Genomic DNA, 122,752 nt, shown 5'->3' with positions numbered 1-122,752 from the left:
TTTTTTTTTTTTTTTTTTTTTTTTTTTTTTTTTTTTTTTTTTTTTTTTTTTTTTTTTTTTTTTTTTTTTTTTTTTTTTTTTTTTTTTTTTTTTTTTTTTTTTTTTTTTTTTTTTTTTTTTTTTTTTTTTTTTTTTTTTTGGTTGATTCCTGTTGATTTTATCATGTTTTCTGGTCGATGTCGATGGAATTTGATCGATTCGGATCCAGAGTCGGTGGAGAGGAACAAAGTACTGAAGTGGGAAAAACAGTATTGTACATTAGAGGGCAGTGAGATTATACAGTAATTAGATTTAATTAAAGAAATTTATTGATTATCAAGTACCAATTTGGAGATTAAAGTCCTACTCTATAACAATTCTTGATAGGATGAGGGCATTATCTATATAAAGGACTCTAGGTTATTTTTCTATCTGTATTAATCCTTGATGGGAGCAATGCATTATCTATATAAAGGATTTTAGATTGTCTTTTTTGTCTGTACTAGTTTATCACTGAGAAACAATATGGGAGATCAAGAGAAAGAAACCTAGAAGTTCCATTGTTCGTTCTTGTTACTGCGATTCAAACGTCGCCATAATTAGTGGGAGTCAAGGAATCGTCACACAGCATACATTGGTAAACAATATGCATATTTTTTCTTATGTTTGTGATTCTTGAATGCAATAACAAGATCCTTATGAATTCGTGTCTATGGGGACATTAATCCCACAAAAACGCTAATATACCTTGCCCTAGCAGCTCAAATAACTTTATCTCAATTCTTTTTAGTTGAAAAAATGAAGATGTGAAAGCCTAAGGGTGTCAATCGATCGATCTAATCTAATTTCAATCGGATTAAAACGATTTCGATTTGATATTAGTCTAAATTGAAACAATCCATTAAGACAAAAGTTCGGTTTCATTTCAATTTAGTTCCATTCAGTCTTTTATCGGGTTGACTTAAGAGGCTCTAATTAGTCCAGTATCGGGTTGTTACTGGTTTTAATTTTGTATTTCATATATACACTAAAAAAATAATGGCAAAACATGTTTTCTAGTTTTTAAGTTTTCTACCGATTTTATGAAAACCAAATAGATAAGAGTTCGATTAGATCTGTTTTTTGGATCAAACCAACCGGTTTTAAAGGAAAATTGACACCCCTAGGGGAACCTTATCAACTTGAGTAATTAAGATCCATTCTTGAGTGGAATTGTTGTAATTTGTTACCTTATTTAACATGGTATTAAAGACCGGATCCTTTTGCTATCCTCCCTAAATTTTCTGTCTACGTGTAGAATCAATTTGTTTAGGTCCTTGTTAATTGAGGAACTCTCTCCACCTAATGTCTAAAAGGTTTTGATTTGAACTTTCTAACATTTATAAAGTAAGGCCATTACAACTAATCCAACTGATGGGTTCGAAGGGTAAACCATAACAAATCAGACCCACACTTTTAAAAATCAAAATCTGATCAAATTGGCTGATTTGGATCGGAATCGGGCATGATCAATTCCGATTATAAACATTATGTGGTCTGCCAAATTTTAGGTTCTCACTGGATTACTGATTTCTCTGATCCAAGGGACCGATTTTAGGGTTTGACTGATTCCGGACAATTCCAACCCAAATCGAAATAGAATCGACACTAACCGATCTGATCCCGGATCCTATTTTTAGAACCCCACTTAAAATAAAATTTTGGGAAAATTACATGATTAGCTACTTTTGGGTTTTCATTTACAAAATTATCCACCCTATGTTTGAGTTAATAAAAATAGACAAAAACAAGTTTAGTTTTTCAAAACTAGACAAAATAGTGACTCTCCTTCCTTCCTCGGCAGTTCTCCTCTGAAATAATCTCTATTTTTTTCCTCTGTTACTTGGGATAGCAGAGAATGGCGGTGGCTGGGACAAAGGTAGGATTGCAGAGAACATAGGATGTCTGAGCGAAAAGGCAATGACAGGGGTAAAAATATCTAAAAAAGTAAGTGTGGGAGGGAAAGACACTATTTTATCCAGTTTTGTAAACCTTAACTTATTTTTATCTATTTTTGTTAATTCAAACATAGGGTGAACAGTTTTATAAATAAAAATCCAAAAATAGCTAATCATGTAATTTTCCCTAAAATTTTTTTTGATGAAACCACTTAAAATAAATTGAAACTAACTCATATAGCAAATCTTGATAGTAAGGTGATGTAGACATCTTCACTTTCCATATTTAGGACAAACTAAAGAGTAAGGGTCTCTCCTAGGGCTGTTATATGTAGCTTGACTTATCCGCCGGGTAAGAATATGGAGTGGTTTACAGTCCATATCATAGTCTTACTAAAAAATAGAAAAAACAGTCCATATCCAAGAAATTGTCAACGTTTGAATCTTTCATTGACCTATTCTATTGTCAAAAGTAATAAAGAAAACTGGGATTAATTGGGAAAGCCAACGTAATTACGTTAGATTATGGTGTATACGTCATATTTGGAACATAATGTCTTGGTCACTCATAGGATCTTTATCTCCTCCAATTCCTCAATGCGTCTAACAAGGGGGTGCAATGATCTCCTTACCCCTGTCTAAACACTCCATCTGAGTAGGGTCTACCCCTTATTAGAGGCATTGGGAACTGAGTGAGCAGCGAATTGGAAGAGATAATTTCCCATCACTCGTGTTGTTTTTTTGTGGATCCTTCTCAATAATAAAAGAAAGAAAAAGGTTTCTATGAGTCGTTGAGGTAGGGTACAGTAACACCTCTTTGTTTATCTTTCTTCTCCTCACATAAAATGACCTTGTTGCCCTTCAATTTAAGATATCATTTTTCCGCATCTCATTGATGTGCTTCTTTATGTCGTTTAGGCAGATAACCCAACCTCTCCCTTAAGAGAAAGACTAAGAAAGGGACAGGGAATGGGAAAGGCGGTTTGTTGGTCCAACGGCATGAATCATCACCACCACCAACGCTCTTAAATAAGAAGGGAAAATTATCCTTGCCAGGTGTAGTCTGTGCAAGACACAAGACCGTGCGAAATGACCAGCCAATCCCTGGAATGAGAAAATCCACCTTCGTTGATGCCCATGCACTGCTCTCATTGTCCTGCCCTTGTGCAGGGACCATGCAATAAAGAAATTGAAGATAAGGGTTTCTCACGCCACTAATATGGAGGATCTCGCATGCCACACAAATCAACGAGGCAGGTTTAGATGCACGTGGGGGTATCAAAAGGGTATTTTGGGGAAGATATTAGAATTCTATAGGGGCTTGTGATGGTAACTGAATGTTCCCTGTGTAGTGGATGAATACTTTTACCATTAAAAAAAAAAAACCCTTCAATAAAATTTCTCTCGCCGGCAAACTAGATAAGGGGTCCTTGATAACCCCCTTGGTATTCCCTTACACTCATCAAATTTGTAGATTTATCAAAGATCTATTTTGCCACATGACCAACACTTTTTAGGCTGAAACTTGGCATATAAGCATGGTACCAAGGGTTTACCTGTTCACAAAATTTCAGCACAATCTAATCTGTCAAGTAACAGAAATAGACATCCGACCATGGTTTTGGTTATGTGGAGTGTGGACCACAAGGCCAAACCTGCTCCCATAAATAATAAATAATTACTCTTTATTTTATTTGTTTTTTAAGGGAAAAGCTTACAGGGGAAATCGTTATCCCCTCCAATTCGCTGCCCCCTTCAATTCCTCTCATGTGGGGGGGGGGGGAAATGACCACCCTACCCCCTCCCCGAACACACTACCCAAGGTGGGGTCCACTCCCCCTATTAGAGGAATTGGAGGAATTGAAGCTGCCCGCGAATGGGTGGTGATAATTATTCTTCCAGGGTGTCAAATTTCAGCTCAATCGACTAGACCAACCAAAATTGACCAATTCAACTTGGGTTGAACCCTTATCAAGCCAACTTCAGTCTGGGCTTTACAAAAGCGATAGAAACCAAACCAATTGGACCAAACGAAATCGAACCACTCAAAAAATAGTTGAACAACTGGGAAAACAAACAGGTAGCAACCTGATAATGGCCCAATAAGAGCCAGTTAAGCCAACCCAATAAAAAGACCAAACTAAACCGGTCCTAAACCAAAACCAAAACCAAACTTTGGCTTGCCGTTTGGTTTCAATTTGGCCTATTACCAGCCCAGAACCAGTTCAAATCGATCAAAACCAGACCGAACCAACCAACGGATTGAGAACCCTACCTTAGTCTTTCTTCCTTTGAGAGGGTATTAGAGTAAACAGGGGAGACACGTGTTTGCACGTGAGGGTCAAAGTGGGTTCTCGTCCAAGTATATATATGCTCGATCTGGTCCGTTTCGTGTTTGGTACTTCATGTGTTAAAGTGGACGGGAAGAAAAAAAACAAAAAAGTGGACACGCGAGGGTTAGGTGGTTATACCATTGGACCCTGATCTTCTATGGCGCACTGTTTGTAGTGGCGAGAGCGTTGCATAAATGAGGTGGCGTGCAATGATCACCTTACCTTTACTCAGGCAAGGTGTTCGGGCAAGGGTAAGGCGGTCATTGCATGTCGCCTTATCAGTGCACCGCTCTCACTACTACGGGCAGGCATGCCGTAGAAGATCTCGACACTATACCATTACACACATGGCCTAACAAATACGAGGTTGGTCGTTGTTGGTGTCACAGTCCACTCCTTTTAAGCCAATCTTTGACTTTGACCACTAGTCATTAACAGTTACTAATAATAGTGTGGATTCTCTAATAATAAATAAGTCTATCATTTATTCTTTATTCTTGACCGGAATGGTTATATGTTCAAACTGAAATGCTTAGGGCGTTATTCATGGTTTGAGGTATCGGTATCGGATATATTGGGTATCGGTTTTACTCCATTTTTAAAGGAGAATCAAGAGTAGATTTGTCTGATACGATTGATCTGTGCCAATTACTAATGTGATATAGTATTGGTTTTCGAGTTGACTAATATCGATTCCGATACCGTACACTAAAACCGTTGTGTTATTTAAATTGGATTGATTGGTTCAAACTTCAAATCAGAGCTAACCTTAAACCTTGACTATGACCTCCATTATTAACTCACCAAACCCCCACCCCCAAGTTAGGACCTATGTAGAAAGGCTGGGCCATAGACCATTTATCAAAATCGAATCAAACTGTTTAAACAAAATCGATAAACTTATTATTATTTGGTTCTAAAAAAAGTAGTTGCTTTTAAAAGCGATTAAATCAAATAACCGAACCATTAAAATAAATAAAACCAATAACGAACCGAATGAACCCAATTAAACCACTTTCAAACCTTATACATGGTTGCATATTTACATGTATTTGGTATTAGTGGCCATATCGGCTACCATCGATATTGATATCGATACGATACAAATTGAGCCGTATTAGACATAAATTCAATTACACCACTTTTTGGTCGATACTCCCAATTTGTATTAGTATTGGGTACCGATGATACCGATACTATCGATATGATACAAATGCCTTGATCCATGACCATATAACAAAACAGTAACAACAAAACAAAATCGAATATTTTATAAAATGAATGACGGAAACAATTACGAATCGATTAATAATTGCTTTTGTTTTGGAAACTTGAAACTAATTAATAATCGGTTCAGCTTTAATTTCTGTCAATTAAAACATAAACTGAAGTAAACTGAACCATCTAATCCAGAACCAAACTGATGAACATGTTACTTAGAGGTAATCTAATGCCCACAAAAGGATCTTTATCCCTTGCTATTCTTTGTCCGGTTCAGTTCCCTAGTGCCCCTAACCAGGAGGGCGCAATGATCATTCCACCTCTGTCTGAACACTCTGCCCGGGTGGGATCCACCCCTCTCTTATTACATGCACTAGGTAACTGGACCGGATAGAAAATTGCAGAAGATAATTTTCCCCACAAAACACAGGACAAGAATGGGCTCATTGCTTACTTGTCCAGTTGTAGTTTTGGCCTAAGAGTCCTAAAAGCAAGGACACGCCAGTTAAATAAAGAAGCTTTGTTAAGAAAGGCTAGAATGTTCTTAAGTTTGGCCAGTCCTGGGCTCCCCATCTTAGGGGTCAGACTAACAGGAGAATTTTCAATGAAAAATAGTGGGATCAAAAGCAAGAACTAGGGGGATTTAAGGACCCTTGACTTTACTTTTGGTATCATGTGGTGTACAAAGATGGCATCACTATCACTTCACACTTCAAATTTCAAGAACTTCAAACTTCAAACTTCAAACTACAGAGTGGTGTAGTAGTTGGTAGATTCTGTAGACAAGTTGCTTGGAAAAAGTATTCACAGGGAATAAAACAGTGGCAGGTCAAGTGGTCAAAATAGTGTTCAACTTGTGTGCCACGCCTAGACGACCGTCTAGGGAACCATTTGGTTTGCCGGCATCAGATGTTTATCATATCGGCTGTATTGAATCAACCAGACCAACTCCAGATCATATGGTTCTTTTTTTATTTGTTGAAAAAATCATAACGTATCGGTCACTATCGGTATCTAGTCTCACCGATACTGATATATATCAACCGATCCGATATTGTGTTTTAGATCTGTTGGTCGATATAGCAACGATTGCCGATCAGGAGAGAAAGAGAGAGCTAGCTCTAGTATAAAGCTTTTCATTAGTGCCAAGCCGATTGTATACCATCAACGATAAACACCAGAATAAGCGATATTCACTTGGCTGAAAGCACCCCCTCGAGTAAAAGCAGCCACAGTCGGTTGACCAAAATGAGGATCCCAAAGTGCATGAGCAATAGGGTCCTACACGTAAAGGGTAAAAGGGTCTTGTACTCATGACTCAAAATTAGGGCTGTAAATGGATAACCGAAAATCCAAATTTGATCTGCATCCATATCCGTTTAGGGGCATCCGTATTCGATTAGAGATATTCAGAAAAAAACCCAAATACTCCGATAAAAATCCGAATCCAAATACTTAATTATAAAAAATTAAGTAAATAATGATCTTGAGGGTTTTTGAAGATTCAACAGGTTCTAGAATATAAGGAAAAAAGAATCATGATCTAAAACTATGGATTGAGAGTGAATTGTATCCACTAGGGGGAGGAAGGTTTGGGTTACACAAGGCAAAGGTATAAACGAATGGTCAAAAATTCAAATTCGATCTACATCCGAATCCATCCGAATCCATTTAGAGGTATCCGTATTCGATCGAGAAATATTCGAATCCGATTACATCCGATCCGTATCCGAGCCGAATTCGATCCATTTATAGGCCTACTCAAAATTTCCTTTCCAAACTACATGAAAATGAAAATCATCTCCAGCGTGTCATCCCCTCCAGTGCACATCACGCTAGAGAGGATCCGGTCATGGTGCAATGAACCTTCGAGCACGGTGGAGGAAAACTTTCTCCTAAAAACGAATGTAATGCTCTGAAAGTAAGTGAAATTAGAGAGGTGGGTCATTACTCATTAGTGTCTTACTTTTTAGTAGTCGTCTCCAATTCTCCATCAGCCATCTTCCTTGAAGGTATGCTTTCCAGAAGAGAAAAGAGAAAGGTGAAAGGAGAAAAGTAAAAGCAAACGCGTTAAGACTCCAAAGTCCATCAGTATGATACTGTTTTGGATAGAGCTTAGGATTTCCTCATCAGTTTTTCTTTGAAAAATTTGCAAAGGTTACCTACCCAATGCCTTTTCTTTTCCCATCTTCTTCCACTTGGAACTATTTAACTCACCAGCATAGACCACAATCCACAGTCCATACTAAAGAAAAAAAATTCTTTTGTTTATAAGAAAATATTTCAGATGAAGGGGGCAAGGGTAGTTTTCCTTCACCCATTGCAAATGAGGTATTCTTTCATTGTGGGCATTAATAGAGTAGGATGAGAATCATAACGAATGATTGGCATTTTTTGAACTTTTATCCTATGGGGTGGGGAGGAAGGGGGGGGGGGGGGAATTAATGACCGTCTCTCAAGCATAGTTTAAAAAAAGGGTACCAGATCGGGTGCATCGGCCATTGCATTTCTGTATTGACCGTGCCTATTACCAATACTTGCCCGATCTTGTATTGGTGGAATGGTTCCAACTAGAGGTAAATTTGTTTAAAAAATGGTTTTTTAATCAAAATTAGAGGTAAAACCATCTCTATCAGTATTAGTATTGACCAAGAAAGATATCCATCCCGATACCGTTTTTTATAACCATGCTTCTAGGGTGAAAGAAAATTTTCTCCTACAAATTATGTTGTCTATTCAATTGTAACAACAAAAAAAACAAAAAGGCAGAGTTCATGGGATGGCTAGGAATTGGGAATCACTCTTATAGTGGGACCCGTCTATGTTTGGATGTGGGACCTATCCCTACCCTATTAGCCAAGACACCGTGTCATTTTCCATTTTTGTGGTCAATGACAACTCAAAGAAGATCAAAAAGGAATCTTTTTCGCAATGGGATTGCGAACAAAATATTTCCATGTATTCCTGGTTTCTACATGAGGGATGTAGTTTATGTTTTTTCTAGTATTTTGTCATGCATATAACTGTTTTTAAAATGTTTTTGAACTATGCTCGACTTGATCTCTAATGAGAGTACGTATATGCTCATTAAGGAATTCATTGGAACTGTAAAGGGGACGTAGCTCTAACAGAGCTGCACGCGGGGTTGTCCAATGAAGATAAATAAAATAAGACAAAAATATTTCAAATATGTACAAAAAAATATGGATATCGAGCATCAGCATTCATGAATAAAAGGAGAGACGACAACTGATGACCAAGACTTATGAAAGACACACAAACAGAGAGGCATCTCTCTCCCCCCTCGTCTCGTCTCCTTTTCTTCGCTGTTGCAATGCCTGGCTGTCCTTCGGAAATTTTGATTCAATGACAGGTGGTTTTGCTCATCAAAAGAATGAAGTCCATGAGCGAAGAAGAAAGTCCTTTCGGCCCAATTATTAGTCTGGCCGCTCTAGAACTGTCTTGTATGCTAAGAGAAATTCTTTGGTACAACTCTTCTTTCCAGTGTTCACTTCACGTAATCCAATCAATTTAACAGTGCTCATTTTTTTTTCTCTTAGTCCATATTTCATTTTTTTTTTTATTATGGAGGCCGGAGAGGAGAGTGGATCACTATACACGGACCAATGGGGCTCCTCTCATTGGGAATTCAAGATTTTCTTCCATTGGATTGGCATGAAAATAGACCTAATCAGTTCAACAAGGGGAGAGTTTCTCTGATCGTTGTGGAAGAAGACTAAGAAACAATCTCACAACTCATGGCCAGTTGGTTATAAACTTGTATCCATCAATCAGATTACAAAAATTTTGACCTCTAATCTATCGAAAAAATAACCCCCTGGCAATTTGGTTCCGGCTTTGCTAGTAGAGCTGCTGATTCCTAAGGATGATCCAGATCACCAACAAAAGAATGGGGGTTAAAAACAAGGGGAAACCTATAAAATTTGGTGACACTTTCTTAAATGTACCAGAAATAAAAAAAATATTCTTCATACTCAACGGGTCTGTACAAGTTTAAGTAGGCACACAAGGCCACCATGTCGATACCGCAACCTCATCTTCAAGAGAGATGCCCTTGGCATACAACTGTTTCCTGATCTGATCACTCCTCTCAAAATCTGTCTTTCCTTGCCTTGGCTCTTTCCTCAATCATAAGCAACACATCTTCCTCTTTCATCCCTGCTCTCATGAGAGCCTTCTCCTTCAACTGCTGCAAAACCTGCAAGTTGAAAATTACAATTTCGGTAAGAAGAGAATGAGTAGCAATCCCATTCCCAAGAAGAGGGATAGAGTAATACATAACACCACCAAGCCAAACAGAAAACCGAAATATATAGAACTCCTCACCACTCCTTGGCTAGACAACTCAAAAAAGAATTAGCTGACAAGGGTTCCATTGGAAGCAGATATTCAAAGAGCTACACAGCTTTCTAGCCTTGGGAATGAGATTAGAAATCCTACTGAGTACACGGTGCAGGGCGAATTAAAAAAAAAATCTGGAATGTCCTTTGGCAATAAAAAATGATCAATTTATGGTATTAGCTTTTTAGCTTTAGTAAGAACATATAGGATAGATCTACGTCGACCGGTTTACCTGTTCAGGTACAGAGCAGGTTGAATGTCGAATCAACTCTATATCAGTTCATCCCTAAGCCAATTGATTTTCAAGATTAGGGTTCTATTTTTACAATGCATATCCATTATATCCCCACTAGGTCAAAAACCCATTGAAACCTGGCTTCGAATTAGAAAAAAAAAATGCACCAACTCGCCGAGATCTTGGCCCAACTTGGTTTTCTGCCTGGTCGAAACCAGATCCGAAATCAAGACCTTGAACCATGCAAGTGACTAGTAGGTAGTTTCTATTTTAGTTACTTGCAACCTGTTAGCAGAATTGAGAGAACACAATGCTTGGATGAATCGAACTCCATCTCAACTCCCAAGCCTTCTATTTATAATAATAAAAAACTTGAAAGACAAGTAAATTTGGGAAACAAGAATTCCTAATCATAGTAGACTCCAACTAGGATTCCTAGTAAGAGTTTACTTAACACAATCCTGGGGTATTCTGGTTTACATATAATAAAAATAAATAAATAAATAAAGTGTTGAAGGACCAGAATACCCCCACTATTTTCTGGTAGAACATATTGGCTGTTTGAGATTAAGAGTTTTTTTCTAGAGCCATGGCAACTCATCCATGATATATTCAAGATCAGTTCCAAACCATACAGAACAACATTATTACCTTAGAACAAGTATCAGACGACAACAATCCCAGACCACCCAAAACCTTCTTCACTTCTTTCTCCACTTCAATAAGAGACTGAATGGGTGATGGTTGTTTTTGCTGCTGTTTTTGCTTTTTCTGCCAAAGCAAATCAAGTAATTACAAAGACTGTTGAGAGTAGAACTTTGAGGTTCCTCGAGAACAGAACACACAACACAGTGCCAGATGGGGAGCCTGGAATATACGAGGTAAGAATGATACCTTGAGCAAGCCCAAAGAATTGTTGACGCATGTTAGGGAATTCTTTAGAGCTCCATTCAATATGTCAACATGTAGGTCATCAGCCATTTTGGTCTCAAAACCACTGCGTAACTTGTCGATGCACTCTTGTGCGTCAGGAGTGATACGCGCTGTTTGGGCATTTTGTGCTGCAACATCTGTGAGATTCCCTTCTCGAAATGGAGATAAAGCCACTTCACAGTTGAGCAAAGCCTAGTGTCATTAGAAATACCTTAGTTCAGACAATTGTTCACAACTATGGATTTGGGTCAAGTAATTGCACAATTCTAAATATTATAAAAGAAGAAGTACATAATACTAATTTGCAGTTCATGCAAAGAGGTTATAGGGCAAAAGTCCCCATGTGTCTTTGTGCATGTGGTAGGGGAGGAGGGCAATGACAGTTGCATCACTAAGCAAAGAGATACCACATTGCAGATTAATTGGCAGGCACAAAAGCACTTCGGTAAAGTGACAAGCAAAGTTCTCCTTTTAGATATCCAATTCACCAATTGGCAGTAAACAGTTCAACACCTGGTATCCCCCTCCTGTTAAGTAACCAAAATTTTATTGAAGAGCGAAGAGACATACAACACTACAACACAACACCAATAAGATCAACCCATAGGACAAGGAACCCTCAAAGGGAATCACACAATGGGGTAGGGGCCCAGATATGGCCAATTATTTAAGAAGCAAACCAGCAAACCTAATTGGGTATATCCTGGGATGATCGGTGAGCTTATTCACAAGATTTCCGGCAGTAGAAACAAAGGGTTGGCTCAGTGCAGACTTCACAATTATTTAAGACACTAACTTATATATGGGAGTTATTCACAACATTTGGAGCAGTAGAGACAACAGGTTAATGCAATCTGAAAATCCAGATTATGAATCTCAGATTAAAATAAGCCCAATAATCAAATCGGTGATGAGTCTGAGATAAAGGAAGCAATTACATTGTTAAGGGAATAAATAAGATTGGTGGAAGGGAACGGAGAAGGGATGAAATCGATCTGCTTGGGAGGAAGAATAGAAAAGAAGAAAACAAAAGGGAAGAGAATAAATCAGAGTTTGGGATACCAATCCCGTATGCACTGCTCAACAGAACCAAAACTCTTTAAAAAAAATCATTCTTTATTCCAATCATCTCTAATTGTTGGGGGGTGTATTACATATATAAAGACCTCTTAAAATTCCTAATTCGACTCATAAAAGGAAATCCTAATCACTTTAATACACTCAATAAAGTAAATAAATCAAAACATAATTGATGTAGTCACAAAGGTGATCCAACCTGGCTCAAGAAGAACCAGGTCCAAACCTGGGTCTCGGTTCAACTGGGTTTTATAGGAGTTTGTTTCTTTTGTTTGGGATTTATTTGTCAATTCCTCTATAACATTATTCACTACCATTTCACCTAAAAGCTCGAATTGTTAGGGAAGGGCAGGGTCAATGTGTACATCAACATTCCCCTGCATGTGCAGGCCAAGATCCCATGGTCTTTGCACGTGGAGCTCACCTGGTATTTCTTTGCGCAGCACTGAGGGAGAAGAATTGTCGGCCCTTACCTGTTGTGCACTTCCCAGGAGTCGCACTAAACCTCCCTGCTCTGACACCATGTCCGCTACCGTTTCACCTAAAAGCTTGAACTATTAGGGAAGGGCAGCATCAATGTATACATCAACAAACATCATAGTTGTTGTTAGCATGTAGAAGTAGAGTTCGAGATCAACTTTATTTCAGTTTTAGAGTTTGGATAACTTGGGTTTCTTGTTTAGAACTGTTAAAGGTTACTCACAACAGGGGAGTGCCCCTATCGTGAGTTATGATGAGTTGTAGAGTTTAGGTTTGTATCTAAGTTGAATCTGAGTGTTTAGGTGTTAGCGTCTTAGCGATAGTATGAGTGTTTACTTTCCTTTATTATTTCCTTAAATTAGACTGTAATTAGGTGCTGGAGTCTTAGTAGGTTTGTGTCTACATTGGATCTGGGTTACTTTCCATTTTATTGTCTGCGATCCTCTTGTGAACCTGAAGTTTACTTCGTTCGGTTCTCAGCTTTGCAGGAAATTTCAGAACAATAAAATAAAAAACAAGAAATTGAATAAAGGAAGAAGATACGGTAGTCTCTTTCTTATTTTGGTCTCTCAAGTCTCACCAATGGCATCTCACCATACTCTCTCACAGAGCAAAGCACAAAGCTATGTTTTTTTTTTTCTTTCTCAATCTCATTATAAAATTGATGGGAGATGCTAAACCAAGCTATGTCATCAAATGCCGGAGAGCCGCCATCTGCTCTGAAGAAAAAGGAGAGACCATAGCAGATGAAGAGCCATTAGTAGTCTCAAACATGTGAGCCTGAGGGCGAGAAGATCCATGTCCCCCCCCCCTTTTAGGGCGACCATGAAGCTTCCAACAAGGTTCTCGGGAGTGACGGTCCCAGCCCCAGTAATCACACTTAACCGGCTCTTTGGCAAGAGCAGCGAGTTTATTGGCTAAGATCCACCTGTGAAGTAGTAATCAGTGTTGAACGAGGAGGTGCAACAGTGGGTATCATAATAGAGAGATGACATTCCTCATGTTGGACCAAATTGTAAGTGGGAGATGCTAAACCAAGCTATGTCATCATACGCTGGAGAGCCACCATTTGCTCTGAAGAAAAAGGAGAGACCATAGCAGATGAAAAACCATTAGTAGTCTCAAACATGAGCCCGAGGGCGAGAAGATCCATGTTCCCCCCCATCCTTTAGGGCGACCACGAAGCTTCCAACAAGGTTCTCGGGTGTGATGGTTCCGCCCCCTGTAATCACATTTAACCGGCTCTTTGGCAAGAGCAGCCAATTTATTAGTGATGCTAAGATCCACCTGTGGAGTAGTAACCAGTTTTGAACGAGGAGGTACAACGGTGGACATTATAACAGAGAGACGATATTCCTCATGTTGGACCAAATTGTAAGCTTCAAGCAAAGAAGGGAATTTATTGCCGCCAAAAACCTGAACGCGGATGTGATCATATTCCAAGTTTAGCCCAGAGAGAAAATCATGCAACCTTTCCATCTCACGCTCCTGAAACATACTAGCATCAGTAGTACAGACCATGAAAACCAGATGATAGAAGTCCAATTGTTTTCATAGTGTATTAAGAGTGGAGTAGTGAGCAGGGGGGGGGATAATTCCTTCTGAGTAGTCTCACGAACTTGCCTATGCAGTTCATATATCTAAGCATAATTATTTGACTGTGCATATGTCTGTTTAACCGCATCCCATAGTTCCTTGGCAGAATTTAATAGAACTAAGCTTGGGCTAATAGTAGAGTCCATTGAGTTCAATAAAAATGACATGATGACAGCATCATTGGCCAACCAAGTATTAGCAGAGGTAGTATCAATTGGTTTGGGGGTGTCACCATTCAAATACCCTAAAAGATTATTACCTCCAATAGTGAGAAGGCACACCCCAGACCAAGTGAAATAATTGGTCCCATTCAACTTAGTAGGTCCTATTTGAAGAGTACAGTTATGGCCATGGGTTCCAAGATGACCCACCACACTACCCTCAACTCCTCCTGTAAAGGTAGCACTACTTTCTGCCATCTATAGAGAGGTAAATATAAGTAAAAAATAATGAGCGAGACTAATCCCAATACAGAGATCACTGACTGGAGGAGATACATAGACTGACGGCAGCGGCTAATAAAATGAAGACCAGTAGTGAAGTAATGATATCCGGTAGTGAACAAGCAATCTGGCAGGAGGCCTATAATGGCCAGGAGGTGGCTGACAGGGGGCTTGTAGACCCTGGCAGGAGGCGGTGATGGCCGGAGGGCCCTATCCGAAGGCAGCAAGGGCATATGAGCCCAGGCGATGGCTTGCAAGGGGGTAGAAACCCTGGCAAGAAGGAAGGGGGCCTTGGTGAAGTCTACTGGTGATCAGTAAGGAGCCAAGAACCCTGTCGGGGGCTTGGCGAAGATTGGAGGCGATTGAGTAGGGGGCAGGGGCCCTGGCCGAGGCCTAGGTAGAGCCTGGAAGCAACCGGGAAGTGAGTTGGGGCACCTGGCGAAGCCTGGCATCAATCGCAAGGAGGCCAGAGGCCTAGATGGGTCGAATGGTTCCCCGGTGGTGATTGAGTAGAGGGCCTAGAGCCTTGGCGGTGAACGGTGGAGGGCAAGGGCCCTGGTGGTGGTGACTGAAGAGGGCTTTGTGGCCAACGGGATGATGTGAGGATGCGGGGCCATTGTTGAGTTAGTGGTCAATGGGTAAGTAGAGGCGCCACAACTCAGGTGACCATGCTCAGCCTTGGGACGCCAAAGCCGCAAATGCGTAGGGCTGACCTATTCTAATAGCAGAAAAAAAAACTTGGAAAATACCCAGAGTATTGGGCTTTGAAACCAAGTTGAGAACAAATGAGAAGGGATTAAGAGAATAGATTGGCTTGTCTAGAATGGCAGACACCGTTCATTATTTATAGAGATGATAGCAATTACAAATATAGTATGTTAGGTATGATTGAGTCATAGCTCTTATCTTAACATATAATGAACCTATCTGGTCAAATCGTCTAGTCTATCCTTAACACATTATTAAGATAGCAATAAGGTGAGTATATCATGGAGGAAAAGGTTAAATTGCAAACCATATGGAGGTGTAATAGTCAGCCATTCCTCAGAGATAAAAGCTCGATGGCCTCACCGTTCCAATGAAAAGGAGAGCTGGATGGAAAGACCATTTAACAAGGAGATGAAAACAGAAACTTTATTGACTGTTTTAGACCAGAGCCAGACAGTTTTAACTTGACGTTTCCCAGTCATCATTCAAAGTTTCAAACATAATAAAATTGAGCTTATATATGTTTTCGAAGAATTGCTTTAAGCTTACATAGATTGGGAGAGTATAACAATTTTTTGTCACATGAATCCTTCAAAGAATGGAACAGAGGACTCCAATGATTACTATGCCCAATACAACATGATTTGTAGCTTTTATAAAAACCTTGCCACAAGAACAAGAGATGATGCAGTTGCCTTAGACTGGCTGGACCAACATGACCCGCTTTGGAGGCCCAAACCAAAGACTAGTCCTAAACCCGTTTTCTGGTCTGGCAAGGGCTGGTAGTTCAGTTTAGGATGCAATATTTCTTATTTTGGTAGTTTCCCTTTTGGTTAGTTTCTATTTTATGTAAGGGTATTTTCCTTTAAATTGATGTACTACGATAGAAGAGTCAGCTTTGAAGATTTGATTAATAGAAGTTATTTGTGAAGCTCAGTGAGAGCGTGTGTGAGTGAACGTGAGTTCCCTCTTCCCTTCCCTCCTTTCTTCTAATTCTTCTACTGTTCCCTCTGTGAAGCCCACCATAGCAGACCACCCTCCCTGGTTCTGCATTTTCTGGTATCAAAGCCAAAGGATCCATCACCCTCTCTCCTTCTCTTCCCTATTCTCTCTTTCCGTTACTGTTCTGCTATACGACCAGCAGCAGTGAAAAAAAAAAAAAACACCCTTCGTTCCTACCCTCTTAGCAAAACTCAACCCACCTTCCCTTTCTTCCTCGCTGCAACAGCAAAAAAAAAAATTCTCCCATCTCCTTCGACTCCATTGAAAACCAACCGCAGAAACCCACCCCTGCGATTCCCACCGCCAAACCCCAGTACCCCTTCTCTATAACCCTCCCTCTTTCTTTCTGCCTTCCATCGACCCCCTTCCACCGCTTTCGGTTCCGCCAGTAACAACCAGAACCAACGAAGGAAAAAAGAAAAAAGAAAAAAAGAGAGGAGCGAAAAGAGAGCCAGAAAAGAAGCGTACCTGGTTGCTCCTGGATTCCCGCCTCTATTCCCACCGTGTTTCTCCATCGCTAGTCCTCCTCACATCGCCATTAGCAGCTCATTCCTCGCAGTCTCCATCTCTGGTTCGAGAGAACCAGATTCCCAGTTGAACACGGTAACTTTTCTCTTCCCCTTCTCACGTCTGCCTTTCTAATCGCCCTTTTTTTTTCTTTTACTGATTTACCCCTCCTTAGTATTCTGTTTTACTCTCTTTTTTTTTCACTTAGTTTCCAAGATTACCCTCCACCCTTCCCCATACGACTTACTTCTTCTATCCTTCTTAAACTTTGATATTACAGTTTTACCCCTTTTAGGAACTTCTACTTAATTACAGTTCTGCCATTAGTGTCATAAAATTCCCTTTTATTTACTGTTTTGCCATTCACCTTTTGTCTTTAAGTGTTTCTTCTTTAGCTTAACCATGGTAACCGACAGTGAACTTAACCAACAGCTCAATTCTTATAAGGCTGAAACAGATGCCAAATTGGACACTTTTACCACCACGGTTAATTCCATTCAAACAATGATGGAATCTATGCAAGCTTCGATCGATCAATTGGTTGCTTCTGAGAAAGGAAAGAGTCCCATGCTATCTGTGGATTCTTCAAATTACACCCCACCACCACTACCTCCTCAGCTCCCCCACCACCACTACCACCATATGGGGCTGGACAATATGAAGGAGTGGACAAAGCAGCAAAGTTGGATGTCCTTGATTTTTATGGGGACCACGACCCGGAGCAATATCTTGACTAGGTTCATAGCTTGGAAATTTTCTTTAGATGGTACAATTTACCAGAGGCCAGGAAACTGATATTTGCAGAGGGTAAGTTGAAAGGCACGGCCCGAGTTTGGTGGATCAAACACCAACAACAGAACCGTCCTCGAGGTCTTGGCCAAGTTACTACATGGGCTGAGATGCGTACTGCAATGGACCGAAGATTCCAACCGACTGATTACAAGCAGCGTGTACACCTCAAATTTGTGCAGTTGAGACAAGATAGTTTGTCAGTTGAGGAGTATGTGGCAAAGTTCTATTACTTAGCCACTCGATTTGAGTTTGAGTGGGACGATGAAGTCTTAGTGGCGCAGTTCCGCAATGGCTTACATCCACAAATCAGTGCCGTAGTTGTCGCCAGTAGACTACCTATTATGGAGGAAGCAGTTCAGGTGGCCTATCAGGTTAAGGAAAGTATGAGGAAACCTTACAATCGAAGAAATTTTACTGGCACATATTCTAGAGGTGATAGTTTTCGCCCACATCAGTCTTCTTTTCAGGAGAAGTCAGCTTCAGTTAACAAACCACAGGCTAGTGATTCTTCTGTGGCACCTACACGATCGGTTCGTCCTTACTCCCCACCTTGGCGAGGCTCAGATAGACCTTATTCTCCACATCGGCGTGGATATGAGAGAAATTCGGTGATGATGAAAGCAGCTATTCAGTGCTTAAAATGCAAGGGGTATGACCATATAACTGCTCAGTGCCTTAACTGTTTGGTAGCCCACATTGACCAGGACAATTTTATACCATTTGATCCAAAGGAGCAACGGCCCACAGGGACAGTCAATCTAGTGGCTGAACATGGGCGTGAGCCTAGTGAGGTTGATGATGATGATAGTGATGGCGAGCGTCAGTATTGCCATATTATTCGCCCCCTCTTGACAACACAGGAAGTTTCTAATGAGGAAGATAAAGATTGGCAGCGTAACAATATTTTTTAGCCAGGGTGCGATGCAATGACAAGCTATGTGATATGGTGATTGATTCAGGCAGTTGCACCAACGTTGTAGTTGAAGATGCTGTTCGCAAGTTGGGTTTAAAGACGGAACCTCATCCGAACCCCTACAAGGTTGCATGGGTGAACAACACAAACCTCAAGGTTAATGAAAGGTGTTTGCTCACATATTCTATTGGTGGACTGATTGATCAAGTGCAGTGAGATGTCCTTCCTTTGAAAGTTTGCCACATTCTTTTAGGACGCCCATGGTTGTATGACAAGAAAGCCAAGCACTGTGGTTATGAGAATACATATTCCTTTCAGCATGGTGGCCTTGAGATGAAATTCCTCCCAGCTAAGGATCTTCCACCTATCAAACTCAAGAAGACAGTTGGTACATTTCTCCTATGGCGAGTTGACTCAGACAGCATTCTTGGATCCTATCCGAACTCATCGGAGTCCATTTGCATCATGTTTCGAGGAGGGGTTGCTACAAACTCGTCATAGGCTTTCTGGGCATGATATATAACCTCTTCAGGAGGGCAATCCTTGTGATTCAACAGAAGTTCATTCCGCGCTAACTAGATGTGCCAAATGATAAAGGAGACCAAGCTCAAGGCTGCAATCCCTTCCTTCTTGCTTGGAACTTGCAGCTAATCCCAAAGTTGGAGTAATTTCGCCAAGCTTGGCGTTTCATTAGATGGGACAATAAAAGATAGATTACTGTCAAACCAAATGGCCCTCGCAAATGGGCAATCAAACAAGATGTGATCAGTAGATTCCATAGCAAAAACGCAGCTTCTGCAACTGGGATCAACATGTATTTGTCTCTTCAAAAGGTTCTCACTAGAGGCAACTCCTTGAGCACAAGCCTTCCACAAAAAAGATCTTATTTTTGGAAATGTCTTATAGCTCCAGATATGTTTCTAGGTAGACGAGTGAATAAGATCCCAATCATGCCGATGAGATGAAGAGGCTCCAAGACAATTCACAATATCTCTTTGGTTAGATAACAAATGATATGCGGTTTTGACAGAAAATTTCGCATTTTTGTCTCCTCCCCAAACTAGTTTATCTCCTGCCAGTAAGAAGGGCAAATTAATTTTCAGAATTGCCTCAACCTCCCTTTGACTGAAGAATTGATTCAACTGGTCAAGTTTCCAAGTGTGATTCCCCAGATCAATAAGATTTGAAACGTGTTTGAAGGGGCATGTCGCCGGCTACAAGCTTTGTATTCGGAAGTTGGGGAGAGTAGGAATCCAATTAGAGTCCCAAATGTCGATCTGATCACCATTGCTCACTTGCCAAAGCAATCCACTCTTTAGAACTTTTTGTCCCACAAGAAGACTCCTGCAAGCCCATGAGGGAGAGTTACCATCCGTTGCCTCAAGAAAGCTTGAATTAGGAAAGTAGATAGCCTTGAGAAATCTGGCCCACAAAGAGTCTTGGTTCGTCCATAATCTCCATGCCACTTTAGAAAGAAGAGCACGGCTATGGAGGATTGGATCTCTGAACCCCAAGCCCCCTTTTTCTTTTGATCTGCACAGCCGAGTCCAAGAGATCCAATGAGTTTTCCTCTCATCACCATGTTGACCCCAAAAGAAGTTGGATATGGCTTTCCTAACAGTGTCATGATGCGATGCCGGTAGAGCAAAGTGTGAGGCTGCAAAGATGGACATGGAACAAGCAACTGATTTGATAAGAACCTCCCTACCTGCTTGTGAAAGAAGCCGATGTTTCCATCCTTGAACTTTATTGGTGACTCGAGTTCCAATCTCCTTGAAAATTTCTGATTTAGCAACCCCAAAATCAGACAGCAACCCCAAATATTTGGATGGACCCTCACCATATTTGACTCTTAAGGCACAGGAAAACCATCTTTTAAGCCTACTTGGGGTGTTTGGACTGAATGTGATGCTAGACTTCTTTAAGTTAATCTTCTGGCCACTTGCTCTACAATACACAGACAAGCAATCATTGAGGTGGTTGATGTCTTGCAACTTGACTTCCGAAAAGAAGAGGCAGTCGTTTGCAAATCAAGGTTTTAGGTCTCGGTTTCGCCACTGGTTTTGCCAGTCCACGAAACCAAGATCTCGACAAGATCATGTATTTTTTTTCCTAAACTCAATGGTAGGTTTCGGTGGCCATATGGCCAAGATAGGGGCTGAAACTTGACATTTCCCCTATTTTAGGCCTTCTAAACACAGTGGAACCCTTAGTTTTTACAATTCAAACCCAAAATGTTACTTTGACTATGGACCCTAAGTTGTTAGTCTACAAGTTTAGATCATGTTTCTATGAAAAATATAGTTTTTGAGATGAATAGTTACCTTAGGTTCTTGAGATGCAGTTTGGAGGAGATTAGCAGCTTCAATCTTTCATGAATCAAGCTTTGATGCGGTGTTGGAGGTGTGATTTACCAAAAGAAATGAAAAAAATGACCCAAAGATGAAGTTTCCCCTTCACGGAGGGGAGACAGGCGCGAGTGAGTCGAGATCTCTTCGAGTTATGGTTTATTATGAGCTTTCTGGTTCTACCGAGTCGAACCGAAACGAGAAATAGCTTGAGATCTCGGCGAGATACCGAGATCTCGAGTGAGATAATGACATATTTGTGTATCGCATGGCGTTTCGTCTCGAGATCCTACGAGACTGAGTTAAAAGCGAGATCTCAGCGAGATCTCGGTGAGATCTCGGCAAGATCTTGGCAAGATCTTGAACTATGCTGCAAATAGGAGATGCGATATAGGATGAGCCCTATTTCTGACCCTGATTCCTTTAATGAGATTGCATCATTCTGCCTCACCAATCAAAGAGCTAAGGACCTGCGAGCATAATATGAAAGGAAAGGAGGTCTCCTTGTCAGATACTCCAAGAGGGGGAGAAGGAGCCTTTCTCAACACCATTAATAAGCAAGGTATACGAGACAGACGAGGTACTTTCCATAACAAGATTCACCCATTGCCTACAAAAACCGGACCTTCAGCTTCCTTAGGCTTCATCCCTTGCCAACTGCGCTGCCCCTTGGAGTTAATATGCAAGGCTTTTTTTGGCACGAATACTAAACAGAAGAATCCAGCTATTAGAATCTGCCCATATTTTGACCTAATGTTCTTCAATTCGAAAAGAATAACTCAGATTCTATTTGGGCAACATTCTGACCTACCGATCTGGAATTATCCCCGCCCACCAATTCTGCCCGTTTCTTCTTAAGCTACTGTTTTATACCTTGATATATTGATATCGATTCTGATTTGCTGGTTCTATTTTATTAACTGATACCAGATTCATATGCATAATCGGCTGGTAGTTCAAACCCTGTTCTCTGATTTAACCCCTGAAATTACTGTTTTGCCCTTTTCCTAGTAGTACTAGGAACACACCATATTTGCTGATTTAACCATTGGATCGATTTCAGATTTTAAGCAGTTGTTCTAGCCACTGTTCGGCAAACTCGACTTGAGTTTGGTGGTTATCTGACCATCTGATATTGTTCTATTTAATTTCTCCTTAAATCTGAATTTTATTCTTTGTGAAAAGATCCTGTTTGGTACTGTTTTGATTATTCCAATTCAGTATTACATTATCAAGTGGCAGAAGAAAATACATGGGTTTGGTGCTCTTCATAATCAGATATTATTTGATGCTTTCATTTGTTGAAAACTTCTTTGCTCCCTGAAGTGGTTAAGAGCAGGAGAGATGTCTGCCATTTAAAATGCATCCTTCATTGGAACAACAGTCTTCATAATATCCTAACTGTCAATTATCTATGCTCGGAGTGCCATTATTGAGATCACAGGACACCTAACTTGTGACCATATGTTTTTAGGTGTCCAAGTGATGATGGATCTATCCCCCCACTTGCTTCCGGATTGCCCCTCTGAATAGTAAGTGTGCCTCCTGTTTGTCTGAAGCATGGGGGTGAATTGGACTGCAGCAGAAAATTCATGGAGTTTGCGTGTAGCTTGCCCTTTGTGTTAAGATCCAAAAAGAAAGAATGTTTTGATACTTACTATATCAACCACGGCATGGTGTATGCAGTTTGCAAGAAACCACAGAAACATTTGATAGTCATGCTGAGCCAGTGTACAGGGTTGCAATGAAGGGGGGGCAGGAATCAATGGTTCTTGAGTAGAGTTCAGAGAAATGTAGTCTGACAATGTATAGAATAACTATCATCCTTTTTGAGTAAATCTATACAGAATGAGATGCCTTCCATAGCTTTATTCTGGGATCTAGTATCGTATAGCAAGTCCTTGCCTTCTGGAGTTTTTATTAGGGATTTCTTATCCCGCTTATCAACAACAGTTATTTATGACAAAAAAAAATACTTAACTTTTAATTTTTCTAAAAGTGTAATCAAAGGTAAGACTTGGAGTTGAGAAATGCAACTTACCCGATAGAGGGTGAGAAATTCAAATGATGCATTATCAAGTTGTGAAATCGAATAATTGATAGGAGACCGATAGTGCGTGCTCATCAAGAAATATCTCAAAGCCAATGGATGGTATTGTTTGATGACCTACAGGAAGATTCATATTTGCAATACAAATAGATGTAGGCTCCAAGAAGGGGGAAAACAATAAAAAAATTCAAATTACAGGGTAAATAGATCAAAGGTACCTCACGAATTGTGAAAAAGTTACCCTGTGACTTAGACATTTTCTCATCGTTCTGATTCACAAAACCGTTATGCATCCAATATCCAACCTTACTACTAGAGCAGGCAGCACAGCTTTGAGCAATCTCATTTTCATGATGTGGAAATATCAAATACATCCCACCACCATGAATATCAAAGGAGGAAGTAAGGTATTGAGCGCTCATGGCGCTGCATTCTATATGCCATCCTGGTCTTCCAAGGCCCCATAGACTGTCCCAACTTGGCTCACCAGGTTTTGCAGCCTACAAACATTGGAAAACTAAGGTAAATCGACATTAACTACTTATCGAAAGGAAAGGACACGATGTCCTAGAGCTAATTATATTCATAAAGCATGTCATCAAGGTCATTTCACCTTCCACAGTGCAAAGTCAGCAGGGTTTTGCTTTCTTGAATCAATGGCAACCCGTTCACCAGCTCGATTATTTTCTAGTTTCCGTCCAGACAACCGGCCATAATCAGGAAAATTGTCAACTGAGAAGTATACATCTCCTCCATCAACAGTGTAGGCACAGTCATTATTAATAATCTGCCACAAAATACCATCAGAAATAAAACATTGACGCATATAAGAAAAGCTAATTTTAAGAAACTAAGAAAGCAAGAGTATGAGTCTACGTTGTCTTATGGTTATCTTTGAGATATTTACCAACATAACTTTTCCAGTAGATCAAAAAGTTGCGCAAGAGTATGAGTCTATGTTGTCTTACGTTTATCTTTTGAGATATCTATCAACACAAGTTTTCCAGTAGTCTAAAAAGTTACTCTTTCTGCAGTAACTCAAGATGTAGAGAAAGAACACAATGAAAACATAGTTGTCAAGGCGACTAGGCAACCCAAGGCGCTGGAGGGGCGCCTAGGCATGCAGTGTACATAATATAGGAATAATGATTTTGGAAAATTATGCTTATATGCAACATAGACGCCATATCAATGCAATATGATATAATTTTGCTATAAATAACCTAATATGAGAAAACCATATATAATAAACAAACAACAACTAAGCCTTATCCCAACTAAATTGGGTTGGCTACATGGATCCTTGCAAAGATTGAGACTAAAAAATAATACAGGAAAAGAGCACAACATCATCCGCAGAAAACACAGTAAAAATGCCATCTAAAAGGGGTCTGCAACATGTATTGTTTTCCTCACTACTTCCCCTGGGGTCATTTTAGGCCTGCCCCTAGCTCTTTTGGATCCTTCAATCTGAATCAAGTCACTCCTCCGAACTGGAGTATCCTGAGGCTTCTGTAGAACATGACCATGCCACCTCAAACAACTCTCTCGTAGCTTCTCATGTATAGGGGCTACTCCCAACTCAGTCCTAATATGGTCATTCCTTACTTTATCCTTCCTAGTCTTGCCACACATCCATCTCAACATCCTCATCTCCGCCACACTTATTTTACCAACGTGTCACTTCTTCATTGCCCAACATTCCGCACCATACATCATGGCCGGTCGAATGGCAATCCTATAAAATTTTCCCTTGAGTTTTAAAAGAATATGTCAATCACACAGAACACCGCTTGCACCTCTCCACTTCATCCATCTTATTTTTATTCTCTGGGAAACATCATCCTCTATATCGTGTTCTTTAGCAAAGTTGCACAAGAATGAGAGAATTCATAAAGCGGATGTGCAATGTTTTCAATAACAATCAAATAAAAAACCAATATAAAATACCCTAACATTAGAAAATCATGATGTTGAAAATTATAAGTGTAGATGTTCCACAAAGAATGAGGCTACAAGCTTTGCCATCGGCTACTGAACAAATATCAGATAATACCACAATTTCCTCCAGAGCCATTTCAATAGACAAACAATATGAAATAAGAGGAGAAATAACACCTGAGCTATCATTTCCTTAATCTGGTCCATATGTTCGGAAACACGAGGTTCTTGTGTAGGACGTATGCACCCTAGAGCATCCATGTCTCTATGAAATTCCTTGCAGAACTCACCACTCAAACTAATTGGATCTTTCCCCAGTTCCTTTGCTCTACGAATTATCTGCAAATTAACCAAATGTTAGCCACCCATCCTAAACCCAAAAATAAACAAATCAATCAATAACATCAGAGCACATGAAATCGACAAAAGGACTTGACAATTTATATTATACGTTATCATTCAGAAAAAATTAGAAAAGACAAATGAAAATGATTTATCCTAGACAACATTTGTTGTAAAGCAATCTTGGCTTCAACTTTTAAAGAATAGCAACTTGATGAACCTCTTTTGGTGATTTCTGATGAACCTCCAAATAAAATCAATGGATTTATAGGTCATCACATTCCCTTCCGTCATGATCCATCCACAAATACTCATATCGTTAAAAAGCTATGGTGAATAGGTGGGCATACCAAGGATATGAAAGAATGGGTGCCCCATCATCCATAATCATGCTTTGAAGTTTGAACATGGCATTGCCTAATGGTCAACATTGATAAATTACTCGGATAAAAGGTCAACATTGATTTAAATTTTGCCCATTCCAACAAACCTTAAGGGTTCTTGGACAAATAGGGGAAGGACATTCCCAAACACAAAAGAAGAATCCGAGTATAGTCAACTTAGTGAGCCTTGTACACCTCTTTTTGTTGTAATGGGTATAAGGGTAGAATTGTCTTATTTGTTCATAGAGTTATTTTGATCTTATTTTTATTCTAGAATGTTCTCCTTTACATTATAAATAAAGAGGGACTGTGTCACATTAGACACAAGTCTGATTTTTCCCATTCTCGAACATGGTATCAGAGCGGGATCGTCCTAGGGATCCACAACCCTAATCGGCCCATCTCTCTCTCTCTCTCTTCTTTCTTTTTTTAATTACCGCCATCATCACCACCATCACCTAGCCCTTCCACCACCATCTAAACCCTACTACCACCATCTAAGCCTACCCAAGGTACTAAAACTCGGAACTCGGTACCAACTCAGTCCCTTGAAAAACCGAGTCCAGTCCCCGAGATCTCGCCGAGTTGGTGCATTTTTTATTTTTTATTTTACTCGAAGCCTCAACTCGGTGGGTTTTAGACCTAGTTTGGGTTTGAAACTTGGTATTCAGCCTATTTTAGGCCATTTAAACACAATGGCACTATCAGATTTTGCAAAAACAAAGTCCAAATAGGAGTTATGTACCGGTCAAACTTAATTTGGTGTGCACGAATGCTGTCAAAATTGCTCTGAATGAAAATATTTTCTTGGACATCAAAACAAATGAATATTTTACCGCACTTTTGGTTTTTAGCAATGTTTTACCATATTAAGATTTATGGAAATTTTAGATTTGAGAAAAACCCCAGCATTAGAAAGTTGAAAATTGCACCTACCGCCGAAAATCCAGTTTTTGTTCTTGAACTGGGGGGTTGACTTTTTTTCTTTTTGGAATTTGATTTTTTGACTATTTTTATTGGATTCAAATAGGGGGTATTTACTTATTTATGAATAATATCTTAAGTAAATGAAATACAAATACAAAAACATTTATTTAAATGATATTAGGCATAAATAAGTGTCTGTCTTAGTTCCTGGCCTAAATAAGTGTCTGTATACCAAGGTTTGCATAGATAGGTATCTGTACACCAAGATTTTCCACCAAGATCTCGAGATCTAATACTCATATAAAGGAGTTTGAGTCGAGATTCTCGAGATCTCGAGAACTCGGTCGAGTTGTTGCACTTTTGTAACTCGTCTCGGTTTCTCAAAAAACCAAGAAACTCGCCGAGATCGGCGAGATCTTGCGAGTTCTCGAACTATGAGCCTACCGCCCCTACACCCTACCACCTCCCTCTCCTTCACACACTCCCGGCGGCACTCCCTCACTTCTAACGACTTTGAGAGCCAGCGGGAGAACCTCCATCACCATCGCAACGCTCAGTGGCTCCTTTTTAGACCACCCAGGGCCCCTTTTGCCCCACTCTTTTGTTCGATTGGCTCTCCTGCCATACCGCGATGAAGTAAGAGAGCCTGCGATATTATTTATTTGTGTGATCTTCCCGGAGTTGCACTTGGAATCGATTTAGACATTGATGCCTGCTTTTCTTATGTGTTGGTGATTCCAAGGGCTACTCCTTGCTTGCTTAGATTTTTTGGGAGGCTTCTACTATATTTTTCTCACCCTTGTGATTAAAAGCCACGTGCTCTATTATGCTTGAGACTTCTGAGATCTCTTCTGCATCGACTAGGATGGATGCTTCTTCCAAGGGAAATTAGTTTTCTTTCCCAGCTTGTTCAGTTAAGTTGGATGGCACGAATTATTTGATGTGTTCATGCTCGTGCTGTATTTCCATTCGCTCCCGTGGATTTTATGGGCATGGTTCGAGAACTCACGAGATCTTGCCAAGTTTCTCGGTATTTTGAAATCTCGAGTCGAGATGGCATACGTATTATAAAAATGCAATTTCTCGGCGAGATCTCGGTATCGTCTCGGCCCAGCCAAATGAGTCCAATTTCCTGATTTTTTTTAGTTATAAAAATGCAATTTCTCGCCGAGATCTCGGTATCAGTATGGGTATGGATATGGGTTTTGACCCTTTTTTTGTGCCCATTTGACCCATATAACCAAAACATTATAAACTAAGCTATGGACAGAATTTTAAAATCTCGCCAAATTCTGTCCTTAGCCTCTAAAGAAAGGAGAAAACAGCCCTCTCCCTCAATTTTCTTCCTCTTTCCTTCAAAGCTTGGGTGGATTGCATGGTTTCAAGTGAGATTCAAGTGCTAAATTGAAGATTCAACTCCAACAGTCCAAGAATCATCACCTATTTGAAGGATTTCAAAGGTATTTTCTAGTTTTCCCCAAATCTAATTTTTTCAAAAAAATTTGTGTAATCTTTTTAGTACGACTCATCGCCTACCAACCTATGGTCCAAAGTGAAACTCATATTTGGACTTGTTTTTTGGGAAATCTGGGCATGCCATTGTGTTTAAATGGCCTGAAATAGGCTGAATACCAAGTTTCAGACCCAAAATATGTGTAAAACCCACCGAGTTGGGGGTCCGAGTCAAAAAAAAAAAATGCAGCAACTCGCCGAGATCTCGACTTGTCTTGGTTTCTGGCTGGGCCGAGATGCCACCGAGACCCGAGTTTTAGAACCTTGTTTATGGGTACCTCACAGGTGATGCTGCGAAGCCCACTTCTACTAGAGCAACTTTTGACAAGTGGGAATGTGAGAATAATTCAATTATAGCTTTTCGTATCAATTTCATGCAACCACAAATTGCCTGTGGCTATCTTCTCCTTGATTCGGCTGCCAAGATTTGGAAAGCTGCTCAAGATACATATTCCCAAGTTGGGAACGACGCTCAAGTCTATGAACTCCGCAAAAAGGTACATGAAGTGAAACAAAAGGACCTCACTTTGTCACAGTATTATGCTGAACTACGCAATCTGTGGCAAGACTGGGATTTTTATTAAGAGTTTCAGGCTACCACAATGGTTGATGCAACCAATTTCAAAAAACGGGAAGACAAGTTGCGTGTTTATGATTTCTTAGCTGGTCTCGATGTTGAATATGATCAGCTTCGTGCACAGGTGCTAAGCCGTGAGCCCTTTCCTACTGTTGAGCAGACTTATTCTATGATCCAACTGAAGGATAGTCGTCAGCAAGTCATGCTTCCACAGCCTACATCGGCAACCCCAAAACGATCAGCCCTTTTTCTGGTAATCAGCCCCATTGTGAAGCCCCTCAGACTAGCGGCTCCTCATCTGAGAAGCCCCTTATGAAGTGTGAATATTGTGGGAAGGAATGCCACACCAAGGAATATTGCTGGAAATTACATGGCAAGCCATCTGATGCATTTAGCTATGGTCGTGGCCGTGGGAACTCAAACCAAGCCAACCACACTTAGACAACCGAACCTGCTCCTGTTGCACCCGACTCTACTTTGTCCCCTGATGAGCTTACTGCTTTCCGTCGCCTTCTTTCTGGCATGGATCAACCAGCCTCAGCTTCTTTTGCTGCTATTGCTTTCCCTGTTGCTCCTCACAGTGCCAATTCAAGTATTTTTTTTGTCAGTCATTATCACACCCCGGCCCGGTTTATAAGGGCCAAGTGTGATTGGATGTGTCTCACATCCAACCAACCCACCAGGATCGCAAGTGTTGTACTCTATTCGCAATCATATTCACAAATACAGAATTTAAATGCAGCAGAAGCAATTAAATATATGAATAAGACAGTAAATAAGGAAGAACTAGTGATAACAGTTGTATATATATATTCAAGTGAAATTGAGTTACATTGGAAGTTCATAAAAAGTAACCCCAAAACCCAAAAAGACTTATCTACAGTACTCTATACAAAAGTGTTATACAAAAAGAAAGGAAGGAGATAGCCTGTCAATCAGGGAAGTTCACAAGAAGTAACCCAAAACCCAAAAAGACTTATCTACAGTAGTTTATACAAAAGTGTTATACAAAAAGAAAGGAAGGAGATAGCCTATCAATCAGGCGGCTCAAGAGAATGTGCAGTCGTCACATGAGCACGTAGCATCGTACTCCACCAAGTGAGGAGTATCAACTCCGAGAGCTGAAGTAGCGCCCTGTGTAGAGGAGACTCCCACAGAAGCACCAGAGACAGTAGAATCATCGAAAAAAATAAGGTTAACCACAGGGGTGAGTTCCACTGAGCCCAATAAGGAAATGCATGCAAACATATCACAACAGTCCATGCTGAATCTCCTAAGTAAGCATGCTCCTAACATGGATACTAAGTCGCATGAGGTATAAGTACTACTGTAATAGAATACTAGCATCGGTCCCGAAAACACATAACCAGACGTCGGTCACCCGAGCGAAAGCATTCTACTACGGTGAAGACCCGGCAGCTCAGGCATCATACATCTGATGCTAACGGACCCCCAGTGACTAACCCTACTGTTTGTTCCCACAGCGGAGTACACACGCTAACATGGGACAGTGAATGGCATTCCGGAATCATCCCTTCGGACCTACCACGGGTTATCCAACACCTCTTCCCCTGTTGGTAAGGGACGTAGTACTGGGTAATGAAGCATCCTAACCCAATGCAGTCTAGTCATGATGGCATATGTATGTACAGATCAATTGTAAAGTAACAGTGCATCATTAACATCAATTGTATAGTATCAAGTAATATCAATGCAATGCAGTATGCCCACTGCAACCTAATTCACATGCAGTCTAATGCAAAGAATTTTAAGCTAGAAAACTACATGATCTGAACAGTAACAATGATGCATGGCATGGCATATTGAACAAGAAGAAATTAAGACAATAAACACGCTGAAATTAAGTCAAATTCCCTTACCTGGCGATGATAAACTAGCCTAGGTAGTATAACTCCAGTAATCAGGCAAGAACAGATCAAAAATAGTCCTAAAACAATGGAAAATATCATATATTAGGGTCAGGAGACAGGCTAAGGTCCAACCAAGGTTCAAGGGGCAATTTGGTCCAAATGACAGAATCGGATTCATGGTTCAGACCAACCGGTCGACCCGTTCAAAGCCTGCATCTGCCTCCGATTGGTAAGTCAGAATTGGGGGTTTTGCTTGTAACCCCCAGATCCTGACATGCATGGGTCCAATTTGGTGTTTTAACCCTATTCTAAGATGGGTCAATTCAATTAGGGGTCCAATTTCATAATTTGGTTTTAAATTTGGGAATTTTTATTAATTACTTTCAATTACCTATTTAGGGTTCATGAATTAGGCAATTCAGCCAAGACTTGGGTTCCTAAGATAGAGATTTCAGGTCACAGCCACATCTGAACCATTAATTGGTTCAAAACAGGGTTAAATTAAGCATAATTTGGTTAATAAAGCTTAGGGAACTAACTTTAATGGCAGATTTCAGTTAGGCATGGTCTAGGCTTAAATTTAGAGAAAGAGAAGATGGGAACAACAAGAGTTTCAAGGCTTACCTATGTACAGCAGTAAGAACAGTGTATAACAGCTTGGAATTGTACAGCAAAGTGTGCAATTGAACTCCACAGCTCCAATTTCAGGTGTAGGCACCAAGCCCTAAGGTAGGACTTCCTCTTCCCTCTTCTTTCTTCTCTTTTCTCCTTTCTTCTTCTTTCTTCTCTAGGCTGGAATCGATTCTAATGGTTTAGGATTTGTGAATAGTGAAGTTTGATTTATATATATAGTGCTTAAGTAAAGGGCTGTTTGCCTAATTAAAGCTAAAATCTGTTTTTCTAAAATACTTCTAAAATCTGATTTTTATTAGAATTTCGTACCTAATTAACTTATTCTAATTATAAAGTAATGTTATATGACATCAAGGGTAATCCGGGTACGGGTAAATACTGAAAATAGGATTCCCCACTGGGGATGTGGGTCCCACAGGGATAAATTACTAAACTACCCCTATAAACTCTAATTGGCTGTACAATACATTATAAAATACAAATAATTTCATACTTACAATGGCTTTAATTGATGGAGAGGTTCTGCATGCTGTCCAGGCAACAGATCAGACACAGGTAACTCAAATGCGGGGTACCAATAGGGTCCTTTAACTCCAGAAGGGCAAGTTGGGAAGACTCCCTAGAATCCTCCATAGGTGTGTCGAGGGATTGATCCACTTCCTCGACAGGCGCAGCCCATAGCATCGAAGCAACCATGGACTGAGCACTGGAACCTGAAATCACACAAGTTCCAAAGTTTAAATTTATTGCGGTTTTCACAGTCATGGTATGTTTATTCCCACCACCCTTGGATCATTGATTCTGGCGCCTCTGATCACATAACTAGTTCCCCTTATTTATTTTTTCAATATTCTCCATGTTCTGGAAAAGAAAGGGTTCGAGTTGCTGATGTGTCTCTCTCTCCTAATTCTGGGAAAGGCTCCATCAAATGTTCTCCCTCCTTATCTCTTTCCTCTGTTTTACATGTTCTTAATTTTTCAACTAACCTGTTATCCATTAGTAGCCTGACTTCCAATCTCAATTGCAAAGTTACTTTTTTTCCTTCTCACTGTGTTTTTCAGGATCTGGTGACAAGGGCAACGATTGGCTCTGGTAGGGTGCACAACAACATATATCTGCTTGATGAAGACTCCTCTTGGATTTCTGGTCAGACTCTTCAGACACTTTCTCCTGCTGTTTCGGATTTGCTACAGTGGCATAAGAGTTTAGAACATCCTCTCTTACGGACTTTAGCTCATTTATTCCTTCTTTTCAGCATTGTAAATCGAGTGATTTTTTCTGTGAGGCTTGTGTTTTAGCCAAACAAACTCGATCTGTTTTTTCTAGTTCAAATAATAAAAGTGCCACTATTTTTTCTTTAATCCACTCTAATATCTGGGGACCCTCTAGTGTTACATCTATTAATGGCTTCCGCTGGTTCGTTACTTTTATTGATTGTCACTCTAGGACAATTTGGTTGTATTTAATGAAAAAGAAGGGCGAGGCTTTTTCTTATTTCCAACACTTCCATCGTATGGTTCAGACCCAGTTCATTGCTACCATTAAAATCCTTCGCAGTGATAATGGGCGAGAATACATGGAGAGTTCATTTCAGTCCTACCTTGCTGCCCATGGCATTTTACATCAAACTAGTTGTGTTGACACACAGGCCCAGAATGGAGTTGCCGAACGGAAAAATCGGCATCATTTAGAGGTTACCATTCCCATATTTCGACATGCATGTTTCTCCACAATTTTAGGAGTGATGCAGTGTTGACCGCAGCATTCCTCATCAATCGCATGCCCTCCCATGTGCTTGATTTTTGTTCTCCTCTTGATGCTCTTCAAGGGTCCTCTACCTTTCACAGCCCTGCTAAAGTTTTTGGTTGTGTTTGTTACGCCCGTAATCATCATTCCCCTGGAAAACTTAAACCTTATAATCTCCGCTGCATATTTTTTGGGCTACTTTGCCACCCAGAAGGGCTACAAATGTTATCACCCTTCTAGTCGTCGTTGGTTTGTGACATTTGATGTAATCTTTCATGAGTCTGTGCCTTATTACCTTGCACCTCGTTTTCAGGGGGAGCCTTCTACTACTACTTCTCAAGAAGATGAGTCACCTCTTTTGTCCCCCCCCTATTCTTCCAGATGCTTCAGTTCCTTATATGCAGGGGGAGATTGTGCCACAAGACACTACTTTGCAACCAGAATTACAGGTTTATGTTCGGAAGCAGCAGAAGCAGCCCATTGCATCATCCCTACCGATTCAACTTGCACCCCTTGAACCTGATCCGGGTTCCACTTTGGAAGGTAATAATTCTCCCTCTCTTGTTATTGAACCTTTGGTTGATCCTACACTTGAACCCACACTTGACTTATCTATTGATGTTCGTAAAGGTACTCGATCCTGCACTATTTATCCTATTGCTAAAGTTGTTTCTTATGATTCTCTTTCTCCATCCTACTTCACTTTTGTGTCTTCTCTTTCATCCATCTCTATTCCCAAAAAGTGGCAAGATGCTCTTTAGGAGCCACAATGGAAGGCAGCTATGGTAGAAGAGATGCAGGCTTTGGAGAAAAATGATACATGGGACCTTGCTAGTCTTCCTCCTCACAAGAACACAGTTGGATGTAAGCGGGTTTGTATTGTCAAGCAGAAGGTTGATGGGACAATTGATAGATGTAAGGCAAGGCTTGTTGCCAAGGGCTTCACACAGACATATGGAATAGATTATCAGGAGACCTTCGCTCCAGTTGCTAAACTTAACACCATCCGTGTACTTCTCTCCATAGCGGTGAACATGGGATGGGACCTACAACAATTAGATGTAAAAAATGCCTTTCTTCATGGGGAGATTAAAGAAGAGGTATATATGGATCCTAAAACTCAGGGAAAGGTGTGCAAGTTGAAACGTGCATTGCATGGATTAAAGCAATCACCACGAGCCTGGTTTGGGAGATTTCACAAAGCTACAGTGTCAGTTGGTTAAACTCAAAGTAATGTTGACCACTCTCTTTCTATCAAGCGATCTGGTGGTAAGATTGTTGTTCTGATTGTTTATGTAGATGACATTGTCGTCACTGGTGATGATGTTGATGAGATTACTTGCTTGAAGGAGTACTTGGGCACTGAGTTTCAAATCAAAGACCTGGGACAGCTTCGTTATTTTCTTGGCATTGAGGTGGCAAGATCTTCTCGTGAAATATTCCTGTCCCACCGGAAGTACACTCTTGATCTTTTGTCAGAGACAGGACTTTTGGGCTGTAAACCAACTGAAACTCCTATTGATGCAAATGTTCGTCTTCTAAGCAAAGAAGGTGAACCCGTCCAAACATTGCCTATGTTGTTAGCTTAGTAAGTCAGTATATGCATGACCCATACTCTATACATATGGAGGTTGTTTATCGTATTCTCCGCTATTTGAAGTCTAATCCAGGTAGAGGGATTCTTTTCTCACCTCACAATCATCTTCGGGCCAAAGCCTTTACTGATGCTGAATGGGCTGGTTCACCTGATGATCATCGGTCTACAACTGGTTATGGAACTTTAGTGGGAGGTAATCTTGCTACTTCCGTTCTAGTGCTGAAGCAGAGTTTCGTGCTATGGCACACGGTATTTATGAGCTCTTATGGCTCCATGGTTTTCTACTAGACTTGGCTATTCCTGTTACTCTTCCTATGATGCTCTACTGTGATACTAAATCTGCCATCAGCATTGCCCACAATCCAGTGCAACATGACAGGACTAAGCACGTGGAGATTGACCGTCATTTTATCAAGAAAAAGCTTGAGTCTGGTCTTTATTTGTGTTCCCTTTGTACCTTCCCATGATCAGTTAGCTGATGTTTTTACCAAGGGACTTAGTAGTAAGAATTTTCATTCTATTGTTTCCATGTTGGGCATGTGTGATATTTATGCACCAACTTAAGGGGGAGTGTTGTAATGGGTATAAGGGTAGAATTGTCTTATTTGTTCATAGGGTTATTTTGATCTTATTTTATTCTAGAATGTTCTCCTTTACATTATAAATAAAGAGGGACTGTGTCACATTAGACACAAGTCTGATTTTTCCCATTCTCGAACACTTCTTATTCAAATCTGTCAACTTAAACAACAGATAATCCAACCAGGATGACTAAACAAGAGCTCGGGGCAGTTAAACACTAACTAATCAGGTGCAGAATATGTTGTATTATATATTCAACTTAGAATACCAAGCCACTAAGGTACCACTTCAACTGTGTGATGAATTGATATTACTTAACACTTATCATAATATAAAAAGGCTTTCAGACAACCCTGTCTTAACCCAGGCCCATCAGTCAAATCATAGTAAATTCACATATTATTTGTGAACTTTTAACCTTTTTGCTAAAATTTTCAATTTTTTATTTTTTACAGGAGAAAATTATTAATTCAAATAACTATAATATTGCAAAAGGTCCTATACACAAGACGCCTAGGAAGGCCTTCCTCCATGACCCACCAACCTTGGCCATGTGGCATTTCCAACCATTAACTAGATAGGGTGCTGTCTGGATTAGCCACTTGTCGAATTTCAAAGGCAAACTCAATATTATAAAAACCCTCATGTACTAGCATTTTCCCTTCCATTTTAATCAGTCCACTTAATTTCAACCATTTTTCAAAAAGTTTCATATTTTCAACCATTTTGCAAAAGATTTTCAGAGCCTTCATTGTGCCATATGGCCAACTCCACTTCAGCTGAAACTTGGCAAGTGAGTAGGGAATCTGGCTACCTGGCCAGAAAATTTAGGCCCCACCCAATCTGCCATGTGCAGAAATTAGGCCCACATGAGTAGGCCTTCCTAGATGGACCATATAGGTAACCAGATAATGGGACATTCTAATCACCAAAGGATAAGGGTTAGAAAACCTCACGTAAATCCAGAATCGCTGGAAGTAGGAATCAAAATCAGCCACTGAGATTTAATTAAACAAAGAAAAGACAAGTCTGATGAGGACAGAATTCCTAGTCAAGTATGCAAACAGGGAAAGAGAATAAACCCTTAAAGTTTGAACCAGATCCAACAGTCAGATTTGAGTGTAGTAAGAGATACCAAATTAGTAACTTGCTGAAACTGGAATTCAGAATTAGTAACCACAGAAAACAACTAAATTGTAAAATAACAAGCGAAATCAAAATAGAAACTAGGGAGGACAAACCAGTACGTGAATATAGAAAATAGAAACTAGCAGAAAAAATAGAAATCAAGAATTTTCAAGGTGCTGCTGCAGGTCATCGAAGGTGGGCATTGTACTGCCAACAAGTATAGGAATTGATGGGATGAATAGGTGACTATTCCAGCACTAAAACATGGTCTGAAACTGAGAAGAGATTCAACAGAAGTTAGGGGACAGAATAGTTAATTGAAGGTTCAGACAGAACTGAAGAGAAAAACTGGTATATGCAAGGTATAGAGGTGTAGATCTAACTTGAATGAAGAAGAAGAAAATAGAAAGAAGGATACGTTAGACCTATCACCTTACCGTGGAGAAGGAATCCCATCAACTCCAGCCTTAGCATCCCACCAAAGTTCCTCATTGCATCCCACAGAACCATGCTCTGTCTCTCACAGAACTCACAAGCTCAAGGCTAAATATTTCTCAAATCATTGGGGTGTGTATGATCCCCTACTCTTTATCTATAACTTCATGGAAATAAGCAAAATAGGAACCCCCTTTCCAATGTGTAGAAGGAGGAATCCCTCACAGCCTAAGTTTTCAAAAAAAAAAGACAATCTTCTAGAACTTAACAAGATAAAAAAAACTAATACTAATCCCGTATAGGACTCAAATCCCTTTTATTTGAGCTCATAGAATCGCCCCATTACAATAGTAAACCCAAAAATACCAAGCCCATGGCTCACATAACCCATTGGACACTCAAAATTAAACATATAGGTCTATTTTTTGTCCAACCTAACCCAACCAATGGCCTGGTTTGCTGTTGGCCTTCTTGTTCTTCTGAATTGCATCACCAGACCTCCATATATGTATAAATATATATTAATATTATATACATATGCAGAATTTTCTAGCACAGTTTTCAATGACCATAATGCATTATTATGTTCAAAGAAATTCTGCACTGCAATTTTCCAAGACCCAAATCCATTATGGTCAGGTCAAACCAATGACTAGTGACCTGCCCTCATGTACTAATTAATGGAAGGGTGCGATTCCAAAACATTACTTAGGAGCTTAGTTGTAAATCTTGTATTAGTGGTCATTCTGGCTTAGCTATCAAAATTAAATTTTTGGATATTCCATTCTAAATTTTCAATTGATAATTTCTCCCAAAAAAAGGTGCGGATAAGAGAGGAGTTTGAATCCTGTCTCCCCAAAAAAAATAACTGATCATAGGCAAAAGTTCTTTAAAGTTTAAACAATCTGATTTCAATACTTTTTTTTATAGTATCTAATTTCAATAATCTGTTCTGTGCCTCTTGACTTTCCTGCAACAGAATCCTATTTAATAAGACAAATAAAATTTCAAAACCCAGAAAAAAGAGACAGGGGAATTGGACATTTATATTCCCATTGATCACTACAAAAGATGATTTTTTTTTTCTCAACCAGATCATCATCTCCAATATCCTCCATCCTCCTCATCAGAAATATACTCAACTGAGATGATTCCCATCAGGCTACAGAGTTCACTCTGTTCTCCAATCAGAATGAGCAAAGATACAGGTAGAGATAAGAATATTACCAAGCTCACTTCTTAATTAGTTTCACTTCTTGTTTCAGGCTGACATTTGACAATGAGATGGGTGTGAGGTGATCCTCTCTCACATCCAAGTGTGTACAATGTGGCAAGAAAACAGAACCTCATGATGGTAAGCTGGTAACAAGTGTAACGACAAGGTCATTGCTTTTATAATAGCCCATAATAGCCCATACTCAACTGAGAGGTAGAGATAAGAATATTACCAAGCTCACTTCTTAATTAGTTTCAATTCTTGTTTCAGGCTGACATTTGACAATGAGATGGGTGTGAGGTGATCCTCTCTCACATCCAAGTGTGTACAATTGGGCAAGAAAACAAAACCTTATGATGGTAAGCTGGTAACAAGTGTAACAACAAGGTCATTGCTTTTATAATAGCCCATAATTGTAACTTTTCAAAGATCCATAAAATTAAAGAATCAATAAGACTACAATAGTACAATGAGTCTGTTAAGTGTTAACGCTTTATATGATGTTTTATTCCCCATGTGCAACAGACAAGAGATTTACCAGTACCAATAAGGCCCCTGTGGCACAAACCCCCACCCCAAAGAAAAAGCTCGAGTGCAGATGTAAAGACAATAACTCTATATGAATAACCCACTTCAGAACCAGTGGAAGAAACCACTTTATAAATATAACACAACAGCTTGAATCATAAAATTACTATTTTCCTTCCAGAATATAACTCTCCAAGTTGTTCCAGCCTAAAATGTGATCAAATAAGCCACAGTAGGTGAAAAAAAAATAATCTTTTTAACAATATACTCACTTTGTCATCAACATCAGTAAAGTTCCGTACATAATTGACTTCATATCCCAGATATTGCAGGTATCTACTCAATTCTCAACAAAGTAAAACCTTGTTAGTATCCAAAATTAGGGCCAGCTTGGATGTCTGCATTAGGTTTAGTTAATCTCAATAAAATCAACTATTAAATTTAATGAGAGCATGGTTTGAGGAATTGATATCGGATTGGCCGATTTGTATCAGTATCGGTGGAGACCGATACCAATTCCTGACCGATACAATACCGATCCAGGGGACTGACCAAGGGTAAAATGTAATAAAACCAATTTTTATTGAAATTTAGGGGTAAAACCATCCAATACAGACCGATCCGGATCAATATCGTATCGGTATCAGTCTCAACCGATACCGATCCCTGTCCCGATTACTAAAACCATGATTGAGAGAAGGCGGGGCTTGATGACATTTCTCAATGATAATTGGATGGGGGGAATTAGTTATTGACTTGGATCTATCAAACTAGTGTCCTGAGAACCACATTCTTATTCTATTGGCCATAAAAATGAAGATTGATTCAATGTACTAACTGTTAACAAAACAGAAAATAGGAGAATGCTTGAATGATCAATGTGATCACACAAGCCTATGTATTTATAATAAAAAGAGTTACAGCATTAAGTCTAAAATACCCATAGCATAGCCGACTTAACTAGGGGATACAGAAAAACAAAAAAATAATAGTAAAAAGACCAAAATACCCCCCCCCACAGTATTCTGGTGTACATTATTCAACACCCCCCCTCAAGTTGGAGCAAATATGTCAATCATGCCCAACTTGACTAAATTAGGATGAAATAGCTTTCCAGATAATCCCTTCGTGAAAATATCAGCAAGCTGATCAGCAGACTTCACAAAGGGAACACAAATTAGCCCTTCTTCCAATTTCTCCTTGATGAAATGCCTATCCACTTCAACATGCTTGGTGCAATCATGCTGTACGGGGATATGTGCAATGTTGCTTGCAACCTTGTTGTCACAGTACAACATCATAGGAAGATGAATAGGAACACCAAGATCTTGTAGCAAACCTTTGAGCCAAAGCAGCTCACAAATGCCATGTGCCATAGCACAAAATTCTGCTTTAGCACTAGAACGAGCCACCACATTTTGCTTCTTACTATGCCAAGTAACAAGATTACCACCTACAAAAGAACAATACCCAGAGATAGACTTGCAATCTGGAGAACCAGCCCAATCAGCATCAGTATAAGCCTATTCGTAGGTGACCATGAGAAGACAGGAGAATGCCCTTTCCAGGAGCAGACTTCAAGTAGTGAAGGATACGAAGAACAGCCTCCGGATGAGAAGAGTAGGGATCATGCATAAACTGACTCTCAGTACTCATAGCAACAACAATGTCAGGACGTGTGTGTGAGAGATAAATCAACTTTCCCACTAATCTTTGATACCAGCCTTTATCAACAGGTTTACCCTCTTTTTTCTTGAGACGAACATTAGCATCCATAGGATTATCTAAAGGATGACACCCTAACAAACCAGTTCAGCCAACAAATCTAGGACATACTTCCTTTGGGAGAGAAAGATACCTTTAGAAGATCTAGATTCTGGCAACCTCAATCCCAAGAAAGTACTGTAGTTTTCCTAGATCTTTAATCTCAAACTCCTGCCCAAGAAAAGTCTTCTTCAACCAACTGATCTCATCACCATCATTGCCAATAACTACTATGTCGTCAACATAGACTATAAGAATAGTGAGTTTTCCACCAAAACTCTTTATAAAGTGAGTGTGATCAGCATTACTCTGCTTATAGCCCACAGAAATCATGGCTTTGTGAAACCGGCCAAACCATGCTCGAGGTGACTGCTTCAGCCCATAAAGTGCACGCTTTAGTTTACACACTTTACCTTGGTTTTTGTCACAAGAGAACCCTGGTGGAATGTCCATATACACCCCCTCATCCAGTTCTCCATTTAAGAAAGCATTCTTCACATCCAAGTGTTGCAATTCCCATCCAAGGTTGAATGCACAATATAACAAAACTCCAACAGTATTCAGCTTTGTAATACGGGCAAAGGTCTCCTAGTAATCAATGTCGTATGTCTGGGTGAACCCCCTTTGCCACGAGTCGTGCCTTATACCTATCCACAATCCACCTTCTATATCACTACAAACACCCACTTGCATCCAACAGTTCTCTTCCTAGGTGGAAGAACCACAAGCTCCCATGTGTTATTTTTTTTCAGGGCTGCCATTTTTTCCATCATTGCTGCCTTCTACTTTCCATCTAATAGAGTTTCCTGCCAGTTGTTAGGAATACGAACAGAAGAAAGAGAAGAAACAAAAGCACAAAAGGATGGAGAAAGAAAATTATAAGAAACAACATGGGATATAGGTTGCTGAGTGCAAGCCCTGACACCTTTGCGTAAAGGAATAGGTAGATCAAGAGAAGAAGTATTACCAGGTGGAGAAGCAGGTTCTGGAGACTGGTTCGACAACTGGATGGGTACTGGTGCTGCAGTGGATTGAAGCTGCTTATGTTTCCTCATATAGGTCTGCACATTAGATTCATTAATCATCCTCTGAAATTCACTAATGGTCTTCTGGACTGGAGTGTTCTCCCCCTGAATAGGAATGTCAACAACAGTGTCTGTGATGGTCTCCCCCTGTATAGGAACCTCTCCCCCTGAGGGAGGATTAGGAGTAGGAGGAACAAGAACAGACTCATTGTGAACATATTGCAGGGGAGGTTCTATGGTCAGCACATCTTCACTAACACTCTCCCCCTGAAGAGGTGGGGACAAATAATATGAGATACTCTCATGAAAGACAACATCCATACTTACCATAGTACATCTGGCAGGAGGACAACAACACTTGTACCCCTTTTGGGTGGCAGAGTACCCTAAGAAAATGCAGCGGAGACTACGGGGCTCAAGTTTACCAGGGGACCTAGTATCCCTGGCATAACAAACACAGCCAAACATCCTAGGGGTAACAACAAAAGAAGAAGAGCCGAGTAAAAACTCAGCAGGAGACTTGGAACCAAGAACCCGACTAGGCAACCTATTAATTAAATAGGCCGCAGTGAGGACAGCATCTCCCCAATAGAAGGACAGGATATGTCGAGCAAACATTAGTGCTCTTGCCACCTCCAAGAGATGGCGATTCTTCCTCTCAGCCACACCATTCTGGGCTGGAGTATCAACACAGCTGGTCTAATGAAAAATCCCATGGGCAGTAAGGTATTTTTGGAATTGACCTTCCATATACTCTGTCCCATTATCACTTCTCAAGACTTTGAGAGTGGCATTAAATTGGGTCTGAACCATCTTATGAAAAAGCTGAAAACATGAAAAACTTCATTTTTTGTGTGCATGAGGTAGACCCAAGTGAATCAGGAATAACAGTCCATGAAAGTGACATACCACCGATGACCAAAAATAGAAGCTTTTCTACTAGGACCCCACACATCAGCATGAACTAAATGAAACAAGTAAGAAGACCTTTTATTAGAAATAGGACAGTTTGAATGTGTCTGTTTGGCCAAGACACAAGGCTCACAAATTCTTATTACAACTTTTAACTAATGCTGGAAATAAATGTGATAAAGTTCCTACGGGGGGTGTCCTAGTCTAGAATGCCATTGGTGTAAGTCAGAGGAGAAAGATGCAGGTTGACGGAGCTGAGAAAGTAATGCTTGTGTAGCAAGAGGTTCACCATCAAGCAGGTACAATCCACCATGCACTTTACCCGATCCAATCGTCTTCCCCGAGTCCAGTTCCTGAAAGACAAAATGAGTAGGAAAAAATGTCACTTTACAATTTAGATTTTGGAAATACTACTAATAGAGAGAAGGTTAATAGTGAAATTGGGAATATGCAACACAGAAGACAAGGTAAGAGAAGGGGAACAGCTAATGGATCCTTTCCCGGAAATAAATGAGAGGGATCCATCAGCTATTTTGACTTTATCCTTGCCAGAAGTAGGTGAATAGGTATAAAAAAGGCTAGAAGAACCTATCATGTGATCAGTGCCACCAGAGTCTATAATCTATGGAGTTGAGACAACCGATGCACAATGACCAGCAAAGGAAATACCTGAACGGGCAAAGTGGGAACCTAATAGAGTGGAGTAACTGGCAGCAGATGTAGTAGAGGCGGAAGTCTGTAACATACGCTTGAAAGCCAGTAGCTCTTCCTGGGAGAGGCCATTTTCAGCAATGGGGGCCGTCGTTACACTTTCAATGTGATTGGCCCTATTTTTAGTTTTACCACGACCACGTTTGGCCTCAAAATCAGCGGGCTTCCCATGTAATTTCTAGCACTGAGCCTTAGTGTGATATGATTTGTTGCAATGGTCACACTTTATAAGCTCTTTTGCAAGAGCAGCAGTAGAAGCACTACTCTCAGAAGGAGTAGAGTTGGAACCAACAGCCTGTAGGGCTGATCTCTCAACAGTAGGAGTCAACATCATAGCAGCCCGACGTGTCTCTTCAGTATGAACATAAGAAAAGGCCTGCTCCAATGTCGGAAAGGGGACCCTACCAAGAACTTGCACACAAATTGGATCATATTCAGCATTAAGGCCAGCCAAAAAATCATAAACTCGAATCTGGTCCACATACTTTTGATAGGCAGCAATGTCGGCGGCTGTAGAGGACTGAAAACGAGAGTAGTGATCCAAGTGTTGCCATAAGCTCTTGAGGGCAGCATAGTATTTGGCGAAAGACAAACTCCTTCTAAGTAGTGGTATGGAGTGTCTTCCGAATCCCATAAACATGTGCATCATTCCCCAACTGTCCATATGTTTCCTTGGCAGCAGTTCATATCTGTGTAGTTGTGTCAAGGAGAAGGTACTGTGCAGACAGTTCTGGTTGCATGGAGTTCATAACAAAGGACATAACCATAGCATCATTAGCATTCCATCGAGCAAGAAGGGGGCCCTCTTCAGTAGGCTATGGAGAGGTGCCAATATGATGGCCAGTAAGTCCTCTTCCAGCCACAGTCAAAGAGAGAGATTTGGCCCACATTAGATAATTGGTACCATCAAGTTTCATGGCAGCAGCATTGGGGAGGAACTCAATCCTGGACTGACCATCACCTCTAGAAGTAGCCGTGCTAATATCAGAGTCTAGCATGATGAGAGCAAAAGCTTTGCAAAAAAAATTAGAAGAAGCTGAATATGAGGTCGAGTGATCCTCTTGGCAGCAGAAATTCCCTTGAAAGTAATAGCAGCAACAAGTAGCCCTAAACCCCAAAAAATCGATTAGGATTAGGGTTTTTTCAAAACCCTGAAAGGGGAGATTGATTGGGGATAGGGGTCTTCAAAAAGCTTGAAATGGGCTGAAAGTAATGTCGAGTACTCCTTGAAGCAGTGTGAATTAGATCTCCAAAGATTAGCCAAAGCAAACAACAGAAAACCCAAAAATCGATAAGAGTCAAGGTTTTTCAAAACCCTAAAGTGAGATTGATAATGGGTATAGGCTTCAAATAAGTTGAATTCCTGTGATAGTTGCTATCCAATACTGCTATGATGAATCTCCAATAAGGAAAAACAGCTTCCAAGGCACAAGAGAAACTGATCTTCAAGAAGGGGAGAACTCCAAAAAAAATCACAGAGACAAGGGCAGTAGCTATTGAGCTTGATATGTGATTAAACCATCTGTTGAAGAGGTTGAATTGAGGCCAGCATCTAGATCGTATGATCACCTCATTAGAACTGCCCTAGTGAGTGAAGAGAACCAAAAAAACAAAAGGAAAAGAGAAAGAGAAGATCGAGTGGAACTGTGGAAGAAGGTGGAAGGGATGGGGTTTTGAAACCAAGATCAGAGAAGTTGGCTCTGATGCCATGTTAACAAAACAGAAAATAGGAGAATGCTTGAATGATCAATGTGATCACTCAAGCCTATGTATTTATAATAAAAAGAGTTGCAGCATAAAGTCTAAAATACCCCTAGCATATCCGACGTAACTAGTGGATACAGAAAAACAAAGAAATAACAGTAAAAAGACCAGAATACCCCCACGGTATTCTGGTGTACATTATTCAACACTAACCAAAGGCACCACTTAATTTAGTTTGCCAAATTGGCACTTTGGCACTCATTTGCTTCACTTTCCCCAAAACAAAACTACAACAACTCAGCCTTATCCCAACTAAAGGGGGTCGGCTACAAGGATCCTTGCAAAGACAAAAACAATTAAACATACTAGTAAAAGAAAAGAGCACAACAACATCAACAAAACTCAGGGATATCCCACCTAAATGGGGTCCGCTACATGGATCATTCCCCTCCAATCAACTCTATTCAAGGCCATACTTGAGACAAGGCCCAAACTATGCATGCCTTTCCTCACTACTTCTCCTAGGGTCATTTTAAGCTGCCCCTAGCTCTTTTAGATCCTTCAATCTGAATCAAATCACTCCTCCGCATTGGTGCATCCCAAGGCCTCTATTGAACATGACCATGCCACCTCAAACAACTCTCCCGTAGCTTCTCATGTATAAGGGCTACTTCCAACTCAGCTCTAATATGGTACTTCCTTACTTTATCCTTCCTAGTCTAGCCACACATCCATCTCAACATCCTCATCTCCACCACACTTAGTTTATCAACGTTCCGCTTCTTAACTGTCCAACATTCTGCACCATACATCATAGCCGATTGTATGGCAATCCTATAAAATTTTCCTTTGAGTTTTACATGAATACACCATCACACAGTACGCCGGTTGCACCTCTCTACTTCATCCATCCTATTTTAATTCTTTGGGAAATATGATCCTCTATATCGCCTTCTTTATTTACAATAGAGCCCAGATATCTAAAATAATCGTTTTGAGGTATCTCTTAATCTTCAATATTGACCACCTTATTAACCGCCATAGTGTGGCTAAAGTTTTACACCACGTACTCTGTCTTTCTTCTACTTATCTTAAGACCTTTTTTATTCCAAGTTAGATCTCCATAACTCCAACTTGGCATTAATCCATGCTTTTGTCTCATCTACCAACAACCAACACAATATCATAAGCAAAAAGCATACACCAAGGCATCGCATCTAGTAGGTCTCTAGTTAAATCATCCATGATAAGCATAAACAAATAAGGGTTTAAGGTTGATCCTTGATGTAACCTAATGTAATCCTAGGTTTGGAAAGTCAAACTAAGAGCCAATCAACCAAGATCTGTTATGAACACCAATCGAGTGGGCCATAAATAGTAATTTTGGTCAAAATTAGGGTTAGGGTTTAATGTGTGGGTTATGTCAAGTTGATGTAGGAGAATCTAACAGTGAAGGTCTTGAGATGTTTTGATGGATGGAAGTATGTAAACTTAAATGGGCAGCAGGTTAGGGTTAGGGTTTCTGGGTTTTTGAATAGACGAATATGGGGGATTCTAGGGTTTAGGATGGTAAGTTTGGGCTAGGGTTTGGAACGAGCTCTCCTTAGCGTATGGGAGTGATTCGGTTCAAGTAAGGGCAGAATCTAATGGTTGGTTTGGTCTGTGGAAGTTTTAGGGTTTTTGGGAAAACTCAAAAACAAAAGGGGGAAAACTAAGGTTGGGGCTGTAGAGGATTTAGAAGAAGAATTGGGAGATAGGGAATGTTTCAAACTTACTGGAATGGCAGAATTATCCTGTCAGCAACTTGTTTGCTTGAAAAACTTAAATAAAAATTGAATCTTGATCTGAAACTTGAAGGAGATCTTCAAAGGAACTACCTGGGCTTCACACCGCAAGGTGTCGATTGGATCAAACACCAATCCCACCAGCTTTGATCAAACACAAAGCAAATCTTCAAAGAAGAAACAAAGGTGCATAGCAGCAATAACAGTTTTTATAAATTCAGAGGTTCTTTCACCTCCCCCGAAATTCACTTTATATATAGGGCTTAAAGCCACTTTTCTATTCAGCCTAGGAGAGTGAAAACCCCCCTGGCCAACTCTATTACATCAAGGTGACAATTAAATTGTCACATGACCTACTAAATGAAAATAAACACTAATTAATAACTTAAATTGAACCGCTGGTTCAAACCGGTTCAATTTAAGGCATAAAAACATTTAAATAAAACTAAGTATAGAGGCGAATCCCGTATGCAACCAAATTAACCCCAATTAAGGTCCATAAAAGTGACCTCTTACATTGAAAACCCATGGGACCAAAGGCCCAACATGTATATGACCCAACCCTAGACTTATTCCAAAGGAAAGAAGCCCAGATTGGTGATAAATCTGCATCATAACCCAAGCATAAATGGGAACTCACTACCTTGACCCCTCACAAAGTCACAGATCTTATGCTAGTCACCATGCCATCATGCATATCGTTAAGGGAAAATTACACATACACCCCCTGTACTTTGCCTAAAGCAATAATAAATACGAGGTTTCCAAAAACCAGCTTGTATACCCCCTTGATTTTAAAAATTAAAATTAAAAAAAAAAACAAAAGATGTAACAGTCCGCTAGGAACTCAACGTCAAGTGATGACGTCACAGCTCTATTATATTTGAAATGACAAAAGTACTCTTTATAAAAAAATCTCTCCTCTTTCTCCGACCGTCTTCCCCGACCCAACCCACTCCTCTCCCTGTGCGTGGCACCCTCTCCCCTCGCCCTTCCTACTGCAAGCACCCAACCTTCGCTAGTTTCTTTCCATTCCAACCGCAAGGAGACTCTGATCCTCTCTCATCTTTGCCTGTTTTACAGTAAAAACTACACCACCAAGAAACCAAAAAAAACAGCCCTGATTTCACTACCTCCTTTTCACGGCCGGAAAGTATATATACACAAAGATCTGATCTCCCAAAAAGAGAAAAGGGGAAATTAAACAAGGAAAACAAAAAAGAAAAAGATGAGCACAAAGAGAAAAGAATAGAGGAAATCAGTAGAGAAAGAACGGAGGAGCTCTTCAAGGTCTCTGGTTTCATCTCCATCTTTTAATGCTTCAAGAACTCGTTCAAAGACGATGCCTTTCTACTCGTAACCAAACTCTTGAGCTGATTTTGGAGTAGTCCCATGAAGCTCGGGTGATGCAAGAACTCAGCACTGACCACGAATCGCTCCATCTCTTTACCGACGTACACAGGAAGGAGACACTCACACGCTTTGTGTGAGGTGCGGACGCCGCAGCTTTCATCTTCAAAAGAGCAGATGTGCAGTCTGCGTTTACCCTTCAGCCCGTATTAGGACATGTAAGCCACCCTTCTAATTATCTCTTCCATACATGTTTTACTTTCCCTGTTTACCTCAAAAGTTCTGGTTTTTCTTCTGATTTGGATTTTATTTTCTCTTTCCTCTTTTGTTGGTTTTGATTATGATTTCAGATAACAGGATCGTGACGGCCATTAGGAGGAAGACGACCGGAACTGGTCGGATGATGTACCTCCCCCACAGGCCCTGTAGATTCAGGAGTAATTTCAGAGAAGGTGAACCTGATTTCTGTCTCTGATTTCATTCATTCATTATTCGAACGTGACAGGGATGATGGGTGAGATTTGGGGAAGACGATGGTCATTGGTTTGTTAAGAGTGTTATGAAAGGGTATAAGAGTCATTTCATGTCGAAAGTATATCCCACGTCATCACCTAATGGTGAGTTCCTAACGGACTGATACTTTTGTTTTTTTTTTTTTAAATCGAGGGGATGTACAAGCTGGTTTTTGGAAATCTCGGGTTTATTATTACTTTAGGCAAAGTAGGTGTATGCGTAATTTTCCTGATCTTTAATTATATCCATGTATTTACATGGCACTCTTCTCTTCGCTAGAGTGTGCCAGATTAGCTCTCTAGGAACTCTAGCATAGATTTTTCTAGGTCAATAAAGACCATATGAAGATCTTTTTTTTGCTTCTCTATACTTTTCCACGAGTCTCCTAAGTAAAAATATAGCTTCCATCGTGGATCTACCTAGCATAAAGCCAAATTGGTTCTTCGAAATAGTAGTTTCCATTCTAAGGTGGGTATCAATAACCATCTCCCATAACCTCATCGTATGGCTCATCAGCTTTATGCCTCTATATTTATTGCAACTTTGAATATTACCTTTATTTTTGTAAATCAGCACCACAATGCTTCTCCATTCATCCGGCAATTTCTTAGTACTCAAAAATCTTGTTAAACAGCTTGGGCTATCGTTGGTATAGTTTAACTTTATATTATCTGACACATAAACATAAATAGATGTGTTTGGTATGATTTATGACTCCCATTTCTCATATAAATCAATACAACAACAACAACAACAACCATAACGTTATCCCAACTAAATGGGGTCTGCTACATGGATCCGATAGATGCTATGACAGTAATGGAAGTAAGAGAAATAAAAGGAGTAAAAGGGAGTTAGAAGAAAATAAGTAAAGGTATAAGTCGAAGTAGTAGTCAAAGCAGCATCCTGGGAACAATCCCCTATAAGGGGTCTGCTACACGGGTCTTTGTCCTCAAACAACTCTATCTACGGTCATACTAGGATCGAGCCCTACCACATGCATACCCTTTCTTACCACTTCTCCAATAGTCATTTTAGGTCTGCCCCTACCTCTTTTAGCTCCGTCAAGCTGAATCTGGTCACTCTTCCTTACTGGTGCATCCATGGGTCTCTGTTGAATATGACCATACCACCGCAACCGGCTTTCACGGAGTTTGTCCTGTATTGATGCAACTCCCAAATCGGTTCTAATACAATCATTCCTTACTCTATCTCTCCTAGTCTTGCCGCATATCTACCTCAACATCTTCATCTCCGCCACACTCATCTTGTCTATATTACTTTTCTTTACTGCCCGACATTCCGCCCCATAAGTCGTAGCTGGTCTTATTACTGTCTTGTAGAATTTCCCCTTAAGCTTAACGGGCATACGTTTGTCACATAACACTCCCAATGCACCTCTCCACTTCATCCACCCTACTTTAACTCTGTGGGACACATCATCCTCTATATCCCACTCTTTGTTAATGATTGACACCAAGTATCGAAAGCATTCACTTTGTGGTAGCTCTTGCTCCTTAAGTTTCACCACTTCATCACCTCTCCTATTTTGACTGAAGTTACACATCATATATTCTGTCTTTGTTCTGCTCAACTTAAAACCTCTTGATTCCAAGCTTGATCTCCAAACCTCCAATTTCGCATTAATCCCTTCCACTGTCTCATCGATCAAAACAATATCACCAGCGAATAGCATACACCAAGGAACCTCATCCTGGATGTGTCTGGTTAAATCATCCATGATGAATACAAAGAAATAAGAGCTTAGAGCTGATCCTTGGTGTAACCCAATTGTAATTGGGAATTCACTACTTTGGCCCTCTGCAGTTCGGACACTCATCACCACGCCCTCATACATATCCTTAATTATACCCACATAATTACTTGAGCTCATTCTCTTGCTTAGGACATGCCAAATGAGATCTCTAGGGACTCTGTCATAGGCCTTTTCTAGGTCGATAAAGATCATATGGAGGTTCCTTTTGTGAGCTCTAAAAATTTCCTTAAGTCTCCTAAGAAGGTAAATCAATATAAGTATAAATTCGCAAACTATTCAAGAGTTGTTTATGCTTTATTACCATAAGCTGTTAATGTTTGTTTATGTGGGTATCATTAATAATGAACATGTGCAAAATTGCTACTTAAGTGGGGGTAAAATGGTAAAATGAACGAAAATTAGAAGTCTGTCTCTCTCTCTCCCGCCCCCACCCTCTCTTAACATATATTATATTATATATCATATCAATATATGATATATACATATTATATAATATATCAATATATTATAGATTTTCTAGAAACAGCCTCTCTGCGAAAGCAAGGGTAAGGTTGCGTACATTATGACCCTCCCCAAACCCCGCAGTGGTGGGAGCCTCGTGCACTCCGTACGCCCTTTTTATCAATATATTATAGATTTATAATATATATATTTAACCACAGGCCTTACATAATCGATCACATCATATAGATATCCCTTCAACACAAACATAGGTCATTGAAAGGATTGATGAGCATATTTCATGTACGAATTTATCCCTTTATTTTCATCATTTAATTCCTAGAACGATGCTACTCGAGGTATTTTTCTGTGTTTTCAGGTTTAGGATAATCTTAGTAGAAGTGGAGTAATAAAGCTAAAAAAAGCCAAAAAGAAGAAGATTCAATGAAGATAGGAGCTGAAGATCAAAGCGAGCCGATTCGAGTTAAGAGAAGAAGAAGAATGAGAGGAAAGAGAAAAAAATAAAGCATAGGGGCATATTGGTAATTTTGACGAATCAAGAATCTTTAAGAAGATATCAGATATTGGGCTCATATCGTTCAGAATTTAAAATGATGCAACTTTAAATCTCAGGGTTAGTCCATCCGGGGCCAAGATAGAGAGCTATAGTCAAAAAGAGGATTTTGACTAAGTTTGGATATTGGTTTTTTTTTTAATAATTTAATTCATCCCATATCTCTCTCTCTCCCACGTCTCTTTCCATCTCCCTATTTTCTACCCCCAATTCCTCTCTCTTATGTCTCTCCTCTCCCTCATGGATTCTCTCTTTCACATTCCCACACGGTTTTTCCCTCCTAGCAGGACCCACTCTCTCCTATCCAAAATAAGGAAACCCAAAACCTACCGCCCTCCTCTCCTTCTCTCCTTTTTTCCTATATATACTACCCCACAGCCCCCTACCAAAGGGATTGGAACTCTTCACAAAAAAATTCCAGCGCTGAAACCCAGATTTAGCGCCTCCTCATTCTCCTTTTCTCTTTATTTTTGTAATTCTTTAGCTTACTTATTTTCTGCATTAGCTTTGAATTTACATTGTAATTGGAGCATCTATTTGGGCTGTAATTGAAGCTTAGTTGGAGCTTGGATTCGAAAGTTTGGATTATTTCATGCGAGTTCATTCAGTAATGTTGTTCTCTCTCTCTTTATTTTCATTGAGTTCCATGTCTTGTTTCTCTTTATTTTATTGTTGTTCCCTCTTCATCATGGTTAACTAAATCATCCAACTTGGGGATTGGATGAAACCATGAGAGAAGAGTGATTTGTGATTAATTGGTTCCCATTAATTTAACTTCCACGCAACCAAAACTAAATTGCAAAGTATTAAATCATTCATGCCACTGATTCCAATCGTATGCATAATTATTAACTTCCAATCTAGTCTTGTCTACAATCTTTTATGCAATGTGTGTTGTGAATTACTCATAGGATATATTTGGTTTAGAGACTCGTATCTTCTATTGACCTATTTCATGCATGCGATTTAGGGATCAATTTAGTTACTTGTTTCTTAGATTTCATGGTGGATTCCAATTCCTAGGTTATTTTTTCTCATACCATATCACTTTGTTTAATTTAGTTCTAGTTGCATTCTATTTTATATTCATTCTATTTTTGCTAATTTAATTTGCTTAGTTTTACTTCCATTGTTTTTGCATTATTGTTAGCCTAGTTTAATTTAATTTGTGACAACCCCAATTGATTAGTGCACTTTGCCTAAGTTAGAACTGTTATTCCATAGAGCTCACCTCCTTGTGATCGACCCGCATCTACACACGACCCGTGTGTTTGCAGTATTACTTTTTAAATCAAACAAGTTCTCTAAACCAAATATATCCTATGAGTAATTCACAACACATATTGCATAAAAGATTGTAGGCAAGACTAGTTTGGAAGTTAACAATTACGTATACAATTGGAATCAATGGCATGAATGATTTAAAACTTTGCAATTTAGTTTTGGTTGCATGGAAGTTAAGTTAATGGGAACCAATTAATCACAAATCACTCTTCTCTCATGGTTTCATCCAATCCTCAAGTTGGGTGATTTAGTTAACCATGATGAAGAGGGAACAACAATAAAATAAAGAGAAACAAGACATGGAACTCAATGAAAATATAGAGAGAGAGAACAACATTATTGAATGAACTCGCATGAAATAATCCAAACTTTCGAATCCAAGCTCCAACTAAGCTTCAATTACGGCCCAAATAGATGCTCCAATTACAATGTAAATTCAAAGCTCCAATTACAATTCAAAGTAAAAATAAATCCTAAACAATTGGTCTAATGCAGAAAATAAGTAAGCTAAAGAATTAAAAAAATAAAGAGAAAAGGAGAATGAGGAGGCGCTAAATCTGGGTTTCAGCGCTGGAATTTTTTTGTGAAGAGTTCCAATCCCTTTGGTAGGGGGCTGTGGGGTAGTATATATAGGAAAAAAGGAGAGAAGGAGAGGAGGGCGGTAGGTTTTGGGTTTCCTTATTTTAGATAGGAGAGAGTGGGTCCCGCTGGGAGGGAAAAACTGTATGGGAATGTGAAAGAGAGAATCCGTGAGGGAGAGGGAGAGGGAGAGGAGAGACATCAGAGAGAGGAATTAGGGGTAGAAAATAGGGAGATGGAAAGAGACGTGGGAGAGAGAGATATAAGATGAATTAAATTATTAACAAAAAAAAACCCAATATCCAAACTTAGTCAAAATCCTCTTTTTGACTATAGCTCTCTATCTTAGCCCCGAAGGGACCCACCCTGAGATTTAAAGTTGCATCATTTTAAATTCTGGACAATACGAGCCTAATATCTGATATCCTTCTGAAAGATTCTTGATTCGTCAAAATTACCAGTACGCCCCTATGCTTTATTTTTTTCTCTTTCCTCTCATTCTTCTTCTCTTAACTCGAATCGGCTCGCTCTGGTCTTCAGCTCCTATCTTCATTGAATCTTCTTCTTTTTGGCTTTTTTTAGCTTTATTACTCCACTTCTACTAAAATTATCCTAAAACCTGAAAACACAGAAAAATACCTCGAGTAGCATCGTTCTAGGAATTAAATGATGAAAATAAAGGGATAAATTCGCACATGAAATATGCTCATCAAGGATCTCGGACAACCCACCAAAGCACGAAAGCTAGGATCCTTCAGAAATGGATTCCTACTCAAAGAGTACATAACTGCATGGATAAGCTCATACTAACCCGTCAATTTATATATATATTAGTAGATGTGAACCTTGGCACAACGGTTAAGTTGTATTGCGACTAATGGTTGCGTATTCAAAACTTGGAAACAACCTCTCATGCAAAGCAAAAGGGTAAGGCTGCATGCATTTGCACCTCCCAAACACTGCAGTAGTGGGAGCCTCGTGCATTAAGCTACTCTCTATAAATATATTATATATACATAAATTATATATTATATGCATTATAATATTATAAAATATAATATAAAAAGAAATGCTATTGTTATATATAATAATAAATAATATATTATATTATATTATGGGTTGATGTTTTCTATAGGGGCCGTTGTATGTCCCAGTCCGGACGAGTGACCTGCTTCTGATTGAGGGAACTAAAAGAGCCAGGGGCAGGCCTAAGATAACCATAGGAGAAGTGGTGAAGAAAGACATGTTTAGCTTAGGCCTTGTTCCTAGCATGACATCAAATAGAGCTGAGTGGAGAGCAAAGATCCATGTGGCCGACCCCATCTAGTTGGACTGATGTTGTGATGCTGTTGTTTTGAATAAACTCCATTTTCAAGGCTTGGAGCAGTATGTTGGGCAATTTAAGAAGCTAGGAAGGATCGATGCCCTAGAGTTTGTGTCGATGTTGTGTGCCCCTTCCCTTTACTTCTATATTAATGTTCTGTCTCTACTAGGATCCATGTAAGTATGTAACTGACCCCATTAAGTTAGGATAAGGCTGAATTGTTGTTGTTGTTGTTCTCTATGGAAGAGCCAATGAGAGTACATGCATTGGCATCATGGGGACGGGATTTCCGCCTTTCATGGGGGGTGGGGCGATCATTTTACTCCCCCCCGTGTCTAGATGTGGGCGGTACAATCCCCCCCCCCCACAAAGAACTTTCTTCCATATATTATATAACATATATTATATTATGAATAATAAAATACATAATATATTCTTCACTTAGGCATTTGAAACCTATTTTTCATTATATAATCTATTATGTCTAGTAGTAACCAAACTATTATTGTCTACAGCCCATAACCTACTATTATAATTGATTATTCAGAAATAGATCATAAATATAAATATAAACTATGCCAAAGAGAGCCTTGGTAAAACAAGCTAAACCACATATTCCTAGGCTCTTCCACACTTTGATTGGGACTCCGTTTGGACCTAGTGTCTTGCTTACTTTCATCATTCTTAAAGCTTCTTTGACTTCAGAGACCCTAATTTTGCGTATATATTCACAGTAAATGGTGTCATGATGAGTAATACAGCCCTCTAGGACATTATTACTCGAAAAGTCTTCATTTAGGAGACTACAGAAATACTCATTCCAATGTTTCATAATGTCCATCCCTTATTAATACTTCACCATCATCACTTTTAATACACCTAACATGGTCGACATCTCTACTCATCTTTTCTCTTGCTTTAGCTATCCTATAGATAGCTTTTTTTCCCTTCCTTTGTATTCGGATTGTTATAAAGATCATCATATTTCCTCACCTTCACATTCCCCACAATTTTCTTAGCTTCATTTCTAGCAAATTTATACCTTTTTATATCCTCTACCTCGTCATCCCACCACCAAGACTCACTAGAGAAATGATGTTTACCTTTTTATTCCCCCGTACCTCCTTAGCAACCTTCTTAATATAAATCGTCATCTCGTTCCACATCAAATTAGTGTCACCTTCAAGGGCCCACTTTCCTTGCTTGACCACTTAATGTAGTCCTAGGTAAGAGTAATCCCACTAGGAACCAGGGTAATAGGGTCACACACAAAGGCTGGCCGATTGGGTTAGGGTTTAGTAATTTAAGGCAAAACTAGGATTAGGGTTGGATATTGGGAAAGGGGTTTATAGGATATTAATGAGCAGGTCTAGGGGGTTATTTTGGTATAAAGAAGTTGGGGTTTGGATGAGTTACGAAATTCTGTAATTTAGGGCAGAATTGGATTTAGGGTTTTGATGGACAGATTGGGCTGCAACTGAGATCGAGTGGAGGGAAAAGTGTGGGGGACGTATGCTGGAAGTTTGGTTTGAAACTGATGGTCAGATTTGAAGTTATGAGGGAGTCCTAGTTAAGGTAGGAGTTGCAGGTTTAATGGAGGTTAGGGTTTGATGGATGGAGGGGAAGGATATATGCAAGAAACTAAAATTACTTACTGGTTTGATCTCCTTCAAAGGCAGCAGCAGCAGCTTGAAGGAGCTCGATTGAAGAAGAAGAAGAACCTCCCAATACTGGACAGACGCAAGGAGTCGTGAGAGTCCACGCACCCTAGCACCTTGAGATCCACAAGGCAACACTCACACAAGGGAGGAATAGCAGCAACAAAGGCAGCAAGCATAAAGCTGAGTTTTTATTAATCAAAATTCGCATTCAATGCTGGCCTCCCGTACAAACTTATATAAAAGACTCAAAAATAGATTTAGATACTAAAAAGGAAAGGCCTAACCCTATCTCTAACCTATTAGGTAACTTAAACTGACTAGGAAACTGAAATACTAAAGGAAATAGACTCAAAACATGGCTGGACTTATAGAATCCTAATCCAGCCTAATTTACATCATATGTCCACTTAAGTTGTCACATGACCACTTAACCAACTCACATGACCACTTAAATTGAACCAATTGGATGCAACCAATTTGAACCGGCTCAATTAAAAAATATAAAAATAAATTAAGTATTGAGCTAATCCTGTATGCAACCTATATACCCCTAGTTTAGGCTCATTAAAGTGGCCTAATACATAGAAAACCCTTGGGAACAAAGGCCCAACAAGTATATAACCCAACCCTAGGCCTATTCCTAATAAAAGAAGTTCAATTTGGTGATAATTCTGCATCAACTCTCCCCAACTTGAAAATATTCGTCCTCGAATTTTGTAGTGGTAAGGGGGAAGCAACATGTGATCAGCAGCTTTGACCATCCCCAAACAGAATTCCTGTGAAGCAGGAACATTGGGGATAAAATCTCCAAGGCGTGGAGGTTTCTCTTCAAAGAACCATGGTGGCATAACAAACTCTATGTGTTCGTTTTCTGAATCAACAGCAACTGTGAATGTCCTGTCCATAGAGTCTTCAGTGTTAGCAACCTTCGCATCTAATACTTGAGACACAAGCTCCACCTCTTCAAAAACAGCATCTTGAATGCCAATAATTTCTTGTGGAGTGTTCTCAACCACCTCTTCATCTTTTGTTGTTTCAGCTTTTTCTACTTTGCTCTCTGCGATGTAGACCTCTTCAGTAGTTTCTTATACCATTGTGTTTTGGACCTCCACATCAATTTGATGGCCAAGCTTCTCAACCATGATCTCAACTACTGGTGCAGCTTGGTCTACTTGAATTTCTTTAGCTATAGGTTCTTGAATCTCTTCAACACAAACCGCCTTAGTAGAATCTTCTGTTGGTGCATCCGCTATTGGTGAAACTTCAAACACAGTTGATGCCACTTGCGTTTGAGTTGACATGTTCGGCAGTCCCTGTGGCTGTACAGTCGATGTGGTCATCTTTGGTTGTAACCCTTTTAGAGTAAAACAATGGTATAGATGGTGTCTATCAGGTAGGACACACGAGTTGTTTTCAGGTGCAATCCAACCTTGTCGCTCGTCCAACCAATCACAACCTACTGCAATAAAGTTCTTTGGAAATCGTACCGGCTGACACCAAGCACCGTCAGAGCATGACGAACGCTCAAATTCAACAAAGACTTTACCTGTAAGCATGATGCAAATCTCTCCTGATTGGGACAACATATCAACCACAGATTGTGAAATAATGTTGTTACGTCGCCTCTCATCAACAATTAATATAGTTGTGCTCCCATTGGGTAGATGTACTCGGGTCTTGAAAACGAAGGGAGGTGGGTCTTTCGAGGCTTGGTTGGAGCTTCCCCCGCCATAGCTCTGATACCAATTTAATGTAGTCCTAGGTAGGAGTAATCCCACTAGGAACCAGGGTAATGGGGTCACACACAAAGGCTGGCCGATTGGGTTAGGGTTTAGTAATTTAGGGCAAAACTAGGATTAGGGTTGGATATTGGGAAAGGGGTTTATAGGGTATTAATGGGCAGGTCTAGGGGGTTATTTTGGTATAAAGAAGTTAGGGTTTGGATGAGTTACGAAATTCTGCAATTTAGGGTAGAATTGGATTTAGGGTTTTGATGGACAAATTGGGCTGCAACTAAGATCGAGTGGAGGAAAAAGTGTGGGGGATGTATACTGGAAGTTTGGTTTAAAACTGATGGTCAGATCTAAAGTTATGAGGGAGTCCTAGTTAAGGTAGGAGTTACAAGTTTAATGGAGGTGAGAATTTGATGGATGGAGGGGAATGATACATGCAAGAAACTAAAATTACTTACTGGTTTGATCTCCTTCAAAGGCAGCAGCAGCAACAGCTAGAAGGAGCTCGATTGAAGAAGAAGAAGAAGAAGAAGAAGAACCTCCCAATACTGAACAGACGCAAGGAGTCGTGAGAGTCCACTCACCCTAGCACCTTGAGATCCACAAGGCAACACTCACACAAAGGAGCAATAACAGCAACAAAAGCAACAAGCGTAAAGCTGAGTTTTTATTAATCAAAATTCGGATTCAATGCTAGCCTCCCGTACAAACTTATATAGAAGACTCAAAAATAGACTTAGACATTAAAAAGGAAAGGCCTAATCATATCTCTAACCTATTAGGTAACTTAAACTGACTAGGAAACTGAAATACTAAAGGAAATAGACTCAAAACATGGTTGGACTTATAGAGTCCTAATCCAGCCCAACTTACATCACATGACCACTTAACCAAGTCACATGATCATTTAAATTGAACCAATTGGATGCAACCAATTTGAACCGGTTCAATTAAAAAAAAAAACTAAGTATTGGGCTAATCCCGTATGCAACCTATATACCCCTAGTTTAGGCTCATTAAAGTGGCCTAATACATAGAAAACCCTTGGGAACAAAAGCCCAACATGTATATAACCCAACCCTAGGCCTATTCCTAATAAAAGAAGCTCAATTTGATGATAATTCTGCATCACCACTTTATCTGTACATGAAATCAATGGATCTCCTTTTAAACTCTGCTACTTTATCTTAGGACAAATAGGCTACTCTATCTTATAAATTTGCAAAATGAGACACATATCCAGGACCACCAATCTATGTTGAGTGGTTAGAAGCAAAACAACTCGGATATCCTTTAAACATTGCCATATTGAATGATCCAAAGAGACCCATAAAGCCTACAATCTCTGTAAAGGAAAATCTGTCCAAAATCATTTTAAGTCCTCAGTTAACTTCATTATAAGGGAACTTGTTAAATTCCATATGTAAAAGCTCTTCAAAAAAATTTCTTTTTCTATTAAAATGCTTTCCTCGGTACACCAACAGAAACATACCAAATCAAGATACATCATGGGAAAGCTTAAAGGACGAAGAATAGCAGAATGATTAGACAGATGAGTTCACCTATAGAGTACATCGAAGGCGACATAAGCACGAGCGTGGCCAATGTGGCTGTAATCATAGGCAGTGATGCCACCAACGTACATGCCCACCTTACCAGGCTCTTTGGGCTTGAAGATTTCCTTCTGTTTAGTCATAGCGTTGTAGACCTGAAATTCCTGGTTCGCCATTAAACTTAGGGTTTCTGCAACTTGAACCCTAACTCCGGAGAGACGAACCCGCTTCACCTCTTGCCGCGTGTGTTGGTTTATAAGACCTTTTCGAGTTTTTATACAATGCTACCTGAGATTGGAGAAAGAGCTCCCACACCCCACAGCACCCAATGCGTGTACAGTTTCAGCTGGAGATTTTGTTACCTTTATGACGTTTAATTAGTTATGTATAGAGGAAAAGGCACTTTCCCGTCACCGGTGGGAGAAGACGTTCCGATCCTCCAATCTCTCAACGGGCTAACTTGAGATTCGAGGGGTCACCGGCGCGGAAGAATTTTCCGATCCTACTTGGGTTCCCAACTGTATTATAGTTTTTCACTTTTTCTATTATTTTGATGTTTTGTTAAAAAAAATAGGGTGCATAAATTATATCAAACACTTTTAAAAAATGTTTATGTATCAGAAAATGAAAATGAAAAATGATCAAAAAAGACCCTAAACCATGGCCTTTAAAAATTAGAGATTCTAAAACGATGAATCGAAAAACTAAATTCAAGAACACAGATATTCAATGAAACATATCGAGTCTAATATCAATTGATAGAAATAATCTAGAAGTTCAATATGTCGAATCACTGAATAATAATATAAAATTTGATTTGAGATATACCTTAATCTAAATCATTTGACGAAGAATTCTCCATAGCGTTGTTTCTCCCTTTGTTGATCTTGTTTGTCCCCTTGTCCACACAATTGCTAGTGTTAGCAACTAATAGACATTGTTAACATTGTACAGAATGGGAGCAGTGACAAGGCTCCCAACCTTGTCAGACTAAACAACTGATGTCTATTCTATAATGGGCTCAGTCTTTAAAAAGGCCTACACATAGGGTATAAACTTTATACATATTAGAGCGGGTTAAATGGAAAAACATTAACCATTAAGTGGACCGCCTCCTATATTGAGCTCCATCCAATCAAGTCCATTAGTCAACACTCATCCACTAATCCATATCCATACAATGACTGTACGCTAGCTTCATAAAGAAAATATTACAGTATCTTCCAAAATTTCTTTAAATTCTTACTTACTAAGAAAACCAAAATCATACTCATATCTTCCAAATTTTCTCTTTTTTCTGAGACATAGATATAACAAAAGAATGAGTTTTTCAAATCTTTCGGAGACATAAATATAACAGAAGAATTAATTTTTTTTGAGACATAAATATAGCATGAGTTTTTTAAAGTCTAACTGACGTACCAAGAAAACCCGATCATCAGATATTGCGAGGTGCATGTAGAGGAAATCAAGACCATTCTCCTCCTCACAGTGCAAGCATGTATATATGTTTTTCTAACGATCATTGTTGGATTCGGTAACAAATGCCATTGTGATTTTGAGAATGAATTCTTAGAGGTATGCAGAGATGAGAAATTTGGATTCTTGGAGATAAGCAGAGACGAGAAATTTTGGAATTTTTGGAGCTACACAAAAATGATTTTGGGAGAGGATTCTTGAAGCTACGTTCAATTGATTTCAATTAGGGAAGTAAACGGATCGAATTCAGTCGGATAGTGGCATTATCATATTTGTATCCGATTATATTCGGACGGATTCGGATAATTTTCAGATACTGATTTTTTGAATACAGATTCTCCTCAATATATATGAATACGGATCAAATACGATTTTTCGACTATCTGTTGACATATTTACCCTTTTTATGATGAGGGTTAGGGTTGAGACTTGAGAGTTCAGTAATTACCCTTTCTTGTACTCTTCTTAGTCTTTTATTCTCTTACGTTTTTCACTTTTGATTTTTTAATAGATATGTAATTCCATGTATCACATTGCATAAAACAATACATATAAACCAATAGCAAATCTAGAAAAAGAATCACATTATCTTAACTTATAAATTTATAAAAATAAAATAACAAAATCCAATAAGGTAACTTAAAAGGATAGACAAACATAGAGTTATATTTTAGATATTTTATTATCGTCGGACTGCTAAACAAATCGGATAATAATCGGTCGGATAGGGGGATTATCATATTCATATTAGAATAGATTCGGACTGATTCAGATTCTCCTAAACGGATACGAACGCGAATCGAATACAAATTTACGAATATCCATTTACATCCCTAATTTCAATATCTTAGACCTACAAAAATTTCAATTTGAGGTTTACAAGATTTTCTCTTTTTCAATTTAAAGCAAGGTTGGGCTAGGCTGGGCTGAGTTTCGATTGGTTGCAAGGGAATTGCGATGACTGCCAGTGGAGAGTAAAGGTAATAATGCTTCAAGTGTTCCACGCTGGTTGTTCCTATTATTTTACATCTTTGCCCCTTTGATTGGTCTTATCAGGCTATCAACGATTAATGACAACTTCAAAAGTTGGTTTTTATTCGGTTAAACTAGAGCACCCCTAGTTGAATTTACTGATTTACCTTTTATTTAGCCCTTAGGGATTTAGTTGCATATGGTTAATCATACGTTAAAACACCTGTTTATTTAAAATGAGAGAGGGTTCTCTGAGTGAGCAAACAGTATAGGGGAGCCAGCAATGGGTTGCAACAAAAATGGTATCAACCAACGTAGGGCAGCATGGTAATTTCAAGTGAGGAGGAGAGAGATGGACACAAACACTAGCATACCTTACCAAGTGGCCCAGAGAACATTTTCCCATTTTGTATATATAGAAGAAAATTTCCTATTCGGGAGTGTGGCTCTCACACCTGCACCCTGGTCTCTCTCTCTCTCTCTCTCTCCTCACTGTAAAATGACCTCCCTACTCCCATATATTGAACCAAAAGGGGCACTGATTGGGTCTCACGAAAGCGTAAAAGTCACGCTCCCAGACATAGAACAAACACAGACATATATATTGCATGAGTGCATGACATACGGGAGGACGTTACATTTAGAGGTGTCAGTCAGTCGGTTTGGTCCAATTGTGGTTGGGCTAAACCGGTTTCAAGTTGATGACCCCCAAAACCATAATGTTTTAAAATGAGGACATATTTCTGCACCCCCCCCCCTCTATCAAAATGATCAAAAAGGAGATGAAATCCTTCTTATTCTCGTCCTTGATCTCTTCCATCGCTGCAGAATATTTTTGCACCCTGTATAGTGGCCGTTAAAAACTACCGCTGCCGAAAGTGCCGCTAAAATGCATTCATTGAAAGAAAACCCATCAAACAAGATTCAGGTGATATCAATAAGGTTTATAGGAGGAGGTATCATCAAACCCAAAAATATTATTAAGAATTTCAGGATCTTTTTTGGGTAGGACTTATCTTGTATCCAGTCCTCAATTCAATGCTCTTATATTAAACTTAAAGCGGTTCTGTGATGATTTTGGTCAAAGACTGTACTTGAGGTCTAAAATCTAGGGATACAACAAGCCAAGGGAATGAAATGAACAATACCTGTTGGAGACAGGACTTTAAAGTGACTCACAATTATGCACTTACAAGCTCTCTGAAACTTCATGCGACTGTTCTCTGTTTTTACCATCAGATTTCCTTTAGAAAACACCAAAGACAAAACATACATTAATTAGAAGCAAGTTGGACATAAAATATGTGGGCTAGAACTATAACAGAACCATGGATTGATCTACCTCCTTGAGTCGAATTGCACTGATTTACCCCCAGATCAAATATCAATAGGCAGTTCAGTAGGCCATGTTAACTAAGTTTAAACTGCTCAAATGGATTCTAAAAGCTTCATATTTGTTATCATCTCAGCATGCTGAATTGCTGATTCTTCTATAATCAAATAGCCAAGGATCGTTAGAATAAATTTCTGAAGAGAGTTATACTGTTTCCGGAAACTGAAGAGTGGAATCTTGGTAGAAAGCAACACTTGATTAAGCACTGGTTTTTTAAAATTCTGACTGTTCTTACTCACGTCATCGCTTAAAAGATGTTGAAAATGAGGTCACCATGCTATGGAGCAAACACAAGTGATTCCACAGCCAGCAATGAGCCTGATGAAGGTGTTTAATGATGGGCAAGATGTGGCCTTGAGTGGGTCACCAATAGTGTTATCGATAACAGCTGCCTTTGTGTGCATCAGATCCCCTGGGACCAAGGGTCCTGGCATACATCTCAAACAGAAACTACTTAAAAACAGTAGAGTACAAATGGAAATGCATACAACTACAAACTTGGATGCATTCATGATGTAATACTCAGTTACTAACCCAATAATGAGTCCAGCCCATAGACCAACAGTGACACAAAGGAATAATTAATTTCCTGCAAACAAAAATCAATGTCATTAACCACAATACTAAATAAATTTCGAAGTAGTATTAAGAAAACCTCAGTTAATCATACAACAAACAAATAAGATGTGTGATGTTGCTTACCAGTTCTTCACAAACCTTCTGAGATCCAAAATTGAAGATTGTGAAGGATGATTTCTACATCTCAAACAGAAGGTAATTCCAGTCCAAACCTATGTTCAAAACTGGTATATAAACAGATACTTCCAAGATAAACTACATTGTACATATTACATATAAAGGAACTCAGTTTTCAAAATTTTAAGGGGTAATGTTACCTTTTCTATTTTGGCATTCTGACACCTCTTAAGTTCCCTTCATCTAATCATAAAATTGTTTCCTTATGGTGGAATCAAATTGAAATGCAAATTCGACTGGAATTTTGAGTTTCAGGATGAAGAAGAACAAAATCAATTGATCAAAATAAAAATTCTTATTAAGAATTCTAACACGTACATCAATTTAGTTTCTGCTACCGATTTAATTTTAAGCAAATTACTAACTGCAACATTTAGGGTTTCAGCACAACAACAAAGGACAGAGATGGGGAAGGGGATTCACAGACAAGAAACAGTAGGGACAACAAGTTTAGAGATGTTGGCAGCATCTTCATGGGTAGGTCATGTTTCTAAATCTTATCAAACTCACACACATAATGAGTCTATACTTGATATTAGGTGAGCAAGCCCCAAGATAAAAGAAGAGTTTATGGAAGAGAGCCCAAACATAAAGCCACAAGACTCATGTATTTCCACTGGAATTCTGAGTTCACACTGTGGAAGTCTATTTCTCTCTGTGTCGCACAAAATTCTCCAACTAATGGATAAGAGCAAGTGAGTATGAAAATAGAAATTGTACGAAGGCATTGTCTGTTGGCACCCACCACTAAACACAACATTAGAGCATGCCAACCCTGTTTTCCTTAAATAAAAAATCAGTGGGTCCCTTATCCCCCCCTCCCTCTCTCTCTCTCTCTTCAGTCGGGAAGGTGTTGACATGTCCCTGAAGGATTATTATTCTCTTTCCATGTGGCATACTTATGGTCCATGTGATAGAGGACAAACATCCATCACACTATGTCTAGAGTTCCATAAAATTAGAAGAAAGCTATTTCATTGTAACAAAACTCTAATGGCACTTCCCCACTTTCTTGTAACTCTAAACTTGCTTTTTCCCCTTCCTATACCGGTTCAGGGATGGAACCTGACCACAAAGAGGGGTGTGGGATTCCCATACCCATATTGGTTAATGCATGGCCTGTGGTGGAGATTAATGAATCAGTTGTCATGATATCATGAAATATCATAACCCTATTTTGTATTTATAATTTTATATTTGACCATATTATTTTTTTTATCTTTTATTGTACCTTCCAAGTCTATGTATCTATGTATTAAGATCATTAACTAGCATGTGAAATATATATTTAACTGCTAGGATGTCCATCGTGATTAACCTTTGTGACGTTGATTAGATTATTTGTAGAGATGTAACTAAATCACTCGAATGCGATACACGTCTTAAAGAAGGAAAAAAAAAGAAGAAGAAGACAACTCTGATCTTTGTAGTCATAGATTATCTGGACTTCATCAAAAAAATTGAGTACAGTTCCTGTTAAAACTTCAGGAGCAAAAAAAGGCATAATATATTCAGTATGCAGCAGACATGTACATCAATCAACAAAATGCTACGAAAAGAGAGCAAATAATGCAAGCTCAAACTACCCCAACTACCCCATGAAGAACTTCTCTCCTAAACCATCTAACAAAGCAATCTTCTCTCTCTCCTCCTCCCTTGGACTTTCAAAATACCAACATTGAAACAGAGTACAGAGTGCAGTTTTCAAGATGAAACATCCAAATGCTACACCATCAAAATGCAAAAGAACCACTACAGATAAAGAAGCTACTGGCCAAAAGCAGAGAACTAATGCAGGAAAAGATATCAGCCCAACACAAATAGTTGGGAGCCCCAAATTGCTAAACTCCACCGGTTTCTTCACTCTTATTTTAATTCAGTTTGGGTTTTTATAGGGTTGGTCTAATTGAATCACAAGCTACCTCGATTTTTATCAATAGCGACAACAACATAGCTTTATCCCAACTAAATGGGGTCGGCCACATGGATCCTTGCTCTCCAATCTATTCGAAATCATGCAAACATGTTGTTGTAATATGGGTTCAAGGGTAAAATTGTCCTAGGGGTAATTATGTAAAATTGTCCTAGGGGTAATTATGTCCTTGTACCTATTCTAGAATGTTGTTCTTTAAACTACAAATAAAGATGGCTGTTGTCACTCTGACTCAAGCTAGTATTCACGGAATTCAATATGGTGTCAGAGCCAAAAATCATGATTTTTTTTCCTTCGTGATCTCACCCTAACCTAACCACCGCTGGCCACCACTCACTACCGCCAGCCTTCTGCCCCCACAACCACACCTCTGCCGACCTCCGCCAGCCCCTTCAGATCTTCCACTACCCCTTTCCACCCCTTCCAGCCTCCCGCGACCCCTCTCAGCCTCTCTTTCCTTCTCACGGTAGCCCTCTCCCACTTTGTTGCCGTCTCTTTCACACCCTTGGTGGTGAGTTGACTCCTACCAAGGGCCTTTTTTGCCTTCATATGATCTGATTTTTTTTTTAAGCCATTTTCTATTCCTATAATTTTTTTCCAGCCACCATGCCTGGCATTTCGGAGATCACTTCTACTTCCTCTGGCCCTGATAATTTATCGCAACGTGACTTTCTTCCATTTCCGGGGAACCCTATCAAATTAAATGGCAGCAACTATCTCTTGTGGTCTCGTTCTTGCTTGTTCGCGATTGGTTCACGTGGCATCTCTGGCTACATCACAGGCACTACTGTCAAGCCTACAGAGGCTTATCCTGCACAGGATTGATGGATGAATTTTAATTTCTTGGTCATGTCCTATCTGGTTAATTCCATGGACCAAGAAATTGCTGGGCGTTACCTTCTCCTTGATACGGATGCCAAGATATGGAAGACAACCCAGGACACCTATGCTCAGGTTTGGAATGCCGCCCAGTGCTATGAGCTCCGTCAGAAGATCCATTCTACCAAGCAGTTAGAGTTGTCCCTTTCTTAATATTATAATAAAATGTGCACTATGTGGCAGCAGTTGGAGTTTCTGGGCACCTTCACTGCAACCTGTGATGTTGATGCAACAACCTTCCGGAAGTGGGAAAACGGTTTGCGTGTTTTTTATTTGTTGGCTGGCCTAAATATTGAGTTTGATCAGATCCGGGCCAATATTCTGTATTGTGACCCTCTACTAACACTCGAGCAGGCCTATGCGATTCTTTCGGTTGAAGACAGTCGGCGTACAACCATGGTTCATCCCGTTACTCAGGAACATTCGACCCTTCTTTCGGGTTCCCAATCTTCTTCCCGTGGAAATTCTTCCCGTATTGTTGTTGGTGATCGGACATCTAGTGATCGCCCCCTATTAAATGTGATCATTGTGGGAAGGAGTGGCACATAAAGGACTGATGTTGGAAGCTTCAAGGTCGCCCTACAGATACTCGTGGGTGTGGGAAGGGTGGTTCCAATCAGCCCACCAACATCTGTGCCAATCAGGCATTTACTGAAGAGCAGCCCGACCAATCTCTTTCCCAAGTTGTAGCTGAACTACAAAATCTCCAAGATATGATGACTCGATTGGACACATCTTTGGCATTTGTATCTCCTTCGTTGGCTGCTTCAACTATTTCTCTGCCTTCCAATCACACTACCACTTCTTCCACAGGTATTTCAATTGGTGGGAACTGCACCTCCGTCATACTCGATTCTTGGGTTATTGACTCAGGGACAACCGACCATATGACAGGTTCTTCATCTCTTTTTTTCCAATATTCCCCTTTATCTGGTCATAATAAGGTCCGTGTTGCTGATGGGTCTTTTTCTCCTATCTCGGGAAAGGGATCCGTGCAATGCACTTCCTCTCTTTGCCTTTCATCTATGTTACATGTTCCTAAATTCTCTACTAATTTGCTTTCCATTAGTAGCTTAACCAGGGATTTAAACTGTAAAGTGACATTTTTTCCGAACCATTGTTTGTTCCAGGACTTGGAAACGGGCAATATGACTGCATGTGGTAAGGTGGTTGGTGGTCTATACGTGCTTGATAGTTCTCCAGCAGCTTTGACATCCCAACCTGCATCTTCTGATTCTGATTCTGTATTGTTTGAGTTGAATAATTGGCATCGTCGTTTGGGCCATCCACCGTTGGGTGTTTTATCTGTTCTACTTCCTAGTTTATTGAAACGTTGTAATCCGAATAATTTTTCTTGAGATGCTTACACTTTGGCAAAGCAAACTAGAAGTGTTTATCCTATTTTTGATAATAGAAGTATGAGTCTATTTGGTTTGATACATTCTGATGTGTGGGGCCCTGCCCGATGTGTCTCTACTTCTGGGTTTCAATGGTTCGTCACCTTCATTGACTATTACAGTTGGAGCACTTGGGTATACTTGATGCATAGTAAGAGTGACGTTTTCACCTGTTTTACCCTATTTCATAAGATAGTCCAGACCCAGTTCGATGCCAAGGTGAAAATTCTTAGGTCGGACAATGGCAAAGAATACATGGATGGTGCCTTTCACTTGTATTTGGATAGCCATGGGATAATTCATCAGACTTCTTGTGTGGATACTCCTGTTCAAAATGGAGTTGTTGAACACAAGAACCGACATCTGTTGGAAGTTGCTCATTCTCTTATGTTTGCTATGGCTGTTCCTCCTCGTTTCTAGGGTGATGCAGTACTTACAACCACTTACCTTATCAATCGGCTTCCATCAAGAGTCATAGGAGGACGCTGCCCATTGGAGATTCTGTTGGGCACCTCCACATTTTTTGTGCCCCCCCAAGGTTTTTGGGTGTGTGGTGTTTGCCCAGAACTACCATGTTCACGGCAAGTTTGATCCTAAAGGGCTTCGGTGCCTTTTTCTCGGCTACTCGACTACCCAGAAGGGCTATAAATGTTATCATCCTCCTACAAGGAAATTGTTTGTCGCCATGGACGTGGTGTTGTGAGAATCTGAGGCGTACTTGAAACTATCGGTACCTCTGCAAGGGGAGATTCTAAGTGATGGAGAGGTCCCGCTGATTGCTCCTCTGGATATTCATATACCTACTATAGAGGATGCTTTTGTTGAACTGGAGGATGGGATTACAAGTTAGGAACAAGAAATGGGATAGAATGAGCAGCAACAAACAGTCCAGGGGGAGAACAATTTGAAGATTTACTCTTGAGGAACGGTTTTTCCTTCTCATGGCCCTCAGTACAAAGAGACCACCACCACTGATCCTACACAATCAGCACCTGCTCCAAGTCCTACTCCTAGTCACCTTCCTGGTAAGCTTCCTCCTGATCCCAGTCTTCATTTACCCATTGCTATTTGGAAACCAAAGCGGAGTTGTACACAACACCCGATTTCCAATTTTGTGTCATACAACTCTCTAACTCCTTCATTTCATGCCTTTGTGTCTTCGTTATCCTCGGTTGCCATCCCTAACAATTGGCAGGAAGCAACAACCGAACAAAAGTGGAAGGATGCGATGAATGAAGAAATGCTTGCCCTTGAGAAAAATCAGACCTGGGATTTGGTGATTCCTCCACCAGGGAAGAACCCGTTGGCTGCAAGTGGGTCTTTGTTGTGAAGCACAAGTCAGACGGCTCAGTAGAAAGATATAAAGCAAGGTTAATTGCCAAAGGGTTCACTCAAACCCAAGGAATCGACTATCAAGAGACCTTTGCTCCTATGGCAAAGATGAATATGGTGAGAGTCATCATTTCTTGTGCTGTGAATTAATGTTGGGATCTCCAACAACTTGATGTGAAGAATGCCTTCCTGCATGGAGATTTGGAAGAGGATGTTTACATGGAGATACCTCCTGGTTTTGCTTCTCCAGAGACTCAGGGAAAGGTATGCAGGTTGAAGAAGGCCCTATATGATCTAAAGCAGTCACCAAGGGTTTGGTTTGGTGGCTTCCCTAAAGCCATGACTACATATGGGTATAAGCAAAGTTATGCTGATCACACCTTGTTTGTTAAAAGGGTGGGGCAGCATGTGACAATTTTGATTGTCTATGTTAATGATATAGTAATCACAGGCAATGATGCACAGGAAATTCAGAAGTTGAAGACTTATCTGGGCACCGAATTTGAAGTCAAAGATTTGGGGAAGTTAAGGTATTTCTTAGGGATTGAGGTTGCCTATTCAGCCAAGGGCATATCTCTCTCTCTCAGAGAAAATATACCCTGGATTTATTAAGTGAGACAAGGATGCTTGATTGTAAACCGGCAGATACTCCTCTTGAGCCCAACACACACTTGAAGAGTAAGAAAGGTGACCCGGTGGATAAGGGTAGGTATTAGAGGTTAGTTGGCCGGTTGATCTACCTCTCACATACCCAACCAGATATTACATTTGCTGTGAGTGCCGTAAGTCAATACATGCATGATCCTCACTCCTCTCACTTGGAGGCAGCATACAGAATACTTCGGTACCTGAAGTCATCTCCTGAAAAAGGAGTCTTGTATTCTCCACATAGTCTTCTCCGGATAGAAGCATACACTGATGCAGATTGGGCTAGAAGTCCTGATGATAGGAAGTCAACATCTGGATATTGCACATTTGTTGAAGGAAACTTAACTACTTAGAGAAGCAAGAAACAGGCGGTTGTGGCTCAATCTAGTGCTGAAGCTGAATTTAGAGCTATGATACAAGGTATATGTGAACTTCTTTGGCTCAAGGGACTTCTTCAACATTTGGGTATGAATGCTGATCTTCCAATACGACTCTACTGTGACAACAAATCCACAATTAGCATTACCCATAACCCGGTACCAAACATGTTGAGATCGACCGGCATTTTATCAAGGAGAAATTGGAGCAAGGAATAATTTATATTCCATTTATTTAGTCAAGTGAGCAGTTGGCTGATATCCTTACCAAAGGAATTAGTAGTAAGCTATTTTGTCCTATAATTAGCAAATTGGGCATGTTTGACATGTATGTTCCAACTTGAGGGGGAGTGTTGTAATATGGGTTCAAGTGAAAAATTGTCCTAGGGGTAATTATGTAAAATTGTCCTAGGGGCAATTATGTCCTTGTACCTATTCCAGAATATTCTTCTTTACATTATAAATAAAGATGGTTGTAGTCACTCTGACTCCAGCCAGTATTCGTAGAATTCAACACATGTATTTCCTCACCACTTCTCCTATGGTTAATTTAGGTCTGCTCTTTAGTTCCTTAATATGAATCAAATCACTCCTCCGTACTAGGGCATCCCAAGGCCTCCATTGAACATGGTCATGCCACCTCAAACAACTCTCTCTAAGCTTATCATGAATGGGGGCAACTCCCAACCTAGTTCTAATATGGGCATGTTTTTATTTTCTATGAAATCTAAAACAATCCAAAATGAAAAATAGATAGAAGATCGGAAAAGGGCAAGAGGTTTGAGGTTGGGACATGGGAATTAGTTAGGACTTGGGAGCTAACAAGATCATTAAAAAACGAGTGGGGGAAATGATAGATTTGTAAAGCGGGGAAATGGGAGATCGTTCAAGTGCCGCTTGTTAGGGTTTTGAAGACTTTTCTTATTCATCCATGAGGTCTTTACAACTATTCTTTGCCATGATTTCATTTTATTTATTTATTTATTTTTTTTGGGTAAGAAGAAAAAAGATCCATTAACGGAAATGAAACCTATATTCGTTGAGAATGATTCCGTCCCTTAAACCCAAAACATATAATAAGGGGAAAGTCATTGAAAGGGCTATTAGCAATCCGATCACACCGATAATTTGGAGGTAAAATCAGCAAACAGAGACTGGATTGCAAATCTTTGAACTTGAGAAGAAATCCAGTATGCCAATAGACTCAAACATTCAAGCAAATTTCAAACACTGCAAGTCCCACTGCCGGGGTAACCAAGTAGCGACAAGCCCTCGCTACCGCACTCCTTGGTCCCACGAAGACATAGAGAGACAAGATGGGGAGTTGGAATTTCAAACACTGCAAGTCCTACTGCCCAGGCGTTGGATGAGTTGCAGAAGACCGTGGAAAAAACAATGGCTTTTAAAAACAAAAAAAATTCAGTCAACCATAAGGTTTAGTCTATGAAAAAAATACTCTCCATTTAGTCTTTCTCAAATTTATTATAACACACTCCGACTCAATCAGACATAAAAATTCAAATTTCAGAGCAACACGAAGAATAAAATAGAAAACAAACCATCATCCGTCTGTAACCCCATCAATCACTACAAAACAAAGATTGCATACCTCTTTGAAGCTACACACTCTGTTTCATTCTCAGAGTTCATTTGAGAATAGAGAAGGCGTGTGGAATTTGGCGAACTGTAAAGTTAAAACCCTATACTTGGGGGTGGTATGGGCATATGGGAGAGCTCTGTATGGGAATCCCCGCCCTTGGCATTCTAAGGTTTTTTGATTGAAAACTGAAGATAAAAAGGAACGGTGGGTAAAGGCTTTGTAGGTATAACATGTAATCAGCAAGCTAGGGCATGAAAGTTTACCTCAAGGGGGAAAATCGGAGATCACAATGCCTGAACCACAACTCCTACCAATGCAAGAAGTACAGCCTACCAGACAAGGTAAAGACGCAGGACACTAGGGCCAAGAGGAGACTTCAGCAGCATAGGGGAGTGGAGCAAAAAGAACCAAGCGCAAAGACTTGCTTCCAGAGGCACGATATCGTCAATCAGCCGACTCGATGGATAGAAGATTAGATCTGCAATGGAAAAAAAAAAAAAACCAAGCATAGCAAATCCGAAAGGCGGGGGGCCAAGTAAGAGATACTTCAGCAAGAGAGCCAAAACAAGAGAAAGAAGAAGTAAACAGAAAATTGCAGATTTTACAACAGCGCAAAAGAAACAGAGAAACCGGAAACCCTAATCGATCTACGTTAACAGAAACTCAAACGAAAAACACAAAAACAACACAAGAAGCACGCGAAAACCACTGCCAAGCAAGATCGGGGAAAAAAAGGAGAACTAGATCTGACAAAAGCAGGAAACCAAAAAAGAAAACCTAAAGACTAAAGCATAATAGGCACAAGAAAAGAGCAGTAGACAATAATTCATTTGCACGGACAAGCTGCATGGATAAATAAGCCACTTATCAGTAACTAGCTGAAACCACACAGGGAATGAAACAAGTCCATCTACCAGATTTTTTATAAGGAACCAAAAAGTAACTCTAAAATTACTTAAAGGTACAGATTTAAATCCCATAAGAAAATCCTATGTACAGGATACAGATATGTCCACTGTCCAAGGAGCAACCCTTCAATTGATAACCCATTAATAGATAACATGGGCAGGGAGTTCAAAAGGGAGATCTCTAACCTGTAGCTCAACTGCTCTCAAAATTTTCCCCAATAACTAGCAGGCCGGGTTTAGGATGAATTTACTCCTTACTGAACCACTGGAATCCTACTTTCAATAACCACGTCTGGCTCAAATAAGCTCCTTGTGAAATTCACTCTACAGCAGCATCCTGTAAACCTCAACCCAGCCAGCTCACAAACCACATTTGTAACATGTGGGCAAGACCTCACATCAAGAAAGATACTTCAACATTTTGCAGGACTCCAAAAGCATATTTATCCCGAAAACAGTAATTTGTTTTCAGACAGTTACTGATCTTCAAAACTTTCAAAGACATGCCCTGACCCCCAGTCCAAGGCCAACACCTGAAAAGCTGTATCAGATACCTCCTCACAGCACCCAATGTCAAGGGCCTTTAGATTTTTACATTGGGACAGTACACAGCTCAAGGAAGAATCAGAAAAGATTTTAACACCAATCCATCTGTAAGTTCTTCAGACTACAACTGCAATAAGCAGATGCAAGGTTCTTAATAGAATCATTGGAGATGTTCCTTCAGCCCCCAATAACAAGAGTCTCAAGATTCTTGCAGCACTGAGCCAAGGAAAATATAGAGTCAGTCATCTCCAATTTTGTAACAATCCACTAGTAACTTTAAAGTCCTCAGAGAAGAACAAGCTTTGGATGCACTAGTAACTCCAATATCTCCAATGGTGCTGCATTTATTGATGTCTAAAACCATGGTATGATGACAACCATCAACAAGGCTTGTGAGACCCGAGTCAGTTATGTTGGTGCATCCTTCAAGTCCCAACTCTTCTAGGTTATGACAATTCTTGGAAAGGACTCTTAATAGTTCCATGGGTAATGTATCTAAAACCTACAAGATGCAAGCTTCTCAAGCTGCCACGGCCCTCAGCAATGGCTGTAAGTCCAGTGTCTGTCAACTTTCTGCAGAACGAGACATCAAATGACTGTTTCTGGGATGTTTGGCTACTGTTTTGACCTTCTTTTGTTTTATTTTGTTACTCTTTACTGCTGGTTATCAGTATTGGTTGTGCATTGTGACTTGGGTGTTGATCCCTTAGTTATCAAGGTTTGATCTTTGTGGCTGGTTGCTTATGAGTTCTTCTTTGTGAGGTGGTATTGCTGAATATTCTATCATGGCTGATTCTAAACCTCCTATGGACACTGTCAATGTCCAAATCACATCTATAAAATTGAATGGTGTTTCAAATTACCTTCTCTGGGCCGTTAAAGTATATATCACTGCCAAAAGAAATATGGATTATCTGACTTCTTCTCCACCTACTGCAATCTCACCTAAATATCAAGAGTGGATGACAGAGAATGCTACATTGTTTTGTTGGTTGGGGAATAGTATGGAGCCTTCTGTCGCTGTCAATGTTATATTTCAAACCACAACCAAGGGTGTCCGGGATGATCTAAGGAGAGTTATTCTTAAGATAAGATTATAAGAATATATCCAAAGTATAAGATTTGTATGAAAAAAATTTCTCCTTCAAACAGAATGGCAAGTCTGTTGGTGATTATTATAATGCTCTGAAGGGCATGTGGGAGGAACTCAACGTTACCAACCCCTTTCTACTAATATTGAAGTTCTCAAATCTCAATGTGCTGAATTCTTGGTAGTTAAATTTTATTTGGATTAGATTCTGATCTTCAACCTGTCAAGAGTTAAAATCCTAGCTGGTGAGAAAATTCCATCTATGAATGAAGCATATTGTAGATTCAACGGATTGTCCACCTCCCTGTCTAAATCTGAATCCACATCCTCTTCAAAGGACAGTTCTGCCTTTATTATTGGTAATGGTGGATGTGGTTGTGGCTCTGGTTTTCCTAGCAGAGGTCGTGGACATGGTACGGGTGGTCATGGCAGACAGCAACTTGACCAATCTGTCGATACACATTCTGGCCGCACTAATCATAAAGTTGAGAAGTGTTGGGTGAAGCATGGTACACCTCATTCAGTACAGCAGTTTGCTAACACATCAATGATCGATAGGAGTGTTGAAAATGATGTCATCTCATGACACCATTCAGAGTTTTTCTGGAGGTGGTTCCTCTTCTTTTGTATCTCGTGATGAGATGGTCAATCAACTCCTAAAACATGTTCAGCAACTTGAGGCATCCGCTTCCACATCTACAACTACATTAGCTCACTCATGTATACCCACCTGTTTACTTTCTTCCTCTCCCATTCTCTAGGTCATTGATTCAGAAGCTTCCTAACACATGACTAGTAAGCCAAATGAATTCTCACCTTTTCAGAAGTCTAATTGTCCATCTCAAGTTATTCTTGCAGATGGATCTTCTACTCGTGTTTCTAGTCATGGTGTCATTCCTCGTTCTTCTTCCCTTTCATTATCTACTGTTCTTCATGTTCCTAAGTTACCAGTAATTCTGTTATCTGTTTAGTCATTTTAGAAAGAATCTTAACTGCACCATTTTTTATCCTTCCTATTATGTATTTCATGATCTCAAGACAAAGACGATGATTGGTCGAGGGCAGAATGGTGTAGCAAAAAGGAAAAAATCATTATTTGTTAGCCATTGCTAGATCCCTAACGTTTCATATTAGTGTACTCAAAATTGATTGGGGCGATGCTGTTTTGACCGCTTGTCATTAGATTAATCATATACCTTCTTCAGACCTTCAAAACGTCTCCCTTTTCCGTTGTCTTTCCAAACAATGCTTTATTTGGTCTTCCACCAAGTATTTTTTGGGTATGTTTTATTCATAATCTTTGTTCTGGCATTGATATACAGTCTCCTTGTGCTATAAAATGTGTTTTCCTTGGCTATTCTCGCACCCAAAAAGGATATCGCTGTTATGATCCTGCCACTCATTAGCAATTTGTTAGTGTCGATGTTACATATTTTGGAAACACTCCCTATTTTGGTATTGTTGTTCCTGATTTAGGACCTCTCTCTCCTAGTCCTCCTCCTGTTCCTCAGTTAATTCCTCTTGAAGATTCTGCTTCCAAGTCCACGGGAATACCATTACAGGTATACAAGCACAATCCCAAGCTGTCACCACCAGTTGCAGCCACTCCTCACCTCTCCCAAACTGAATCTTTGCCTGGAGGTTCTTCTTCTATTGATGACTTGCCTATTGCCAATGTCTGCCAATACTAACCGATACGTATCAGATCTTTAAGGTACGGATATGAAACAATACTAAAAAAAATGGTATTAGTACATATACGAAACTGCATCTTTTATATGTAATCAAATGAATGCACTTGTCTTGTCGTACTTTGTTCTCCTTTTCATATATAAAATATTTTACATATTACATAATTATAGTGTTTTATGCTTCAAAACTGTATTTTGCATATGTCCTAAGAATTCCCATACGTTTATTGACCATTTCCATATATATCTTCAGTGTATTTTGTGTCTCTGATATGATACTGTTGGAATATGGGCTTTCCGTGTGACATGGGTCGACCCATGGGGTTGTTTTTTCTATTTAGTTGTTTATTCCTATTCCTAGTTATATTCCTAGCTCTACTTTGTTGCCTAGTCAGCTAGTTAGAGTTAGAGTTCTAATTGTAATTGGTTTCTTATGGATTTACTATTATAAATAAATCGTGGAGGGCTCATTGCTCTATACAAGCCATTATTATCATTATTTCTTCATGGTATCAAAGCTGAAAACGATACCTGAGAGATAATTCTCACATCCCAATATCGATCTCCCTACTTGAGATTGAATTCTGCTCCCACTCATCTTCCCCTTCCTAAAACCCTAAACCCACCGAAACCCTAAAGCCTTCTCTCTTCTCTTCTTCTTCTTTTATGGAGGCGGTACTTTGAGGTGATCTCATAATGATCTAGTACCTGCCCATAATCTTACCTCCTTTCGTGTATTCCTTTTTTATGATCTCCAACAATCGTGAGATCCATGTCTGAAGATTGAAGCTCTGCAGTTTATTTGAAGACCTGCAGATTTTTTTTGAAGCTCTGCAGTTTATTTATATTTGAAGACCTGCAATTTTTTATTCAAAGACCAGCAGATTTTTTGAAGCCCTGCAATTTTTTCGAAGACCTGCAGATTATTCAAAAACCTGCAGGTATTTTTTTCCTGTTGCAGACCTGCGGCCACAACAGATCTGGTTTTTTTGTTTCTGCAGTTCTCGGTTTCCAGAATTCCTGCAGATTTTTTTGTTCTTCTCAATTTTTCTGCACTATACATAAGCAGAACCAGTATTCCATCACAAGCCGAGATCTCCTTTTTGCAGAAATCGTTTCTGCACTTTTTTGGAATCTATATCTGCAATTTTCTTGGCTGTTTTTGGATTTTTTTTGTGATCAATATGCCTGATTCAGAAGTCTCTACAGTGGCCACTGGCCAAACTACTGCACAAGGGAATCATCATGATTATCCCTCTTTTCCAGTCAGCCCAGTGAAGCTCGATGGCACCAATTATTTACTCTGGTCCACATCAGTTTTTCTCTCCATTGATGCAAGGGGTTATAAGGGATATATCTATGGCACCACTGTCAAGCCAAGTGAGGCTGGTTCATTACAAGACAAGTGGAGTTCAAGTAACTCTCTTGTTATGTGTTTTCTTCTCAGTGCAATGACTCCTTCCATTGCCCGTGGTTATACACTACTTGATTCAGCCGCAAAAATTTGGAAAGCTGCTAAGGGTACCTATTCCCAGGTAGGGAATGATGCACAAGTTTATGATATTCAACGGAAAATTCATGCAACCAAACAAGGTGAACTGACCTTATCCGAATATTACTGTGAACTCCGTAGTCTGTGGCAGGAGCTTGACTATTATGATAACTTTCAGCTTGATTGTCCTTCTGATATTACCAAATTTCAGCTTAGGGAGGACAAATTCAGAGTATACACTTTTTTGACTGGCCTTAATGTGGAATATGATCAGCTTCGGTCTAAAGTTCTGAGTCGTTCACCTTTTCCCACTTTGGAGCAAGCCTACTCTTTGATACAATTGGAAGATACTCGTCGTTCCACCATGTTACCAACTACACAGCCAGAGAGATCTGCTTTAATTTCTTCTGGGGGTGGCTCTTCTAATACTGGTACCTGTTCCTCATCTGAGAAGGAACCTCTTAAGTGTACCCATTGTGGAAAAGAACGACATACTGTGGATTATTGCTGGAAGTTGCATGGTCGGCCATCTGATTCATCTGATGGTCGTGGGGGTGGTCGTGGTCGAGGCCGTGGTCGTGGTCGTGGTGGCACACAGGCTCACCTTTCTGAAGCTACTGAAACAGCTCCTACTACTACCCTTTCTGCAGAGGAACTTGCTGTTTTTCGTCGCATGATGACAAACTTTGGATCTCTTGCATCTTCATCTGCATCTGCCTCTACCTCGATTGTGGTTCCTTCTTCTGAATCCAACCTTGTATTCTCCAAACCAGGTATTTCTTTTGCTGGTCAGTGTGCTTCGGCATTATCTCATCCTTGGATAATTGATTCAGGAGCTACTGACCACATGACTGGTACATCTAATTTGTTTTTTCGTTATTCTCCTTGTTCAGGCAAAGATAAAATTAAAATAGCCGATGGTTCTCTTTCCTCTGTATCCGAGAAGGGGGCCATCCATTGCTCTCCTTCTTTATCTTTGTCCTCTGTTTTGCATGTCCCTAAGCTTACTTCTAATTTGCTTTCTATCAGAAGTTTGACCTCTGATCTAAATTGTAAAGCTATTTTTTATCCTTCACATTGTGTCTTTCAGGACTTGGGGACAGGGAAAACGATTGGAACTGGTAAAATGCGTGGTGGCCTTTATTTGCTTGACGATGATCTTATCTCTAGTACTACTGCTGCTAAGTCTGGACAGGCTCTTACTGCTACTTCCGCTGACCATCATTTATCTGAACTGCATCGTTGGCATCGTCGATTGGGCCATCCACCTTTAGGAACATTAGCTAAGATTTTTCCTATTTTATTTCAACATTGTAATCCTCACTCTTTATTATGTGAGGCTTGTGTTTTTGCAAAACAAACTTGTTCTGTTTATTCTAGTTCCAATAAAAGATGTTCTAAACCATTTTCTATGATTCATTCTGATGTCAGGGGTCCCTCACATACATCTTCTATTTCTGGTTTTAAGTGGTTTGTCACCTTTATTGATTGTCACACACGCACCACCTGGGTTTATTTAATGCGACACAAAAGTGAAGTGTTCTCTTGTTTTAAAGTTTTTTATAGCTTGGTTCAAACTCAGTTCCAGGCCACCATTCAAACTCTCCGGAGTGACAATGGTCGTGAATATTTAGATGGAGCATTTCAGTTATTTCTTGCTACTCAAGGTATTATTCATCAAACCAGTTGCGTTGACACTCCACTCCAAAATGGAGTGGCTGAACGCAAAAATAGACATCTCCTTGATGTGGCTCGCTCTATTATGTTTGAGATGCATGTCCCTTCTCATTTTTGGGGTGAGGCTGTTTTAACAGCTGCTTACCTTATCAACAGAATGCCCTCTCGGGTCCTTGCCTACAGGTCCCCTCTTGATCTTTTAAAGGGGTCTTCTTCATATATTATTCCGCCCAAGATTTTCGGGTGTGTTTGTTTTGTTAGGAATCACTATGCCCATGGTAAGCTTGATCCTCGTGGTCGCCGCTGCATTTTCATTGGTTATTCTCCTACTCAAAAAGGGTATATGTGTTATCACCCTACCTTTCGTCGTGTTTTTGTTTCCTTGGATGTCGTCTTTCATGAGGCGGTGGCTTTCTTTCCCTCCTCGGCACCTTTTCAAGGGGAGTCTACACCTACTCTAGAAGATGTGCCGGTTACTATTCCACCTCCTCTAGATGAACTCATTGATGGTTACCATGTACCTTTAGATGATGATGTCCAGGGGGAGCAGCAGGGACAACCAGAGAAAGACTTAAATCAGCAGTATTATAGAAAGAAAAAAGGGCAAAGACAGCCCACCACTGCAGTATTACCACACTAAGAGTTCTCCTCTGAACCAGGACCGAATGACACTTCCTCTGGTAATATTTCTGATTCTTTAGATCCTTCTCCTATTATTTCTGATCCATCACTTGACCTACCCATTGCTCTTAGGAAGGGAAAAAGGTCTTGTACGCAACATCCAATTTCACAGCTTGTTCCGTATGAGTCTTTATCCCCCTCATTTCATGCTTTTGTTTCCTCTTTATCCTCTGTTTCTATACCACAGACTTGGCAGGAGGCATTTGCAGATACTAGGTGGAAAGAGGCCATGGTCGAAGAAATGCAAGCTCTTAAGAAGAGTGGTACATGGGATCTTGTCACACTTCCACCACAGAAGAAGACTGTTGGCTGCAAGTGGGTATTTGTAATTAAACAGAAAGCTGATGGAACTGTTGACCGTTTTAAAGCAAGGCTGGTTGCTCGCGGATTTACTCAGACATATGGGATAGATTATTTGGAAACTTTTGCACCTGTTGCCAAAATTAATACCATCAGGGTAATTCTCTCTTGTGCTGTGAACTTAGGATGGAGTCTACAGCAAATTGATGTTAAAAATGCCTTCCTCCATGGTGAATTAGAGGAAGAAGTATATATGGACGTTCCTCCTGGGTTCTCATCTGCTGCAACTCACGGCAAGGTTCGTAAACTTAAGCGTGCTTTGTATGGCCTGAAACAATCACCACGTGCATGGTTTGGTCGCTTTCAGACGGCAATGTTGACATTTGGTTATAAACAAAGCAACGCTGACCACACCTTATTCATCAAGAAATCAGACAGCAATATAACTCTCCTCATAGTATATGTTGATGATATAGTTGTAACTGGAAATAACCCTGCTGAAATTTCCAAGTTGAAGACATATTTGGCCAAGGAATTTGAGATCAAGGATCTAGGCATACTTCGCTACTTTCTAGGGATTGAAGTGGCTCATTCTTCTCAAGGGCTATTCTTATCTCAACGCAAGTATGCTCTAGATCTTCTGTCTGAAACTGGCATGTTAGGCTGTTCTCCTGTTGATACGCCTATTGAGGCAAATGCTCGTTTTCGAGACACTGATGGTGAACCCAATAGACAAAGGGAGATATCAGAGGTTAGTCGGGCGACTCATTTATTTATCTCACACTCGGCCTGACATTGCCTATGCTGTGAGTCTTATCAGTCAATTTATGCATGATCCTCGGTCTAATCATATGGAAGCAGTACTCAGGATTTTACGATACTTTGAAGTCAGCACCTGGTAAAGATGTGTTATTATCCCGTCATGATCATCTACAGATTGAGGCTTACACTAATTCAGACTGGGCTGGTTCCCCTGATCGAAAATCCACCACAGGTTACTGTACATTTGTGGGTGGAAATTGTGTTATATGGAGCAACAAGAAGCAAACAGTGGTGGCCCGTTCAAGTGCAGAGGCTGAATTTAGAGCTATGGCTCTTGGTATTTGTGAACTATTGTGGCTCAAAACCTTGTTACAAGATTTGAGCATTCCTATTACTCTACCTCTGCGACTCTACTGCGACAGCAAATCAGCAATAAGTATTGCCCATAATCCAGTACAGCATGATAGGACGAAACATATTGAAATTGACCGTCATTTTATCAAGGAGAATCTGGATAATGGGACTATTTGCGTTCCTTATGTGCAATCTGGAGACTAGTTGGCTGATGTGTTCACAAAAGGATTAAGTGGAAAAGTTTTTCAACCTTTAGTGTGCAAGTTGGGCATGACAGATATTTATGCACCAACTTGAGGGGGAGTATTGGAATATGGGCTTTCCGTGTGACATGGGTCGACCCATGATATATGGTCGACCCATGGGGTTGTTTTTTCTATTTAGTTGTTTATTCCTATTCCTAGTTATATTCCTAGCTCTACTATGTTGCCTAGTCAGTTAGTTAGAGTTAGAGTTCTAATTGTAATTGATTTCTTATGGTTTACTATTATAAATAAATCGTGGAGGGCTCATTGCTCTATACAAGCCATTATTATCATTATTTCTTCAGATACAATACGTCTCTTAAAATCACCCTTCTGACACGATACCCGATACTAATACTTTAAACCTTGCTGGTTGAACAACAGTAAGGTGCTCGTTCCTGTACTCAGAAATCCTTGGTTACCTATCCTATTGCTAATTATGTTTCTATTTCCCATCTTCTTGTTGCCCTTTATAATTTTGCCTTCTTGATTTCCCGTTTTATTCCTACCAAATATCAAGATGTTTTATCTCAGCCTGGGTGGAAGTCAGCTATGGATGTGGAAATGGATAACTTGCTTTTTTGTTAGAGTTGAAATTTGGTAAACCAACCTCCAGGTAAGGACATTGTACAATATTGTTGGGTACTTACCATTAAATATAACTCTGATGGTTTTGTCGAACAACTGAAAGCTAGTTTGGTTGCTAAAGGATATACTTAAACATATGCAGTTGACTATTTTGAAACCTTCTCTCTTGTTGCTTGACTGAATTCTATGAGAGTTTTGATTTAATTGTTAATCTTAATTGACCTCTTTTTAGCTAGACATCAAGAATTTTTTTTTTTGTATGGTGATAAATACATGAGGTCTATATGGAACAAAATCTCTTGGTTATGTTTCTTAGGGGAGAATGCTCAAAAAGTTTGTAGGCTGAACAAAGCTATTTATGGGTTGAAACAGTCTCCGAGAGCCTGGTTTGACAAATTTAGCAAGGTTGTTGCTTGCTATGGTTTCTCCCAATGTTTTTTTTTTTTTGGTGAATAAAAAAATATATTACCAAAGCCCAGGGGGGCCGAGAGGAAAAAAGGGGGGAGGGGAATATACGAGGGAGAGAGAGGGGGAGGGGACCCAAGACCCGACTAAGAGCGGGAATGGGAAAGCAAAAGAGTACTATCTAAACCTCAGGATACAACAATATGCCTGTTCCTTGGGGTATCCAAAAAAGCCTTTTGAGTAACAACAGTAAGCTTAGAGGAGACATCCCAAAAGATGGCTTTCCACATCAGGTTAAAAGAGCGAGAGTTGGAAGTCCATCTCCTCAGGTTCCTCTCCATCCAAATGTGATAGAGGGTAGCACCAAACACAAGCTTGCCTACAGTGTCGCAGATAGAACAGCCAGGGAAAGTCATGACAAGCCAGAGCCATTCTCGAGCGAAGGGAAGGTGTCTTCTACTACGAGGCCAGATGAACGACAGGGCTTTTTTCCAGATGGTAGAGGTGAAGGGGCAGGCGAAAAAAAGGTGGTCAATGTCTTTGGTACCATTCCAACAAAAAATGCAGGAAGGGGGCACTGGGATTTTTCGAAGAGCGAGGAAAGCTTGGGTAGGGAGGCAGTGGGTAAGGGTTCTCCACACAAGGAAGCTGTGGCGGGGGATGTGGCCTTTGAACCAGACTAGCTTATACTAAGGGACAGAGGGGGCATGGTGTCTAACAAGGTTCCAGGCAGATCTAAAGCTAAAGAGACCGTTTGAGGAGGGGAGCCAAGTAACCTTGTCCGCTGAAGTTGGGGAAGGGGAGAGGGGGAGGGGGGGGAGGGAATTCCATATCAGGGAAAGGGAGATGGGGGGAAGAAGGGGGGGGGGACCAGGAACCATTTGAGTTTATGGAGGAAAGAGAAGCCAGCTTGGGAATGCCAGAGGAGTAAATTGTTCTCGGGCCAAAGAAGCTGTAGACGATACCGATGGGGTGCCAGGAATCAAGCCAGAGGGAGGTGGAGGATCCATCAACAATGGAATAAGAGATGGCTCTAAGGGCCAGAGGGCGAAAGAGAAGGATCTTACGCCAGACCTAGGAGGAGTCAGCAGGAATGGAGACTATCCAAATTGAATCATTCTTGAGGAGGTGGGAGTAGACCAATTGGACCCAAATGGAATCTTGATTAGAGGAAATTTTCCAGATAAGCTTCAGGATTCCTGCAGTGTTGGAGTCCCGGATCCGACAAATTCCGAGGCCTTCTTCAGATTTTGGGAGGCAGATAACTTTCCAGCTGAGAGGGTGAAGGAATCTGGAGGTTTCCTTTCCTTTCCAAAGGAAGGCACAGAAGATGGATTCCATAGCTTTGGCGGTGGCTTTAGGAAGGGCAAAAATGCCGCACCAGTAGATGTAGGAAGATTAGAGAACTGATTTGATACATTCGAGCCTACCAGCATAGGATAGGAGTCCACCTTTCCAGAGTTGGAGACGCTTGCAAATGTTGTCAAGCATAGGGTTGCAATGGTGGCTGGAGAGTCTAGCAGGGATAAGGGGAAGGCCAAGGTATTTCACTGGGAGGGAGCCCAGAGAAAAGCCAGTGAGGCGGAGGAGGTGGTCTCTATTAGAGGTAGAGACATCAGAGAGGAAGAGTTTGGATTTAAGGAGGTTAATGCGGAGACCAGAGAGACTCTCAAAGAGGTGAAGGGAGGACATGATGGCGGAGATGTTAGAGGGGGAAGCTTTGGAGAAGATCATAAGATCGTCCGCAAAAGCCAGGTGGGAGAGGTTGAGGCTCTTGCATTTGGGGATCGGGGAGATAAGGTGAAGGTCAGTTTTGGCTTGGATGCTTCTTAAAAGAATTTCCAGGGCCAAAGAGAAGAGGAAGGGGGACAAAGGGCATCCCTGACGGATACCAACTTTGGAGTGGAAGAAGCCAGCAGGGGAACCGTTGACTATAACCGAGAAGGTGGGGGAGGAGATCCAAGCCAGAATCCAACGGATGAAAGAGGGAGGAAAGCCCATCTCAGAGAACACACTACAGATGAAGTCCCATCTAAGGGAATCAAAAGCTTTGTGGAGGTCAATCTTCATGAGAGCAGCGGGAGAGTGGGATTTTCGGTCAAAGCCACGCACAATTTCAGAACAAAGGATAATGTTATCCGCAATGCTTCTGCCAACAATGAAGGCAAATTGGTTGGGACTGACCAGGGAAGGGATGACATGCTGGATTCTGTTAGCAAGGATTTTGGCAATGAACTTGTAGAGGAAATTACAAAGAGAAATAGGTCTGAAATCAGAGAGGGAGGAGGCACCATCTTTTTTAGGGATGAGGCAGAGGAAAGTCTGATTGACCTGGGCAAGTTGACCGGGGTTGAAGAAGCAGCTGCGGACGGCTGTGATGAGGTCATCCTTAATAGAGTCCCAGCAGCTAAGGGAGGTAAAGATGGTGGGAGGCCTTATTTGATTTGTGGGACAAGCTGAAACCATCAGGGCCGGGGGCCTTATTTGATTTGTGGGACAGGATAGCCTTGGTAATCTCCTCATCCGAAGGGATAGAGAGGATGGAGCTAGCGAGGGAGGAGGGGACAAATTTGTTGATGAGGCCAGAAGGGAGGGGACAGGGAGGAGGGAGAAGGGGGTTGAAGAGAGAGGAGAAGAAGGAAGCGGCCTCGGTTTTAATGTCATAGACAGAGGAAAGGGGGGATCCATCTCTACCAATGAGCAGGGTGATGGAGTTAGAGCTTAACCTGGCTTTAAGAGAGCGATGAAAGAAAGCCGAGTTAGAGTCGCCCAGTTCCAGCCATTTAATCCGCGATTTCTGGCAGAGAAAGCTTTCCTCCAGGGAGGAGAGGGAAAAGAGCTCATCAAAAAGCTTTCTCTCATCCTCAGCTAGAGAAAGGTTCACGGGATCCGACTGGATGCGGGATTACACAGAGGCAAGGTCCGAACGGCAAGAGGAGAGACAGGAAGGGATATTGCCAAAGGTGATGGAGTTCCAGATTTTGAGGCTGGATTTGGTGATACGGAGCTTCTTAGCGAAAGCAATGAGCAGGAGGGAGGGCCAGTGGACTGGGGTGCTCCAAGCATTGAGGATGGTAGGGAGGTAAAGATGGTGGGAGGTCCACATGTCGAAGAACTTGAAAGGTTTGGGACCGAAGGACGAATAGGGCTAGATGAGGAGGTGGCAGGGGCTGTGGTTAGAAAGGCCCTGGAGGAGGAAGTTAGCAAGGGAGTGGGGAAAGGATGAGAGCCAAGTCTCATTGATGAGGAAACGATCCAGTTTGCAAGCAATACGATCACTTCCCCCCCTACGGTTGTGCCAAGTGAGGGGGTACCAGACCAACGAAGATCATCCAAACCAATGTCCTCGATACAATCATTGAAGGCCTTAACGGACTGGAGATCAGGGGGCGGCCTCCAATTTTCTCAAATTGGAATCGAACAACGTTGAAATCTCCTCCTATCCCCCAAGGAAGAGAGCCAATTCCATCCTTAATGATAGCCAACTCATCCCAAAGGGAGACACGGTCAGCAGCCCGGTTGAAGGCATAGATGAACATGATGTAGGAGTGGGGAGAGTTAAGGAGAGAAAGGAGGTGAATAAGCTGAGAGGAGGAACGAGAGATGGAGATGTTGATTTTGGATGGGTCCCAAAGAATCCAGATACGGCCATTTGAAGAATGGTTATAGTTGGAGAAAAAAGACCAATAAGGGGCAATGGATGCCGCAATGCGAGAAGCATTTTCAAGCAACACACCGGTCTCAAGGAGAGCACAAAATGATGAATGAGAAGATTTGATGTGGTCTCTGCTGTCTTGGTGCTTGGCCAGGGAGTTAAGACCCCTAACATTCCAGAAAAAGCCGGCAGACATAGTAACTAGAGGGGGGGGCAACGAAGTTCTAGGGGGAACACTCTTTTACCTTCTACGATAGTAAGCAAGGGTAGGGCGATGGCGGGTAATAACGGTAGCTACAAGGGAACTAACCGAAACACAAGGGGGAGCCAAGGGGGGGAGGGGTGGGGGGAGCCCGAAGCTAGGGGAGGGGGGACTCAGCGGACAAGATGAGAGGGGAGAGGGGGTTAGAGTAAGGGAGGGGGTAGGGGTGGGGGTGGGGGTGGTGGAGCTGTGGATACAGTCGGGTGGGGGGTGGAGGGCCGAGAAGGGGTGCGGGTAGAAAGGTGAGTGGTACGGGTTAAGTGGGTGGAAGTGGAGCCGAGTGAGGAGGGTCTGGAGTCCAGTCGGGTAGAAATGTAAGTGGATGGATGAAGGTCATGGCATAAAGAAAGGGTAGGAGATAAGTGAGGGGGTAGGGGTAGATTGGGGAGGTTATAGGAAAAATAAGAAAGGAACTGGTTCAGGGAAAATGGTTTGGTTAGGGGTTGAACCGGTTGGTTCGAGGAGGGGGGTTGGTTAAGAGAAAGCAGGGGTAAAGTGGGGAGATGGTTAGAATGTGGGCCAGGTGGTAGGTAGAAGGGGGGTTAGGGCAGAAGATGAAAAGGACAAAAGAGGGTTAGCAGGGGGAAAGGACGAGGGATTGTCGTTCAAATTCCCTCGCAGAAGAGCCAGACTCCCATCGAGAGAGGAGCTCCTAAGCGACTGAGCCCTAGGCTGATCTACAGCAGAGGATGTCAGCGAAGGGAGGGCTTCAAGTATCGAAGAAACCATAGCAGGAGAGGAACAGCCGGGAGAATCAGTAGCCAAATTGGTGAAAGCGCCACAGCCCAATCTGTCCTGTAGGGAATTCTGATCAACAGAGGAAAGCCCCTTTGTCGCAAGTGTCTTAGGCAGACCAATGGAAGCAAGCGCGATTGTCCAAGCCGAAGAAGGCAGCATACAAGGACCAAAGATTGAGGCGTCAAGTGGGATCTCAGACTGTAGCGAACCATCAGAAGCATCTAGCAAAGGCGCAAGCACGGTAATCGAGGGGGGTTGCCTGCGAGCCAGAGAAGCAGAGGACGGGTGGCCACAATGACGTCGTCTGCGGCGGGGGCGAAGTCTTGCTTTGCCTATGCTTGGAGATCTGAAGTCATTCGAGGCCAAGGGAGGAGCAGCGAAGCTTGTGGAGCGTGGTTGACGGTCAACAGAGGAGGATTCGGGAACAGACTTGCTGGGAAGCACTCCTGGAGGATTCGAGAGATTGAAGATGGCATCATGGGCAAGCGTAGATGGCAGAATTGCAGAGGTAGCGATGGAATCTTGATGTTGAGAGGACTGGCCGTCGGCAGCAGAGTCAACAGGGGCTTTTCCGGAGCAGCTGCGAGAATGATGCCCAAAGACCTTGCAGTGGATGCAATGTGGAGGGATCCAATCGAACTTGACAGGCTGCTCGAAGCTGAATCCATCTTCTTCAACAATGGTGGCGGAGGATGATCAGCCGAGACGTCAATACAGATTTGAGCAAAAGAGAGACGATCCATTTTGAGGGTGCGGGTGTCAGAATATAGGGGGAACCCCAAGACTAAGCCGATTCTGCTTAGGCAATCCTGGCTTCAGTAGTGGAAGGGGAGACCTGGCAGGGCAACCCACAAGGGAATGGAGCTGAAGTCAACCTTATGGAGCTGAATGTAAGGGTCCCACTGACGGAGGAAGATTGGTTTGGTGCCCACAAGCCAAGAAGCCCCATGCAGAGCTTTGGCTTTGGCATCATCGGAGGATTCGGAGAGGAACTTGAAAATGAAGACACCACTGTCGAGGAGGAAAATGTCTAACGAACCGTGAGCTTTCCATTGCTTGGTGAGGGAAGCTCTGACAATGTTGAACGAGGGTCTCGGACCAAGGAAGTGGCCCACTAGGCAGGCTTTCCATTTGGTGATTTCAGGGGAAAGAAGATTGTTGGGGCACAGAGCGAAGGAGGCTCCATCATCGGTAGCAAGTTTGACATAGTAGAGGGAAAGAATAGAGGGGGAGGGGGAGGTGGGAAGAGCGAACAGAGATGACCAAGGTTTGGGCCCAGAAGAGGATGGAGATGCAAAGGTTGCAGGGGATGGGTCGGGGGAGGAGGTATCGGGGGTGGTGGTGGAGGTATGAGAGATGGAGATTGGAGGCCGAGAAGAAGAGGGGAGGGTGGTGGGGGAGGTGGAGGTGGAGGGGTAAGGTGGCGGAGGGGGGAGGTGGGGGGAGCTCATCGGAGGTTTAAGTGGTTTGGTTTAAACCGTTTAACTATCGAGTGTGTGTTTCTCCCAATGTTATTCTGGCTATTAGGTGTTTGTTCATCATCAAGACTCTAAAGTGGTTGTGCCGGTTGTTTATGTTGATAATATCATTGTTCTGGGTAATGACCTTGTAATGATACATCAACCCTGTAAATCAGCACTATAAGAGAGAAGAGAAACAAGAAGAAGAAAGAGAAGAGGAGAACTGAGAGAAGGGAGAAACACTACCCCCGGTTTGAGAGTGAACAGATCACTCAAACCATGGGTAGGATGATCTGTTTATTATAATAAAAAAGGAATTACAATTTGGGTCCACCAATAGAACCGACACTAAGTAAACACCAAGTAAAAAACAACCAACTATGACCCAAAACACCCCTTAAGGAATTGTCATATACTTAACCCCATAAACCGACACTAATATTTTAACACTCCCCATCAAGCTAGAGCATATATATCAAAGGCTTCAGCTTGGAACAACAAGAATAGACATGAACAACAGAACCAGCCTTAAACATATACAACAGTCATAGACGCCAATGACCACAGAGAGAGCTTCCTTTCAGTTGCAACACCAACACTAGCACACCAATCAACAACAACAACAGCAACAGCAACAGTAAAGAAAAATCTTCATGTCGAATAAATCCAGACAGCAATGAGCAAATTAAGCAGCACAGAATACCAACTGCAAGCCAAAATATCATAACTACAATAACAACATTATAAGCCCTTCTCAAGGAAGGCAAGTAGTAATCTTCACAAAGAAGACAAATAAAGGCGAAGCATAGATTGTTGTGAACCACGGATAAAAGAACAACATAGGTTGTTGCGAACCACAAATTACAACACAAGGTAGTTGTGAACCAAAAATACAACATAAGTTACGAACCACAAGTAACAGCATAAGGTTGCTGTGAACCACATGTAACAATCTTCTTGTTACAAACAAATAACCATTTTTATAGTTGCTGAGGACATGAGAAAATAACATGAACAAATAATAATAATCTTCAAATAAGTAGATGACACGAGCAGATAATAATAAGGGAAATTTACACGTACCTCCCCTGAGATATCGATTAATTACCGGTGCATCCATCTTTCTTCACTATTTACACGTGCCTCCCCTACTTTTCTAAATATTTAATAAGTTAATCCAAGCCATTAACTTGGGATGAAAACCATTAGATTTTTTACTGTACTGACCATATTGCCCTTCATTATAAACAAAACCTTTTCCATTCTTTTCTACTTTGCACCCTTCCCAAACCGAAAGGAGAAGAACAAAGAACTGCGCCCTAACAGCTCCACCTCCACATTTGGGTGGTTCAGGCATAAGATCAGCGGGAGGAGGCGGTGGATCGGTGGCGGATCGGGATCGGCGGGTTTGGATGGCTCCCGAGGCTTTTTCTCGACGATGTTGAAGCACTTAATGGCATTTTCAGCTTTGCAAGCAGAGCTTCTTGGGGCAGCAGAAGGGGCCACTAACGGTGACGGTGTTGTGTTTCTCATCAAATCTCTCCTCCTGTATTTGATCATTGATTCTCCTCTGCATTTCTTTCCACTTCTAACCTAACCCACATCCTTGCCTAAACAAAACCCCAATCTGAATTCCAGCCTTGAGCACACCCATCCCCCACTAATTTATCCTTGCTCAACCCATCACCTCTCTGATTTCCTTTTCCATTTTCTGTCGCGCCATCTACATGAAACGAAGCATTTGATTTCTCTCCAGAAAATGTTGAACTTTCAGTCTTCAGCGGCCAGCAATAATGGCACACAACAGCATAGTCCTTATTGTAAAATCACGAAATTGTAAATCATCAAGGGACCAGCAATAATGGCCATAAAATTTAAATTTGACTCTTGAGATAGTAAGATTAAACAATGCTTCATTACCTCCTTTAGGAAGCTGAAATGAGGGCATCAATCTTGGGAGCAGCAATAGTGGCACACAGCAGCATAGTTCCAACTCCAAACCCGGCCAATTCACTTGCTGTTATGTTTTCCATTCTTCCTTCTCAAATCCCCAAATCTGCAGAAACTCTCTCTGAGTCTCGTTGTTACTCTTTTTAACTTCTCAAGCTTCTCCACATAAACTCCCCTCAAGCTCTCCACTTCCCTTCGTCCCTCACTCCAGGTACAGGAACCACTTTAACGGCTTCTTTGCTTTCAGTTAGGCTTCTGTCATCTTCCAGCTTCAAAACAAAAGAAGCTGTGGTCGCAGGTGCAGGGGAAGAAGAAGAAGAAGAAGAGGACATTAATGTCATTTTACCCTGTCAAGGGTATATTGGTCCTAAAATTTCTAAAACACACCTACCGTTTGTCACTAACAGGAACCACTAAAAGTCTGGATTAACTTATTAAATATTTAGAAAAGTAGGGGCGGTACGTTTAACTTTCCATAATATTCTTCAAATATCAGATGATAATAACCAATCTCCCGCTTCACGTGGACAAAGAATGCAGGAGAGAACACCAATAGATAATCCAACATCATATGGTAGCAATAACTACATCATGAAGGATCAGCAACACAAACCCCATAATCAAGATTCAAGAGCAGCCACAACAAATAAGATCTTAGATCAGTCAGATAAATCTGATAAAATAAAAATAACCTCCAATAATCTCATCAGCAAAATAGTGGCTTTGCAAGGAAAGAACCAGTATCCAATATAATATAAACAAAGTGCAGCATCCACACTAAGAGAGAGCCTGAAAATCTTCATACGTAGAGAGTAGATACCATCGACAGAATAAGGGAGAACCCATAGTATACCAGCATCACTCCATGCAACACACAGTACATCCACCAAATTAGCAAGCAATCTTACTATCATTCACAAGCCAAGATCCAATCGTAGGCCAAATATAATCTCAGAATACTAGATCAGCAGTGAATCACAGAAGAGGATAATCAGCAAATGATGATTTAGTAGACCAGAACAGTCTACCAACCACACCACAGACCAGTAACCAATCCACAGAAAATTATGTTAACAAATTTAGAATTAGAGTAAGGCTTGGATGATTAATGATCACCCCAAGCTCTTTATTTATATCAATGAGAATAGAGAATAAAAGTACAAATAAGCAATGTGGGACTAAAGCCCACATATCAGAAACATGAAAAACATAAGAAAAGGGTCTAAAATACCCCTACGGTTCTAACACTCCCCCTCAAGTTAGAGCAAATATGTCAATCATGCCCAACTTGACTAGATTAGAATGGAACAATTTTCCAGACAATCCCTTGGTGAAAATATCAACAACCTGATCAGTAGACTTTACAAAGGGAACACAAATCAATCCGTCTTCCAACTTTTCCTTGATAAAATGTCTGTCCACTTCAACATGCTTGGTGCGATCATGTTGTACTGGATTATGAGGAATGTTGATTGCAGCTTTGTTGTCACAGTACAACATCATAGGAAGATGAACAGGAACACCAAGATCTTGTAGCAAGCCTTTCAACCAAAGTAACTCACAAATGCCCTGTGCCATAGCATGAAACTCTGCTTCAGCACTAGACCGAGCCACCACATTTTGCTTCTTGCTACACCAAGTGACAAGATTGCCTCCTACAAAAGAACATTACCCAGAGATAGATTTCCAATCAGTAGAACCAGCTCAGTCAGCATCGGTATATGCCTCTATCCGTAGGTGACCATGAGGAGACAGAAGAATGCCTTTTCCAGGAGCTGAGTTCAAGTAGTGAAGAATCCGAAGGGCAGCCTCCATATGAGAAGAATAGGGGTCATGCAAAAACTGACTCACAGTACTCACAGCAACAACAATGTCTGGACGTGTGTGTGAGAGATAAATCAGCTTCCCCACTAGTCTTTAGTACCGGCCTTTATCAACAAGTTCACCCTCCTTTTCTTTGAGACGAACAGTAGCCTCCATAGGAGTATCTGAAGGGTGACATCCTAACAAACCAATTTCAAACAACAAGTTTAGGACATACTTCCTTTGGGAGAGAAAGATGCCTTTAGAAAACCTGGCAACATCAATCCCTAGAAAGTACCGTAGCTTCCCTAGATCTTTAATCTCAAACTCCTGCCCAAGAAACTTCTTCAACCGGTTGATCTCATCACCATCGTTGCGAGTAGCCACAATGTCATCCACATAGACTATAAGAACAGTGATGGTTTTTCCAGCCCTCTTTATAAAGAGAGTGTGATCAACATTACTCTGTTTATAGCCCACTGAAATCATGGCCTTGTGAAACCGACCAAACCAAGCTCTAGGTGACTACTTCAGCCCGTAAAGTGTTTGCTTCAACTTGCACACTTTACCTTGATTACTGTCACAAGAAAAACCTAGTGGAATATCCATTACAACTCCTCGCTAAGTTCTCCATTTAGGAAGACATTCTTCACATCCAGCTGTTGTAGATCCCATCCAAGATTGACTGCACAAGATAGCAAAACCCGAACTGTATCCAACTTTGCAACAGGAGAAAAAGTCTCCTGGTAGTCAATCCCATATGTCTGAGTAAAGTCTCTTGAAACCAGACGTGCCTTATACCAATCCACAGTGTCATCAACCTTATATTTGACCACAAACACCCATTTACATCCCACAGGGTTTTTTCCTGGAGGAAGATCTACAAGATCCCAAGTATTATTTTTTCTTAAGGCTTTCATTTCTTCCAACATAGCTGCCTTCCACTTTCCATCTGCATAAGCTTCTTGCCAATTTTTAGGAAGAGAAACAGAAGAAAGAGAAGACACAAATGCACGAAAAGACGGAGAAAGAGAACTATAAGAAACAAAGCAAGAAATGGGATGCAAGGTGCAAATCCTAGTACCTTTGCGAAGAGCAATAGGTAGTTCTGAAGGAGAAGTCTCACCAGGAGGAGGAGGACAAGGATCTGGATCCTGAGCCGGCAATTGGATAGGTATAGGTGCCACAGTGGATTGATGCTGCCCTCTTTTAGAGCATCTCTTTTGGTAGGTGATAACATTTGAGTTGTCAATTCTCTTTTGAAATTCACTGATGGTCTTCTGGACTGGAGTCAACTTCCCCTGACTAGGAATATGACCATCATTATTTTCTACAAGCTCCCCTTGTAAAGGAGAAGGGGCAGCAGCCAAAGTAGGCTGAATAGCAGCCATAGGCTCCAAAGTAGGAGGAGCCTCAAGGGGAGGAAGCACAAACACATCTTCACTAGAACCAGAATTCTCCCCCTGAAGATGTGGAGATGGATAATAGGAAAGATGTTCGTCAAAAACATCCATAATTACTAGAGTACAACGGGAAGGGGGATGATAACACTTATAACCTTTCTGGGTTGGAGAGTAACCCAAAAAAACACACCACAACCCACGAGGGTCAAGTTTACCATGAGATTTCATGTCTCTGGCATAACACACACAACCAAACACCTTGGGAGGAACCACAAAGGTGGAATTCCCATGTAAAAGTTCAGCCAGACTGCGAGAGTCAAGAACACGAGAAGGCAACCGATTAATGAGATAGGTTGCAGTGAGGATAGCATCCCTCTAATATTGGGAGGGGACATGGCGCGAAAACATCAACGCCCTGGTTACTTCCAACAAATGTCGGTTCTTCCTTTCAGCCACACCATTCTGGGCTGGGGTATTGACACAACTAGTCTGGTGAATAATCCCATTATCAGCCAAATACTTCTGAAATTGGTGTTCCTTATACTCGGTGCCATTACCACTTCTCAAAACCTTGAGATTAGCCTGGAACTGAGTTTGGACCATTCTATGGAAATGCTGAAAACAGGAAAAAACTTGACTCTTAGTGTGCATAAGATAAACCCATGTATGCCTAAAATGACAATCAATAAAAGAATCAAACCAACGATGACCAGAAAGGGAAGTTTTACGACTAGGGCCCCAAACATCAGAATGTTCCAACTGAAAAAGTGAAGAACTCCTTTTATTTGAAACCGAATAAATAGAACGTGTCTGTTTGACCAGAACGCAAGCCTCACAAAAAAAATCAGTCTTATCACATGATTTGACCAAAATAGGAAATAAAGATGCTAATATTCCTAATTGAGGGTGACCTAATCTAGAGTGCCACTGGTAAATTTCAGAAGAGACTAAGGAGTTCTGATTTGGAGATGGTAACGAGGGTGGAGTGAGCCGACCATCATCAAGCAGGTACAAGCCACAATGCACTTTACCCAATCCAATCGTCTTCCCAGAGGCCAGATCCTAAAACACACAATGGGAAGGAAAAAAAATCACTTTACAGTTAAGATCACGAGTAAGACTACTAATAGAAAGAAGGTTAGTAGTAAAATTAGGATTATGCAAAACTAAAGACAAAGTAAGGGAGGAAGTGCAGTGATGATTCCTTTTCCAGATATGGAGGAAAGGGAGCCATCAGCTACTTTGACCTTGTCTTTCCTAAGTGGGAGAATACCGATGGAACAGGCTAAAGGAACCGGTCATGTGATCCGTAGCCCCAGAATCTATGATCCAAGCATAGGGAAGCTATAGAAGCACAATGACCACCAAATGGAATACCTGACCGGCAAAGTGTGAACCTGAAGGAGCAGAAGAGGTGGCAGGAGCTGATGTAGTAGAGGCAACAGCAGCAGAAGACCTTAGCAGTCGTAGGAAAGCCTATAGATCATCCTGGGATAGGCCAGTGTCAGTAGCTGGGGCTATAGGAACAAATTCAGAGTGGTTTGCTTTATTTTTTGTCTTTTTCTTGGCAGCCCGTTAAGCCTCAAAGTCAGCTGGCTTCCCGTGAAGTTTCCAGCACTTCTCTTTGGTGTGGTAAGGCTTGTGACAATGCTCACAAGTAACAGTCTCTGTAGTAGAATCACCAAGAGAAACATGTTCGACAAGAGCAGGAGTAGCCTGGGCAGCAGACTGGAGGGCTGATATGTCAGTAACAGGAGGGTGGAGCATAGCAGCCTGACGGTTCTCTTCAGAGGAGACCAAAGCATAGGATTGTTCAAGTGTGGGAAAAGGGGAATGACCCAATACCTGAACACGAATCTGGTCATACTCCATGTTCAAACCAGCCAAAAAATCATAGACCCTAGCTTTGTCCAGATGTTTCTTATATGCAGTGATATCAGCAGCTGTAGTGGGATGGTAATCAGAAAAAATGGTCCAGTTGCTACCAGAAACTACGCAAAGTAGCATAGTATTTGGAGACAAATAACTCCCCCTGAGTAGTATTATTGGCCTTCTTTCGAAGCTCATACACCTGTGCATCATTACCGAGTTGTCCATATATCTCCTTGCAAGCAAACCAAATTTGATGGGCTGTATCAAGGAGAAGAAAACCATCCGCAAGGTCTGAGTACATTGAGCCAATCAAATAGGACATAAGTACACCATTGTTGGAGATCCACCTGGTCAGAGAAGGGCCAGCTTCAGCTGGCATGACAGTAGTGCCATCAATATGGCCAGTAAGTCCACGGCCGGCAATGGCAAAGTAGGCATAGCGAGACCATATCAGGTAATTGCTCCCATCCAATTTGATAGGATTAGGGAGAAGATCACGGGTATCATTCCTACTATACCCATTGTCAGTAGAAGTTCCATTAGACATTCCAGATTTAGTCATAAGTGCAGCAGAACAAACCAAATCACAAAGAAGGCTGTGGCAACAAGAAACAAAAGATATCCTCCAAATTAAAGGCTCAAAATAGGAGGAGAATCCCTTTTCAATGTCACAAGATGTGTCTCCAAAAATCAGCAGCAGCAGACAAGTGTAGCCCCTATATTGATTTTTTCAAGGTTTTGAAAAAAACCCTGCTAGGCTGAAATCGATATAGGGAAGAATAGGCCCAAAAACTGAATAGTTGAGGCTCAAATTTGGGGCAGATATGTCATTATAAGTGGAGAATCAACCTTCAAAAAACCAGCACCAACAGAGGCTCAAAACCCTGAGATCGATTTTTTCAGGGTTTTGAAAAAAACCCCTGATTTTGTTGAGATCAATGTAGGGAGAGAAACCTACAAAAAAAACATTGGATTGAGCTGAAACTTGGCTCGAGTGTGGGTCTAGAAGAGACTAAGCACCCCTCCAAATATCAACCCCAACAAAGGACAGCAGCCCCTAGATCGATATTTGTCAGGGTTTTGAAAAAAAACCCTATTTTTGGAGAAATCGATCTAGGGGGTCTTCAAGGCAGATCTTAGATAAAAAAATTCAACAAAGGAACCTGCTGCAGTTCTTGATCTTCAATAAGGGAGATTGATTCCTTATAGTTGAGGTGGAATCAATCAAATATGGGAAGCTTCAAATATCGCAGCCAAGGTGTTGTTGATATGGAAACTTATGTAATCATGGAATGAGGTGAGAAAGGGCAGCAGCTGGATCTATCGATCACCTCATCAGTGCTGCCCTATTGAAGAATAGAAAACAAAAGAAGAAAAGAGAGAAGAGAAGAGGAGATCGAGAGAAAGAGAGAAGAGAAAGAAAGAGCTGAAAATAGAAGGTAGAGGACCCTAATTCAAAACATGCTCTGATGCCATGTTAACAGATTTAGAATTAGAGTAAGGCTTGGATGATTAATGATCATCCCAAGCTCTTTATTTATATCAATGAGAATAGAGAATAAAAGTACAAATAAACAATGTGGGACTAAAGCCCACATAACAGAAACATAAAAAACATATGAAAAGGGTCTAAAATACCCCTATGGTTCTAACAAATTATAAGCCCCAGAATTTCTCAGGCAATCAATGGTCATAGATGGAGGTATATACAATCTATAGTTGCAGCAAAAGGGCACAAAAACAATGGAACTTCAAGTCAGTTTTGACTGCAGTAACCCAGCAGTATTTCCAGATCCGTTAAGCTCCAATACATAATGATGGATGGCTCTTAATATCCAGTGAAAGCACCAAACAATAATAGTCACAGTAGTGCAAGGTCAATAAGTATATGAAGAGGAACACCACCAATAAAATCAATTCTGGTCAGAAATACCGCTGCAGTAGAATTCAAATTAAACAACTTCAATAGTGCTCAACTTCTTGTCAAATATAGTATGTCAATAGTATATGAAAACCCCACAAACTAGTAATGATCCAATGGCCGATTAAGAGATAAGAAATAAAAAACCAGAAACTGAGATCACATCTCAGATTTGAGGAGATTTTTCTCACCACAGATAATCAGAGGCTTGGATCCACTTCAAATAACGGTGGAAGGACCTTATTAGGGAGGGCAATAATGTCTCAAAACTGCCCAAAAACTACCCAAAAACAGAGCAGGTAAATATGTTCCAGATTCATGATGTTAATCATTGCAGAAAATTGCAGATTAGGTGTGCCGCAAGTGGAGAACCATTGATGGATGAAATTTGTTGCTGTAGTGCTCCAGATTTATATTGTACAGGATCCATGCAAGATGCAATCAAAATGTAAATGAACCAGCAATACTCCATAAAAAAGGTGAATGAAACCCCTACATTAATGCCGTTATGACGCCAATTTAGGGTTTTCCAAATAATAAAATGTTTATGTATGTTGTGCTTCTTAAATGATTTCCAAAACATTCAAATAACTGTCTCACATATGTTGTTGTGCTGCCCAAATGAAATATATGCACATTGATTACTAACCCGGCCCCAAAAAGGAATCTTTTTGGGGAATCCCGTTAGACACAGTCATCGTCAACGGATTCCTCTTATCATCCTCTTAAATGAGATAACTTCTGAAATGCCCCAAGTCTAGCTCGGCACGCTTCACTTTACCAACAAAGAAGGCCAATTTAGGGTTTTCCAAATAATAAAATGTTTATGTATGCCGTTGTGCTGCTTAAATGATTTCCAAAACATTTAAATAACTGTCTTACATATGCTGTTGTGCTGCCCAAATGAAATATATGCACACTAAATACTAACCCTAGGCCCAAAAGGAATCTTTTTGGGGAATCCCATTAGACACATGGTCATCGACAACAGATTCCTCTAATCATCCTCTTAATTGAGATAACTCCTGAAATGTCCGAAGTCGTGCCTAATTTAAGGCACATTTCACTCTACCGACAAAGAAGGCTAAAAAGGAATCTTTTGCCACAGGTTTATGATCAAGGTATTCCCTACATTTTCGGACTTCTACAAGAGGTACATAGGTTTATGCTATTTGTTTATAGTACCTTGCCATGCATATATAACTGTTTTTTCAATATGTTCCTGAATTACGCTTAGCTTAATCCTTATGAGGGTACGTAGGTAGCCTGGACAGCTTTATTAATGCCCAGGTTCAGTCATCTTTTCCCTTTTCCTTTCCTTTCCTTTCCTTTCCTTTTTACATATATATATTGCTCAACCTAATTACCTAGATTAGGACTAGAATTACTAATTATGATGGGCACTAAACACGTAACATCAATGTGAATGATTTAAACAGAAAGCGACCGGTCTTCGGCCGGGATGGGCTGGGTGTGTAAAAGCTTCCCAACACGTAACTTTGAACCTACCCAGAGATCTGGGAAGAACCCTACCTTATCAATCGTGAGTTAATTTTCTCTCTCAAAAGAGAGATGTACGGGTCCTAGACCCTTATCTAGGTGGCAACTCCTTGACGTAAATTGATTATATTCCAACCTAAGAAATCCTAGTCGTTGTCTGGTGACTTACAATGTCAAATGTGATCTTGATGTTTGAGAAGTACATACAGTCATCCTCAATCAGCTTTCTAGTCTTCAGCAGGACATGAATTTTGAGGACAAAAGCATATGGAATCTTGAAGCTTCAAGCGATTCCAGTGTTACATATTTTATAGGGAAATCCATCCTGAAATTCCTTTGAAGGGTACATGAGTCAAATGGTTTCCTTCAAAAATTCAGTTTTCCTTCTGGACAGCATCTCTAGACGAAAGGTTGGCCATTGACCACCTGAAAACCAGAGGCCATTGTCTACCCAATACTTTATACTTCATCTTTATGAGGAGAAATCTATTCATCATCTTCCCAATTGTCTACCCAATACTTTATACTTCATCTTTATGAGGAGAAATCTATTCTTCATCTTCCCAATTCCCATACACTGTAAGCATGCTTTAGAAGTTTGGCATCTTTTGTTGAATGAGAAGGGGGAGGGAGGGGGGGAAGTTGAAACAGAAAAGGTGCTCTGAAAGATATTTTGGACAGCCGAAATGGTAGAAATGGATCTTCAAAGCCTATGAAAGATTGTTTGCTTCTCCCATCTGCTATTCTATGCTTCATATGGAAGGAAAGGAATGCAACGAAACCCGCTTACAGGGTGGCAGGCATGGCCAAAGGTTGGGTATATTTTGGGATTCTTTATTGTGAAGATTTCAAAAAGAACACATATATCTGATATCCATAGAGAGTAGCAAAGATTTTCTAGCTAGCTTTGTTTCCATAAAGGAATTTAAAATCCGGTCCCAAAATATGGCACTAAAGTCATGACAGATTGATTATTTGTAAGAGAAATCAAAACCTATAAATAAGCTGAGAGGTATGAATATGATTGTTATGCTTGTATTCAATTTATAGAATCATTTGGTTAGTGAGTTCCAATACTATATTCTTTTGGGCTGCCAAGCTTGCTTTCTATTTCAAATTGCTAATTTACAACAACATTATCCAGTGCATTTATTCTCATTTCTTTACCCTTTCTATGCAAAAAAAGAGTAGCAGAAAATAGGGTTACAACATTTGAGCCATTTAATACATAGATTTACTGCATGTTTGAAATAGTTGCAGTGACCATACTAGCTTGAGCCGCAATAATGGCATTCAGCTCATCCCTGGGGATGACCCAGAATAGATTTTACTAAGTAGACCACTTCAAGAAAGAGCGACAATGTTCAATAAGGGTTGTTATTTATCCTAAGGGGAAAAAAATACACTGATATGAATAATTGAAATGCCAAAATTCTGCACTTTCTCTTTTTTTCTTTTATGAGCAATAATTTTTCTGCAAGAACATAGAGGAATAAAGAAGTACGGCAGAACAATACAATAAAGTAAACTACAGCCAAAGCAGAAACTATATTTTACATGAGCAAAAATATAAAAAAAATCTACTCATGAATAATATACTCCCATACGTAAGTGGATCTCCTACCTGCCCTAGTTTTGGTCAACTTGTCTGAACTCAAAATTACACGATTTCAGAACCCAGTTGAACGAGATATTCACAAGGTTCAACTGTCGTCTAGCATGAGCTTAAGCAATTCAGTCCCTAAGGAGCCTGAACTTCAGCAATCATTTTATTCCACTCACAGGGAAATTTCTTCATTGTGATAGGCTTATCTACCATAGCCAACAGCCCTGGGAAGAAGGCCATGGGGAAATGGCAATTGTAGGAAGGAAAGTGTCTCTCACTTTCTTTAAGCAGTAACAGAAGTTTGTATCAAGTTAGATTGTTTCTCCCTTTAGTGACACAATTCTTGCAGTAGTCTGCAGGATTCTGTGTCATTAAATTAATATTATGGTCATAAATAATGATGGTTTCAATCTTATCAATAGGTCTACTCACTTGAGGTTCTGTAGAGAACCAGTTACTCCTCTTATCTATAGACACGACAAAAATTGCCTTTAATATCACCGAATTTTTCTGATTGACAATTATAGACATGCACACCAAGATTAGTTTCGGAATAAGATTGCAACAAAGGATTGAATCTTCAGATTAATACTAATACAAGGGTTCAGCTTGAAAAATCCCAAAGCATTATAGTACAAGAACAGCAGTTCAAGAATCAATAATAGTGCTTGAGACACACAGACAGAAGAAATTAAAACAACAGAGAAAGTAACATTATAACTTTCATGGTCAAATAAAAAAGAGCGCTCATGAATAAAATAGTGAGACAGAATCTAATGTATCTGAAACTATCGTCCTGATTTCTGAATGAAGAGTCTCTAATCAAGCTGTGGTTGATCTATGCAACTGTATTCACTGGATACCTATCAATGCAATCTTCCCATGGGCTCTTGGGAGATGGTTTGACATTGCGGAGGGCCTCCCATACTGCACTGTTACACTTAAAACCACTCCCAAAAGCAATCTGCCAGACACGCTGACCCTTACGCATCCTCCCCTTGGATTCAGTGTAGGCCAACTCATACCATATAGAGCTGGATGATGTGTTCCCGAATCGATGGAGAGTCATCCGAGAAGCCTCAACATGTATGGGTAGCAGCTGCAAGTTCTTCTCCAGCTCATCAATCACAGCCCTTCCTCCGGCGTGTATGCAGAAATGATTGAAAGCAAGCTTAAAATCAGGGATGTAAGGCTTGACTTTGGCATTGAACAGTTTCTTGGCAACCAGAGTAGCGAAGAAAAGAAGCTGCTCGCTAATTGGGAGGACGAGCGGGCCCAGGGTGGTGATGTTGGTCTTAAGGGCCCCTCCAGCGATGGCCATTAGATCCTTGGACAGAGAGACCCCGACTTTACCTGCATCATCCTGCTCCTGATAAACGCATCGAAATGCCTTGTCGTCCGCCCCTTTGTGGGTCCTAACAATATGAACAAGCTTGTACTTGGCCCTTCTCCTATCGGCGGACTTGTTGGAGAGCAGAACAGCGGAGCCACCAACCCGGAACAAGCAATTGGGTATCAACATCGACTTCTTGTTCCCAAAATACCAGTTCTGGGTGATGTTCTCTGTGCTCACGACGACCGCATAAGTGTTCCGATGCACTTGGAGCATATCTTTGGCAAGGTCAACGGCAATGACTCCAGCACTGCAACCCATCCCACCCAAATTAAAGCTCCGGATGTTCCCCCTCAACTTGTACTTGTTGATGATCATGGCGGAAAGCGAAGGCGTCGGATTGAAGAGGCTACAATTCACAACAAGAATCCCAATATCCTTGGGTTTAATGGAGGTGTTGAGGAAGAGATTGTCAAGAGCGCCAAACATGACCTGCTCTGCCTCTTCACGAGCAGCCGCCATGGAAGGTCGAGGAGGGAGGTAATGCATAGCCTCTGGAACATAGGTCTCCTCGCCGAGACCGGAACGCTCGAGGATCTTGCGCTGGAACTCAAGTGATGACTCGTCGAAGTCTCCGGTGAGTCTAGAGTGCTCCATGAACTCGTGGAACCGAGCCTGGAGCCGAGAAGGAGGCCGGTAGCAGGAGTAATCGACGAGGTAGACAGGGCGAGGGCGAGTCATGATGTAGACGGTAGTGCCAGAGACAAGGAAGGCAGAGCAGATGATGACGCTGACGAGATTGTACTGAAGGTGAAGCCAGAGATGGCGGACATCCTCTGGGTTCATCTGAGCGGCCTCGATCACGATCACGACCATGAGAGGGATGAGGCATAGGGTTAGGAGATGAGTGATCAAGTAATGATAACCCAACTTGACATACTTCAGATTCACACTCTGCAAGAAATCCGGCAACCTCCGACTAGGTTGGATCTGAACGCCTGTGGCAGTGGCGGCGCTACCACCACCAACAGAAGCAGCTGCAGAAGAACTATTGTGGTCGGCTTCAGCCGCTCCGTCTCCTCCTCCTCCTCCTCCTCCCATGGTCTCCTAAGTCTAACACGAGGACACACTAGCAGACAGGTACAGGTAGTATGAATCAGAGACCGTAATTCTGTCTATGGAAGTCTGTAGTGGTTTTATATATAAGTTCGAGTAAAATAAAGGAAAGAAACAAAAATCTTAGCTAAGCAACTCCATTTACTGATTCAAAGACGATTCAATTTAAAATTAGAGAAAACCAGTAAAAACTAGAGAGAGAAAGATTGATTGAGAGACAGAGAAGCGTGAAGAACTGAAGAAGACATGAGGAAAGAGAGAGAGAGAGGGAGTAGTGAGATCGTCAGAATAAGGAGAGTTATAAATTCTTCAAGGTCAGTGATGAAGAAGCCTTGAAGAGACGTTACTTCCGTTTTCTGATCATCAGAATTATTTCCGTAATGGTTGGGGATAAATGATTTTTGATTGATTGGGTCTCGAATTAAAATTAAAAAGAGATTTTGTATAAAATATAAATCATAGAATAATAATAGAGTTCGATTTTTTTTTTCCTTCTTTTGTGTGTGACTTGTGTGAGTTGTGAGAGAGATAAGAATCGGAAATTCCTTTCTTTTACGGAAGGCCAAATGCAACTTAACTATTTTTGGTGGCTGTTTAGAATAAACACAACGAGGCCATGTGACTGAAGATCCTGTGTGGCCCCGTTTGTTTATTGGAGTTAAGGTGGAAAGTGATTGAAATAGTGTTTTTCTTTTTGGGAAAGAGAATGCTACAATCGCCAAAATGACTTTCGTGTTTTAAAGGATTTTTGTTTTTTTATGGGGTTGCGGCAATCATTTCGTGTGACCTTATGTCTGGCAGTAGAAATTGTATATCACATGCGATTAGGTAGTCTTTTTTTTTTGTTTTTTTATTTTTTCTTTCTTTTTTTAAATACAGTGACATAAATGTTTCGCTTTACTGAATACAAACCAATGGAACAAAAGAAGTAACTAACAAGAATACGAAGGTGATTCTTTGAACTGATCGAACAAATTTTAGTATGCACTTTAGGTATATCGAACATCTATTCGCAATCTAATTGGGGTTGCACCTTACTCTTTGGTGTATAGGATGGAAGCAGTACTTCAAGTTGAACCTAAAAGCTCCTTTCTTAGTGAAGAATTCATCTACAAATCTTAAGTCATCATTGCTTTCCTTATATGTTGGAGGTCAAAAATGGCCTTCAATGTTCCTCCATGCCCATCCAAGTGTAATGAGAACTCGATCTCTGATTGGATTCCTAAAATGTGAATGTAACTCTTTATTTACCTCCAAAAAACAAAAAAGAAAATGTAACTATTTTAACTTTGTCACTATTGTTGAAGATTTGAAATATCTTTTCTCAATCCAATTAGAAGGTTATAAAATCCAAATGACATTTTGTGCTAGAAAAAAGAGGGAAAACAATCTTCTCCAATTCCTTAAAAGCGAGATAGTTCGGGGTGGAGATGTCAACACTTGACAGTTCGGATATCCAACGATGCCGAGCTCAAGAATAATGAAAAGAAGAGAAAAAAAAAAAAAAAACGAAGTCAATAACATTAGACTATTGGATGTTCAAACTATCAAGTGTTGACATCTCCACCCCGCACCTCCGCATGGCACATTTTAGGGAGTTTGAGAGAATTAAAATCCTTAAAAGAGTGAAGATAACCGTTGTAATCTCATAATTACTCTCCTTATATGATGAATGTACAAAATACCTTTATCTTTGTTCTTGAAATCTCATCCAAGCACCAGGATGCATGAGATCATGGGTGAAAGAAACTTTGGGGTTCAATTTGTGGTTCTATCAATTTAAACTTAAAACTGAAGCTCTTCCCCATGTTATTTGAAGGAGTAATAATCTAATTGTCATGGTGGTGGGCCGGTGGCATCAACAAGGGTGGAATTTTTATATATTTCACAGGGTAAAATTGTCATTTCCCCTCCCCCTCCTGCTCCCTATTTGGGGACAAGGGGGACATATCTGAACCCTCCATGGGGCATGGGTCCCACACACCATGGAGAGTTCAGATCTGTTCCCAATGTCCCCATGTGAGTAACTGATACTTACCCCATCGGTCCATCCTATGTCAGCTGTTAGGGCATTTTTTTTTTTTCCCCTCTACTTAATTATTAAGAAAAATAAGGAAAAAGAGCTATTAATGAGGGGAGGATAACATAGTAAATGGGCAGCATTAATGGGGTCAACGTTTAGGGAGTGGAAGAGGCAAAGAAAAGAGAAGGGGGGTGGAGCGGGAAAGTTTCATGGGGTTGTCAATGTCTTATTGCACTGCTGGCACAGCATTGGTCACCTGGCTTTATCAGACGACCCCAAAGACTGTTTGGACATGAGGAATCCAGAAGGTTTCCAACTTTGGGCTACGAATATTCCGGTCGGGTTATTTTTATAATCAATATACAAGATTGGAATTTGGCGCTTGGTTGGGCCGAGTACCAGTACCAGCACGGCCCACGGCCTAGTGCTTGCCATGGAATGGTGAGCCCCAAAGTAACAATCTTGATGTTCTCTGCTCTCTAATTCTCCATCTCATGATTTACCTCTTACCTCTTGTCTCATGGTGATTTTTTAGAAACTTAAATTCATCCTAAGGTAAAAAAAAATTTCAAGCAGGGCTTCCGGTTAAGGATACTCTTTTAAAAAAGACTCAAATTGATCCTATTTGTGCTTTTTGTGGCACTTGTATCAAGATTTATTGGCATACTTTCCTCTTTTATGATTGGATTAAACATATATGGACAGCTGGTCCTCTAAGTCTGAGAATCGAGTTTTTCTCTTACCCCTCCTTGGAACATTTTTGCATTTTCACCTTGTTGCATCGGAATCTTGACAAGTCTTCTTTGAATTGGTTTTTTTTTTCTGGTGTTTATTATAACTTGTTGTTTTATTTGGGACTCCAAGAACTGTATTATGTTTGATTCGATTAAGCCTAATCCTCTGTTAGTTATGAGGAAGATTGAACGTTGGTTGAAGGATCTTCAGTTATTCCCCCCCCTATTTCATTCCTTGATGTAACTAATCACTCTGAGGATTTTCTCTCCGTCACTTTTTTTATCATTTTTACCTATTTTAGATTTTCTCTCTGTCACTTCTTTATCATATCCAATTCCAGAGTTCTAGGATCTTTGGTTGGGCATTCTGCATTTTGTTAGATGGTAAATTCATTTTGATCATTGCAGGTTATATTAATCCTCATCACGACCTAGAACCTGAATTTTTTGAAATTGTGACAGGTCTAGCTCATGCCAAAAAGATGAGTCTAAAGGTGAAAGAAGTTTGGTGCTCTCACATGTTGTTGTGCGGTTTTCTTCCATCTCTAAGTCAATCCACTTGGCCCTTGTCTACTTTAAATTATTTTTTGAAGATTTTGGATTGATCCCAAGTGTAGGTTTCAATCACATCCAGGATGATTTTTTGTCTACCATCTTCCTGTTTTGGGCTCAAAAAACCTAGAGCCTTAAGTCTCATTTTGTCTATAAACTATATGTAAATCATGTATCGGCTTAATATATTTCTTTTATTTTTATAAGAAAAAAAAAAACAAAACTCATATAATAATACGTCACAGGTCAAACTCAACCAGGGTTTTAAAGAATCAGTCAGGGTTGTGAAAAACAAAACCGACCTGGTCAAATAATCAAAAAAATGGAACAGAATTCCACCGAATTTTTTATTGGGATGACTTTGGTTTAAGGTATCATGAAATCGGTTGAAAAATTTTGCCGATCGAAACCAAATATCGGATTAACTAGTATAAATTATAAACCTGAAATCCAAAAAATGAAAAATAAAAAATCCCATATTTGTTTATGGGAAAAAGAACGCTAACTGATTGTGTGGTTCCTAAGTCTAGATACAAATCAATGCTTTTGTGCATGAAAAAACCATTTAAGTCTTCAGTGGAATCGAAAATTACATCCAAAACCAATCTCTGTGAGCACTTTCATTGACTAGCTACTACGTTGGTGCAAAGGCTACACGATCCGTTACTGTTTTCTTACCCTTTATTTATAATGCATGGTAAACCGAATCGGCCGGAGACTGATATCTAACTAATAAAAATCCAATAAGAGAAAATTAAAACCAAGCCTTCCTTTATCAGATCAACTTCGATTTGGCCCTCGATGGTTCAACTTAACAAAAATCGTACCAAATTAACCAATTGACACCCGTTCAGTCTCTATCAATTCTAATTTGAGTTATCTTAGAATTGATCATCAATCGATTAGACTTATGGAATCAAGGTTAATTAGAATCAATCGTAATCAATGATGGTCATAATAAACTCATAGAGTTTAAAAGAATGGAATCAGATCCAAATCAGTTTGTTCGATTTTGATTTGGTCCTATACTTGATAAATCTAAAGAATCAAGGTTAATCAAAATCAATCGGACTCAGTGTTAATCAGAATCAACTCTGATCGATTCTAAGTTGTTAGGGTTTACAACAATGGAATTAGGACCGTGGTTTGAGGTATCAGTATTGTATCACGTATCGGGTGATATGTAATGGTTCTGTTATTCATCGATCCTGATACCATATAGGTGACAGGGTACGACAAGGGAGGTAAAATAGTCAAAAATCATGTGTTTTTAAAAGAAACCAAGGGCAAATTTGTCTAATATGGCCGATCCATGTCGTATCAATTTTGCAGGTGATCGATACCCGATCTAATACCGTGCACTAAAACCATGATCAAACCGGATTGGTCCGATTGATTTCAATCCAATCGAAATCAGCAATGACAATCGAACTCAAACATGTGAGGACATCATACATTCATACTTACTGCATTTCACTTTCACACGTGTGAGATTGTAACACCATGTCCTTATCTACTCCATTTTTTGCCCAGTTCATTTCCCCCAATTTCTCTAATATGGGGGAGTGGATCCCACCCAAATTTGGATAGGGGGTAGGGTGATCATTTTTTGCCCCCTTATTAAAAGAACTTAGGGAAAAAGACCAGGCAAAGAAATAGAGTAGATAATGATCCGGGCGTACAATCATTTATCGATGTATGGGATAATCATCACCTTGAAAACATGTGATGACGTCATGCTTAATGCATTTCACCATTGCACGTGCAGGTTATAGTAGACCGTGCCGTTGGTGTACTATCTTCATTTGTAAATTAGAGACAAACGGTCAAACCGGTCGTTGTTGTACAACTCGAGATTGAGGGTTGAGGTTGGACCGCGTGGGTCGTCAGGGTTTTGTTCTCTCCTGCGGAATCTCGAGGAGATTCGAAGGCTTTGGAATGGGGAAATGGGCCCTAATGGGCCCCCACTGGGCCGTTGAAAGCGAGAGTATCTTTTCTGGGGTAGAGTGGAGAAGAGTGTGTGGTGTAGAGAGTAGCGTACGAAAAGCCCCCAAAAAGGGGAAGGCGATTGGTCAAATAAAGGAGATCGAAGATTGATAATTGATTTTCTTACTAGAGATTTGCTGAGTTTGTGGGTCATGGGCCTCATGGCCTCCTCATGTGTGTTTTCCCACTTTTTCCTTCTACCCAAAAAAAAAACACAAGAGATTTCAGGAATGAATATGGGATTTACTATCACAGGTATCAATCAAGTCTTGAATTTTTAAGTCAAAAACTTCCAACCTCACGCTTCAATTGCCAATATATTTAGTTATGAAATGGACACGCTCTCTACATGGTTCTCGAGTAAGTCAGGTGACCCCACCTATGGGCATGTGACAAAACGGTATCGTACATAAGAGGGCAACAACATAATTTTATGAGAGAAAGAGAAAATGAGGTGTTTCTATACCTGTAATGGTGGCTGAGAGATTCTTTTCCTACGAATTAAATCTCTCTTTCTCTCTCACATTTTTTTTTGAGGTGCACATTCTTGTCACCAAAGCAGCGAATCTGAAGTTGTAACCTTCTTTTGATTGTGTTTTGTTTCATTTTTCAAAGTTATTTAATGCATGGGTAAAAAAGAATTGAAAGAAACTCAAGAAAGAATGCCACTTGGTCACGCCAGACACACCATCCATGCACCTTGACAAAGGGGAGCGTGAAATGATCACCGTACCACCTGGTCATTTTCGGGGTTTAGGGGGGATGCGATAGTCATTTCACGCACCTCTGTGTCAGGGCGTAAAGGTGGCGTGCGCTATGCGAAATTCATTGTTGTGTAAAAAATTGTGTTATCCTAGACGGTCAAAAAAGTAAGATTACAATTTTCTTTTCATCAACTTTGGTTGCAACAAGATTTTTCCTTTTTTTAAACCTAATGATACAATTAAGGTGGACTTACTTGTTTATTAATTCTTTTTTTTTTTCCTTTCTTATTTCAATAATAAAAGTTCTTTTTTTGGGACTAAAAATGGGTGAAGAAATAATATATATATATATATAAATCTAATGGTTTATATAATAAAAATGGGAGAGAATTTATGAGCAAGCGGTATATAGGAGCATAATAATGAGTAGTGACGAAATAATTTCATACGTAGGGACAAAAAAATCATTTCACATAAGGGGAGAGATAGAGACACGATAGTGTATCCTTTGCAGTTGGCTCAAGAACCTTTTTCCAATAAAAAGATATAAGAAAATCTACTTGAATTTCATTCATCTAGAGTTTAGAGTTCCAAAAATATCATTAGATCTATTGGTTCAAATTATCCAATCATAAAGATCTTCTGTATTGACTCATCATGTTTTTTGTCTTAGTCTTTCTTCTCTCCTCTTTCTTCGTTGAGAAGGATCATAATTCACTTTTGGACCTAGTTTCTCCTCATCCATGGAGAAGAGAGAATCTATTAGTGACGTATTTGACCCTTTGTATTGGCAAAAACAAGAAGTATTTCAACCTCACAATAGGAGGTGGAGTAGTTAATGATGAACTTAGAATCCAATTATATAGTTATATCACCATTGGTAAGGAGATTCTCTCTCCACTATAGGTGAAGGAAAACTTAATCCTTTTAATATCGAGTTTTTTTACACCCAAGGTGAAAGAGGGAATCTCCACGTTTAAGTACATTTAACGTTTTAGATTAGCCTAGGGAAGGGTATTTTCAAACCTATATTAGGCATGAATTTAAATCATGGTATTGGGATCGATATCAATCCTGGCCGATACTGATAAGTATTGGCTGATATGGGCCGTCTAGGATGATTTTGCCCTCACTTTTTGAGCAAAAAGAAAATTTAAACCATTTTCCCTTAGTATATATAGATCGATAAATCATTATTGTATCAATATCAGATACCAACAATACCAATACATATCAGCCTAATTTGATATCGATACCTTGAACCATGATACTTAGGTGAAGAAAAACTTGATCCTTTTACTAAAGTCTTAAAACTTGGGGACCCACAATTTCAGCTACATTTTCCATCTTACCTAAAAGCTAACGAAGTTTGAATATGAAAGCAACAGCTAGATGTTGAATTTTATGAACATCAAGGACTATTTATTGCATTAGGTAGAAGGTCATTTTTAACATAAATCGATAAAAATATCAATATCATATAGCAATTGGATATGCATAAGTAATCCTTATAAGACACACAATGAAAGGGAATATCAGTGTCATATGACAATTATATATATATATAAAAGAAGGAAATTTTCTGTTCTGAGGAATAAATTATCAAGAAAATGATTTTTCATTGGATTTATTATATTGATATACTTTGTATTAATGCTTTCCTTTTAACTTTTCCTTTCCCTCTAATAAATTATTTTTAAAATAACAAAAAAAATTGCAATAGCTTAGGTTATGGCTGAAAGGCAATGATAATAATAATAATAATAATAACAATAATAATAATAATAATAATGATGGTGTTCAACATACCTCTGCTCAATTCCAATCCACTCAATAATTATATTATATTTATAAAAAAAAAAAGAATTATATTATGGAAAGAAGAACGCTGTCTGGACGTGTGGTCCTTGCAACAATGTGGGGGCCAATGTGGGGGCCAATGAGGGGACACACATGGGCGTCGATTAATTGGATGGATTTTTTTCATTTCGTAAGGGATGTGGCAGTCATTTTGGAGGGGCTGTGTCTGAGCTTAAACTGCACGTAACCAACCAACATTCTTTTTCCCTTGTATTATTATAAGAGTCCAATCTAAATCAATTATGGCCAAATTCCATTTCATGCAATATTTCCCCTCAAATCGGTTATGGCTGAATTCTATTTCATGCAATGACTTGTAATCTCTAAGACTCTGTTTAGTTACACAAAAGTATTTGCATAGTAAACTGAAGTGTCATAAGGAAAGTAAGATCAAGTGATGTGTTTGAAAAGTTAATTTTCTACGGGTAAGTTGGTTTATGGTCAAAATCTTTTTTGATTTGAGAAGTGCATTGTTGAAACTGGGTTGGAACGTCAAGAGACTCTAGTTTAAACGCAATGGTAAGATCATTTATACTGTTATTGACAAGAACATTTTAAAATTAGTTAGATTGAAAAATTAATTTTCTAAGGATAAGTTGGTTCGTGGTCAAGATCATTGCTGAAACGCAACAGAAAGATCATTAATATTTATAGTGATATTGAGGTGGTGGAAGCTATAGGCAAACCACCTGGGACTTCGACCCTTTTTCTTCGGTCAATCATCGAAGATATCCAGTATTTGAAGACATTTTTTGAAGATTGTCAATTTAGTCATATTTCCAGGGTTGCAAATGTGGTTGCAGATACCCTTGCCAGGAGGGCCCAATCTGTGACGGATAGGATTGTTTGACCCAACTCCAATCCCTATTTAGTTACCCATCATGTGGTACCCGGTAGGAGTGTAATCCATTTTCCTGAATGAAATTCCTCGTTCCTCAACCAAAAAAGACAAAAGACAAAAACATTTCAAAATTAGTTTAAAAAGGTGACCATTTCCAATACATTTTGTGTGTATGGTCCAAGAGAAAGTTGCTATCTATATTTTCGGGATGGAAAGTGTGATAGCCTGGGGGAGGCATTCCAACTGAAGTGCCTTTTTTTTAATGGTCACGTGATAATACTTTATGCCTAGGGGTGCAAGTTTGGTCCTGTCGGCCCGAACCTACCTTGGCCTGCTCTGAGCTCGAACAGGGATTGGGGTGAGATATTTGGCCCTAAGGGCGGATTAGGGCTTGAAATTTCTGGTCCTGAGTCAGGGTCGGGTCAGGCTAGGATTGAGGCCTCGGACTAAGCCTGACCCAGCCCAACCCGATCCTATTTTAAGTTATACTATATATATATATATATATATATATATATATTATAAACTTTAAACGTCACCAACATTTTGTTATATAATATATTATATATGAAGGCAATAAGTGATATAACACATTTTATTACACTGTTATTTTTCATAAAATTGATATTTTTCTCCCTGGCCCATTTCAGCCCATGCATTTCCTTCCCCTTCCCATGATTAGGGCCAATCAGGGTCAGCTCGGCCCCACCTTGAGGGCGGGTCAGGATTAGATTTTTCTGGCCTTGAGTCAGGGTCGGGTCGGGCCTAGGCCCAGCTAAGGGGACTTAGAGTTGGGCTAGGGTTCTATAAAGTCCAGCCCAACCCGATCCTGTTGCAGGCCTACTGTATGGAGTCCAAATTTGGTAGATATGTCTAAGTCAAATTTTAGACCAATTTGAATACTCCATGTGTCATTTGAACCTTTTTAAACATTATTTTTTTATTTAAGAGAAGTGTAATATTATATTATTTTTAAAAAAAAAAAAAACTAAGATATGATAGACCATAGAGTTAAAATAAATCAAAAAAATTGACATGTGACTCGTTATAGACATTCCCCATCTAATGCCCATCTAATGATGAGACTATTCACAAGGCAAAACTAAGGACTCAAGGTAAAAGAGCATGAATCGTGCCTCATTGGCAACCCTTTTAGGAAAATGTCTTTTGTACAGCCCACAGGGGAAGACCTTCCCTCGTGATCATTACAGGTCACAGGTCACAGGTCAAATCTCAAGAAAAATTTTCTTGTGAATATATCAAAGAAAAATTCAATCATACAATTTTGTTCTTCTTGTGAAAATGTTGTACGTGGTGGCAGCCTTGATTTCCCTCTCACATTCTCTTTGTCCTTGTTCTTGGTGCACCGTCCCCATTGGCTGCGGTTTTTAAATAAAATTTTCAAAAATTCTATTTTTTTGATGAATTTTCAAAACTTTATTATATCATGCATGATGCAACATGAATTCCATTTGGGTTGAAAATTGAAACAAAATGTAAGCAAGGAAACTTTGACCACCCCTTTCCACACAAAATTGAATCCGAACAAACCTATATGGAAGATTCATTACTCATTTATGAAAAGATTCCTCTTTTACAAACAAGAAAATCCATCAAAAAACAAAAAACAAAAAGGTAAATTACATTGCGATTCCTTGAGGTTTACCCTAAATACAATACAATCCCTTATATTTTCAAAATATACACTCGACACCTTTAAGTGGACGGTATTAAATATAAAATTTAAATAGCAATTTTACCCTTCAATTAAAATAATCTTATTTTTATTTTTTATTTTTCTACCATAAAAAAGTGGGACCCACCACTATTTCTTCATCTTCTTCTTCAACCACCGCCCCACCACCGTTGCAACCATCACCCCACCAACGTGGTTTGACATCTAGTACATAGTATAAACCGCTTTCCCGGACTGTTTTCTTTAGTTTCTTCTTCATTTTGTTTAATAAGCTCGCGTGGCAAGTGTAGTGAGCGGCAAGCCCTAGCGAGCGAGGGACTTGGAAGGAGGTCTGCAATAGTTCCGATCAGTCTGTAGGAATGGAGATGCCCCAGAATGACTTCGATCGCCTTTTGTTTTTTGAGCATGCCAGGAAGATGGCAGAGGCAAACTATGCTAGGAACCCGGTTGACGCAGATGTTTGCATCTCCTACTCTTATCTATTCATTTGCACTTTCTAGGGATTCAACATCTTATTAATCAAACAAATTTTCCTATATTCATTTGCCCAAATTTCTTGACTAAAGATTGCGAGGTAGTTAAACAACAAAAATCTGATTTGTTGATTTTACTTCCATCTCGAAAAAGCATCGGGGACAGGGAAAGCCACCCTCTTGCTTAGCAGAGGCCATTGCAGAAAAGAAAATGCATTCTCTGCTTAGGTTGCAGCTAGGGTCACTGGGAGAAGGAGCAGAAGAGAGTCCACCATGATTTTAACTGAGAAAGGAATGGGAGCTAGAACCCATTCTCTGACAACCAAATCCTCTGAAAACAATTACCTCCCTCGTCGTCACAGGCCGTCAGTGAAGGCCTCAGCAGATCGGCACAGCAAGAACCTGAGGCAGATCGCCAAACCCTAAATCCGCGACTGATTCGAGTAGCAGGGGAAGGGGGAGTGAAGTTTGTGTTGTGGGTATAGGAAGCTCTACCCGTGAGGTCTCTAGTACAGTTGTCACATAGTGACTGGATTACATTAGTCTAGTGTACATGGGTATTACCCAAGTCATTTATATAAATACATGAATGAAATACTTTCTCACATGATATCAAGAGTCCAAAAGTGCTCTGACGAGCCTTGATCTTGGTTCCTTTCTGTTTCTTTGCATTTCTTGCGCTTCTTGCTTTTCTTGTTTCTTTTTTTTTTTTCTCTGTTCCTTCCATGGTGTCACCTACTCCATCTTCGGCTTCTTCTTCAACACTGATCTCCGCCAATGTGTCACCGCAGCTGCCGTTGAAGCTTGGAGCATCCAACTACATGCTCTGGCGAGCGCAGTTCTTGCCACTGTTACGAGGCTATGATCTCCTCGGTTATGTTGACGGCACGTTCTTGCGCCCTGGCTCCGGCAGTTCCCCTGATTCTGCAATTTTTGGTGTTTCTACCGATGCTGCTACTTCGGTAACGCAGCAGAACTGGGACTCCACGCAAACCCGCTCGTCTAAACTTGACAGCGGCTCTACCCATTTCCATGGATCAGGTTGAGCCCACCTGCTACACTCAGGCCATGCGCTCTCAGCCATGCATGGCGTACAACAATGCAGGAGGAGTTTGATGCATTACTACGCAATCGAACTTGGGATCTGGTACTGTATTCACCACAACAAAATGTTGTCGGTTGCAAGTGGGTCTTTAGAATTAAAAAGAAGGCAGACGGGTCTGTTGAGCGATATAAAGCCCGTTTAATGGCAAAGGGGTTCCATCAACGTCCTGGTGTGGACTATAATGAGACTTTCAGTCCAGTTGTTCGTTCTACTACCATTCATGTAATTTTGTTGCTGGCGGTTACCCATGGCTGGCCACTAAAACAATTTGATATTCAAAATGCATTCTTGCATGGCACACTCACTGAGTCGGTGTTCATGAGTCAACCACCTGGCTTTGTAGATCCTACTATGCCCAATCATGTGTGCCGCCTGCGCAAGTCTCTTTATGGATTGCGTCAGGCACCATGGGAGTGGTTCAATAGATTAAGTGGGTTTCTTCTCTCCTACGGATTTAAGGCATCCAGAACTGATGTCTCGCTTTTCATCTATCGATGCAATTCTACTATGCTATATCTCTTAATCTATGTGGATGACTTGGTCCTCACTGGAAATGATTGCTCGGCTATGGCCCTCTTGACTCGTCACTTGTCTGTTGAGTTTCCTCTTAAAGAGCTCGGTGATCTAAGTTACTTCCTTGGTATGGAAGTGCACCGTTCTCCTGATGGGTTGTTTCTCAACCAGGGCAAATATGTTCGTGAGCTTCTCGTCAGCGTTGATATGGGCTCAGCTAAGCCCACCACCACACCGGTTGCAAGTGGTGTGGCCTTATCTCTAACAATTGGGACTCCGCTACATGATGGAACCACTTATCACCGTGTTGTGGGAGCCTTACAGTATCTTACGCTTACAAGACTAGATATCAGTTTTGCGGTCAGCAGTGTGGCCCAATTCATGCATCAACCAACTGATGCTCATTGGGTCGCTGTCAAAAGGATACTTCGCTACTTGTGTCATAGTCCAACTGAGGGTCTCTTCTTTAGCACTCGGAATGACATATGCTTGACAGGGTATTTTGACGCTGACCGGGCTGGCTGCCCACTAGATCGTAAATCCACTACGGGCTACTGTGTTTACCTTGGGCGCCATTTGATTTCTTGGTCTTCCCATAAGCAGCGAACTGTTTCTAGATCTTCCACCAAGGCGGAATATAGGGCAGTTGCAGCTGTTGCCACTGAGATAGTTTGGTTACGCTCTTTGTTTCGTGAATTGGGTGTTTTCTTGGCTTCGGCTCCGGTTGTCTGGTGTGACAACATTGGTGCGACCTATCTCACCGCCAACCCATTGTTTCATGCTCGTACGAAGCATATTGAGATCGACTTTCATTTTGTGCGAGACATGGTTGCTTCTCGACAGCTTCATGTGCTCTACGTCTCCACCGTCGGTCAAATTGCTGACATTTTCACCAAGGGGTTATCTTGTCAATGTTTTGGAGTCTTACGGTCCAAGCTCACCCTTAGGTTCCCCCGGCTCAGCTTGAGGGGGCGTGTTGTGGGTATAGGAAGCTCTACCCGTGAGGTCTCTAGTATAGTTGTCACATAGTGATTGGATTACATTAGTCTAGTGTACATGGGTATTACCCAAGTCATGTATATAAATGCATGTAATGTGTCAGTTATTATTATTGAATGAAATACTTTCTCACAGTTTGGGCTGCCCTATGGGCAAAATGGTAAGCTCACAGCCCATTAAAGGATGTATTTGTCATTTTAAGACCTCAATGGTTAACACGTCAGCAACTAACGAGAATGCTCTAACGGAGTGGGGCTGAGTGTAACAAGTACCCTAAACTCAAGGGGTCGGGGTATATATGTTGGAAACACAAGGGGTCGCACTGTATTTAGGGCAAATCTCAAGGGATCACCGTGTAATTTACCCAAAAACATTGGTTAAGAAAACTCTAAGTTTCCTGATTAGAAGTTAAATACAGCCATATGCAAAAAATCTAACCATTAGAGGAAAACTTCAATTCTCATGCAAGCAAACAAAGCTTCTTGAACTCAAACCAAATTAGGTATTTTACAAGCATTCTCCCCCCTCCCTCCCTCCCAAAAAAGAAAAAGAAGGAAAAAAACACAAAATAAATGTGGTACTTTTAGGGGGACCAAACATTGATAAAAGACAGAAGGATAAACTGGATTAATTGGGAACGAATCTATCTAATATCAGAAAGATTTTTAGTATGGGTGTTTGATTATTATTATTAGGGAAAATTACACTGCCACTCCCTAATGTTTGTACTAAATACAGAGCGACTCCCTATGTTTCTAAATTATACAGTCACGTCCCCTGAGTTTTGATTAGTTATTACAGTGAGCTTCACTCTGTTAGTTCGGGGTTACAGTGTTAGTTAAGTTTGCCTTCAAATAACTAATATACCCCTAATGGGGTGTGAGCTTACCACTTTACCCATAGATCATCCCTAACTTCACCCCCCTCCCTGTTACTTGAATTACAAAGAGGGTTTAGGGTTCTGGCACTCCTTCCTCTGAACTGCGACGACCGGCGACATCTGCAGTTTAGGGTTCTCAACTGCATCCCCTGCCTGAAAAAATTATGTATCCTTTTAGGAGTTGAAGAAAGTTACACTGTTTCTAAAACCTCAATTTGTAGGTCTGGATTCTGGAAACGAGGGGAGTTTGGTTTGTTTCAGAATGGTTTGTTGATTGGTGCTGGTTCAATTCAAAGAGGGCATTGAACTTAAATTTTTCTACCTTAAAAGAGAACGAGATATTTTTCTGAAGCTCAAATTTGGGTTAAATTGTAGTGGTCGTTGTTTCAAATTGGCTTAAAATGCTGGATTCAACAACGACGTCCTTTCTTGGGCACCGTCCTGTGTCTTAAGTTTCTCCTATCAAGGATGGTTTCTACAGGCGAAGAATGTTTGATTTTTGTCAACTCCCCTTTGGATCGACAGGTTATTAGCCCTTTTCTTGATTAAGGCTGTTGCAAAGGAAGGAACTCACAAAAGAGGCGAATTCGTAATTGAGCTCTGGCTTCTCGGTTCCAATTTGCAGACTTCTCATTTCTCTGTGAGTGGAAGATTTCCCAGCAAAGTGCATGTCTCCGTGTCTCTCTCCACCTTTACTAATTTATTCCTCTTTTATTGATTTTTTTTTTCTTCTTTTACGTTGGATAAGACGAGATCGGTGCCGAAAAGCTGCAAAACAATTCTCTTTCTTCTTTTCTCTCTATCGATCTCTGGTCAGATACCACCTTCGATGCTTTTCTCCACCTATATGTATGGTTTTCATCTGAATTTCCCTATCAAAGTTTATTCTCTTTTGTTCACGTTATTCGGTTCTGATATTCTCCGTGCAAGTTTCAATTGATATTTGATCATAGACCTCTCCTTTTGTAATCCAATAAATTTCTTCGTCTGTGAGATACTTCAATTTTTTCTCTCTTTCTTGGGCAATTGGCTGTGAATTTTGATCAGAATTCTTCAGAAATTTGTTGAAATCGTTTTCAGTCCTTCAAATTTCGATTCTCTGTAAAGCGTGATTCCGTCCTTCTGATGTTTTATTTCGCATATCTGTTTCGACATACGAATTTTTCTTCAAAACCTCCCCTTTTTTGTATTCAATTTTCTGTATATTTCTTCCATCACGTGTTTTTTTTATATGCTGTTTCAACTACCTAAGATTTCGCCTCAAAATTCGATATCCGAGGGAAGAGAGATCATCCCGGGATTTGAATGACTGGATAGATGAAAGCACACAACAGAGACCGTGTTTTTGGCCACCCCCAAATAAGGCAGATAATCCTTCTGACCTTCCCTATGGAACTCACTACTACGGCAGGAAAGAATGGGGGCTGGGTGGTTGGGTGCAATCTTTGAATTGGAAGGAGTGCTTATTGAATATAATCCTGATATTGAGAAGCAGGCATGGTTGGTTCTGTCCCAAGAAGAAGGTAAATCTCCACCACCAGCTTTCATGCTTAAAAGAATAGAAGGAATGAAAAATGAGCAAGCACATTTTGCAGGGATTTTTGAGGAATGGCTTACCGGCATTGGGTTTGCTGAACTTTTAGGGTTAATGGTGATAAGGGATAGGGCCGATAGGCGTGAGAGCAGGGGAAAAAAAATACGAGAGAAAATAGAAGGAGAAGAGATGAGTAGTTGAGACGAGGGAGAGAAGACATAGATAATGGCAAGTGGAGAAGGGAATACCTGTGTGGTGGAGTTACAGGTCCAGCGATTTCGGCAACTGCTGTTTGGGGAAGAAGACAACGGTAAAGAGGGTTTGAATTGAATAGGGCTTTGGTCTATAATCTTAAAAAGAGGGCAAAATTGACAGTTCCCACTAAACATTATTTAACAAGATATCAGAAGAGGGTAAAGTTGGCATTTTACATTGTATTATTTAACACCGTCCACTAAGGGGATGCGGTTGTATAATTTAGAAACACAGGGGGTTGTTCTGTATTTAATACAAACCTCAGGGGGTGGCAGTGTAATTTTCCCTTATTATTATTATTATTTTGGAAAAAGAACGTTAACCGTTGTTGTGTGTGGGCGTATGTATCTATGCCCAGACACAGTTTGACGTGAAAATACCATCGCACCCCTAGATCTTTCCACCTTTCCAGGGGGTGCGATGGTCTTTTCACGATGGATTGTGTCTTGGCACAGGTACACACCCACACACAACACTAATTAGCGCCCTTTTCCCTACTATTATTATTATTATTTGATGGGGGTGTTTTGAGTTAAAATCAAAATAAAAGAAGGGAAAAAGAAGCACACGAAAAGAGTACATTCCATCATGCACCCTCTCACATAATAAGATATGGGGCACACCGATAATCTCTCATGTTCTCGCTAATGTGGACCCATGTGAATGATACAATTTTCTACACTGTCATTGGTGTGGCATGCAGATTCTTCCCCACACTGGCATAGGTGGGGGGAGGAACCCTCTCCAATAAAAGAAGAAAGAAAAATGAAGGGTATTTTGCCGGTCTCATGCTCTTTTATATTCTCCTCCCTATGTGGATCCCTTATATATGAACAGTGTGGAGCTCCCTCCCATGCTCCTATTGGATTGAATGAGAGATGTATAATCCGACAGGTGACTCCAACACACCCAAGTTGAAGATCGAATTAAAGCTCAAAGCTAATAGGGGAATCGATAGGAGGACCCAAATCCAAACTACTTAAGCCTCAGATGAGCTGATCTTAAAGAGTTCAATCTAATGTTTCAATCTCATACTCAACTCTTTACATCCACAAGCCCATGAGAAGAAGTTATCAGATATTGGAAGATAAGGTTTTCTACAAAGACAGCTCGCATTTATATACCCTCAAATGAGAACAAAGAGTATCTCTCATTAGTAATGCAAGCTCCCCACCTTCTACTTTTTGGAATTCGATTTGGAAAATTTTAAAATCCATCCAAAAGTTTCTCTTTCTTCGGAAATGTCCTAATAAAATGCCCCGACAAGAGTTGGGTCCAAGAAAGAAAACCCAATACCTGTGATTATTTTATGATTATTACCTCGAAGATGATGAGCAGACCTTGGCGTAATGGTAAGGTTGCTCTATTATGATCTAATGGTCGTAGCCCGTAGGTTCGAACTATATAACAAACTCTCCATGAAGTCGGGGTAAGGATGCAAAATTATTTACCGAATGTACTGGATATACCCTTTTTGGTAGGTGTAATGGTGTCAAAACCAAACCAAAACTATTTACTGAAACTAAACCTAACCTAAACATCAGAACTGTGAAATCGTGTAATAAATGATTCGGTTTTGGTTTAAAAGTTGAGACAATTTATTAAATGGTTTGATTTTAATTTTAAAAATAAAATTGTTTAATTCGATTAAATTTTGATTTGTATATTAAATAAATAACATTTTCTCGAATACATTCCCATGGCCCCATCCCCATGTTGATGAAATTGTTTATACTTTATCTAGAAATAATAATTCAAAATTCACAAAATGGAGCAGGTTTATATTGAATAATTACTTATGGTTTTTTATTTATTTATAATGAAAGTAGGTTTATATTAAATAATTGATTATGCTTTTTTCTATGAGAGTAGGTTTTTTGGTGCGACATTTTATATGAAACCGTTTAGGAACCGTATAACATTTCAGCTTTAGTTTCATTATATGAAACCGTTTAATAAATGGTTTGATTTTGTTGTCTACCTTTGAGATTATGAATCGAACTGTAACATTTAACTGAAACCGTACCATTTAACACCCTTAGGTAGGGGTGTCAAACGGTAGATTTGGTTTGGTTTTGATCAGGTTGAACCAGTCTTTGGGCTGGATTGGGCCAAACCAAAGCCAGCTTGATAAGAGAAGGCTCGGTTTTGGTTTATTTTGATATTCTCTTATCGGGCTTTTATTGGTTTGATATCGGGCTAAGTTTGGTTTCGGTTTGCCATGTATATATATAAACAATTGTGGACTATGGAAAAAACTTGGTTTTTTTTTTTCTCCTGATTTTTGGTTTTGTATCGGAAGATATGATGGGATCCTGTTTTCAACCTGTTTGATCTGATTCGAGTTTATTTTGATGGGTTTGATCGGTTTGACAGGTTCGGTTTAGGGTTTGACACCCCTACACTAGGGTTTCTTATGTGTTCTCACATGAAATATATTATTCGATATCTTTAGGAGAAAGAAAAATGATTGAATAATTCATATGAGGGGGAGAAGGAAACCTCGATGGTTCGGAGAACTTTTTACCTAATAGGAAAAAGGTTCTGTGAGTGAGGGTAGGGTACAATAACATCTTTGTGTCTATCTCTCTCTTTCTCACATGAAGTACTACCCTTTTTTGTATGATACCATTTTGTTGCACCTCATTAGTATGCTCTTGTAGGGGGAGCAAAAAAAACTGGGCCAGCCCTAGGCCACCTTGAGCCTAGACAAGGCTAGATCTGTATTATATATAGGGTTTTTTACAATTACCACCCCAAAATCTTTACTATCTACTATTACCCCTCCAAAAACTTTCAAACAACTGTTACCCCCCTCTGATACATATTACAGCTAACTGACCCCCACCGTTACATTTCCATAACGATGGGGGTTAGTCGTGACAGTGTGCCGTTGTCACGAATTTTTTAGGACCAAAATGCCCTTTTGGGGTGGTAATTGTAAAAAAAAAAAAAAAAAAAAAAAAAAAAACCCATCACCGTCCTTCCTTTCCTTCTTCCTCCTCTGCAACCCCAAAACCGTCCTTGCTGAACAAAGAAAGTTTGGGTGATCGAATGCAAGATCTGCAGGGTCTATCCATGCTCTTCCCTACCATGAACCTGAAATACAAAGATACTCTGTTCTCCGTCTCAAAACAACAAAACCCATTCAAAGATTCCTCCCGCTCAGAGTTCGGACTCCTCTCCTCTGATTCTCTCTTCAACCCATCGCGAAGAGGTAGTTCAGGTTCCTTCTTGAGCAGCAGCAGAAACTTTGGTTCTTTGTCCCCAAACCTTAACGACAAGGATCCTCAAGCCCAACAACATAGAGTTTCAGATCTTTGCATTTCCGGATTGGTATTTATTGGCTTTTGTTTAGAAAATCTCTTTAGGATTTCTGAAATCAGATTTGGGGATTTCAGCTGGAGACTGTTCTACAGGGTTTTAGTTACAGAATTTCCAATACCTAAA

General features: G+C 40.3%; 1 protein-coding gene, 2 long non-coding RNA genes and 2 pseudogenes across 3 annotated transcripts; 1 reads left to right on the top strand and 4 right to left on the bottom strand.

Annotated features, from left to right (window-relative positions):
- Window positions 1-1,252: 1,252 nt before the first annotated feature.
- LOC122651332 lies at window positions 1,253-59,307 on the bottom strand (annotated as a pseudogene).
- Window positions 38,597-50,129, top strand: LOC122651333. Its single transcript, XR_006331438.1, has 3 exons — window positions 38,597-38,730; window positions 42,993-42,997; window positions 50,115-50,129. It is a non-coding gene; the product is annotated as an uncharacterized LOC122651333 (long non-coding RNA).
- Window positions 59,308-72,751: 13,444 nt separating the features above from the next.
- Window positions 72,752-75,087, bottom strand: LOC122650882 (annotated as a pseudogene).
- A 15,392-nt stretch (window positions 75,088-90,479) lies between these two features.
- LOC122652605 lies at window positions 90,480-94,053 on the bottom strand. Its single transcript, XR_006331619.1, has 3 exons — window positions 94,042-94,053; window positions 91,915-91,919; window positions 90,480-90,699 (listed from the first exon to the last, which is right to left on the bottom strand). It is a non-coding gene; the product is annotated as an uncharacterized LOC122652605 (long non-coding RNA).
- Window positions 94,054-101,244: 7,191 nt separating this feature from the next.
- LOC122652142 (3-ketoacyl-CoA synthase 4-like) lies at window positions 101,245-103,342 on the bottom strand. The gene has a single exon (XM_043845814.1). It carries the CDS (start codon window positions 103,130-103,132, stop codon window positions 101,537-101,539), a length of 1,596 nt encoding a protein of 531 aa, XP_043701749.1. The 5' UTR covers window positions 103,133-103,342; the 3' UTR covers window positions 101,245-101,536.
- Window positions 103,343-122,752: the final 19,410 nt, after the last annotated feature.

Source organism: Telopea speciosissima, chromosome 2 (assembly GCF_018873765.1).
Source record: "Telopea speciosissima isolate NSW1024214 ecotype Mountain lineage chromosome 2, Tspe_v1, whole genome shotgun sequence".
NCBI lineage: Eukaryota > Viridiplantae > Streptophyta > Magnoliopsida > Proteales > Proteaceae > Telopea > Telopea speciosissima.
The sequence above is the reverse complement of the archived record's forward strand: the minus strand, read 5'-3'. Positions and strand labels throughout refer to the sequence as shown.

Coding starts and splice junctions, on each gene's coding strand:
- LOC122652142 (XM_043845814.1), bottom strand. CDS start 103,132: ATGGGAGGAGGAGGAGGAGGAGGAGACGGAGCGGCTGAAGCCGACCAC.